The 102,803-nt window shown below is 41.6% G+C and overlaps 1 protein-coding gene across 8 annotated transcripts; it reads left to right on the plus strand.

Annotated features, from left to right (window-relative positions):
* The first annotated feature begins 1,274 nt into the window (after positions 1 to 1,274).
* On the plus strand, positions 1,275 to 77,162 carry LOC110502528 (protein bicaudal C homolog 1-B). 8 transcript variants are annotated; one of them, XM_036960076.2, is made up of 21 exons: positions 1,275 to 2,073; positions 31,160 to 31,206; positions 42,432 to 42,501; positions 52,537 to 52,616; positions 53,846 to 54,004; positions 55,054 to 55,107; positions 57,396 to 57,578; positions 58,536 to 58,787; positions 60,696 to 60,827; positions 63,133 to 63,316; positions 64,068 to 64,229; positions 64,585 to 64,772; positions 64,876 to 65,017; positions 67,617 to 67,788; positions 68,200 to 68,371; positions 68,489 to 68,528; positions 69,107 to 69,279; positions 69,548 to 69,710; positions 70,263 to 70,426; positions 71,769 to 71,883; positions 73,880 to 77,162. In XM_036960076.2, exons 1-21 carry the CDS (start codon positions 1,881 to 1,883, stop codon positions 74,005 to 74,007), a joined length of 2,973 nt encoding a protein of 990 aa, XP_036815971.1. In that variant the 5' UTR covers positions 1,275 to 1,880; the 3' UTR covers positions 74,008 to 77,162. The 8 variants fall into 8 exon arrangements, with proteins under 8 accessions (XP_036815971.1, XP_036815973.1, XP_090073117.1 ...); XM_036960078.2 differs by having other exon boundaries at positions 69,107 to 69,261; XM_090216991.1 differs by having other exon boundaries at positions 67,617 to 67,767.
* Positions 77,163 to 102,803: the final 25,641 nt, after the last annotated feature.

A 102,803-nucleotide genomic window follows, 5' to 3' on the forward strand; every position in this document is an offset into this window, starting at 1 on the left:
ATACAAGCTGTGGATGGAAACATGTTTACTGTTGAATAAAAATGAAGTAGTTTTTAAAGGTTTCCTTTACCCATTTAGGTAAATTGCTCAATAATAAATTGGCTACAGCCTGTACGCCCTTCCACCTATCTGTTTCATGTCTCAGGTTGCCTGCAAAAGCCAGCATGGATAGACATGTTTCTAGCATAAAGCATTGCGGACCAAATAAAGGGATACCTAATCAGTTGTACAACTGAATGCCTTCAACTGAAATGTGCCTTCCACATTTATCCCAACGCCTCTGAATCAGAGAAGAGCAAGGGGCTGCCTTAATTAACATCCACAGCGACTGGGGAACAGTGGGTTGTTAACTGCCTTGCTCAGGGTAGAATGACAGAGTTTTACCTAGTCAGCTCAGGGATTTAATCCAGCAACCTTTCGGTTACTGGCTCAACACTCTAACCACTAGGCTACCTGCCACCCTAAATAACTGTTATAGATCACTTTGTATATTCTGATCCGTTTTATTTTCTTCCAAATCTTAAGCTAACAAGGGATAGGCGTGTGCTTTTTGCCATTTTCTTTAATAAAAGGTAGGCCTATGACATACCCTCTCTTACCCCATCAATTTGAGTCTTGGTTTTTAACTTACAGCCCTTCACTGACACAGAGGCGGAATTGACCGACAAATCTATGGATATAGCAGCCTAATTGAATCTGTCAAACAGGCAGATTGATTGTGGCATAGCTGCTGCTGCTTCATGTTTCAGCACTAAAATGTAAGTTACTCGAATCTGGCTTATTGTGAGGTCAATAACCCTGATAAATACATAATGGGCAAGAAACCTATTGATTTTAATCAAATAAATTATAGTAGTAACAAGCTATCAATGCTGACCTTCGGTCCTCCTCATCATGTCATTTACACCATCCCAGCAGCTATAATAGAAATATAATTTTGATCTGTGCTTTTCCCGAGCATGCATTCCGTAGCATATAGGCAATGAATCACTTGATTGAGAACACACGAAATAGCCTATAGGCGCACTTGACATTGCAGTACCAGCTGAGAATCAGAGATGAGGGGCAACATCGAGCACACATCAATTTATAGCCTAATTAGTAACTGATTCTAAAACACTGAGAATAAATTACACGACCTTCCCCTGAACTAGATTGAACAAAAATACTAAATCCTCCCCTTGATTGAAATTGAAAAAGCATGACCCGCCCCCATTTTCCACCAGGTAACATTCTGTAAATTTCAATCAATCCCTCAACCCTTAGAATTCAATGTGGAGTGGAGCTTTATAGTTAGGGTAGGATACTTGTTGACATCATGTGACCTGCGTACCTTCAAAATTATTCGGCAATCCTAATTTATTCGAAAACACCGTTTACATCATAATTTGGCGCAATGAAAAAAATTAGACAAAAGAAGATGAACACCTCCCGAACGAATAGAAATGTTGTCGATCTATAGAACATTCCTCCTATACCTATCTTCGTTACACATTTTCAAATGTTTTTTTTTTGCGACGTTTTTGTCGGATAAACCTGGGTCAATGGAAAATAAACCTGTTGATTGGGACAAATGAGAGAAATTAATAGTACATGCCAAAGAAACTACATTTGGGAGGAGTCCCACATATTGGAGTTGTGTCTGACACCTGAAACTTTACTTGTGTTCTAGACTCAGCAAACCAAACCGCCACTCAATGGGGAAAACAGAGGGGCTCGAGGAAACGGTCGAGGAAGAAGTCAATGCGCAACAATGAGTCTGGACAAAATCTCAAAGTGATAGATAAATAAGGGAAAGTAGGTTTTACAATCCACAACGTGGTAGTTTACTTTTTTTTTTAGAAACGCAGTGGCCATTGGAAACGTTGCTGTGCAGCGCAATGGCTACCCAGTGCGACTCCCTGAGCGGATACTTGCAACAGTCGGACCAGGGCTCAAATAGCGAGCGTAGTACTGACTCCCCGGTCCCCGGGTCCGAGGATGACTTGAGCGGACCCCATGCCTTACCAGACCCGGAGTGGACGGAGGAGAGATTTCGAGTGGACCGCAAGAAACTGGAAATCATGTTATTAGGTAAAGAAAGAAATACAGATATTTTTGCCATGTTTTGCAAAAGTTTAAAACATTCCTTTGTTTTGAGAATGGGAATGATGCCAACGGTATGCTTCCAAAAACGATGTTTTACTCTTCATATGGTATTTGTAGTTTTCTCCTCCACATTCAGTTGCTTATTTTCGTGTCCAGTCATTTGTAGGCCTATGTATTACTTTGTAGCGTTAGACTGTCCAGCACATTTTTTTTGTCACCATTTGAAACATTTCTTTGTACTTTCTTTTGACCACAGAAAGCAACTAGACATTGTGGCTTCTGCTGGGATGGAATTGAGATATAATCAATGTCATATCGTATTTTTTCCCCCTAGGATGGGCATATAGTCAGATATAGAACGTTGCCTCAATCAAAACAAACTTTATAGACACGGTACAATAGTTTATGCAACACTAGTTATTTAATTTAGACTTAAGTTTAGCATTGTTACGTGTGGTCACGGTCACCTCTATAGCAGCGGGAAGTAGGGGTGCTGCAACACCCCCTGTTAAAAATGATATATATATTTATTTTTCTTCACAAAAGTAGTGCACTGGGCCTTTACTAATATTAGCAGACTGATATAGAACTCTGTAGCAGGAGCAAAAAAATAAATATTCAATAGGTGGAATTGTAAGAGTTGTTGCCCTGTCCCTTTCTCTGCGATTGTCATTCTAATGGTATTCAGACAAAATACAAATAATTCCTCAAACATTTACATCAAAAGGTGCAAAGTTATGGGAAAAGACAACATCCACATTAAATTCAAATGTTTTCTTGATCAAACAAACACTACTGCAGTATTAATTTACCATCCTTACAAACCACGTAATGCAAATGTACACTACTGTATGGTCATGTAGGTTTGTACCCTGAGACTTTCCATCACCATGAAGAATAACAATGCACAATACAATGTTTAAGGACATTGAGACATCAAGTGGTTTGTGACGATGATGTGGCTCATTTGGTAGAGCATGGCGCTTGAAATGCTATGATTGTGGGTTTGATTACCATGGGGGATCAGTACGGAAAAGTATGAAAATGTATGCACTGGATAAGAGCATCTACTAAAATGGAAAAGGAAGAGTAGACCATTTCAGTTTTCACATAGAAGTTGCATTTGCAAAGTATTTCAAGAACCTGGAAAACATCAAGTATTTGTATATTCCACAAGTACTATCAGATTAACGGTTTTGTACAGATAATTATCAGACCCAATTTACAAACGCTGGGGCCTCCCGAGTGGCGCAGTATTCTAAGGCAGTGCTAGCTGTGCCACTAGAGATTCTGGGTTCGAGTCCAGGCTCTGTCACAGCCGGCTGCGACCGGGAGACTCATTGGGCAGCGTACAATTGGCCCAGCGCCATCCGGGTTACTTGTGAGTGCATTACATTTTAGATAAATAAGCTTTTCGTGTGTATGGAACATTTCTGATAACTTTTGCTTCAGTTAATGAAACATGGGACCAACACTTTACATGGTGCATTTATATTTTTGTTCAGAATACATTTAGTTTCAATTTTTTCAAAAAAGTAGTGCACTTGGCCTTTACTAGTCCTGTATTAGCAGACCGATATAGACGTCTTCAGTAATGTTTCTACAGCTCTACCCCACCCCACCCCCTCAGCAAAACACAGCAACGCCGCACCCAAACTACTTCCCACGGCTATGGTCAGCACACATGCATCAATAATGTTTGTGCTGTGGTCAGCAGTTGAGGAGCATGCACACGACTCAACCAATGGGAGTCGCTATGAGCAAGTGTGTGTTATGGTCATGACTCAAGTTTTACCTTCCTCAATAGCTGGCAAAAACACTTCTCTCAGTAAGAACCCTTAATGAGACCAAACTATCCTACAAATATGTCCTGGTCATTGGTAGCATCACCATTGTAAAAGCCTACATTTTTTTTATGCTTATTTAACCTCATTAAAAGTGTCTATGAAGACCATTTTAGTTAATAGATCATATAGTCTATTTTCTGTACTGTACAAACCTATATCATAGATCTGGCTGAGATACAAAGCAGACCTGCATCCAATGTTATAGTTTTCCAGGTGGTGATAATTTCTTTCACTCTCCTATCTAATCATCAATCTCTGTCACTGTCATGTCAGTGAACAGTTAAATGACTGATGTCAGGTTTGTGTGTGGTCAGTCTCTAATGAGACGTCCCTAGGAGTGTGTAAAGGATGAGACCATCATCCGTTATTGCAACACACAATCTTGTAGAGGAAGATTCCAGCGTTATGTAACTGAAGAAGATTCTCTATCAATCCCACATGAAGATAGTGAGTCGCCATCGGCTGGAGAAACAGCCAAAGGAGACCATACGGGGAACATTAACAAGATATGAGATAATCATCCCAATGAAAACAACCCATGAAAGCTCAAATAATATCATACAAAACAAGGGGTTTCATATTCAGCTTGACACAAGACAACCCATGCCTTAGTCTGTCTTGACTGTTCTTTCTTATCCTGTTGGATATGAAGATGTCTAGTCAGTGGGATTCTGTTTGCTCTACTCTCCCTTGATTATTTTCTTTTTCATTACAGTACTCTTTTGATTATGATGAGTTAATATCTGTTGAATGTTTCATGCTCTAAGCCTCTCCTCAGTGTATGTGTGCCCAATATAATCCAGGTCTGTTTGGGTGGACGTTATAGTAAAAATCATTGTTTAATTGGAGCACAGTTATCAAACCTGCTCTTAAATTCTGGCGAGCCTGAGGATTTTGAGGATGCACTCTTTGTTAATTTAATTTAATGGCCTTGTTTTCTTTTTTTGGTTAAAAGAAAATATGCAGTTTGTCTTTTGTATACAGGAATTATGGCAGCTGGTTTTAAAGTAACCCCCATTTCTCTGTCTCTCTCACACACTCACACTCACTTCCAGCTCAGCTCCACCTGGTTGTGGCCCCGTTGCTGCTACGCTGCTCTGCATTCCTTAAAGCTCCATGTCATCCCTGCCTTTTCCAGGAAAACAACTTAACAAGAGGGCGTCCCTAAACCCAAGTCTGCCGGACATACTGTATGCAACGTTGTGCGTGTGTGTGCGTGCACAGAGGCAATCTCTTTAACATGTTGTTTTCTAGTGCCTTCTATGACCATGGCAGGAATTCTCCACGTTAACATTCAGCCCATGGCATGAAGTGAATATTACTCTTTGTTTCCATCTCTGGTCAGTCATTGGCCTTTTCTCAATTGGGAGAAGTCAATCCTCCTCATCCCTTCTTCTTTTCCTCCTTGACCCGAAAACCGATAAGTGGTCGCCATATGTATGAGCGTGTCAATTTGTTAATAGGTAAACAGAGGAGTTTGCTCCTCTCCTCGAGTGCCTCTGGTGGAATAATTTAGAAATCTGCCACACCCCCTTTGAAACAGCTGTTGTACTCTCAGGAGAAAAGCATGCATACATTTACATTACTACTTGTTTTATCAATAAAATGTCTAGCATAACTAGTTACATTTCTTTTTTTAACCACGTTATACATGTATTTGAGGATTTCACCTCTGTAACCATAAATGTCCCTAGTGGAAAAGGATAGTTTTAATTTTATACAAGTGTATTTGTTTCCTCCTCGATTACCTTTCACCTTTTTCAAAAAGGAGGGGAGGAAAGGATGTAAGGAATTAAGGCAATCCTATTGAGAATCTAAGTGGTTCAGGGTGAGTGGTCATACAATCTCAACCGTGAAACAGCAATAGCCTTTATCTACTACCTCTTATCTGGTGGAGTTCCAGGATGTACTCTATCCCATGGGGCTTGTAATTTTTTTTAAAGACATTCTTTCTTCAACATTAGTAAGAGTATCCTTGTGTTTTTAAAAATGTATATATGCACAATTAACCAGTGCATTAAGCAGTATTCAGACCCCGTGACTTTTTCCACGTTTTGTTATGCCTTATTCTAAAATGTATTAAACCCCCCCCCCCCCCCCCCCCCCCATCAATAGACAATACCCCATAATGACAAAGCAAAAACCTTTTTTTTATCTTTATAAAAAAAACAGAAATATATTACATTTACATAAGTAATCAGACCCTTTTACTCAGTACTTTGTTGAAGCACCTTTGGCAGCGATTACAGCCTCAAATCTTCTTAGGTATGATGCTACAAGCTGTATTTGGGGAGTTTCTCCCATTCTTCTCAGAAGATTCTCTCAAGCTCTGTCAGGTTGGATGGGGAACGTTGCTGCACAGCTATTGTCAGGTCTTTCCAGAGAAGTAATATTGGGTTCAAATCCGGACTCTGGCTGGGCCACTCAAGGACATTTAGAGACTTGTCCCAAAGCCACTCCTGCGTTGTCTTGGCTGTGTGCTTAGGGTCATTGTCATGTTGGAAGTTGAACCTTCACCACGGTCTGAGGTCCTGAGCGCTCTGGAGCAGGTTTTCGTCAAGGATCTCTACGTACTTTGCTCCGTTCAGCTTTCCCTCAATCCTGACTAGTCTCCCAATCCCTGCTGCTGAAAAACATCCCCACAGCATGATGCTGTCACCCCCATGCTTCATCGTAGGGATGGTGGCAGGTTTCCTCCAGATGTGAGGCTTGGCATTCAGGCCAAAGAGTTCAATCTCAGCTTCATCAGAACAGAGAATCTGAGAGTCCTTTAGGTGCCTTTTGGCAAACTCCAAGCGGGCTGTCATGTGCCTTTTTACTGAGGAGTGGCTTCCGCTGGTCACTCTACCATAGAGGCCTGATTGATGGAGTGCTGCAGAGATGGTTGTCCTTCTGGAAGGTTCCCCCATCTCCACAGAGGAACTGGAGTTCTGTCAGAGTGACCATCGGGTTCTTGGTCACCTCCCTTTTTTAATTTGTCATTTTGCAAAGATTGTAAAAACCTGTTTTCACTTTGTTATTATGGGGTATTGTGTTTAGATTGAGGGGGGGGGAAACAATGGAATCAATTTTAGAATAAGGCTGTAATGTAACAAAATGTGGAAAAGGGAAGGGCTCTGAATACTTTTCGAATGCACTGTATATGTACCTCCAAGCCTGTTTAGGATGCTCTGATTGGTCCTTACATGTTATCGTCAGCGTTGTAACATCTGGCTCTGTTTTCATTAGAGGAGAGGGCTTTGTTGATGTGGGACTCTGTCCTGAAGTGGACACAGCCCAGAGTTTGACCCATAATGAAATCATTGTGTGGGAACTTCCAGTATATGTTTACTCCAGGTTTTATTGTCTGTGACCGTATCTCTGGACTCCCGTTGTTTTTGAAACTTGTGTAACCTGCACTATGCAAAAGGACAAGGATCTGTATAAAGCCTTGCTAATGTTTTAAAGGTGCTTAACAACATTTCCTCCCATCTCAACCTCCAGCCTTGAGAAGTTTTGGAAGTCTTCATTTAGAGTAGTAAAAAAAAAAACTCTTAGGAATGTGTGTTTTTATTTTGTGAAGTAATAAGACATCTTATCTGAATAGCCATACATAGGTCTCTCTTGGCTTGCATTGCAGTGTGACTTCTTTCCAATCCTCCCTATAAAATCCATTAAGCCAGTATCTGTTGTTCCAGATGGTCATGAGGTGTTGAAATACATATTTTCTCCAACACGTTCACACACACGGATCTACTGTATGTCAAGACTTTTTTTTACTTTGAGAGGCATTATATCACTTCTAACTGAATTGATACGTGTATACTAAGTGGGGCTGAGGATATACACGTATTTATAGTGTCCTCTGTTTTGTCTGTTTCCCCTGCTATCTGTATCAGAGTTTTTGAGCTGAAGGGAGTGTGTAAGATTTTAAGTTGGAGGAGAGTAGGGGTTGTTGTCGGAGAGAAACAGTTATCCAGAAACATCATGATGACTACACTGTACATCACCACATTAGAAGGAAATAGGCCTAAACAGTGTTAGTGGGTATGTGGCATATTTTCCCTACCAGTTTGGATCAGATCCTTTTCCCGAAGAATTATGGGAAATAATGAGCTGAATAATAATAAAAGTCCCCTGACCATGGAGAACCTCCGTTACAGATTATTACAATTTGTTTTAGTGCCCTACTTCTAAATAAAATGACATGGTCATATTGAAATGCCTCAAATTTCCTGTCAATGCATTACCTGTTTTAAATCCATTAATGATTGTAAGGTGTCAAACTGTCTGTAGCCCTCAAGTTAGGATGACCAGACATCCTTGATTTCCGGGGTAAGTCCCCGATTTTGGTGGCCTGTCCCGAGTTCGAGCATCCCCGGAAATGTCACTGATTAGCTCTCAGAATGAAAAAAGCAACTCTGGAAGTTAAATTGAGGCTGATATTTAAATAATCAAACCCTGTGTCCAATCAAATTTGTATGTAAAACTCGTTTGTTCAGACCTTATGAGACCTTCTGAGAATGTTTGATCATTGATGGGCTACATTTTAACCACCACATGAACAACATGCCCAGCATTGGCTACAAAACATGGGTGATTCTATAATTACTAGAAAGGATAAGATAACGAGAACTGTGGATGGGTTAGTACATATCTGTGCTATAATTAATAAAAACAAATCATTTTTTCCACTTTTTTTTTCTTGTGCATATAATTTCCAAACTCTGGTCACCTTACCTCAAGTACTTTGGTGCAGGAAGAACTTGAATGTGGTGTGGAGTTCTATAAAAATATAAAAGCTACATGTAAAGTGTTGGTCCCATGTTTCATGAGCTGAAATAAAAGATCACAGAAATGTTCCGTATGCACAAAAAGCTTCTTTCTCTCAAATGTTGTGCACAAATTTGTTTACATCCCTGTTAGTGAGCATTTTTGCCAAGATAATCCATCCACCTGACAGGTGTGGCATATCAAGAAGCTGATTAAACAGCATGGTCATTACACAGGTGCACATTGTGCTGGGGACAATAAAAGGCCACTCTAAAATGTGCAGTTTTGTTACACAACACATTGCCACAGATGTCACGAGAAAGTTTACCGGAGCTGTCGGCAGAGAATTTAATATTAATTTCTCTACCATAAGCTGTCCCTCCCAACATTGTTTTAGAGAATTTGGCAGTACTTCCAACCGGCCTCACAACCGCAGACCACATTTAAGGCATTGTGTGGGCGAACGGTTTGCTGACGTCAACCTTGTGAAAATGGTACCCCCATGCCGGTGGGGTTATGGTATGGGCAGGCATAACCTACAGACCATGAACACAACTGCATTTTATCGATGGCAATTTGAATGCACAGAGATACCGTGATGAGATCCTGAGTCCCATTGTCGTGCCATTCATCCGCCGCCATCACCTCATGTTTCAGCATGATGATGTCGCAAGGATCTGTACACAATTTCTGCAAGCTGAAAATGTCCCAGTTCTTCCATGTCCTGCAAACTCACCAGACATGTCACAGATTGAGCATGTTTGGGATGCTCTGGATCGAGTGTATGATAGCGTGTTCCATTTCCTGCCAATATCCAGCAACGTCGCACAGCCATTGAAGAGGAGTGGGACAACATTCCACAGGCCACAATCAACAGCCTGATCAACTCAATGCGAAAGGGATGTCTTGCTGCATGAGGCAAATGGTGGTCACACCAGATACTGACTGGTTTTCTGATCCACACCCCTACCTTTTTTCAAGGTATCTTTGACCAACAGATGCATATCTGTCTTCCCGGTCATGTGAAATCCCTAGATTAGGACCTAATTGACTGATTTCCTTTATATGAACTGTATCTTTTTGTTCAGTATAATAAGAGGATTTTTATTCACTCCAGTGTGGGAAAGCGTTTTCTAAAAACAAATGTGAATATGTCCATGTATGAGTAGTTTCCATAGTTACAAGCAAGGTAAACAGATGTGTATTTGGAGACCTTACATTTTATTGTTCATTTCATGCTAACCAAATGTCATTAGTGTCATGTTCCTCAGCAAGAACCAAAAATGTTGCTCAAACAGAAAGGGGAACAAAGTCACCTGACCAGAAACCAAAATGAAACAGGAGGGGTTCTGAAATACACTCTTGGGGGTGTCCACTGAGCGCCCACTAAATTTGCCCAATAAGAGGCAAACAAAAGAAAAACACTAAAGTTAAAGACAGGAAGCAAAACAAAAAAGTTGTGCAAAACGAAACCAGGGGATTTGGATAAAGGATTGTTTGTCTAGAAATCAAAATAGGGAGAGCCAAATAAAGGTGTTGACCTTCCACATCTCTCAAGACAACTGGAGCACTGGGCCAGCCACTCTTAAACAGCACCTAGGCCAGCACGGGTGAAATACCCTCCCACCAATGATGGCAACCAGCACAGGTGTAACACACACTGACCAACGAGGTGACACCAGTTGGTGCGCCCCACGGGCCAATGAGCTATACGTGCTAAAGTCCAACCACAAAACATAAATGGAAAAAACAAAGCCTGTAACAATAACTAACTGTACAGTGACACCAAGTAGTCCATGCCCTGCAACATTACCCACTCTCGCCCAATAGGAATAGAACAGAGTACGTTGATGCTGAGCTCGTATGTAAAACTGATTCTGTATGGAAAAAGGCAGACTCACAAACTGGGTCAAAATGCCAAAAAAGGGTATGTCTCCTCTCTGCTGCACATGTCCACATTCTGTCTTGAAACAGTGTGGAGTGTGCGTGTGTATACAGGCCCCCATTCTTGTCTTCCTCCTTGGTGCTGAGTAAGAGCTTTTGACAGGAAGTGAGTGTCGTGTGGGGAATGTGCTGTAGGCTCTCTCTCTACTGCAGGAGAACACAGGCCTGTTGTTTTAACCTCCAGAACCACATGCTGTCAGACATTGAAAGGGTACAAAGTCATATACTATTAAACTAATGGGCTATTTTAAGTGGTGTTTACTGTGGACGTTACTGTAATGGATCTTGAGGGAGCTCAAAGTTGTGTAAACCTAAATATACCATAGTAGAATAAAATAATTGGAGCTTTAACAGCACGCAGTGCAGTGCTTCTCAACATCGTGGGAAGCATACATTATGCCAAAACGGTATGTGATTAAAAATGATTTAATGAATTTTCTAACCATACTGTTATTTTATCTGGATCTGTGCCTTCTGTATACTGTAGTTCCCCTCTCTTCCAACCTTTTCTGGAAAAATGGTGATACAATTATGTTTAACTTTTAAGTCCTATCTCCAAAGCATAATGAAGCTTTCAAGATCCCCTAATATAATTTAGCTTGGGTCTTGTGGAAAAACCTGTTTCTTTACTCATGAAAATAAAACCTGGAATTGTATTTCAATGGTCTGATTTAACTTGAGCTCTCTGACCCATTTCTCTGCTTCTGGAACTGTAAATGAGGTGAAATGAATACCTGTTTTTTTTTTTTTTTTTTTTTTACTTCACTCAAAGCCCTTTTTCTTCTGCACCTTCAAAGTGCAGATTTACATTCTGTCTGTTTTACGGCTGCTATAAAATGCAAAACAAGAAGTTTGGGGTGAGACACACTCCTCCAGCCCCTCTGATGGAGCTAGATCTCACACTACATACCAGGTACTAGGAGAATGCTCAGGTTGTGAAATGTTTCTGGAAAGTTTGCAACAACTCACTCACAATTCACACATGGGGGTGAAATGGGAAAATACCCAGATGCCCAGGATGTGATAACGCATAATTCCTTCACCTGATTATCTTGCCTTTTACTTAGCAATTAAACCAACAGACTGACTCACTGGTTGTAGATATGTTTTATTGTTTGTCTCCTATTTTTTGTTATGGGCAATTCCATGGTAATGGATTTATGCTGAAACTCAGATTTTCGCTTTAAAATGTATACCAAACAAAAACCATTGATTTTCAAAGTTTAACAAACCATACTCCATGGACAAGGAGTACTTTCAACAATTTCCACAGAATATTTTACAAAAACACATTTACAGGAAAAACTGTGCAGATGATACAAACTTTGATAACAGAATAAAACTGAGGGAGATTTTACTGTAATTCTGTTTGAAAAATGTATCTGCAAATTTTTTCCAGTAATATTTTTTTTTACTTTGTAAATTGTTCGAAGTTGTCATTGTGCATAGAGTTTGTATATAGTTTGTTGAACTTTTTGAAATCAATGTTTTTTGTTTGTCATACCTTTTTTTTAAAGTGAAATGTCTGAGTGTCAGAGTAATTCCGTCACTGTGGAATTGCCCATTTGTCTTGTATTTATAGTTGGGAAAAGGAACAATTTCGTTAGCAGTGCGTTTTATTTTTAATTGTTTATGTCGCATGTCTTAAACTGTCTAGTGTTTATGGATGTTGAGTTGTGAGTTGTGTAAGCTCTGTATCATATTTTCTCAACCTGATGACCTTGGTAACTGAGTCCAGTACTGGCACTATGTCAACTCCACTGCAACATTACACATCTGGGAGTTTGTTTATTTATGTATTTATTATTTCACAGTTGCCTGGCAACTGCACATACTTTTATTCCCTGTGAAAGGAGCCATTTGGAGATGACAGCAGTCTGCGTTCTGGACAGGAACACAATAAGGGCTTGGGTCTTCCTGGGGCATACAGTACATTCGGAAAGAATTCAGATCCCTTTACTTTTTCCAAATGTTGTTACGTTACAACCTTATTTCTAAAAATGGATTAAATAAAAAATGTTGCTCAATCTACACACAATACCCCATAATGACAAAGATAAAACAGGTTCTTAGAAATGTATGCTAATTTCTTTAAAATAAAAATCAGATACCTTATTTACATAACTATTCAGACCCTTTGATATGAGACTCAAAATTGAGCTCATCCTTGAGATGTCTCTACAACTTGATTGTAGTCCACCTGTGGTAAATTAAATTGATTTGACATGATTTAGAGAGCAAAAACCAAGCCATGAGGTCGAAGGAATTGTCCCTAGAGCTCTGAGACAGGATTGTGTCGAGGCACAGATCTGGGGAACGGTACGAAAAAAATGTCTGCAGCATCAAAGGTCCCCAAGAACACAATGGCCTCCATAATTATTAAATGGAAGGATGTCCTTGAGTGGCCCAGCCAGAGCCCGGACTTGAACCCGATGGAACATTTCTAGAAAGACCTGAAAATAGCTGTGTAGAACCTGACAGAGCTTGAGAGGATCTACAGAGAAGAATGGGAGAAACTCCCCAAATTCAGGTGTGCCCAGCTTGTAGCGTCATACCCAAGAAGACTCAAGGCTGTAATCGCTGCCAAAAGTGCTTCAACAAAGTACTGAGTAAGGGTATGAATACTTATGTACATTTGATATTTTAATTTAAAATATTTGTAATAAATTGAGAGAGAAAATCCAAAAACCTGTTTTTTCATTATGGTGTATTGTTTGTAGATTGATGAGGGGAAAAAAACTATTTAATCAATTTTAGAATAAGGCTGTAATGTAACAAAATGTGGAAAAAGTCAAGGGGTCTGAATACTTTTTTGAGTGCACTGTACATATATTTAAAGGGTTGGCTACACTTCCAGGATTACAGGAGGTTTCTCGGGCAATTCAATGTTGTAACTTGTCACTCTGATCTTAAAAGTGCATCTTTCAGCGTTGCGCCGCTGCTAAATAAATCTAGGCGAAACACTGCTACTACTTCCCTGGTTCTTCTGTGTTTACTGTCCTTACTTGTGTTCATAGTGTGGGAGTTGAGACCTACTTGGCAACTGAAGTTTAGTGAATGGATGCAAACCTGTGTGATGGTTTGTCTATGGACCACAGAAGAAGAGACTAAATAATACTCTCTGTATCTGTTTTCATTTTGATTTCCCACTCAAGTGCTGCCAGCAACCTGTCTGTTATAAGGTGATACTGTAGACTGGATGAAAATATCAGGTCTTTGATCCTGCTCATTTAGAGTAGATTTATTTGAACAGGCTTGTCAGTGACTCATCCTTCTGTTTATCGTCCTGCCTAAACATTCCAGTGGTGCTTTATTATGGGTTTACATGTAGATCCATCTTAACCCACTGTCATATCATCTCTCAGAGAGAAGGATGGGGATGGCAAGATTGAAACGGCGTAAAATTGCATGCAGCACATTAATGACTGGTGAATTATTTTTTGTCTTAAGCAATAACTAAAGTGTGTATGTGCATGTGGGGGAGTGCGCAGTTAGGCATGTATGCAGGTGTGTTTTAAAAATACTTCCCTATATGCACACTTTGTCGGGTCCATGTTGAATCAGCTGATAGGTACTGAAGTTCATATTGTTCAGCTTGAGAGCCTCTGGTTGGTGGAGAATCATGGTGAGAAAACATCCTGCTCTTTCTATATTCCACTCCATTCTATCTGTGAGTGGTAGTAGTTCGTTCAGACTTGGCCTAAGGACATACAAACCGCTCACAAGTGCACACGTGAGTTTGGACAGAAATCTGACATTTCAGAGGTTCAGAACCTAGAATTTGTTTGCTCCAGCATTTGGCAGATCCATCTCAGTCTTAATATGCTGACATTGATTTCCTTGTATCTGTGATATATTAGCTGTTGATAATTAAGCCACCATAAGTATTAATTTACCTTGTATTAATGGTCCTTCTCTTTTTAAACCGGTGATTACTGGTCATTTAGTATTTATTTTTTTACTATTTGTGTCAAAGCAAAGATAGTTTTGTGTTTCGCTTTAGTTCTAAAACATAAACACACTAAGTAGGCTACCAAAGCCTTGCTCTTCTAGTCTATACCCCAATATCATCTGTGCTTAAGTCACTCTGTTACTGCTGCCCCATCAGGATTTGTCTCACCAGGCCTAATGATTTAGAGTTTTAGCTGGTGCCTTTGGGTTTTCCTTACTTTTCATGCCCCAAAAAGCTCCAAACTTAATAATTCCACTGCTAAAGCCTTGTGAGAGTATGACACTTATTTTTCATCCCTGTCCACTTTGACATGTCAAGCCAATGCCTATTCTCACTTAGTGTTTTGTTTTATTTTCCATGTTTTTTATCCCAGAAGGTGATGCAACAATACAGCTTAACACATGCCCTCCTTGTGAACCCTCAGCAATTTTGTGCCTTTTATTTATTGATAAGATCCCAGCTCATAAACCACGTGAATGAGGAAGTTTACCGGCAGTCCCAACGGAAAATTGTGACAGGAGATAAAGATCCTGTTCTTCATTTCACCTAACGTATTGCACAAGTTGACAGCAGATATTTACTTAAAAAGTAGGTACACATATTGAAATGTACAGTTTAAGTCGGAAGTTTACATACACCTTAGCCAAATACATTTAAACTCAGTTTGTCACAATTCCTGAAATTTAATCCTAGTAAAAATTCCCTGTTTCAGGTCAGTTAGGATCACCACTTTATTTTAAGAATGTGAAATGTCAGCATAATAGTAGAGAGAATGATTTACTTCAGCTTTCATTTCTTTCATCACATTCCCAGTGGGTCAGAAGTTTACATGCTACCAAATACTAATTGAGTATATTGCCTTTAAATTGGTTAACTTGGATCAAACGTTTCGGGTAGCCTTCCACAAGCTTCCCACAATAAGTTGGATGAATTTTGACCCATTCCTCCTGACAGAGCTGGTGTAACTGAGTCAGGTTGTAGGCATCCTTACTTGCACATGCTTTTTCAGTTCTGCACAACATTTCTCTAGGATTGAGGTGAGGGGTTTGTGATGGCCACTCCAATACCTTGACTTTGTTTTCCTTCAGCCATTTTGCTACAACTTTGGAAGTATGTTTGGGGTCATTGTCTATTTGGAAGTCCCATTTGCGACCAAGCTTTAACTTCCTGACTGATGTCTTGATGTTGCTTCAATATATCCACATAATTTTCCTCTGTCATGATGCCATCTATTTTGTGAAGTGCACCAGTCCCTCCTGCAGCAAAGCACCCCCACAACATGATGCTGCCACCTCACAACATGATGCTGCCACCTCCGTGCTTCATGGTTTGGGATGGTGTTCTTCGGCTTGCAATCCTCCCCCTTTTTCCTCCAAACATATCAATGGTCATTATGGCCAAACAGTTCACCATAGCCACTGTGCCCAAGAACACAAAGGCAACCTGCTTAAATGACTACAGACCCGTAGCACTCACGTCCGTAGCCATGAAGTGCTTTAAAAGGTTGGTAATGGCTCACATCAACACCATTATCCCAGAAACCTTAGACCCACTCCAATTTGCATACCGCCCAAACAGATCCACAGATGATGCAATCTCTATTGCACACTGCCATTTCCCACCTGGATAAAATGAACAGTTATGTGAGAATGCTATTCATTGACTACAACTCAACGTTCAACACCATAGTACCCTCAAAGCTCATCACTAAGCTATGGATCCTGGGACTAAACACCTCCCTCTGCAACTGGATCCTGGACTTCCTGACGGGTCTCGCCCAGGTGGTGAGGGTAGGTAGCAACAAATCTGCCGCGCTGATCCTCAACACTGGAGCTCCACAGGGGTGCGTGCTCAGTCCCCTCCTGTACTCCCTGTTCACCCATGACTGCATGGCCAGACACGACTCCAACTCCATCAAGTTTGCAGACGACACAACAGTGGTAGGCCTGATCAACGACAAGACAGCCTATAGGGAGGAGGTCAGAGACTTGGCCGTGTGATGCCAGAATAACAACCTATCCCTCAACGTAACCAAGACTAAGGAGATGATTGTGGACAACAGGAAAAGGAGGACCGAGCACACCCCCATTCTCATCGACGGAGCTGTAGCTGGAGCAGGTTGAGCAGGTTGAGAGCTTCAAGTTCATTGGTGTCTACATCAACAACAAACTAGAATGGTCCAAACACACCAAGACAGTCGTGAAGAGGGCACGACAAAGCCTATTTCCCCCCCAGGAAACTAAAATGATTTGGCATCTGAGATCCTCGAAAGGTTCTACAGTTGCAATATCGAGATCATTCTGACTGGTTGCAAGGCACTACAGAGGGTAATGCGTAAGGCCCAGTACATCACTGGGGCTAAGCTGCCTGCCATCCAGGACCTCTACACCAGGCAGTGTCAGAGGAAGGCTCTAAAAATTGTCAAAGACCCCAGCCACCCCAGCCACTGTTCTCTTTTACCGCATGGCAAGCGGTACTGGAGTGCCAAGTCTCGGACAAAAAATATTCTCAACAGTTTTTACCCCCAAGCCATAAGTCTTCTGAACAGCTAATCAAATGGCTACTCTGACTATTTGCATTGTGTGCCTCCCCCAACCCCTGTTTTTACGCTGCTGCTACTCTCTGTCTATCATATGTGCATAGTCACTTTAACTGTAAATTCACGTACATACTACTTCAATTGTGCCGACCAACCAGTGCTCCCGCACATTGGCTAACCGGGCTATCTGCATTGTGTCCCGCCACCCACCACTCGCCAACCCCTCTTTTACGCTACTGCTACTCTCTGTTCATCATATATGCATAATCACTTTAACCATATCTACAGTGCCTTGCGAAAGTATTCGGCCCCCTTGAACTTTGCGACCTTTTGCCACAGTTCAGGCTTCAAACATAAAGATATAAAACTGTATTTTTTTGTGAAGAATCAACAACAAGTGGGACACAACCATGAAGTGGAACGACATTTATTGGATATTTCAAACTTTTTTAACAAATCAAAAACTGAAATATCGGGCGTGCAAAATTATTCAGCCCCCTTAAGTTAATACTTTGTAGCGCCACCTTCTGCTGCGATTACAGCTGTGAGTCGCTTGGGGTATGTCTCTATCAGTTTTGCACATCGAGAGACTGAAATTTTTTCCCATTCCTCCTTGCAAAACAGCTCGAGCTCAGTGAGGTTGGATGGAGAGCATTTCTGAACAGCAGTTTTCAGTTCTTTCCACAGATTCTCGATTGGATTCAGGTCTGGACTTTGACTTGGCCATTCTAACACCTGGATATGTTTATTTTTGAACCATTCCATTGTAGATTTTGCTTTATGTTTTGGATCATTGTCTTGTTGGAAGACATCTCCGTCCCAGTCTCAGGTCTTTTGCAGACTCCATCAGGTTTTCTTCCAGAATGGTCCTGTATTTGGCTCCATCCATCTTCCCATCAATTTTAACCATCTTCCCTGTCCCTGCTGAAGAAAAAAGCAGGCCCAAACCATGATGCTGCCACCACCATGTTTGACAGTGGGGATGGTGTGTTCAGGGTGATGAGCTGTGTTGCTTTTACACCAAACATAACGTTTTGCATTGTTGCCAAAAAGTTCAATTTTGATTTCATCTGACCAGAGCACCTTCTTCCACATGTTTGGTATGTCTCCCAGGTGGCTTGTGGCAAACTTTAAACGACACTTTTTATGGATATCTTTAAGAAATGGCTTTCTTCTTGCCACTCTTCCATAAAGGCCAGATTTGTGCAATATACGACTGATTGTTGTCCTATGGACAGAGTCTCCCACCTCAGCTGTAGATCTCTGCAGTTCATCCAGAGTGATCATGGGCCTCTTGGCTGCATCTCTGATCAGTCTTCTCCTTGTATGAGCTGAACGTTTAGAGGGACGGCCTGGTCTTGGTAGATTTGCAGTGGTCTGATACTCCTTCCATTTCAATATTATCGCTTGCACAGTGCTCCTTGGGATGTTTAAAGCTTGGGAAATCTTTTTGTATCCAAATCCGGCTTTAAACTTCTTCACAACAGTATCTCGGACCTGCCTGGTGTGTTCCTTGTTCTTCATGATGCTCTCTGCGCTTTTAACGGACTTCTGAGACTATCACAGTGCAGGTGCATTTATACGGAGACTTGATTACACACAGGTGGATTGTATTTATCATCATTAGTCATTTAGGTCAACATTGGATCATTCAGAGATCCTCACTGAACTTCTGGAGAGAGTTTGCTGCACTGAAAGTAAAGGAGCTGAATAATTTTGCACGCCCGATTTTTCAGTTTTTGATTTGTTAAAAAAGTTTGAAATATCCAATAAATGTCGTTCCACTTCATGATTGTGTCCCACTTGTTGTTGATTCTTCACAAAAAAATACAGTTTTATATCTTTATGTTTGAAGCCTGAAATGTGGCAAAAGGTCGCAAAGTTCAAGGGGGCCGAATACTTTCGCAAGGCACTGAACATGTACATACTACCTCAATCAGCCTGACTAACCGGTGTCTGTATGTAGCCTCGCTACTGTATATAGCCTGTCTTTTTACTGTTGTTTTATGTCTTGACTTACCTAACACCTTTTTTGCACTATTGGTTAGAGCCTGTACGTAAGCATTTCACTGTAAGGTCTACACCAGTTGTATTCGGCACATGTGACAAATAGATTTTGATTTGTTTTGATGTTTCATCAGACCAAATGACATTTCTACAAAAGGTATGATCTTTGTCCCCATGTACAGTTGCAAACCGTAGTCTGGCTTTTTTATGGTGGTTTGGAGCAGTGGCTTCTTCCTTGCTGAGCGGCCTTTCAGGTTACGTCAATATAGGACTCTGTTTTACTGTGGATATAGATCGTTTTGTACCCTTTTCCTCCAGCATCTTCACAAGGTTCTTTGCTTTTGTTCTGGGATTGATTTGCACTTCTCGCACCAAAGTATGTTCATCTCTAGGAGACAGAACGCGTCTCCTTCCTGAGCTGTATCGCGGCTGCATGGTCCCATGGTGTTTATACTTGCGTACTATTGTTTGTACAGATGAATGTTGTACCTTCAGGCATTTGGAAATGGTTCCCAAGGATGAACCAGACTTGTGGAGGTCTACAATATTTTATCTGAGGTCTTTTGCTTTTCCCATGATGTCAAGCAAAGAGGCACTAAGTTTGAAGGTAGGCCTTGAAATACATCCACAGGTACACCTCCAATTGACTCAAATGATGTCAATTAGCCTATCAGAAGCTTCTAAAGCCATGACATAATTTTCTGGAATTTTCCAAGCTGTTTTAAAGGGGCAGTCAACTTAGTGTGTGTAAACTTCTGACCCACTGGAATTGTGATACAGTGAATTATAAGTGAAATAGTCTGTCTGTAATCAATTGTTGGAAAAATTACTTGTGTCATACACACAGTAGATGTCCTAACCAACTTGCCAAAACTATAGTTTGTTAACAATACATTTGTGGAGTGTTTGAAAACGACTTAATGACTCCAATCTAAGTGTATGTAAACGTCCAACTTCAACTGTATTAAAGAAAATAGTTTCAACGGTGTTGACGGTATTGAAAAACCATCCCGTGGCTATTTCCAAATACCCCGCTATACGGTATACCACCCAAGCCTAGTTTGTATGTGGAATGATGTCATAATTCTACAGCTCAAACACTTACATTCCTCTTACCCCTCAACCCTACTAAACAAGGGAGAATATCACTTTCTGTACTCATAATGGATACCAGACTTAATTAATCTGCCCAGGCTCGTGGTGCATCCTCCATACTGCTCCCTGGAGCTATTTTATAGTGACAGAAATTATGCTTTGGTTTTGCTGGAATGTTTTGCTGGAATATTCACATGTTAAACTAACGGCTGTGTGGGTATGATTCATTTTGATGGTGTTTTTTTAAATGGTGACATAGGCAATTACTAATCATACATTTACTTCATATTTCACATACACCCCTGACATTACAATGTTGAATGGTGAAACCCATAGATTCCTCTAAGAAGCTGGAAGCATGAGTCCATGGCTTGTCCTCGTTTAACCTAATCTTCATTTAACCCAGTCACGCATTTTTTGTTTTTTATAGAGAAGGCACTCTGATACACATGCCTGCTTGCTGCAGTTGCACGCCATGCATCTGCTGTCAGGATGTTTTTCACTCCTCGCATAGCCTTATGTCCTGTACTACACTACTGTCTCCAGTCATACCACCAGCTCCTCTGGCTGGAAATGCTGTGTTGCGTTCCCTATAGAGTACATGTGTTATCCTTTACACTCGTGGGAATTTGCCTATACGGATAGGGCTACATTGAAATGTTTCTTACGGAAGAAATATGGAATGCATATGCATAGTAGCAAGCAAAAGGGAACAGTTTGGAGATTATGGTAAAATGATTAGACCAAAATTGAGTACACAACAATTCACCTGACACGACTGAATCCAAACTGTTGATTTTATGTGCATTTGACATTTACTGTACTTTTCACCGCATTTGCTGATAACGAAATCAGAAGAAACTCTGGAGACATTCAGTAACATGAGAATATTCCTGAAGAATGTGGGGTAGGGGCAACATAACAACACAAAAAATGGCAAGGTGTTTGAGTGCGATGACTAACTGGTGTCTTCAAGTGGCCAAACACCCCTCCAAAGTGTGCCCGTTCCTAATTAATTTCAATGCACTTTTATGACTCGGAAGAGACTTCAACTTCAACTAGGTGCTTTTTTTTAGCTCTCCTAGCTGTGTCGTTGAGGAACTAAGCAAGCACACTTAGTTTTGTTTGGAACTCAACCCTACATCCCCGCCATCACACAATTACTGTTGTTTACGCAATCCAAAAACGAAAGCTTGTCCTATTGCCATGTCAAGCTAAGTTATAAAATATGATCTTAGAGTTTTTGGATTTCACAGGGAAATTCAGAGAGAACAAATCATAATTGCAGCAAATTTTCTTCATAATAGACAAAACAATCTCATTCTGTTCGGAACAACCCCAGGGTATGATGCCATGTCATCTTGTAATTGTAGATCAAACATAGTGATCATAAATGTTGACACTATATGACATGAGTTTTATGATAAGGACATGTGAAGCACACATTTGGACTTGTTTGGCTTGCTTGTATGACAAAGTGATATTCATTATAGTCCTCAACATCTACAGTTGAAGTCGGAAGTTTACATACACTTAGGTTTGAGTCATTAAAACTCGTTTTTCAAACACTCCTTAAATTTCTTGTTAACAGACTACAGTTTTGGCAAGTCGGTTAGGACATCTACTTTGTGCATGACAAAGGTAATTTTTCCAACAATTGTTCACTTATTATTCACTGTATCACAATTCCAGTGGGTCAGAAGTTTACATACACTAACTTGACTGCCTTTTAAACAGCTTGGGAAAATAATGGAGATTTCATGGATTTAGCAGCTTCTGATAGGCTAATTGACATCATTTGAGTCAATTGGAGGTGTACCTGTGGATGTATTTCCACACCTACCTTCAAATTCAGTGCCTCTTTGCTTGACATCATGGGAAAATCAAAAGAAATCAGCCAAGACCTCAGAAAAAAATTGTCGACCTCCACAAGTCTGGATCATCCTTTTGGAGCAATTTCCAAATGCCTGAAGGTACCATGTTCATCTGTACAAACAATCGTACGCAAGTGTAAACACCATGGGACCACACAGCCGTCATACCGCTCAGGAAGGAGACGCGTTCTGTCTCCTAGAGATTAACATACTTTGGTGCGAGAAGTGCAAATCAATCCTAGAACAACAGCAAAGGACCTTGTGAAGATTCTGGAGGAAACTGGTACAAAAGTATCTATATCCAAAACGAGTCCTATATCGACATAACCTGAAAGGCTGCTCAGCAAGGAAGAAGCCACTGCTCCATACCGCCATAAAAAAAAGCCAGACTACGGTTTGCAACTGCACATGGGGACAAAGATCGTACTTTTTGGAGAAATGTCTTCTGGTATGATGAAGAAAAAAATATATAACTGTTTTGCCATAATGACCATCGTTATCTTTGGAGGAAAAAGGTGGAAGCTTGCAAGCCGAAGAACACCATCCCAACTGCGAAGCACGGGGGGCAGCATCAAGTTGTGGGGGTGCTTTGCTGTAGGAGGGACTGGTGCACTTCACAAAATAGATGGCATCATGACGGAGGAACAGTATGTGGATATATTGAAGCAACATCACAAGACATCAGTCAGGAAGGTAAAGCTTGGTCGCAAATGGGTCTTCCAAATGGACAATGACCCCACACATACTTCCAAAGTTGTGGCAAAATGGCTTAAGGAAAACAAAGTCAAGGTATTGGAGTGGCCACCACAAAGCCCTCACCTCAATCCCATAGAACATTTGTGGGCAGAATTGAAAAAGCATGTGCGAGCAAGGAGGCCTACAAACCTGACTCAGTTACACCAGCTCTGTCGGGAGGAATGGGCCAAAATTCACTTTTGCTTGTGGAAGGCTACTTGGAAAAGTTTGACCTAAGTCAAACAATTTAAAGGCAATGCTACCAAATACTTATTGAGTGCATGTAAACTTTTGTCCCACTGTGAATGTGATGAAAGAAATAAAAGCTGAAATAAATCATTCTCTGTTATTCTGACATTTCACATTCTTAAAATAAAGTGGTGATCCTAACTGACATAAGATGGAATTTCTACTAGGATTACATGTCAGGAATTGTGAAAAACTGAGTTAAAATGTATTTGGCTAAGGTGTGTGTAAACTTTCGACTTCAACTGTATTTTTTGAACATACATTGAGTCCTCTTAATTTACAGCAGTTCCTCACTCAGACAACAAAAAAATTGCAAAAGTTGCCCAATTTTGCAGGTGGGAGGTGTGCAGCTTCTTGTTGAGTGCGGTGCTCAAGTTCAGCACAGCTGTCAGTCAAGACCCATACAGCACTGTGAAATTCAGAGCCTGCACTGACATCATTTGTAGCATGTTGCAGTAGCCAGTACATTCCAAATTAGGCACTTATTAGTAGGGTTGGGCGGTATCCAGATTTTCATATTGTCATACTTGATCTCACACCGGGATTCACATTATTACCGGCTTTGTACACAAGGTGGCGCAAAACAAACCGCCCCAAAAAAATCTATTTGGGCGTCTAATGCTAATGCTAACAAAATTAGCACATGTGAAATATGCCAACCAGCAGAAATGAAAATAAACTAATTGCAAAGACAGGCAATCCAGCTCATCAAGTTATACATACAGTGTATGTAGGTAGGAGCAACCGAATGTCATTTTTGGTGAGTTTGGACATTTACAAGTGAATGTGAACAAGAAACAATATGATAGGCCTAAACGTTAGAAATATGATGACCATGCATCGTTTTTGCAAAAAACACCTTGCTTTTTCATTGTAAGCTCATATACTTGTGTATGTTGTCGTCTGATGAAAATTAAGCTATTTTCTGCCGAATGTCTTGCACTAATGTATTTTCTGTGAATGAAAACTATAGTTGCTTGTCCCTGATCACTCTATTGAAGTGTAACAATACTGACTTTCAATATAAAACGCAACCCCTGTCAATACACAGCTGGACTCACCTGCTCCCGTTGTCTCCCGTTGTGCTATTTACAAACAGATACATGACTGGCTCAACTGTTCTGGAGAACTATGTGAGCTTCATAATGTAAAGTAATGTGACAGCTGACATAAAGAACGTGATCTGCTTTATCTCCTAATGTTTTGAAAATGTTGACGGCAGGTATTTACTTTTTTTTGAAATTGCTACAAATATGAAAATCTATTGAAAAACTTCAAATGAATAGTTTAAATGATATTGATGGTATTGAAAAACCATCCTGTGGCTATTTCTAAATACCCCGGTCGGTGGTATATATTGTACACTGCCCAAGCCTACCCAAATCTGCCATTTTCAACCCGTGTACGGGTATGAGTGTAAAAGTCTACGGAATAAGGAATTTTAGAAAACACATTATTTGTATTCCTCCACTGAGGCTGAGTTGATGAAGTGCAACACATACCCACTTGTGTGATTATTAAGCCTTTTCTCTCAAATCATCATAATCTGTTTATATTTGCCTGCCAGCATCTTTAGAAAACACTGTTGTTGCACACTGTTTTACGACAGTCTTGCATCATATGCCAGATAATGAATTTTTCTTTTTCCCCCCCCACTTTTTCATAATAGAAGGATGGAGTACATTTGAATGGCCAATAACTTCAAACATGGTGACAGGCCTGTTGATCTAGAAGATTTACGGTGTAGGGGATTCAAAGGCATTTATAGTTGGACTTGGAGTATTTTCGTCTGATGGTCCTTCTTGTGTATTACGGATGTTTGTCATTAGTACTTTAATCATTCGATCTAATTCACGTTTTATTTCAGACTGTTTTTAATTGGGACCCACCGGAGGATGAACATTCTTAGATGAATGTGCTTTTGTTTAAGGGCAATTCCACGGTAACAGAATTGCGCTGAGACTCAGATTTTTCAGAAACGGAAACCATTTATTTAAAAGTTTAACATACCTAACAACTATGCACAAGGACTAACTATTTACACTGGACATTTTACAAAGATGTTTTTACTGGAAGAACTGTTCAGATGCAAAGTTTGGTAACAGAATTTTGGCAATATCTGCCTCAGTTTTTTTTTATGTGACCATGTTTTCCCAAAAAAATATCTTAAATATCTGCTTCGAGTTAACATTAAAATATATCACTGCATCGCTAGAGGCGTTTCTGAGGTCCTGGGTTCGATCCCGGGCTGTATCATAACCGGCCGTGATCGGGAGTCCCATAGGGCGGTGCACAATTGGCCCAGCGTCCTCTGTGTTCGGGGTTGGTTTGGCCAAAAAGTCGCTAGTCGCTCTAGCGACTTTTTGTGGCGGGCCGGGCGCCTGCAGGCTGACCGTGAACAGTGTTTCCTCCGACACAGGTGCTACTGGCTTCCAGGTTAAGCGGACCAGTGTTGAAGCGTGGTTTGGTGGGTCATGTTTCGACGGAATCATGACCCGACCATTGCCTCCCCAGCCCGTTGAGGAGTTGCAGCGATGAGACGATTGAAAGTGGGGAGAAAAAAAGAGCGTAAAATACAAAAGAATGGGGTGTCAGCTATGAATGAACTTTTGGTTATTGAACTACAGTAAGTGAAGTGGATTTACATCTGGTAATGGGATTTGATCATGGGTCCCTGATCTGTACTGTACAGATGCATAATTATGGATAAGAATGCCATTCTCTTCATGGTGACATATCTTAAGTAGGTACACAAAGCTAAAAGTATGCAATATCCTCGTTTGCATTTGGGGGTATTATTGTACATAATGGCTATTATGGTTGGTGTGGACCGGACAAAATCAAAAACCAGTCGTAGACTTCTATGTTTTACAAGTATGGACATCAAAGTAGGACACAGTAAGTAGAGTTCAGTACAGTAAATGTACACTACTGGTCAAAACCCTTCATTTAAAGGGGTTTTCTTTATTTTTACTATTTTTATAGAATAATAGTGAAGACATCAAAACTATGAAATAACACATATGGAATCATGTAGTAACCAAAAAAAAGTGTTAAACAAATCAAAGATTTTTGAGATTCTTCAAATAGCCACCCTTTGCCTTGATGACAGCTTTGCACACTCTTCGGTAAGAGGTTTTTCAACTGTATGGGCACATTAAGTGTTTTCTTGAGGCAAGCTAAAGTTTCGGAGCTGTAGTCTACACCCCTTCATCTGTGATTGGTCAACAGTAGGAATTCTTCAAAGTCTTTGTCATTCAAGGAGAGATTACTTGTTGTCATGCACATTTTCTCTTTGAGAAATACTGCACCAAACATCTTAGTTTGATTGTAAAATTGCGCGACTAAGGTCTCCACCGCAAAAACTCAAGAAATCTGTCAAATTTTGACATTATCTTAGATTCATTCTATTTTGAGGAATAGTATACTGGTTATGGCATCTCATAATGGACAAACAGTACTATTGCCTATTTTATTCTAGTTTTTCAACCAAATGTCTTTTGAGAGAGTTTGTGAGCACACTTGTTCGGCTAGCCGAGGTTGGTTTGTGACTACTATGAATTCCCTTTGTATCCAATTTGATTGCAGAAATTGCATTACCAATTTGTCTGAAAGTTTGTTAGCGATTTGGTAACATAATTGAGTTTTAATCACTTACTAATTCATAAACAAAATGTATCTGTAAAAAAATACTATACCTAATTGATAGGTCTACCTTGTTACTTCTGTGCACTTTCATTACTCTCCTCATGAGGTACATAGCTTTAAAATATTTTCAAATGTATGTGTGTTTTTGGTAATGGAATTTCAAGGCACAAGGCAATGTTTCTTAAACGTACAGAAAGCAGAACAAATTTCACTAAACTAAATATAAGTATATTAGATATTAGTTGGCAGGGTTCTTCAACATTATTGTTTTTCTGGTAGATGTTTTCTAAGACCCTTTTTCCATCTGTATGACAAGTAATCAAAGCCTTTGCTTATTCCACATTTTTAGGATGGAAATTGGTTGAATTGATCGAAAATAGTGCTGAGCGATTACTGCTTTTTGAGGATGTTTCGGTTCGATTATGTAAAAAAAATAATGTTTTTTTTGTTTCAATTTTTTTTTTACACATTAAATGTACTATGAGTTATGTGGGTTGAACACTGTAACACAGACTAAAACAATTATATTGTTCCTTGATGGTAGTGTCTGCCCATTACTGCTTACAGGTAACTATAATTTATTCACATTACTTAACTCTTAGAAAATATTTTAGTTGTGTACATTTGTTTTATTTTTCTGACTTTATTTAATTTCAAGTCATCTATCTATAGAGCTGCTGCCTATGCTGTCTGACAATCACTTTTGTAGTTCTTCAACGTAAATAAGGCAAACTTTTATGACTGCTGAATACCAACTATCAATCACTTAGGTCATGTATTTTCAGGTAGAGATACTTCCCGAAGCAACAGCTGCTCTCTATATCACCTAATTATTGGGTATTCTTCTGTCTTTTCTGTAGCAGGCTTAAAAGAAACACAGACCGGACAAGTAGATACGCAATGGATTATTAGTTAATTACCACGTTTTATGTGCTAAACTATGTAGAATTGGCCTGTTAGAAACTCCCTACTACATTGCACAGTTCAGGCTGGATCTGATTTATTTCTAGAGAAACTGTGCACTGTGCGCATTGAGCTCTCAGAAAAAGAAAAAAAATATATAAAAATTGTACCGACTTAGTTGTTTAAAAAACGAAACATAACAGGATTCTCAGTTAATCGCTCAGCACTACAAAAAAAAGGCTTTCATTTGACACCCAATCTGTTATGAACTTCATGTTGGTGCTCATGGGTCTTTTTATATGGAAATTACCTTAAATAATTTACAGTCACAGATTTAGTGGCTTTCCTTCCAGGTCTTGGTTTTTGACCCCTGTTTAAATTCTCATTCTACCACTTGAATAATAATGTTATGTTGTGGACATTGAGATTTGATCAACACATTTTCTGCTTGAGAGCCTTACAGAGCGGAGTTTTGTGTGGTTTATTTCTGTCTAGTTTTCTGTGTGTCTTTTAAGAACTGTTGGCTAAACCTGAAAATGCTAAGCTACAGTACACCAGCTGCTATGTCTCCACTGTCTCATAACCTACAGAACTAAGACAATGTTAGTATTTTGATGAATCAGAGTGTGTATTGTTTTTACTGAACAGTATTCCTTTCTGTTGGTGCAATTCTGTAATTTGATACTGTATGTTTCCAATAATGCCGGCCCACCCCTTACCAGAGTCTTAATCTTTCCCAAAGTCAGACATGCTAGGCCAGTATCATCCCTTCTCCTAGTGTGGCCCTAATAGGCTGTACCATCTACCTCATCCATTTGACCTCCAATTCTAATACTCCCACCTCCTCTCAACTGTGTGATTCACCACACTCCTCATCTACAATGACCAACAACTCCCACAGGGCATGCTGACCCCAACCTGCGCTTCTTTTTTCAATTCCAATTTGAGGATTTTAGCCTATTATTCAAACACAGCATACTGGCAGCGCCGACATGTCTTACAGGTAGCCAGGCTCCCTGCAGTTAGACACTTTTTTTTAAAAACACAGTATTTCCTTAAAGCCATTGAACATACCGATTTGGCATGTGTTTGTCTGTTGGACATTAGGAAAACGAGATTCCAGTCTTGGAGGTGTGTTTCTGACCGATTTCGCGTTTTTGTTTAATGATGAGACACTAGACGCGGAAGCCTGTTTCACTTCCTCAAAATCCCCAGAATGAATCTAATAGGACTCAAGAAATCTGTATTTCATTTTGACGTTTTTTGCCGAGGATGTTTCAGTTGCGCAATTTTACATCTGTGATTGGCGCAGTATTTGTCAAGTAAAAGAAAATGTGACATGTCTTGTGTAAACAAAGTTGGAGCTGCTGGGCAGGTCTGTCTCAGTGTATATACTATTGGATAGAGTGCAATCACCGCAGCTGTTCACCCATCTTAGTGGGCAAATGGACATCGTCAAATCAAAACCCAACCTTCCTTTACCCTTGAGACGCACGGATGTTTCAAACTCCGTTTTAGACGAGACTGACTTTATGACCAAAATTATCCAATTTACACTTTGTAGTCATTTTTGACACTAGAATAACTGTTTCTGACTGGAATCGATGCCACATAGGCCGTTTTGTTGCTTCTGTTATAATATCAAACTCTTATAACTATTGGTAATTTTTGAAATAATATTCCCTGTAAGAAAGGTGCCGCTTTCAGACTAATCGGGGACTGTGAATAGTATTTCATGTGAAATGTATGGGCTACATTGTTCTGAATGAAGCAGGCCCTCGTGTGAAATAGCTGCAGAGGTGTTTTTGCGGGGGAGTAAGTACAAGCATGTGTGCAATGTACTTTATGAAGTTATTACTCCATGACCAAGGGCCAGTTTGTGAGGACACAAAATAAAACACCTGTTGGGGTCATTTATCTTATTCCTACATTTTTTCTTACCGAAGAAATGTTATATTGAGAATGAACAGTGAAATATTTGTTTTCTTTCAAATGTCAAGCCACTAGTATTGCATTTCACCACTCCTTATGGATCACATGGGGACGGATAATTAAGAAGGTACCTTTTTAAATCTAATGAAACTGGACAGGTTTCAGAGTGGGGAAGCAACTTGGATAAATCTCAGGACCAGATATAATGATACTCAAGTTGTCAAACCCTCCACAACATTATTTACATGTTGATATCAAGAAAGCAAAAGTGCTGTATTTCAATAGGAAATTATGGTGACGTATGACTAGGGTTGCACAATTCTGGAAACTTTCAGAAAAATCCAGTTTTTAAAGAAATCCTGGTTGGAGTATTCTGGTTATTTTGCTTATTGTGTGAATCTTCCAACTGGGTTTTTTGTAAACCCTGTACATTTTGGGAAAGTGGATGGATTTTTTTGATATATACCTGTATATTTTTTGCAACCCTACATATGACATTGTCCTACAGTATTTTGCCAAGGTACATACTGTGTGTTTCCATGGACCAATTATAGCCAGTTAATAATTTTGAATGTTGACATTGTCGTTGTATCTGTCGAACTGCTTTGCTTTATCTTGGCCAGGTCGCAATTGTAAATGAGAACTTGTTCTCAACTTGCCTACCTGGTTAAATAAAGGTAAATAAAATAAATTTTCTGTAATTTTTCTGAAGAAAATGCATTGCTATCCAGAGGTGATACTAATCAGAACATTGGGTTAAGTTGATCATAACATTAATTATTGTCATTACATCAAGGCCATTATTTATCACTGTACACCAGTTCTGTGGTGACCCTGACCCAGTTCCGCTGAAAATGTGGTAAATCCATCAAGTGAATACAGAAACCACCTCAGATGACGGATAAATGCTCTGCAGAGAACAGCGATGTATTTTACATCAACAGAAAAGCCACAGGCCAGACAAAAGGACTTGCAGAATGATCTGTATCAGAAACAAATGATTGTATATTCACTGTGGTTGGGAGACTGTTCCTTGCCCATATTATATAGTACCAGAAGCCGAGGTCTTTAGTATATTTTCATGGCAAGTCTTTCAAATAATATTTCTTATACTCATGGATATCTTTACATAATTGTGTGCTCTGCCAGGTATCTGTCAGTCAGTTCTCTGGTAAGCTAACATTCCTCATGCCAGCCGTACGGCACCATGCTAATACAGGAGGAGACATTGTCTGTCCAAAAGTGTGAATATCCAAAAAAGATGGATCACCCATAATGGTAGTATAGCACTGAGACCTTTTATACAAAGTTCAGCAATTTGTTAAAAGGAAGCTGTATCTAATTATAAGGATTATCAAGAATGAGTTTGACGTCTATCTAAATCCCAAAATTGTATATACTGATATGCCAATACCCAAGGAATGGAGATCCACTGAAAAGTAGATTTTTTTGGGGGGGGATTTAGTCATGGTATCCTCACATTTCCAGGACATTGGATAACCGAAGCGTGATTTGGCTCTGTGAATGTTATATAGTATTGTATATTTAACAGTTAATGGTTTCATGAATTGTTTCTTTTTCCTCTCCTCTACAGCGGCCGCTGGGGGACGAGTCAATGGTGGCGAGGATTTCTTTCAGAAGGTAAATCTCTAATCTGTATTATTGGATCATGTTTGGATTGTGTTCAAGTCCAGAGAAGAGCACTTTCCTTCAGGTGATGAAAGTGTCCGGTGTTCGTTTAATAGGGTCCTGATTGTAGATACGTTAGTATAATTTTGACTTGAAACAAATGCACCTGAAACTATTGTAGGCCTTGCACAAGTCAGGCGTGTGCTTGACAGGTTGAGGCTGCACATTTGATAGGCCAATGTTGGACTACTCTCCACCCACAGAGCATGTACAGACAGAGATGGATACAACGCATTCATACACATATGCATCCGCTTTGTTGTCATATTTTGTTACCATCAAATATTTTCATTTTTTTTTTCTAAGACTCAGTTGAGTTTGTACTAGTCTGCTCTACGTTATTGCATAGGCATCCAAGTAATTACCTGAAAGAAAATGGAAAAGTGTTTGAAGACACTGCTCCTGTTTTAAAGTGCTGTTTCCTGAAGTGTTTGAACTCCCTCCATAGCATGTTAATATACTTTTTAATTAAATAAGTGATGGACATTGGTTTATTTTAGCATTCTTATTTGTTTATTTTCCATCTCTGGTTTTGAGGGAAGTTAAATTGCCTACTGCTATGTCATTTATTTTAACTGTCCCTACAGCCATTTCATGTCCAAGAAATGCAAACCGGGCGCCGTCCCATAATTTTTTTTACCATATATTCTAGACATGTGTTTTGTCTCTAAAAACAGTGCCTTCTGAAAGTGTTCAGCCCCCTTGACCTTTTCCACATTTTGTTATGTTACAGCCTTATTCTAAAATGGATTAAATAAGTACAAATCCTCAGCAATATAAACACAATAACCCATAATGACAAAGCAAAAAAAAACAGTTTTTTTAAAAATGTTAGCAAGTGTATTACAAATATTCAGACGCTTTGCTATGAAACTATAAATTGAGCTCAGGTGCATCCTGTTTCCATTGATCATCCTTGATGTTTCTACAACTTGATTGGAGTCTACCAGTGATAAATTCAATTGATTGGACATGATTTGGAAAGGCACACACCGGTCCCACAGTTGACAGTGCATGTCAGAGCAAAAACCAAGCCATGAGGTTGGAGGATTTGTGCGTAGAGCTCCGAGACTGGATTTTGTCAAGGCACAGATCTGGAGAAGGGTACCAAAACATTTCTGTAGTATTGAACGTCCCAAAGAACACAGTGGCCTCCATCATTCTTAAATGGAAGACATTTGGAACCATCAGTACTCTGCTCAGTTTGGCCAGCAATAGGAAATCAGGGGAGGAGGGCCTTGGTCAGTAAGGTGACCAAGAAGTTGGTCACTCTGACAGAGCCCCAGAGTGCCTCTGTGGAGATGGGAGAAGGACAACCATCTCTGCAGCACTCCACCAATCAGGCCTTTATGGTAGAGTGGCCAGACGGAAGCCACTCTTCAGTAAAAGGCACATGACAGCCCGCTTGGAGTTTGCCAGAAGGCACCTAAATGACTCTGACCATGAGAAACAAGATACTCTGGTCTGATGAAACCAAGATTGAACTCTTTGGCCTGAATGCCAAGCGTCACATCTGAAGGAAACATGGCACCATCCCTACGGTGATGCATGGGGTTGGCAGAATCTGGCTGTGGGATGTTTTTCAGAGCCATGGACTGGGAGACTAGTCAGGATCGAGGCAAAGATGAGCGGAGCAAAGTACAGAGGGATCCTTGATGAAAACCTGCTCCAGAGTTCTCAGGACCTCAGACTGGGGGCGAAGGTTCACCTTCCAGCAGGACAACGACCCTAAGCACACAGCCAAGACAATGCAGGAGTGGCTTCGTGACAAGTCTCTGAATGTCCTTGAGTGGCCCAGCCAGAGCCCTGACTTGAACTCTATCAAGCATCGCTGGAGAGACCTGAAAATAGCTGTGCAGCAAAGCTTCCCGTCCAAAGTGGGTCTGAATACTTATGTATATGTGATATTTAAGTTGGGGTGTTTCATTATACATTTGCAAACATTTCTACAAACCTGTTTTTCATTATGGGGTATTGTGCGTAGATTGAGGAGAGAAATTATTTAATCAATTTTAGATCAAGGCTGTAAGGTAACAAAATGTGGGAAAAGTCAAGGGGTCTGAATACTTTCCGAATGCACTGTATGTAGCTTATTCAATTAAACTTATCTGACATAATTGTAGGTGGTGCCTTTGCTTGCCAATTATGCTTTTCCAAAGCCACTGCCCTGTCTTCACATGCAATCATTACTATGCCAATGTTCCATTCCAAACTATGCTGGTCAGAAGTTTAAAAGGTCAATAATTGTACATTAACCGTAGTTATGTTTGGCGATCGGAAAAGGACAATAACAGACTGTGAAGTTTTTATTGAAGAATTTCCGTTCAAATGGGTCTGGAATTTCCCTGCGATAGCATGACCAGCACACAGACCCAATTAATGTCAGAAAAATAAACATTGTAGACATCTGGAACGGTTTATTCTAAATAAAATGTATGGGGTGTTTGGACTATGTTGAAGTCGATGAAAATGGGAAGTCTTACTTACACCATTTCCTTCCCTCAAACACACCCATGTACCACACACACGTATGCAGTCCCTCATATATCACACAAAATACACACAATGATTCCCCCTCCACACACACACACCTGCACATACAGTTTTATAGTGAGGGTTGGCGTCCCAGCAATTCCTTGGAAATAAACTGCAAGTTTTTGTGAGGTCAGTAAGAGAAAAACAAAACACTCTTGCAGGCATTTCCCTGTGGTAGATCACTCTCTTACTCATTGTCTGCTTGTCTTCCGTTCAGGCCAGCTCTCAGACCCAACCACATCCATCCCCATTTTCTCTCTCCCTCTAATGCTGGGTCCAAGCATTGTTTCCCACTCAGATCAGTGTATTAAACCATTTGTAATGTATTGTGACATGGACCTTTTGGTGTATTTGACTGTTGGACAACATACTTTGTGTAGGCTATTATGTATTGTGAAAACTACTTGACAATTTAACTCAAAGACCATGGACCATTGAACAGTTCGACAGGCTGTTGGACCATACGATGTTTGGACGGTGAATAGTTTGACTGGTAGATCGTGGATCATTAAACCTTTTGGCGTGTTGGATTGGTGGGCTATTAGACTGTGAAGAGTTGGACTGGTAGACTATGGACCACAGAGCTTTAGTGGAGGCTTCAGGCAAATTTATTTGAGTGCTGAGCCAGTCCCTCCCTCCCTCCCTCATCCCTCGGCTGTGGTTCTGTAAACAACGCCAGCTTGATATATGAGCACTGATGCACTCTGATCGGAGGCCAGAAGGATTCTACTTCATTATTTTAGAAGTACAACATCGTCCTGTAGTTTTATGCTGTCTAGTGGGTGAGAAAGGAAAGTCTTTTGATTATTTTGGTAGAGAATAGAGGGATAGCAAGGTAGAGGAAGTAAGTGAAAGGGTGAAAATGAGTCATCACATCACAATGAAGGAATTAATTGTATGATTATTTAAGTGAAGTTGCTGACTTTGCGAGGTGTCCATTACAACAAACCAATAGCCCTCTAAATTGGTTGGTTCCTCTAAGTACTTGAAAGCTTTTTATGTTTTAAAAAGTAGCAGATATTGTGCAGTTGCTCCTAATTTGGGATAATCTTTTTTGAACTATGCACATATTAGTTGAACACCTTAAGGTTAAGGTCTTCTCCCCAAACATAATGGAGCTCGTGAGAGTTAGCGCATGGATTGTTGGCACATGTTAAATTCATGCGATCAGTCTCATGGGAAGAAAACAGTGGATGGATCACTAACTAAGACTCTCAACTGAAACAAGAGAACACCCACCCCATCCCTTTAACTCCTAAACCCTCTGTCTATCTCACACAAACACACACACACACACACACAGCTGAATCAACAGTGATACAGGAAGACAGTCCACTCCATCCATGTTGATTGCCACCGTGCCTCACACACACATAGAAAACTCTAAGTCTACACCCCCTTGAACCTTTTCGTTGCATTACGAAGTGGGATTGAAATAGATTTCATTGTCATTTTTTTCTCTCATTGATCTACACAAAATTCTCCATGATGTCAAAGTGAGAAGAAAATTCTACAAACTTTTTCAAATGAATAACAAATTAAATAACTAAAATATAGTCGTTTTAGGCAAGCCTAAATTAGTTCAGAAGTAACATTTTGCTTAATAAATCCCAAAGGAAGGAAGAGTAGCTGCAGTAGCTAATGGGGATCCACAATAAATACAAATAAGTTATATGGACTCACTGTGTGAAATAATAGTGTTTGACATGATTTTGAATGACTACCCCTTCCTCTGTGACCCATACAACATCTGTTAGGTCCCTCAGTCAAGTATTGAATTTCAAGCACAGATTCAACTACAAAGACCAGGGAGATTTTTAAAAGCCTCATAAAGAAGGGCAGTGATGGGTAACAATAACAAATCAGACATTTAAATATCTCTTCAAGCATGGTCAAATTAATAATTATGCTGTGGATGACGTATTAAACCACCCAGGGACATCAAAGATGCAGTTGTCCTTCTGAATTGAGTTGCAGGACAGGAACAAAACTGCTTCGGGATGTCACCCGAGGCAATTTTTTTAAACAGCTATGGCAGAGTTCAATGGCTGTGATGGGAGTAAACTGAGGATGGATCAACAACATTGTAGTGACTTTACCTTAATGACCTACATGACAGAGTGAAAAGAAGAATACAAATATTCCAAAACATGCATATGTATGCAACAAGGGCACTAAAATAAAACTACAAAAAAACACAACTTGTTGGCTTAAATGCAAAGTCTTATGTTTGAGTCAAACTCAACACATCACAGAGTAACTGCCTCCTTATTTTCAAGCATGGTGGTGGCTGCGTCATGGTATGAGTAGGGCTGTGGCAGTCATGAAATTTCATCAGTCGGTGATTGTCAAGCAAATAGCTGTCGATCTCACGGGAATTGACCGTTAATTAACATAAACACATTTAGCATCTTCTGGCTTCCACACACAGCCTACAAGCCACTGATGCAGATGTACATTTTTAAAAGTCTAATAAATCCATGTAATATACCCCACACCTTCACAATAAATCCATTATTTATTTTCGACAGGTCTAAAGAAGCATGATATGAAGAAAATGTAGTCTATTTCAGAAGAACAGAATAGCATACTCTGAATTGTCCTTACGTTTGGTCCTGATCTGGCTATGCCAAATGGCTGTGGGCTGCACTAGTTCATTTAGAGGGATGATAGAGTGCTGAGTACCGGTGAGTTATCAAGTTTGGCAGACTACTAATGACCATCAGCAGCATCACAGCTTGGAGAAGCCTAATTACCGTGACTAAACGGTCACATGGAATTTTACTGCCTTCATGACTCGTGACCGCCGGTGTGGCGGTAATACGGTCACCACAACAGCCCTAGGTATGAGTATTCTTGACATCTGCGAAGACTGGAGTTTAAGATGAAAGAAACAGGATGGTTTAGCACTGACAAAATCCTAGGGGAGAACCTGTTTCAGTCTGCTTTTCACCAGACACTGGGAGGGGAATTCACCATCAGCAGGACAATAACCTACAACACAAAGTCAAATCTATACTGGAGTTGCTTACCAAGAAGACAGTGAATGTTCCTGAGTGGCCAAGCTACAGTTTTGACTTAAATCTGCTTGAAAATCTATGGCAAGACTTGAAAATGTCTATCTAGCCATGATCCCCAATATCTTCACAGACATTTAAGATAAAAAAATAAAAAATAATGAAATAAAAAGTAAATATTGCACAATGCAGGTGTGTAAAGCTCTTGTGAGAAGAATCACAGCTGCATTTGCTGCCAACGGTGATTCTAACATGTATTGACTCAGGGGTGGTGAAGACTTACCTAATCAAAGTGTATTAGGGTTTTATTTTTCTTTAATCTTTTAAAAATGTGAGAATGTTTCTTCCACTTTGAAATTCAAGTATTTTGTGTAGATGGTTGACAAAAAATGACTAAATCAATTTGAATCCCGCTTTGTAACACAATAAAATGTGAAGAAATCCAAGGGGAGTGTAGACTTTCTATAGGCATTGTATACTCGCAGTACATAAATCTGGGCTCATTAACTAGGATTCAGCCACAATCTTTTTCTTGAGCGGTTGATCAGGGGGCCGGAACATAATTACGAATCATTTGTAGACTGCAAAAAGCCCAAACTGATATAATATTTGACAAAAACAATAATGGCACAAGTGACTGTTTTTGATGACATTCCCAAAATGACATCCTGTTCGATTTGGGTTATAGCACTACGTATGTATCTGACCTTCCTGCTAGATCCAATCAGTGTAATATGTAATGAAACTGATCACAATGCTAAATGTATGCATTACTTGAAAAGGGCACAGTAGCAGAAAGACTGAAGAGTGGAACGTTAAATGTATAGTTAACCTAATTTGTGCAAATAGCTGACCCATTTGAGAGGTATTTGCTGGGCCCTTCATAAAAATAAACGCTATCCACCCTTAAAATGGTGTGTGGTCTGTCAGAAATCACTCCCATCTGTATGGCCTTGCCAAGAACCGCAACTATGGAGAGGAAGCAAGTTCCTGAACAAGACCCTATAGAGAAGAAATGGAGGGCGGCAAAAAATGTAATTGGCTGTAAAGTTTTGACTTAGGGAATCTATATAATTGCATATATCTCTATAAACATTTGGTTGTCGGTTTCATCACAATTATTTGACATCCCTTTAATAGGGTTTTGATCTGATTTGTATTAACTGGCTTTCCAAACATGCCTGGCCTTTACTGAGGCATACATTTCCTGATTGGATGCAACAAAGGGCAGTGATCATCTCATAACTGTTGTTGCATTGCATGTTGCTATGCTACAGTATACAATCCCTGTATCCATTGTATCATGTGATATCATATCTGATCATAGTCCATTCCCTGGCCTTTCCTGGAATGTGTCTAGTTTTGGAAATGTCTATATTTTGAAAGAAATCTGCATACTGTAGTTGCTCTGGTGTACCTGAAGAATTTCAAAGCACCATAGAGAATAAAAAGGCAGTTGTGTTTCTTCACCGGGACAAAATCATTTTGTGGAATTAAGCAGAAACCCCATTATTGGCCCATGAGACTGATACAATTGGGGAGGGGAAGAGCCAAAGGGGGGAGGGGTGCAGAGCGAAATTCCTGATGGATATGGTGAACAAAATGTTCCAGAGATGTGTTTGTCATACTGTTGAGTGGGAGCACATAGTTTTGTTTATAGAGTGAAAGTTTACGGGGGTGGTTCGTATAAAATGTATGATAATATGCTCACGTGTATCATGATTGAGAGAATGTGCTAAAGACTATCTCTCTGATTCAGTGCTGGTGTGGAATGTTGGTAAAGATGGGACTTATCATATATGTTGAATTTGGAAATCCTCGGGGCTAGATTTCCCAGTGTAAAATGTTATTTACAGAGTCCTAGATTATTGGAGGTCAACTGTATACCATGTTGTCCTCATAGTTGGAAGCAAAACTGTTTCCACATTTGATTTTTTTAAGGTAAAGACAAATTCTTATTTTCAATGACAGCCTAGGAACAGTGGGTTAACTGCCTTGTTCAGGGGCAGAACAACTGATGTTTACCTTATCAGCTCTGGGATTCGATCTTGCAACCTTTCACTTACAAGTCCAATGCTCCAACCACTAGGCTACCTGCCGCCCCCCACATGAAGTCCTTGCAGTTTAGAATCCTATACATCAGTAAACTGCTCTATTCTGTTCGTTAGATAGGAAGTCCATCCAAAAATATGTTGATTTTTTTTTTTCCTTCACCCAAAAGACGACCTTCTTGGTTCTCTATTTTATTTGTATTATCTTGTGAAATGGTTAGAAATGCCACAGCCAAGGGCTTTCATGAGAACTCCAGCTTGGCAGGGCTTTTCTTGCCATTAGACAAAGATAATACCCAAGACCAGTAACATGAGCCAAGGTCTTTAGTGAGAGAATGAAAAATGCAACTCAACAAGACACATTTGTTATACTGTAGGAATGGGTTTTATATCGTGGAAGCATTTTTTAGCTGCCAATACTGTAGTGGATTTGTTTTATTGGTTTCAATGAAGAATGCAGAGACATAGCAACTGGATTAAATTTGAGACTTTTTTTATAAAAAAATAGTAAGTCTCTTATTTTTTTTCCAAAACCTGTGTTTGTGGATAGGCCCCACAATCAGTAATGCTACATAGCATAATTATGTTCTTGCATGGCAGTTCATCAGCCCATCTGTGGTGTGTAAACAACAGTGATGAATAATCTAGCCTAACTCTGACCAGATATTTGAGGTATGTTGTATAGGCTACATTTTCAAAGGTTCAATAAATCTTATCTTTGCAATTTGAATTGACCAGAGCAGTCAAATGTGATTATAAATAGATATAATCATTATTCATGTTTACATGGGGCCCTCTAATAACTGCAAAAATATGTATCCTAATCTTCATATTGTTGGCCCAAAGTAAGACTGAAGTATTCTTTTTATGCTCCACTTCACTTTCCATATTTGTGTTTTGATTATAGTATGTTTGAGAAACTCAGTGATGCTTGAAGGGCCATCCACTCAACCATCAGTGGTCTTTAAGAGTGTGTCATACTGGAGTGAAAATGCACACGTTCAACTAGCACTGCCCAACAGGTGTTTCAGACTGGCTCTGGAAAGTCTGTCAGTCAGTTTGGAGGATGCCAAGCAGGCCTATACTTCCCAAACATATGGAAGAATTTTGACATTTCCTCTATGAATAATGTACTGGATTAAGATAGAAAATCGCAGAATGAAGGCTGTGTTCTTTATTGAAAGAGTTGCTTTTCTTTTGTATTTCTCATAGAAATGCATCGCAATACATAAATCTGGGCTCATTAACTAGGATTCAGCCACAATCTTTTTCTTGAGCGGTTGATCAGGGGGCCGGAACATAATTACGAATCATTTGTAGACTGCAAAAAGCCCAAACTGATATAATATTTGACAAAAACAATCATTTCAAACCTTGCTTACATTTGTGTACGATCACATACAGTCACGTGAAAAAGCATTTGTCCCTTTTTCCCCACTTATATTTTTGATACTGAATGTTATCAGATCTTCAATTTATTTCATAAACAAAGTTATGCAACACCCAATGTCCCTGTGTGAAAAGGTAATTGTCCCCTTACACTCAATAACTGATTGTGCCACCTTTTAGCTGCAATGACTAAAACCAAATGCTTCCTGTCGTTGTTGATCAATCTCACACGTCGCTGTGGGGGATTTTTGTCCCACTCTTCCATGCAGAACTGCTGTAATTCAGCGACATTTGTGGGGTTTTAAGTATGAACTTCTCGTTTCAAGTCCTGCCACAACGTCTCAATTGGGATTATGTCTGGACTTTGTCTAGGCCATTCCAAAACTTCAAATGTGTTCATTTTAGCCATTTTAATGTAGACTTGATTGTGTGTTTTGGATCATTGTCTTGCTGCATGACCCAGCTGCGCTTCAGCTCACAGACAGATGACCTGACATTCTCCTGTAGAATTCTCTGATACGTTGGAGAATTCATGGTTCCTTCTATTAAGGCAAGTCGTCCAGATTCTGAAGCATCAAAGCATCCCCAAACCATCACACTACAACCACCATGCTTGACTGTTGGTATGAGGTTCTTACAGTGGAATGCAGTTTGGTTTTCGCCAGGCGTGGGACCCACGTCATCCAAAAAGTTATACTTTTGAATCATCTGTCCATAGAATATTCTTCCAAAAGTCTTGATGATCCTCCAGGTGCTTTTTGGAAATCTTTGGACGACATGGGCTCCATTATGCCAAAAACCAAACATACTTTTACCACCATGTGAAGTTCATCGTAACTTATTTCATCTTGAGCCTAATAAACTGCATGCTTTCCTGAGTCGTAGTGAGAGGACCACACAACATGTCGTGAATCTAAGTTTCCATCAGGTCTGTCATGACATTTTTTTATTCGACTTTATTCACATAACCAGGTTTCCATCCAAACTTTTTATGGACATCTGCTCTAAGCATATTGTCTCTCTCTGCGTGGGTTCCCATGTGAGGTGTGGAGGTCCTTGCACAACCACTGGAGTCCATGAAGAACATGGAGCAGCTTCATACTGTATGAGGGAACATTCATAGGGTGCTCACGTGTCCAAGCCAGTCTGAGTTCATTCCTTTTCCACCCAAAAACACGAGCCCCTGGTACGCGTTAAAACAAATAATCACGACAGGACCTTTGTGAAAACAAGGAAATTGAAGGACAAGGACAGATCTCTGTGTTTTGGAGATGGATGGTTTTCTGAGATTTTAGTTTCTAATGTAAACCACCAGTCAGCAGGTCTCCATTAGGCGATGCAGATGGTTCATGTTTCTCATGGCTGAACTGTTTGATCCCCAGTCTATGTTCAGGAAGTTATGTGACGGTGAGCGGCCTCATGAGCGTGTGGACGATGCCTGTAGTACCTCAGAATAACACACTCTTTCCTCTCGGACTTGTACTTTTGCTCTTTCTTTTTTTGTTTCACATTCATGCATATGCTCCTGGTTACGATGGGTAGCTTTGTGAAAGGGCTCTCACATAGATTGCAGCTGACACTTTTCACGTGTTCCTAAGCCAACAACACCCAGTCCACTTTCACAAAATATGGAGATGTTGGCTTTTTTTTGGTCACAGAGTACATTTGTTTCAGTAAGCTTATATCAAAAGCCATGTTTTCGCTGGATCATACCATTTCTGGTTGATTTCTCCCCAAAATGTGTAGATCGTAGACCTCTCTTCATAGGTGCTCTCCAAAGTCAGCATGGCAAGAGGTTGGAGGAGGTGTAGGGCAGTAGAGGCAATGAGGCATTGTCCAAAGTTTAGACAAGCCTCGAGCCACATTCAATCAGCCATAAACACAGCAGACGTGTGAATTTTTCTGGCTAGTGGTTACTAGAACGTGGTCCTCATTTATACTGTTTATTTGAATTGAGGCTGGATTTCTGTTATGTTTAAAATGACACGTGTTAAGATTTGTATATATCAATGTGTACCATGCAGTTATCTGTCCTGTAAAATTGGACATTTAAACGGACTACAGTATAGGCAGTCTCAAAAATAAGCATTATGGTGTTCTCCATTTTTGTTCAGTATATTGAACATAGATATGTAATGACGCTTTCTTTTTCCTTTTTATTGATTATGACCAATATCTGTTTCAGGTCATGGATGAAACCAAAACACAGATAGCGTGGCCTTCCAAATTGAAGATCGGAGCCAAGTCCAAAAAAGGTGAATGTTGTATGTTTTGATTCTACAACAACAGCTCAGTTGTGGTTATATCAAAAGTAACAGAACATCCTTCTTGTTAACTGCTCTACATTTGACTCCAATGTTGCCTTTTCAGTACCGGATGTAAGTCTTAAGTTTTGTTTTTGGAAGGTATTTGCTGATGTCTGTACATGAAGACTATATAAATCAGTGAATTTGCAATGACAACAGGTTTGTTAGTTTTAGCCCTGAATGACCACTCCTAAGTCATTTTTATAATCGAGAAGAATCAGTGTTTTATTTTTAACTGAAAGAATGTGCTTAGTGAAGTAATCAGTGGTGGAAAAAGTACTCCTTTGTCATACCTGAGTAAAGGTAAAGATGCCTTAATAGAAAATGACTCAAGTAAAAGTGAAAGTCACCCAGTAAAATACTACTTGAGTAAAAGTATTTAGTTTTAAATGTGCTTAAGTACAGTGGTAGAAAAAGTACTTAATTGTCATACTTGAGTAAAAGTTATACACCAAATGTCTTGTTTATGGACAGATGGGCACACTCCAACACTTGGACATCATTTACAAATGCAGTATTTGTGTTTAGGGAGTCTGCCAGACAGAGGAAGTAGGGATGACAAAGTTATAGGTGCATGAATTGTACCATATTGCTGCCCTGTCTCAGCATTTGAAATGTACTTTTGGGTGTCAGGCATAATGTACTGTATTTGGAGTAAAAAGTACATATTTTCTTTAGGAATGTGGTGGAGAAAAAGTTCAAAAGTTCAAAAATATCAAAAGTAAAGTACAGATAGTATTTAAGTTAAAATACTTAAGTACTTAAAGTACTACTTTTAAGTACTTTACACCACTGGAAGTAATTATAGAGGGGACATGTATATCAAGGTTGCAGCAGCATTCATTGTTTCACCACTTACTTTAAAAACACTTATGTTTAAAGATGAAACCTTCTACTTTTCTCTCTGGTCAGAATTTGCACGAGGGATGTTGAGTTAGGAGTTATCTGCATGTAATGTCTGAAATTCCAGTGCACTGCCAATAAAATACTACTGCTATTTAAAGCTTGTTTTGGGGGGGGGGGGGGGGGGGGCGGTTTCGACATGCCCCCTTTGTTGACCCCAATGGAATGCTAGTGTGCATCTTCATGCCAGATGTGAAATCCCAAAACAACTTCCTGAACTTGACCCAGAAGTTGATGAGTTTACACAATTATTTTTTGATATGTGTGTATATATATATACAGTGCCTTGCGAAAGTATTCGGCCCCCTTGAACTTTGCGACCTTTTGCCACATTTCAGGCTTCAAACATAAAGATATAAAACTGTATTTTTTTGTGAAGAATCAACAACAAGTGGGACACAATCATGAAGTGGAACGACATTTATTGGATATTTCAAACTTTTTTAACAAATCAAAAACTGAAAAATTGGACGTGTAAAATTATTCAGCCCCCTTAAGTTAATACTTTGTAGCGCCACCTTTTGCTGAGATTACAGCTGTAAGTCGCTTGGGGTATGTCTCTATCAGTTTTGCACATCGAGAGAGTGCATTTATACGGAGACTTGATTACACACAGGTGGATTGTATTTATCATCATTAGTCATTTAGGTCAACATTGGATCATTCAGAGATCCTCACTGAACTTCTGGAGAGAGTTTGCTGCACTGAAAGTAAAGGGGCTGAATAATTTTGCACGCCCAATTTTTCAGTTTTTGATTTGTTAAAAAAGTTTGAAATGTCCAATAAATGTCGTTCCACTTCATGATTGTGTCCTACTTGTTGTTGATTCTTCACAAAAAAATACAGTTTTATATCTTTATGTTTGAAGCCTGAAATGTGGCAAAAGGTCGCAAAGTTCAAGGGGGCCGAATACTTTCGCAGGGCAGAGTGTGTGTGTGTGTGTGTGTGTGTGTGTGTTTTTAAATGATGGCACATGAGACACCTGTCTGATTCACGCCTGTCTGAGTGGACTAATCCATTGTGAAGGCTGCAGGGATGGCACACCAGTATCACCAGTAGTACATTTCTAATCTACAATGTTTGTTTGGTTAATGTCGTTTCTGTTAATGCATTCAATTTATTATTACCGTTTTACCGTTGGCATTGTACTGTAGGAGTGGACACGCTGTTTGCAGAGCACACAACCTAGGCTACAAATTTTGGTTTATTTAATTCCATTTACAAGTTGTCAATGTGTTCATTGTCTTTTTGTTTGTAGCGCTCCTGTCCATCTGGAGTAAGGACACGCACCTGATTACACATATAACTAGGCCTAGGCTACCTGGCCTGCTCACAAATGTAGGCTTATAAATGTGCCCATTTGGGGATCTGATACTATTTCTGATTGTCTTAACTCACCATCACTGTGGAGCTTTTCAAAGTATTTTTTCTTTGCCTCAAACAGCAAGTCAACAAAGTATGTTTTTATATCCATTGAGAATGACAATAGTTCCACAATGTAGCCTATTTGAAAAGTCTTCATGCTCTGATCTGGTGGAAAGATCATAAAATCGTCCTACCTGATTACTTCTTATCCCTTGCGCAAATAGCCTACAGCTGTGTCTGTCCGAGCTCACTGGCAGGGAAACTCTAAGGGCCCAGCATATTTTATACAATGTTACAAGTTTGCTAGCATGAGCTTTGGGCTGCACCAATTAATACAATAGTTGATACAATGTTTAAAGTTCCTTGCAGACAGGCCATGCTTAGCCAATGTGATTGAATGGGTATTTATTTTTATCAGGATATTTTCAACCTGCTGGCTGCAATGTTCTTATTTGTTGGCTTTATGTAGGCTATTTTTACATGTTGGCAATGGCAATAGAAGTTTATTTTAGATTTGTATCGTTTTCATTTAGATATAATTTATATTAACCACATGACATGTCATTGATTTTGAGATATGAAGACTATTAAATTAAATGTAACTGTTCCACGAAAATCATAACTGGCATGTAGAAATGGTACGATAACTTGGCACTCCAAATGGAAAAGATTGTAGAACGAGGAGGGTCGGGAACAGGTTTTTGTTCTTCTGGTTAGGCTATATTGATCTCGGCTCTCTCCCTCTTTAGTAATTTGTGTCTTCATTTTTAATCGCAGTGCTTAAAGCATTAGACAACCTCAGTAGCCTACAAGTAGTTGATTTTATTGAAACACGGGTTGTGTCTATGAAACCAGTGTGAAATGGCTAGCAAGTTAGCGGGGTGCGCACTAATAGCGTTTTCAATCGGTGAAGTCACTCGCTCTTGAGACCTTGAAGTAGTTGTTTCCCTTGCTCTGCAAGGGCCGCGGCTTTCTCATGGGTGCATGCACTGCATTTTTGTGCATTTGGAGGAAAAAATACATGTATTTGTGACCCTTTCTGCTTAACAGCTGGAGGGGAGAGAGTACTCTATCGTCTAGGTACTGTAATCAACCCTGAAATCTACCCACAATGACTGGATGTCGTACACCTGTGAGTTTGAGCTGAGGTTAGCCATCAACACATCTACAGGAGACAAATGATGGATACCCATGCAATTTTGCTTCTCCATTATGTTTACATTTGAATCACCAGCTATCTGAAAGTCAATCATTTTTAAATTGGGAGTTGTCAAAACAAACTATTTGTACCACTTTCTGGAATCATAAATATTCTGTCAGTGATTCATAGGAGAAACAGTATCTTAGGCTAATATTACACTTTACCAGAACATTTCACCATGAGAATAAATGGTCACTGTCCTTACACATTTAGTGTGGGAAATGCTCTTACTATCCATCTTGAATTGACAGCATTGGATTGTATTTAACTCTTCTTTCCTACATTGTTTTATACTTGGTGTTACCCAAATGAACGATCTACTTCCTTCTGTAGAGAATATACGGTATAGTGCGCTTATCTGTGGTATTACAACAGTAGCCTATCAATTGGTCATTAATGACATTAATGGCATGAAAATGGAAGACTTCATTCATGGGTAGCTTTTTAAACACCTTTTTGCCCTTTATCACTACACTCCACACATGGCCACAGAGTGGTGACTTGTCATGCAGCGCCTTCAGAAAGTATTCAGACCCCTTGATTTATTCCACATTTTGTTGTTACAGCCTGAATTTAGTAGTGATTAAATCGTTTTTTTCTCACCCATCTACACACAATATTTGACTTGGTGGGAGATTTTTCGACGTGGCCTTGGGCAGGGTGCTTGACCCTGGTTGTTTTAATATTCAATCAACATTTTAAAAAGGTAAAGGGGGTTTGAATACTTTATGAAGGCATTGTAAACACCTGTAAAAAGTTGCAAATATAAAAAACGATAGAGCATATCCGCAGCGCCTAGGTCAGACCAAGCCTTGTGACAAGGCAAAAAAAAAGTATTTGGCCTACTCATGAAGTTGCGCAGCGAAATGTCACGCGACATATATCAGAACAACATTTGAAATGGTTACATACAGATTAGTCAACCTCCACACACTTAGGAAGGGGGAGTGTGGGGTTTGCTCAGGCAAACTAAGTTTATTGACAAACGAATACTATCAATCTCTCTATTCGCAATGATATGACAAATTAATCGTTTCCAAGTTCGCGAAGCAGTGTTTACAATGTCTATGCACGTGTATAAGGCTTGGAGCCATTCCTCTCCTGCTGAAGTGGACTATGGCCATGCTCGCACTTAAAGTTTAGGAAAAGATATGTCCTGCCAGAGTGCTCAAAGGCAACACGTAGCCCAATCAAAGGTAAAAGTGTAAATATGGCTTTATTCTCTACTTATCAACACTACTCGAGGGAGTAGTCTAGATTCATGGCATTCGGTCAAGGTGCACGCTCTTTACACGCGGGAATCATTTTGAAAATGTTTCGCTTTTCGGGACAGCAGCACAGCGATTAAACCGGTATCAACTTCCAACGTTTTACGTTGGTTCAGCCCCCATTCTTTCCCCAATATTTCTTTGTCATTTTGCGGATGTAAAAAAAGGGTACCTTGAGCCAAATTGACTTAATTCCGAGCTTTTGAATGGTACTTTAGGCAAATGGGAGGCGAAAGAAACGCCCACCTGTTTAGGCGAGGTGCTGGCTAGCTGAGTAGAAAAGAAAAAAAGCTGCATACTCTAGCAGCTCAGATGCAATAATTGAATAACCTAATATCCAACGTTTCGACAGGCAAGCTGTCTTCTTCAGGGTATGATGACATACACTGCTGGTCACTAGTTTTATATAGTGTCAAAGGACACACACAGGTGTATGTAATCATAGCCGGGTGTGGCCTGATATCATTGGTTAATTATTAGATATAAAACTAACATACAAAAAGCGTGAATGATCGCATATGATCATCGATACAATTTGGCTACAGAGGCCTAGAGACATTTTCAATGAATAGCAGAATCACAAGAATGGTTTCAGGTCAAAGTCTATGTTGAGACCGAAGGTAGCAAGGGTTTTTAAATTAAAGATCCAGGCAGCCTCTCGTTTTAACAATAAATTGTCAAGGTCACCGCCTCTCCTAGGGAGGGTGACATGTTCAGTCCTCCCCCTACACAGAGGAGATCCTTCTGAATCACAGGCCAACTCTCAGCTAATAACTTTTGAAACTTCCTATTCTGTTTTTAAATGTGTACCAGTCAGGTTTTATTTGTTCAAAAGTTTGCTATGTGTTCTAAGAAATGTAAATTAACACATCATCTAGATCATAAAAAAACGTTGTGCTGCCTTATTTATAGACCTTTCCAAGGCTTATGACACTGTTGACCATTATGTTCTAATTCAAAGGCTGGCTCAAATAGGCCTGGATCAGGCTTCTTGCAAGTGGTTTGAGAATGATCTGTCAGATAGGACACAATGCGTGATTACTGATGGTGCCAAGTCTGGTTTCCTGTATATTGCTAAAGGTGTACTGCAGGGATTGGTATTGGGACCTGTTCGCTTTACTATTTACATAAATATTATTGGTCTATCTATTCATTCTGTATGCAGACTACACTGTTATGTATGCCATTGCCCCAACTATTGACCATGCTATGTTAGAGCTGCAATCTGACTTTGTTGTTGTTGCCTCATAGAAAGCCCTGGTTGGTTTAAAATGTGTACTTAATGCGGGCAAGACTAAATATATGTATTCTAATTCTCGCAAAAAAAAATATGCTAGTCTACATATTTATTCATTGCATTGTTCTCCCAACGATCGGATTCCCACCTATAAATATCTGGGCAGTTGGATTGAAAAATACTTTGTTTTAAAAGGCGTATGAATGAACTAGTTAAAAAGCTATGATTTTAAAGTGGGCTTATTTTTTTGAAATAGATCTAGCCTCTCCCTAAATAGCAGGAAGCAGATTGTACAGTCAACTTTCCTGCCAGGTCTTGACTATGGTGACACCATTTACCAGATTGCAGCAGCCACTACTCTTAAACCTTTGGATACTGTCTACCATAGTGCCCTTTGATTTATCACAGGTGACAGTTTTAATGATCACCACTATGTCTTGTATCAAAAGGTTGGCTGCTCCTCATTAGTCCTGTAGATCACTTAATTTTTTGTTTACAAAGCTCCACTGCACAAGCTTCCGACTTCCCTAATGTTGCTGTTAAAATATTAAAATATGAGATAACCAACCTTGTGAATGGTTTTGGTTCTCTTGAGGTTCCTTGGGTCTTCACCGAACTAGGGAAATCCACTTTTAATTTTAAAGGCGCTCATTGCAGGGAACCAACTACAAAATGCAATACAATTGGATGTTCTGGTGCCGCTCAGGCAATTGAAAATATTGATTGGGGACCTTGTTATTAAAGAATTTAGTTGTTTTTCTTGAATATTTGTCTTGTGCTGTATTGTGACACAACCCGGGATTGAATCCAGGTCTGTAGTGACACCTCAAGCACTGTGATGCAGTGCCTTAGACCACTGCACCACTCGGGAGGCCCTGGTCACTCCCTTTTTAAGGCCAGGCACCACACCCTAATCAGATCATTTTCACAGTCAACTTTTACCAGTTGAATGTAGACACAAATAAAATGTTTTTTTGATTATCTTTTTTTTCTGAAATAGTATACTAATACAGTGGCTTGCGAAAGTATTCAGCCCCCACCCCCACTTGGCATTTTTCTCATTTTGTTGCCGTACAACTTGGAATTAAAATGGATTTTGGGGGGGGTTGTGTCATTTGATTTACACAACATGCCTACCACTTTGAAGATGCAAAATATTTTTTATTGTAAAACAAACAAGACATAAAATGTATTTGCATATCATGCAAATACATTTTTCTGGACACCAGATGAATTCAGCCGAAATATTTAGCTTTTATTATGTTAAGACACTCCAGGACTGGATTTATACATAGCAGATTGTGGATGAATTATTTTTTCTTTTTTCTATCTGTAAAATAATAAAGGTACGCTTTTAAAAAGAAAATGTAATCGATAAAAGTGTTTTGACAGCATATCAACAATTCCCTTTGTTCAAGTCTGGAGAATATGTTTAAGAATAGCCACGTAGAATTTGGTGAATGCAGATGCTTCTGAGACTGAGAAATGTTTTGACGTGTGGGAAGAGTCTGACTTTTGGGAAATGGCAGTTAAAGGGGCAATCTGCAGTTGATACATCCATTTTTGGGCATATAAATGAATGATATGTACCCATTGATTCTTGAAGAATATAACTTATAAATGGCTAATGAACTTAGTTCAACTGTCGTACCCCATAACAGCCGAATGTATACGCTTGTTTTACTTCAATGTTTGTAAACAAAGTAAATGTAAACAAACACTATATAGACCTAAAACATAGTAAAAACTATAATTTTGATATTTTATATATCCAGTCCTTGTATCCATAGTGATGTCTACAGATGTAGGATCTTAATTTGAGCCAGTTTGCTACAGCAGGTAAATAATCCTGCAGTGTAAAGAAATATGGATTATTTTGTGGATTATAATTAATGGGCATTTTTTGTAGGGGTTGAGACATTTTTCGTCAGGGCAAATCAAGCAAGTCTGACATTTTTAAGTGGAAATTACAAACTGTAGAAGCCTTATTAAACCTCTAATACACTACAAGTTTGCATTACCTGCAGTGCAGGAAAATGATCAGCAACAAAAGAGAGATCAAGCTTTTTACCGAATCAAGGTGAGGGAAAATACTTTCTTGTTTCAGCTGCGGTGATTCCTGCTTTAAAGACCAAGTACAATGGATTTACACTGCCAAACGCCTATTAGACTCAATCAGTCACCGTCTCTTCAAAGTAAGTTACTAATGTATGTAGTCCAGTTTGTTACATTCTATGAAATTATGGATCCATGTCCATTTGAAAGTGGTTACAATTCCTGAAAGTTTGACGGTAGTATAAACAAATGAAAATATAAATTTATATTGAACTTTTTGACACTTATTTTTTCTTCTTGAAAATAAGAAGAATGGACCTAAATACCCCCCCCCAAAAAAATCTAAATGGATAAGTAGATGCAAAAATTATATTTTAGCCTGTGGTGCCTGGCTTTAAATAATGTAAACCCATTCTGGAAAAAGTCATTATCGTTGACGGTAAGCAGAGAGGGGTCAAATGGTTTCTTTTGTGTCAAGTGTCAACTTCCAAGACCTTTTTTCTCAGCTGTCATATTGTATGTATTTCTGAATGTTTGGTGTGCCAAATTAAGACTTAGGGTGTTCATTTTCTATTCCACAATCAATCATAAGAGTACACGCGTCACACTTAAAAAATGTGGGGGTGTTTAACATCACACATAGCAACACTAATTTAGCCCCCTAATGTAATGAGTGCCAGATGGGTAGGGGAGCGGAAGGCCAACACCCTCTGCTGGTCTCTAGTCACAGCTGTGTGTTTGGAACGTTTCCTGAAACCAAAGCTGTGAGGGTCTCTTCTAATACTGCTGTGATTTTACTTTGTTTTTCTGTCCATGACGGCACCCACTCCTATCGTGATGTAACCCATTGTGGACTTGAGAGGCTTTTGGGTTGTTTTTGTGGGGAACAAAATATCGTCTCACAGCTGTTTTTTCACCCTTCTGTGATCTCACCTCAGCGTTGAGGCCACGAGAGTCCCATGTCACACTGACGAGATCCACACAGCCTTCCACTGCTCCCACAATCCCCCCATAGGCCCGTAAAACGTAGAGCACAGAGGCTCCTAAACGCTTCCCTGCAGCAGCATTCCAGAGCCAAGCCAACCCAGATCTCTCCTCAGTGGGGATCAGGGCCAGTTCATGTGCTTTCCCCTCACTTTTTGTTTTGTGACTCTTTTTAAAAAAAAAATCCAACGCTCTAACCACTAGGCTACCTGCCGCCCCAAACTCTATGGAGAGTTTCTGTTTGGTTTGTGTAATTGGAGTTTGTTGTGGTGTTAGGTCTATACAGCGCAGTATAACACACTGTTTCTTTCAGTCATTACCTACATTTCCATGTACTATTCTGTTTAACAGTATAGGCTTTTATCTGCATTTTCCTGCTCAACAGCTCTAAAATCTCTAAACCCAACAAATGTCAATAGGTTAAAAAGTGTCTAAGTGAACTCTAAATATAAATATTTTCTTCTGTAGGAGTACAGTAAATCTGAGCTATTTGTGGTGTGTGGGGGGAGGGAGATTCCTGGAAGGAGCTTAACTGACTTCCTGCCCCTCCATACAGTCAACACAGGGGGCTCCTAGGACCTGGCTTGCCGCACGGCCAAATGGACTCTACAGTCGTGAGCATTGAGCATACGTCCAGCTGTTTTTATCGACACAAGATAGTTAAACGGAAACGCACCCTAGCAGGCAATTGTTGTCTATTTTCCATGCAAACTTTCTAAATGTTCGGGGGGGATCACACAATTGATCCAACATTTCTGTGTAACAGCCCATAATGAGAGTTGGCACATCTGAAATTAGCATTTACCTCAAGTGTTTTGTCTGATGTCATAATCATGAATGCCATCAATGCATTCACCTGGTGTACAGTCTTGGGAAAAGGTGATGATATAATCTCTTCATAACCTCTTTCTGTCTCCTTTTGTTCTCTCCGTACCTCAATCTCAACCTCTCCATCACGTCTCTCCCTTCAGATCCACACATTAAGGTTTGTGGAAAGAGAGACAATGTGAGGGAAGCCAAAGACCGAATCATGTCAGTCCTCGACACAAAGGTGCGTATGAATGATGGAAAGGTGTTTGTTTTGTTCTCATGGCAACACCAATACTGACATTGGTAATTTATCAACTAGGGGATGGTAGTCACAGATGTATCCAGTGAGTGTCTCTGGCTGTCATTTCATGCCCTAAGAAACCTTGGTTTACTTCCTAATTGGTTCTGTTTCTATTTGAGTGGCTTGGTAACACACTGAGAAATGGATTGATGGAGGCAAAGTGAGATGAATGGAGAGTAAGGGGCCCTGTGGATCTCACCGAGGTGGCATGGGTCCACCATTTTAGAAAATAACTCCCTTCCACATCTTTCCCAGTCCATTTTCCCTCTCTCTCACACCTTATTTGGCTCACTCACTCCATCTCCAACAGAGTTCAAATGACAGGCGGCTTTCTCAGACGTGTGATATGAATTGCCACCAAGATGGCCAGTACTTAATTTCCTGAGTGTGTATTGGCTCGGCATGGTGCATGTCCTGTCTCTATGGCAACAAAAATCCACATCCCAAAATGGGCACACCATAGCACCCCCTGTGGGCAGGTTTTATCCTAACACTCTAAACAAGTATTTTCTCTGCACACAGTCAACACATGATTGCCTCCATAAAGGGGATACCTGGTCAGTTGTCCAACTGAATGTATTCACATATTTCACCCCAATGAGTTCAACATGAAACAACCATGATTAGGCAGTTAACCCACTGTTCCTAGGCCGTCATTGAAAATAAGAATTGGTTCTTAACTGACTTGCCTAGTTAAATAAAGGTAAAATGAAAAATACAAATAAAAAAAGTCGCCATTTTATAGCAATGGATTTGTCGAATGAAACTTTTTTGAAATATTTAACATACTTTTAGGCTCATCTGCTTTAGCTCTCTGTGTAATTAGCCATCTGAAAGGGTTTATGTTTGATATGATTGGTTATAGTCCTCATGCCTCTCTAAGTGGAGCTTCTCATGGTGGACCCATCTGCCTGGCAGTGGTGTCGGACCAGAGCAAGGGTCTTGGTGTTAGAGATGCATCCTATTTGTCTTCGGCTTACTAGCCGAGGGTTATTCAAGCTGTGTCAATATTCACAATATTGCCATGATTTACAGTTATATGTGGTATAGAATTGAATATTTATGCATGTAAGATTTCTATCATATCATTCACTAAGTATTATTAAGTACATTGTATGGCAGGCCATGCTTAAGAAGAGTGTCTCCCCCTCCTTCCTCTCCTCCAGCAGACTAACAGGGTAACCCTTAAGATGGACGTGTCCCACACAGAGCACTCCCACGTCATCGGCAAGGGAGGCAACAACATCAAGAAGGTGATGGAGGACACGGGTTGCCACATCCACTTCCCCGACTCCAACCGCAACAATCAGGCGGAGAAGAGCAACCAGGTACGGAGAGAGACACCACTGTATATGTACAATTAGCAATGTACACAGGTTCTGATAGACTGAATACGAATGAATGTGCTGTGCCATCATTAACCACATTTGTGTGGGTCTGTCAAAGGTTCTCTGTTTGCACAGGCTTTATTCACCTGTATTTACTATTTTAACCACATATTAAACTGGTTTGTTCTCATTTGAGTATGTCCCATTTGTTAGTTGCTAGAGTGGCTTTAAATGACCATGTTGCGGAGAGCTGCTGTAATTGGCTGTTTTGATTGGCTGTGCCATAGGAAGCCAGTGTGTTTGGGCTGGATTGGATAGACAAGCAGTTGGAAGCGGCTGTAATTTCCATTTACATACACCTCTGGAGGAGGCAAGCTGGCAAACTCTTCGCATGTGTCATGCAATCACACACCAAACTTTGCAAGCTATCCCTTACCTTGAACACCTTGTACCTCAAACCCAGTGTGTGTGCATGCATTTGTGTGAGGAGGCAGTGCTGACCCAAACTAGATGGTACTGGCTGGTCTCAAATACTGAGGCTTAATTTGTTCAGAAGTGCTGATTAAAGTTGGCAGAAGTTATGGTTCTTTGGGTCAGCGCATGCCTTACTCCATTATGGTGAGTTACCGATGAAAGGCTTGAAAAGGAAGAGAGGAGGAGAGAGATTACTGCTCTGCTGGCAGGATATCTAATGAAGGCATTTATCTCCTTTTTAGATTTCTGTCGCAATTATTTTAATTGCAGGCACGCATTCAGGATGTGAAGTGTTGAAAGGCAATTTTTGAAATTACGGGTTGGGGTTTTTAAATATGGTAAAAGCCTACAAAACAATTTTTCTCTTTATGATGTTATTCTGATTGGGTTTTGATAAAAACATAACATAAGCTATGGAAATTAGAATGACTGGACCAAATGGAAATAAGAGAGAAGAGCTTTGGCTCTAAGCTTTTTCCTTTTTTTCCAGTTTTGATTCCAGTTTTAGATTCTAGTTTTGATGTAACCGTAATATCTAAACTATAACAATGACTTCTGTCGCTCCATCTGAACAGGTGTCCATTGCAGGTCAGCCAGGAGGGGTAGAGGCAGCTCGAGCCAAAATTAGGGTAAGTTGGATGTCATTTCTATGGAGGTCTATGAGGTCTGAACTCGGAACAGGCTGTTATATTGTAAGCCTGTGTCACTACAGTCATCCTTTAGTTGTCGTATAACTGCATGTGATAGCTGTGGAGCCTGTGAACTCCAAGGTAATGCTCTGGCCAAAGCCCATGTGGCACAGGGCACATAGGAAACAGTTCAAACCCAGCACACAGTGCGTCTGGCCTTGTAGAGGGTGCTCGGCTCGCCTCAGATTCAGCTCCAGCTCAGAGGGCGGTGGGCCATTCTGCTCGTGTGAGCCTCTGCCGTCCAGACCTTCCCGCCATCACAATTCTTCACACGCATGTGCTTTCTTTCCAAGTGGACCAAGACAAATAAGCTCAATGAGAAAGGAAAGAAAGAGGGAGAAGAAAGTAGAGCGCAAGAGTGCGAGCACACGTGATTGGGTTTTCACAGGCAACAGGGAGCAACCGAGTTCATGCACTTCCTTGATTAAAAAAGTTAACCAATTGAATTTAGTAATGTTTGAGCGTACCATTGTTGTAGGAAGGGGTTTAGAAAATAAGCTGTAATAGCGACATGAATCCTCTCCTCCCAAAGACAAACACTAGCAGCCATACTCCACCAGTCCACCCAATCACTCAGCACCCCTCTTTTCAAACAGCAGCCCAGCTACTGCCCACTACCCAAACCTGTACACTGTTCTTACTCATACCACTTAGTACAACTACTCACCAACCATATGACATCTGTACAGCCACCCCACATACAGTATTAACACCTGCCCAGCGACCCTCATCCCAAACGTCTAGCAACCCTCCATCCCTTCACCCAAATACAAGCCCTACTTTGCTTCGCACTGATATCTATGTTGGCTGCCATAAGAAATGAATGAAAAGGAACAAATCACTGTCAGTTGCCACTTCGATATAAACCTTTCATAGTTTGTTTGCTCCGGATCTGACTCTGTACTGTTTGGGTTAAAAGTAAATGGTCCTGGGTGGCCTCATCCCTCTCTGCATGTGACCAAAACAGTGATTAGATGGGTTTTTACCTTCGCTATAGTTTGTTTGTGCCAGGTCTTTGTTAGAGGTGTTTTGAAGGGAAGGGTAAAGTTGAGTTGTACTGCAGCCCTTGAAGACGTGATGGTGTATGATGAAAGTTTTAGTCTGTAGCTTTGTCCGTGATTTATGTAGTTGTTATACAGTCTTTATACAATATTTGCCTTTCTGCAATATTTGCCTTTCTGCCCTTGTCTGCAGAACTCACGCACACCTTCAGATTGAATAAATATGAAGCTTAAAGTTGCCAGGAAGACCTGTTTTAAAAAGCTTATGTCAGCTCTGTCTGAGCCATTCTTCATTCATAGCCTGGTTGGGGCCGTACTGTTTGTCCTCTCTGTGTTTCCCTTCTCACTGACCTAAATATCTCTGCCTTAACAGTGGAACCCCTGAAATGTGATATAAAAGTAGGCCCAGAAACATATGGGATTAATCATGGGCTCATTTCTTTGGTCAGTGTAATTCATGCTGTATGCCCTTCTCTGGCAGCCTAAGCTATGGCGCACTGCCCAAGACGGAGTGTTTGGATAAGTGTGTGCGTGCGCGTACACGAGTAGACTTAAGTGTATGTATGAACTTTACAGCAAAATCTGGCGCCTCCAGGCTGTTTGAATGACTGCTGTGATTTGAGTGATGGGGTCCACTTTTAGTCTGGTCTCTTCTCTTTGATGGCGTGACTTGATGTATGATTTAGTGACTTGACCTTAACATTTACAGTCTGAATATCAACAGACCGTCTAGGAGCAGACATGATCTGCTACTACAGCGTTGTACTGTATGTTTAATCGGCTCCTAATGGAAGTGTGCTGTAGCATGTGCCTGATGAAGGGCGTAACGCGTTAGGTCCCTACTGAGTATTGGCACAGTTCAACGCGTTGTGATAGACACCAAGGGTTTTTATTAACATTTCTATGCCGTGTTTGGCCACAACCCAGCTGAAGTGGGACATGTTATGTCTATGTAGATGTGCACATGCCTCTACCCTATGTTAAGAGATCTCTCTCAAAATGTGTTTTTACTCTTATGTCTTCACTATTCAAATGGACTCTGTTACTTACTACAGGGCATTTGTGTAAAGTTCGCAAAATAATAGTATGATGATGGTAATAGCAAGATGGCAATAACTGTATGCATCTCTCTCTCTCACTCACTCACTCACTCACTCACTCACTCACTCACTCACTCACTCTCTCACACACACACACAATCTTTGTCTATTCGTCGATCTCTCTCAGGAGCTGCTCCCTCTAGTTTTGTCGTTTGAGTTGCCGGCCATCGTGCAGCCTGACCCAGGCTCCCCCACAGTGCAGCACATCTCCCAGACCTACAACCTCACCGTATCCTTCAAGCCCCCCACACGTCTCTACGGGACCACCGGAGTGGTCCGCGGCTCCCAGAACAACTCTAGTGCCGTCAAGGTGAGGCCTGGCCACACCCCACACATCTACCCACCAACACACCACACTACTTACAGAATAGCAGGGGTTGGGGCTTTGTGGTTAGAGAAGTGGACTGCTGTGACCAGAGGGTTGCTTGGTCAGCTCCCTAGTGGGAATTACAGTACTGTTGCTTTTAAAGCCAAGCACTGTCTAACCCATGAGCAAGTAAATCTCCCTCCTGAGTAAATGTCTAATATAAGTTGTCTGGAGCGCCCTCCTCCTCTCCCCTTCCCACACACTCCACCCTGGGCCTTAGAGCTATGGCTGGTGCCTAGAGCCTTTCAATCCAACATCCCTGGACCCCTCCACCCACCTACCGCTGACCCACCCTCACTATGGCCTTCAGTACAACCCAGCCTAGGGGGAGTTGAGTTAGTGGATGGGTAGAGGGTTCATTTTGTCTTGGGATGCTGGCCAGATCGGGGCTGGGGTTTTGGGGGAGTATGTATGCTAAGTGGTTGGAGATCTTGCTCTGTAAAAGAGGTCTGCCAAAACCACTGTGGATTGCTGTGCTGGCCTCAGTGGCTGAAGGCTGGAGTTCCATTGGAAGTCCTTCCAATTCCTCCAGTGATTGTTTGCAGAGGAGGCAGGGAATCCGACAATTCTGTCGGCTGCCTGGTGAAATGGAAAAACAGTGGTTTACTTTGGTGTAAACTATGGTTGAAATGTTGTTTCACTTGCTCTTGGGAGAAGCAAATCCTGCTCTTCTGCCACATTTGGATGTGCAAATTAATCTAATTTTAGCTGTGTTTTTCCTTGCCCCAGACTTGCCCCAGGTAACTTTAGTAGAAAGTTCTATCCACACAGTCACTCACTCAACTTTGAGCATTTGTCCACACACTAAGATATTTTTTTTTTTATCCTAGTCAAAATATTACTAGATGCTGCAGATTTACTGATTGAATTGATAGATTTGTGATTTTCTTCTCATCCCAGAGGGGCACTGCCATGCTGCTGGAGCACTTGGCGGGAAGCCTTGCCAGTGCCATCTCAGTCAGTACCCACCTGGACATCGCCCCTCAGCACCACCTCTTCATGATGGGCCGTAACGGCAGCAACATCAAACACATCACCCAGAGAACAGGAGCCCAGATCCACTTCCCCGACCCTAACAGCCCCCAGAAGAAATCTACGGTCTACATCCAGGGCACCATCGAGTCTGTCTGCCTGGCGCGCCAGTACCTCATGGTATGTGTCCATGCATGGTTTGTATAGATTAGAATAATTGCCTTGTTTATGTTGGAAAATTACCCTGCATATGGATTTTTGTTGATTTAAACCACAGTTTTATTTTGTTTTGTCTCTGACCAAGGCACTTTATCAGCTATGTGGGTTGAAAATGTGTAATATGTTGGTCATTTAATTGTCTTTTGGGTAAAAAAAACTTATTGGCATCCTGCTTAAACGTTAACCATAATATAGAGCAGCTATGCTAGCCAGTGTAGCCGTTCTTTGTCTGTGGCGTCAGTCTTAACCAAAGTAGAAAAATGTAGAAATTGTTTTGTAAACTTAACTTTTCTCTGTCGGGAAGTGGGACACACAAGAAGACGCCCCTTTGGGCATTTGACAAGGAGATGAGCCTCCCCCACAGAGAGCCATCTTTAGACCATCTCTCAGACTGTAAATTACAGCTCCGGACCCTGCCTGTCAACACCAGCTTGGCCCAAACTGATTTAATTACACACAATGGGAAGTCCTCTATCGCTCAGCTGTATATAAAGTAGGAAGGAGTTCGTGGTGGGATCATGAAAAACAGGCTGTTTTGGTCAATTGTTTTGGAATTTCCCAAGTAGGGTTGTTTTTCTACTGAGGCTTCTCTCAACCCTTTACACTTGTGACAATTGTCCTATATGGATGGATAGGGCCACATTAAAATGTTTCAAACAGAGTAAATATGAGAAGTATATGCATAACCATGGTAGCAATTGAAAGGAGAACACTGGAGGTTATGGGGAAATGATAGACCAAATGTGAGGATACAACAGTTCACCTGACACAAGACTGATTCCAAACATTACACTGGATTTTTTATTGTGCATTTTACATTTACTGTGCTTTTCTTGGGCATTTCTCGATAACAAAATCAGAAACTACTCTGGATACATTTAGTAACAAAATAAAAAATATTAGTGGAAATTATGTGGTAGGTGCAACATAAGACAAACAAATGTCAAGGGTTTGAGTGAGAGGTCTAACTGGTATCTCCAAGAGGACGCAAACCTCTCCAAAGTGTGCACAATTTGTTTGCAGCACAATTTGTTTGCAGCACAGCCCTGTATCCCCACCATCACACAATTACTGTTGTTGGTTATGCAATCCAAAAACATTCCATTATAAATCGCTGTCGGGGTCAGGTGGGCATCATTTGAAAGCTTATTCTATTGCCAACATGACGAGCTAAGTTATACAATACAATCTTAGTGTTAGGCTTTCAGAAGCACTTTAGGGAAACGGTTGGTAATTGTGATGCGCATATTATGGATTGCATTCAGGTGCAGGTTCCGCAGCTAACTTTCACAATACAACAAACATAAGCTCATTCTGTTCAGAACAACCCAGGGTATGATTCCATGTCATCCTTGCAGCTGTACATCGAACATAGCGATCACAAATGATGATACTGTAAATGACTTGAGCTTAATCATTTGGTAATATGAAGCGCTGATTTGGACTCAAGGGTGTGTGGTTTGCTTGTATAACATCAAAGCGGTATTTATTATAATCTTACATTTCTTATCTTTCAGAAAATATAGAGTCCTCCTTCTCAGACAACAAAAATGTTTTGCTATGGGGGCATCGTCTTGTTGTGCTTGGTGCTCACGCTTAGAGCGTCAGTCAGTTGAATCCCATACAGCGCTGTAAAGTGGAGACCCTGAGCTCTGACAACATATATAGCATGTTAATAACTGTACAGCCACTGCGTTCCAGTTTAGGTGCTTATCAGTGACCAAATCTGCAATTTTCAACTTTTCGGGTTGTGGGGATACTTTTAAATGTCATGTAATTTAAATGTCTGGTCAGGAGAAACTCTGCCCCATGGTGATTGTTCTTTAACAAGGGTCTGTTTCATAGGATGTGATGATGTGTGTTCCACAGGGCTGCCTGCCCCTGGTGCTGATGTTTGACATAAAAGAGGACATCGAGGTGGAGCCCCAGTGTATCACAGCTCTGATGGAGCAGCTGGATGTCTTCATCAGCATCAAGCCCAAACCAAAGCAGCCAAGCAAGGTACCACACTAAACATGAACATCAAGTTAGGGCTGACCCCAATTAGGTTTTTCTTAATTTATTTTACTATTTTCTACATTGTTGAATAATCAGAACTATGAAATAACACATATGGAATCATGTAGTAACCAAAAAGGTATTTAACAAATCTAAATATATTTGAGATTGTTCAAAGTAGCCACCCTTTGCCTTGAGGACAGCTTTGCACACTCTTGGCATTCTCTCAACCAGCTTCATGTGGTAGTCACCTGAAATGCATTTCGGCTTCTCCTGGAAGGCTTTTCCAACAGTCTTGAAGGAGTTCCCACATATGCTGAGCACTTGTTGGCTGCTTTTCCTTCACTCTCCGGTCCAACTCATCCCAAACCATCTCAATTGGGTTGAGGTTGGGTGAATGTGGAGGCCAGGTCATCTGATGCAGCACTCCATCACTCTCCTTCTTGGTCAAATAGCCCTTACACAGCTTGGAGGTGTGTTGTGTCTTTGTCATGTTGAAAAACAAATGATAGTCCCACTAAGCGCAAACAAGATGGGATGGCGTATCTGCATAATGCTGTGGTTTGATTTGATTTTGTGGTATCCGTACTGGTTAAGTGTGCCTTCAATTCTAAATAAATCACAGACAGTGTCACCAGCAAAGCACCTCCACACCATAACACGTCCTCCATGCTTCACGGTGGGAAATACACATGCAGAGTAGGTGAATGGATGATCTCAACATCTCACAAAGACATGGCGGTTAGAACCAAAAATCAAAAATTTGGACTCATAAGACCAAAGGACAGATTTCCACCAATTTCCACTGCAATTTCTAAGGCTGGTAACTCCTTTGCAGCAGAGGAACTCTGGGTCTTCCTTTCCTGTGGCAGTCAGTTTCATCATAGCGCTTGATTGTTTTTGCGACTGCACTTGAAGAATCTTTTAAAGTTCTTGACCTTTTCCAGATTGACTGACCTTCATGTCTTAAAGTAATGATGGACTGGCATTTCTCTTTGCTTCTTTGAGCTGTTCTTGCCATAAAATGGACTTGGTCTTTTACCAAATAGGGCTTCTGTATACCCCCCACCCCCCAATAGTGGAGAGGCGACTCCAGGATGCTGGCCTTCTAGGCAGAGTTGCAAAGAAAAAGCCATATCTCAGATTGGCCAATAAAAAGAAAAGATTAAGATGTGCAAAAGAACACATACATTGGACAGAGGAACTCTGTCTAGAAGGCCAGCATTCCGGATTCGCCTCTTCACTCTTGACATTGCGACTGGTGTTTTGTGGGTACTATTTAATGAAGCTGCCAGTTGATGACTAGTGAGGCATCTGTTTCTCAAACCAGACACTCTAATGTACTTGTCCCCTTGCTCAGTTGTGCACCGGGGCCTCCCACTCCTCTTTCTATTCTGGTTAGGGCCAGTTTGCTCTGTTCTGTGAAGGGAGTACTACACAGCATTGTACGAGATGGCAATAAAAGTTACTTTTTAGGTTTGTATCATTTTCATTTAGATTTAAATATAATTTTGATTAAGCACATAACAATGAATTTGAGAAATCGAAGACGTTATTATAAATTTAAATGAAACCGTTACACAAAAATGTGGATATTTCAACCATAACTGGCACGCAGATCGGTAGAAAATGTAAGATATATTGGCATATACTGAACAAAAATATAAATGCAACATGCGGCAATTTCAACGATTTTACAGGTTACAGTTCACATTTACATTTCATATAAGGAAATCAGTCAATTGAAATTAATGAATTAGGCCCTAATCTATGGATTTCACATGACTGGGCTGGGGCGCAGCCATGGGTGGGCCTGGGAGGGTGTAGGCCCACCCACTGTGGGGAGCCAGTTCCAGCCAATCAGAATTAGTTTTTCCCCACAACAGGGCTTTAAAACAGAGAAATACTCCTCAGTTTCATCGGCTGTCCTAGTGGCTGGTCCCAGGTGATCCCTCAGGTTAAGAAAGCTGTATGTGGAGGTCCTGGGCTGGCGTGGTTGCACATGGTCTGCCGTTGTGAGGCCAGTTGGACGTACTGTCAAATCGAAAATGACTTTGGAGGTGGCTTATGGTAGACAGTGGTCAAATCCAGAGCTACTTTACTAGAGTAATGGTACAGCTAGGGCCCAAGATGTTTTCTGGTCAGATCAAACGGTCAGGAAAATCTCTGTAAATAACTGTAAAGCACTGCACATCATAATCCAAATCCAAACAATATATTAGGCACATCAACCTGCCATGTTGTTGTTTTCTCTGTTCCGCTTGTCTGTCTCCCCACCCCCCACTTTCTCCCACTCTCCCTTCCTCAGTCTGTGATAGTAAAGAGTGTGGAGCGGAATGCAGTGAACATGTACGAGGCCCGGAAGTTTCTGTTGGGTCTGGAGAGCAACGGGGTGTCATCAGCCATGTCCCCCTCCACCAACGGCCCCACCCTCATCTGTCCTGTCGGCCTGGACATCTTGGCCTCTGCTGGCCTGGGGCTGAGCAGCCTGGGTAATGGAGTTCTCTTTGCATCCACCTCTTACACCATTATGAGAATGCTCAAAGGAAATCTATTGTGTCTTTATACAAATGTCATCCCTAGGCCCTTTCCCACACGTTTATAGACCAGTGATTGGAGAATGAGGCTTGTGTCATACTGTATGTAATCCAACTGTATTGTTATGGTATTATCTTGCGAAACTAAATAATAAGAAATACAATTTAAAATAACATGAGACAAACTCCTTTACAACGGAATAAATCATGAGTTATGTATCATGGAATAAACTGTTAGGAGGTTTATGTCTGGAAAGTGACCACATTGACAGTCCCTTCCTGGTGTGTACAGTATGAACCCAAAAGCCCATGGGTAAGATATGGGCCTCCACATCTCAGCCTATAGTTAATTACTACATCCCTCTCCATCAGATTACAGCTCAGCCTGCCAAGGAAATCCGAGCCTTATTTCTGGAGTTAAATTATCTGTTTGTAAAACCCACAAACCTGTTTCAGTCTTCTTTGAAACATTTAGTTGAAACATAGAGTAGCGGTTTAACATGGAGTTATTGACTGTTGAGTTATATTTGTCAAAGACCCAGTTCTCTCAAATGTCTCTCTCTTTATTTTCTGACCACTGATATGAAATGACTTGATGAGTGATGTGGTAGTGTGCAATAATATCTATCACTGGTGTGGGAAGAAAATATTTTTAGAGTGATACTGTATTGAGATACAGCCTTATCTGTGTTTTTCTCTCCTCCAGGCTTCCTAGGTGCATCAGTGCCCCATTCTCTCAGTAGCTCCCCGGCTCCAAACTCTGTTCTCAACAGTCTGAACTCTTCCATGAGCCCTATGCAGAACCCCAGCCCCAGCACCCCATCTCCCTCCTCCTCACTGTGGCCCAGCTCTCTCACCAGCACCCAAGGTGAGTACTGACGGCTAGTGCACAAACTCTCTCTGTCTCACACCTTCAGGTTTCGTACCTTGTTCACAAATAGCTATAAGGGATTGATACCCAGCCTCTGGATTTCCCTCCCGGACTACCTGAAGGCACCACAGACTCTGGCCCTAAATACCTTTGTCTTTAGGAAGGCTTTCTGTTAATAGCTGTGTCCTTTGTAGTATCAGCAGTGCTTTCTTTTTGTCTGTTGCCCTGTCTAGTTGTGTCCATTTAAAAAAAATTGTTATGCACTTTGAGATTGTTCTGTATAATGTAATAAATTATTATATGATGAAAATGTTATGATACAGGTGTAGTATTTTCTCCCTCGTGTATCCAGGCTTCTCGTCTCAGTTGATGATGCACCCTGTAGCCCAGGCCACTCTGAGCAGTATCCTGCTCTCTGGGGTCCAGGGGTACACCCAGAACACCCCCTCCCCTCCCCCCGGGCTTTCCCCAATCGACAAGCAGACCAACGGGGTCCCTGACTGCTCCAAAGGCCCCTGTACCATCAATGGACATGTCAAGGTGAATGACTTTCATAGACATATACTCACTAGCTGTTACATTGAATATATACCTTGCCTATAGTGAGTATAATATATAAAGCTACATTTGTGTTTGTATGCAGCATCCTGGCTCTGTCTATGGCAGGATGTCCAGTGTGTCACTGGCAGACACGGTTCTGAACCCCAACCAGTGTGACTCGGTCCAGGAGGCCAGCGGACACAACCCGTCAGAACCCCGCTCCAGCAAGTCCAACCAAGACCAAGGTACCACACACACACACCGCACCTACAGACAACATAGACATGTACAGTGCCTTGCGAAAGTATTCGGCCCCCTTGAACTTTGCGACCTTTTGCCACATTTCAGGCTTCAATCATAAACATATAAAACTGTATTTTTTTGTGAAGAATCAACAACAAGTGGGACACAATCATGAAGTGGAACGACATTTATTGGATATTTCAAACTTTTTTAACAAATCAAAAACTGAAAAATTGGGCGTGCAAAATTATTCAGCCCCTTTACTTTCAGTGCAGCAAACTCTCTCCAGAAGTTCAGTGAGGATATCTGAATGATCCAATGTTGACCTAAATGACTAATGATGATAAATACAATCCACCTGTGTGTAATCAAGTCTCCGTATAAATGCACCTGCACTGTGATAGTCTCAGAGGTCCGTTAAAAGCGCAGAGAGCATCATGAAGAACAAGGAACACGCCAGGCAGGTCCGAGATACTGTTGTGAAGAAGTTTAAAGCCGGATTTGGATACAAAAAGATTTCCCAAGCTTTAAACATCCCAAGGAGCACTGTGCAAGCAATAATATTGAAATGGAAGGAGTATCAGACCACTGCAAATCTACCAAGACATGCCATCCCTCTAAACTTTCAGCTCATACAAGGAGAAGACTGATCAGAGATGCAGCCAAGAGGCCCATGATCACTCTGGATGAACTGCAGGGATCTACAGCTGAGGTGGGAGACTCTGTCCATAGGACAACAATCAGTCGTATATTGCACAAATCTGGCCTTTATGGAAGAGTGGCAAGAAGAAAGCCATTTCTTAAAGATATCCATAAAAAGTGTTGTTTAAAGTTTGCCACAAGCCACCTGGGAGACACACCAAACATGTGGAAGAAGGTGCTCTGGTCAGATGAAACCAAAATGTAACTTTTTGGCAACAATGCAAAACGTTATGTTTGGAGTAAAAGCAACACAGCTGAACACACCATCCCCACTGTCAAACATGGTGTTGGCAGCATCATGGTTTGGGCCTGCTTTTCTTCAGCAGGGACAGGGAAGATGGTTAAAATTGATGGGAAGATGGATGGAGCCAAATACAGGACCATTCTGAAAGAAAACCTGATGGAGTCTGCAAAAGACCTGAGACTGGGACGGAGATTTGTCTTCCAACAAGACAATGATCCAAAACATAAAGCAAAATCTACAATGGAATGGTTCAAAAATAAACATATCCAGGTGTTAGAATGGCCAAGTCAAAGTCCAGACCTGAATCCAATCGAGAATCTGTGGAAAGAACTGAAAACTGCTGTTCACAAATGCTCTCCATCCAACCTCACTGAGCTCGAGCTGTTTTGCAAGGAGGAATGGGAAAAAATTTCAGTCTCTCGATGTGCAAAACTGATAGAGACATACCTCAAGCGACTTACAGCTGTAATCGCAGCAAAAGGTGGCGCTACAAAGTATTAACTTAAGGGGGCTGAATATTTTTGCACGCCCAATTTTTCAGTTTTTGATTTGTTAAAAAAGTTTGAAATATCCAATAAATGTCGTTCCACTTCATGATTGTGTCCCACTTGTTGTTGATTCTTCACAAAAAAATACAGTTTTATATCTTTATGTTTGAAGCCTGAAATGTGGCAAAAGGTCGTAAAGTTCAAGGGGGCCGAATACTTTCGCAAGGCACTGTATAGCTCTTGTAGATTTACTATAAAGAGGTTTATAGAACCCACAAGGAAACCTAGGTATTTGGCCTTGTAAACTGCTAAATTAATTTATACCACAATATATTTGTTTTATGCGGTCTAGTCCCCATTCTTAAACCACTTTTATTAGGTTGCAACAGGGTGACATTTTAATTGCTGGTATTCCAGTGGTTGAGGTCCCGAGATTCCTGCATCTCTAACATGTGTGGTTTTAGTGTAGCCTTACTCTCACACTCCTCACGTTCCCATGTTGTTGGAGCTGGAGATCCGTGGACTCCTCAGCCTCAGCCCCAGCTTGGCTGGTGACAGTAGTAACTGTTTCCTCTCCCTGACCACCTCCTGTGTTCTCCAACCTGTCCCAACTGGCTCTGCTCCCCGTTACCATCGAGCCCAGGGTGATTCAACTAAACATAATAGCTTGGAGATGTTAATTAAGGTGACTGACATCTTATTATTTTACGCTGTCAAGGCCTAGATACACACACACACACAGATCATGTTATGCAGGCTGGGTTACTGCCTGGAAGAAAAAAGCTCCTTCATTATTGACCGCTTCTGTTTTTTAATAACACAGGTGCCAACTGTGAGGTTTAGCAGCTACATTTAGTCATGCTCATGCCATCATGCAGAGTGATTTACAGGTGCAAAGAATGTACTGTAATATATGCATGACAGGCAATGGAAAGCTAAGCAATAATGCACTCTAAAGAAGAGGTTGCATTGGAAGTACAAAAACTTGGTTGTCAAACACAGGGATTCTATAAGAATCTAGCAATTCTTTGTATCTTATTTGTCACATGTAAAGGATATAATAGTATATTTAGCCTACTGATCGACATTATTAAATCATGAAGGAAGAAATATAATATCCCACGTTACCTTTTCTTCACAAATGCTTTTTTACGTTCTCTCCACCAGGCTCTGACACCTTTGTGGAAGTGGGCATGCCCAGAAGCCCATCTCACTCAGCAAATGGAAACGAGCTGAAACAGATGCTGGCTTCCTGTAAGACGTCAGGGAAACGGCAGGCGGTGGAGCTCCTCCAGGGGACCAAGAACTCCCATCTCCAGTATGTCTGTCCAGAGCTACAGTAAGACACTACCTACATCTCAGAGATGTCCTCACTCTTCCATTCCCATGCCTAAAGGATATGAACATAGGACTCGAACTCATTCTAGTTCCGTTGGTATGACTCCCATGCATTCATAGAATAGAAAATAATAGCACTTTGTGACAACCGCTGATGTATAAGGACTTTTCAGTTTTTCAAGTTTTCCAGGAGGAATGTCAGTGGGGAAAAGAGCTTGAGGTGGGTGCTATTTGGAGACAAAGCAGGGGACTGCACTGTTGTACTGCATTCTGTCATGCTTTATCTTAATATACCATACCCTGTTGAGCTGTGCTGTATGTCTTTTCTGTGCTATAGGCTACTCTATTGTGATGGGGTTTGTAACTTGTCCTTTTAATATAGTTGTTGCTCTCTTTTGTGCCCCTCCCACAGCTCAGACTGCTTACTGTCAGACCCAGAGTCGAGTGCTTCAGACAGCCCAGTGACAGATAAGAGGGCACCGGGCAGTGAGCGGGCAGCAGAGAGGGCAGCACAGCAGAACGAGAGGGACAGGATCCGCTTGGCTCCACATTCTTCCTTTGCCAATATGCAGGGCCAACTAGAGGTATTCCAACTCCACTTCTCTCTCTCACATACTCGCACTCACGTATCAATAAATAACTAATGGGAATTTGATAAGTATTAAAACTGACATTGACCTTCCTCTCCATTCCTATTTCAGGCGCTTGAATATGAACAGAAAAAGCTGTTAGCAACCAAGGGTAAGTGTCAATCTTTCAGGCGATTCCTGTCTAGTCTCAAGGGATTCTGTGTTCCTCCCGAGTGGCGCAGCGGTCTAAGGCACTGCATCACTAGAGGCGTCACTACAGATCCGGGTTCGATCGCAGGCTGCGCCATGACCGGGAGACCCATGAGGGAGCACACAAATGGCCCAGTGTCGTCCATGTTAGGGGAGGGTTGGGCCGGCCGGGATGTCCTTGTCCCATCGCGCTCTAGCGACTCCTGTGGCGGGCCGGGCACAATGCATGCTGACACAGTCGCCAGGTGCACGGCGTTTCCTTCGACACATTGGTGTGGCTGGCTTCCGGGCTAAGCAAGCATTGTGTCAAGAAGCAGTGCGGCTTGGCAGGGTTGTGTTTCAGAGGACGCACATCTCTCGACCTTCGCCTCTCCCGAGTCCGTACGGGAGTTGCAGCGATGGGACAAGACTGTAACTACCAATTTGGAAATCAGGAAATTGGGAAGGAAAAGGGCTAAATAAATAAAGGGATACTGTGTCCGTTTTTCTGACCTTTCGCACTAATTGGTAACAGAGGTGTTTATCTGTGTCTGTGTCCAGCCATGTTGAAGAAGCCTGTTGTGACTGAGGTGCGGACCCCCACTAACACGTGGAGTGGCCTGGGTTTCTCCAAGTCTATGCCAGCAGAGACCATCAAGGAGCTGCGCAGGGCCAACCACGTGCCCTACAAACCCACCATGAGTACCACCTACGAGGTAAACTCCGACTATGAGGTAAACACCAATGGACCAGGTTTTTTCTGTTGGAAGAGAACGTGTTCATAGTAACATTCCTGATATGAAGCTTATGCAGAGACTGTAATATGAAGCATCATCATGGATTGCATAAAAAAATGAAAGCCAACATGTAAATATGTAAAGCAAAAAGTAAATTGTTGAAAACTAAACTAAATTGATACTCTGATTCACAGAACTAAACCAAATAATGAGAAGTTAAAACTACAGCCCAGTATGATCTGATGTCCGCTTTCTGTGCCCCCAGGGCTCCCCCCTGTCTCTTTCCCGCTCCGGCAGCAGAGAGGGGGTGGGCAACGGCAGTGACTCTGACAACTGGAGAGACAGGAATGGGGGTGGGAACGGTCTTCCCAGCCATGCCGAATTCCCAGTGTCTGTTTGCAGTCCTAAGAGGAAGCAGAACAAATCGGGTGAGCTACTTGGCAGATACCCATCTGAACTTTGAATGAAAGGCAAGAAGGCTAGATCATCACACTCCCATGTAATTAAAGTAAACTCTCTTAAAAGTTTTGATGATACATAATTCAAAACATCTAACCTTGAACAGCAGATGCTGTGTAAAGATTGACTCATTAATTAAAACGTTAGGGGGTGTGGGAGTAGATGTGTTCATTCCTCCAACACACCTGCACTAGAGACCAGATACTCTGTTCATATCCGACTCCTGTTTTTGCCCTTGTCTCCAATTATTTATCAAAGTCTATCACTACCGGTAATGCTGTGGAGAAGCACATTTTATCCACAGTATGTTGGCTTACATTGCCCACATTAAAAACGATCAAAAAGCATTCTCTTGCACTAATTGGATACAAATATTTAGTCACAATGTTTTGGCAGCGAGATATGTCAGGGTTTATTTTACGTTGCGTACATTCTTTTTTACAATGATAACTTTCTATGAAAGTCTTTAATGATGACTGTCTGACTTGTCTTGTCTTCCCGTGACACATTGTGATTGACAGCTGCAGAGCACTATCTGAGCAGCAGTAACTACATGGACTGTATCTCCTCGATCACCGGGAGCAACGGGTGCAGTCTCCAGTCCTCTCTGAAAGGGTCGGACCTCCCGGAGCTGTTCAGCAAGCTGGGCCTGGGGAAATACACAGACGTGTTCCAACAGCAGGAGGTACTGGTCCATAGCTGCCGTAGCATGGGATAGCCACATTTACGTGGGAGCAGACACCTCCATCCATCCCTGCTTGGCTGACTATATCAGAGAGGCTAGAATTTACGGATGGATAGATCAGTGCTTAGGCTAAGATTTTCACGCTGATATTAAACTTTTCCGGTAGAAATTGTCAATAAATAAATGGATTTAAACATTTTGCTGGGAGCTTTGAGTTCCATTTTAGCTGCCCATCGCTTGACCTAGACTAAGCTTTTTTTGCAACATATTTTGGAGCGGTCCTCATGGTCCAGTGACTAGACTATTTATATCCAACTACTTGTATTGAAATCAGAGCACACATATTGCAAATACTTGATAATGGATAGGCTTCAGGCCTCATTTATAACCATTGTAAATTTCATACCTACAAAAATATTGAAATATATAAACTTGGTGCACGCCATTCATATGCATGTTTCCCGTTATAAATCAGACCTGCCGTAAAACTGTGTGATTGTGAACGAGCATTAAAACTCTTCCTGGAAAATGCTCGCCATTCACCTTTTAAGGTGACAATAACCACGTTTACATCCAACCACTTCATGCAGATGAATTAACTGACGCATGAAAAACGTTGCGACCGAGCTGATGGAAACATGAAATGCTGGTATAATTTTATAAATGCCGACAGACAATTTGTTCGTTAGACATGGTGGGATTTTTTTGTATCTGTAAAATGTAATTATGCGAGAAATGGCAGAGGAAACTCCTTTATGCGCAAATATTAATAGAATAACCAATGTAAACTTGGAGTCACGTGATATGTTGTGTGGTCCTCCCACTACAACTCGGGAAAGCAGGTTGTTTATTAGGCCACCGATGAAATAAATGATGATGAACTTCACATGGTGGTGAAAGTGCAAGGTGATGAGCTTGATGCTCTTTTCCAATAAATAACGAGGGTCTTATTCTGGTGACATGATGATCGATGCTTGGCTGCTGTTTGACAAATACAAATGATATTGTTTTTATCCATAATAATCTCAAAATGTAGGTTATCAGTAATTTATGTTGTATCTGGTAAAGGACTTGGTCAGTTTCTGAAAGAAAGAGAAAGAGAAAACAATGGCAAATTGTTGTGGACCTGAATATTTGAAATCAACAATGTGTTGTTTTTTTTTACCCCTTTTTCTCCCCAATTTCATGGTATCCAATTGTTGTAGTAGCTACTATCTTGTCTCATCGCTACAACCCAGGTATTTTATGTTGCAAAGGGGGATTTTATTTTGTAATCCCAAAAATGGTATTGTGTGCAGTGACATAATAAACATATTGACTGTACACATGCACTCTTTTTCAGATCGATCTCCAGACCTTCCTCACTCTTACAGACCAGGACTTGAAAGAGCTGGGCATCACCACATTTGGAGCACGCAGGAAAATGCTGCTTGCCATCTCTGGTGTGAATGACTACGGTAATGTCCAAACATTGTGTGTTTGTGTGAACCCAGTTCCAAAGACATGTGGGAGATCAGGCTGATCCTGCTGGGCTGTATGTGCTGATAATAGCTCCTGTCAGAAGTCTGTCAGAAGTGTTGAGGGGTGTGTTGGGCGTGCCAGAACCTCTCCTGATGGAGACGGTGTGAAATGGACTTCAATGCTTTTCATTAAATCTCTCATTTCTGGCCCTGCCATATGCCTGAGTATAGCCACGTACTTCCACTGACCCATAGCTGAACATTGTAATTAATCTTCACTGCCATCCATTGGTTTCAGTAGGCCGTGGTGCAAGTCATGTCCCTCTTTTTGACTGACAGAGAGGAGCTCGGATCCTCATACGGTTGCAAGGCAATGAATGCCCGACATGTTTGTTGTTCCATGAACAAATCCTTTTTTATAAATGCATGACTACAGGAGTAATACCTTTTGTCTGCCAGGAGTGAACAGGATTCAGAAGGGTGGCATTTTGATTGAATATATACTGAGTGTACTAAACATTAGGATCACTTGCTCTTTCCATGACATACAGTGGCTTGCGAAAGTATTCACCCCCTTGAAATTTGTCCTATTTTGTTGCCTTACAACCTGGAATTAAATTAGTTTTTTTGGGGGGGGGGGGGGGGGGGTGGGTGTTGTATCATTTGATTTACACAACATTCCTACCACTTTGAAGATGCAAAATATTTTGTATTGTGAAACGAACAAGAAATAAGACAAAAAAACAAAACTTGAGCGTGCATAACTATTCACACCCCAAAGTCAGTACTTTGTAGAGCCACCTTTTGTTGCAATTACAGTATGTGTGACATTGAGGGTGAATGGGCAAAACAAAATATTTAAGTACCTTTGAACAGGGAATGGTAGTAGGAGCCAGGTGCACCGGTTTGTGTCATGAACTGCAACGCTGTATGGGTTTTTCACGCTCAACAGTTTCCTGTGTGTATCAAGAATGGTCCACCACCCAAAGGACATCCAGCCAACTTGACATAACTGTGGGAAGCATTGGAGTCAACAAGGACCCGCTTCCCGGTGGAACACTTTCGACACCTTGTAGAGTCCATGACCTGACGAATTGAGACTGTTCCGAGAGCAAAAGGGTCAGCAACTCAATATTAGGAAGTGTTCTTAATGTTTTGTACACTGTGTATATGTATTCCTTTAGTTTCTGGGATGTTACATTTATAACATGTTTTGTCCTTCATCTCATGTATTATGATTTCATGCGTTTGTAGTATTGTTAGAGTAAAGGGATTATATCTAGAAGGGATCATATCTAAGTCAGTTTGCTGTTATTGGTGCAGTAGGGGGTCACATTGAGGTTGGGAGAGGGAGGTATTCGTGTTCTGTTGTGAGGAGAAGGGCTCTAGGCGTGAGTTAGCTCCACTGATGCGCTCTGTTGCAAAGCTCAGATCAGCTCTAATCTCTGTTGAAGGACTCTAAGGGCTCCAAAACAGGAATACACTCCCTTTCCCCCTTATTTCTTTCCTAAAGGCAACCCCAACTCATTAAGGTCCACTTCCTGTATTTCTGCCAGTAAAAAGAGCAATTTTGAAGCTACCAGTCTCAATTATCATATGTCAGGTTTTTGCTGACAGAGGGTGATGATTCAGCCATAAAATTAATCATTCAAAGGATGCTGAACTGTTTTATTGACGCATTTTGAAAGAATTGTGTCCAATTAGTTTGGTGATCTGCCCGGCAAACTCATGGGCCACAAAGAGGGGTCTTGTTGATGTGAGCTTTTCTCATTTTTCATTGGCTATTTGAAGCACATTTTCCTGTCACTGTTGATTTTAACTCTTGACTGCATCGGAAGACCAATAAAATGGAATTTCCCTTCATATGGATTACAGTTTGAATTGACTTGTCGGACTTGTATTTCTTAATGGAAAAACATATAAATGTTAAATAACATACTATCTGTAAGAATTGCAATTGATATGCAATATTGTGTACTTTTGTCTTTTCCAGAACTGAACAAGAACCGAAGGAAGCTGTTTGAGGCTCCTATCAGATCCTCCTTCCTGGAAGGGGGAGCCAGCGGTCGTCTGTCTCGTCAGTTCCACGCTGACATGGCTAGTGTCAGTGGTCGGTGGTAGAGCTCCACTCCGCCAGGACTTAACACGACAGAGAACCAGCCTTCAGTGCCTCTCTTTGGGCTTCTGTAGGCCAGTCTCCAGCCTAGCTGGTTCTCAGTTGTCCACCCTCCAGCAGAACAATAACTATTCAACTCTTTTTTTTCTTTTTTCTTTTTTAAGGCCATAACAAGAAGCCATAGTTTAACCAGAAGTGCCAAAAAAAGAGAAGAGCCATCTGTGGTATAGAAAGTCCAGTGTTCACTCCACATAGTGGTTAGATGTTTCTGTGGAGTATCTATGCATGAAGGGTATTTGACTAGTTATGAAGGACAGGTACTGCCCAGTAGTTGTCCATTTTTGTTAAAGGGAACAGGCCAAATGATTAGTACAAAATAATTACATTGATACTGCATTCGTAGTATGCTGTTTTATCAATGACATGCACTTTAACAATTTTGCCTGTGAAAGCCTGATTCCTCATATTGGAATACCTATGCATTTTGTATTAACTCAAAGCACAGATGTATTTGTACCAAGCCAAATGTAAGCACTTAGTGAGATGGGGAAATGAAGTCAATAAAGTGACATCAACAACTAAACGCAGAACCTAGTGGATTGACCTTGGACCCCTCAGTGTTTTGATTGATTGACATTCCACGAAGGTCAGTGTTGTATCCACCAGCAGCTGCTGTAGTTGGGCTGCAGTCTGTATGTCATATGTATTTAGAAAAGTATTATTTTGTATTCACATTATTATTTTTTATCTTTCTGAGGTAATAATCAGTTTCATGTATTTTTTTATGTTTTCATTACTTTATACATTCACAAATGAGTTCCTGTGGTTTCTAATTAGTTCATTATTAGTCTCTTTGATAATTACCTTTACCCCATAATCTTTGGTGCCGTCAGGCTGTGTCATGAGACTGCAGCAGAGAAAGAGAGCAGTCTGTCAAAACAGCAGGCCCCTCTCTCTGATTCTGTTTGTTGGCCTCCTGTGGTTTTCTTAGTCATTGTCATTATGTCTCCTGTAGTCATGTCAATGGTCTTTGTCAGTTAGTCTTTCTGTGGTCTATATTCTGTGTTGAATCCTACTATGTGTTCCTCTATCTATTCAGGAGACATGTCATTATTCCCAGACTGTGTGCTTTTATCTTTCCTTACACTTTATACGCTTTTAGAGCTGCGGACAGAGAAGCAACCTACTACAGTGTCGAATGCCTCCACACTACTACAGTGTCGAATGCCTCCACACTACTACAGTGTCGAATGCCTCCACACTACTACAGTGTCGAATGCCTCCACACTACTACAGTGTCGAATGCCTCCACACTACTACAGTGTCGAATGCCTCCACACTACTACAGTGTCGAATGCCTCCACACTACTACAGTGTCGAATGCCTCCTTTACTTCTCTCTCTAAGCTGCTCAGCAGGGAATTGTTTCTATTAGAATATAGCTATTTGGACTGCCACTACCTCTCACCCAGGAGGGAACTCACACCAAAGGTGTAAACTCAACTCTATTTCATATGACAGCCCCTAGCCTAGACACATTTCTACATTTACCAAGATTGTGTCCTCAACATGTGTTCTAGCTTAAATTAAGAATAGTGGAAATATACAATTTTCAGGATCAGTTGTGCAATCAGATATCTGGGATTCTTGTAAAGCTATATTTGATGAAGTAACAGGATTAGGTGTGCAGTCAGATATCTGGGATTCTTGTAAAGCTATATTTGATGAAGTAACAGGATTAGGTGTGCAGTCAGATATCTGGGATTCTTGTAAAGCTATATTTGATGAAGTAACAGGATTAGGTGTGCAGTGGTGCTGCTTATCATCAAAGGACGAAGTCACTCTGATCTCTGTATTATGTTCATGTAAAACAGTATTCTCATACCCTTTTGTTAACGCTGTCTGATTCGGGAAGGTTTTTGCTGTAACTGTTTTAGATTGAACCCCCATATTAAGCCTGGAAGTTAAGTCTTTGTGCATTCTATCATATAAGACTGTTTGTTTAAAGTACTCTTTATTTGCAGAATGTTTGTTGGTAGATGGTACGGTATTTGACGGACAATGCAGTGAACTCTATGTAGAGCCCAAAGTGAAAAACTAAATCTTGAAGCTAAATGACAGTAGGTACAGAATGCTGAAGCAGATGTAGAGAGAACATTTCAAAGCAACTTACATGCCAAAGATTTGTTTCCACACAACAGCAACATCACTGACAGCAGACGTCTTAGCATCAACCATTCTGTAATCACGCACAGAGAGAAGTCACTTGTTTCTCATGTTGCATGCTTTTTCTCATGAAGATCTGTTGTATCCTGTGTTTACGCCATACCACTTCTTCTAACTGATTTGTGCCCATGTCACTATCGTATCAATAAGATATCCTGACTTGGTTGTCATTTCTGACCAGTAGTGTGTCATTTTCTTTGAAATCTTGAAAAGACAGGATATTAAAAGGGATTTGTTCCACCAAAAATATGGGTTGTGTTCAACCCTTTATCATGGTACTATATTGAAGCTGTTCAGCATTGATTATTACAGTGCAGTTATGTTGAGCCATGGTAGCTACCCTGCAAACCAGACAATGTTTTTTTTATTTTGCTTCTGTAAAGTTATGCCTGCGGTCATTTGTGTGCTTGGAGGGTAATAGGGTCTGTCAAGTGAATGTTAGTGAGAATTATTGCTTTTTTATCTGGTTTAATGAGTCATTTGCAATCAAAGTTTACCACCAGCCTCCTGTCCCTACACTTATTATGTCTTAAATGTTTGTGTTTAGTTCCTGTTATTCCCAAAGGGATACATTTGAAGGGTCTACTTTATACTGAGTTGGATGAAATGGTACAACATTTATAATGAATGTAAACCACTAAGGAATTTATGTATGTTTTGCATCTCTTTTGTATCCTGTGCAGCCATGCTTGTTAGCAATTTATCTCCAGTTTTGTGTGAGAGAAAGGTACTGTTCCAAAAAAGGTTCTACAGAAGAATTTAGGAACTTTGCCTAAAGCTCTTGTTGATACGATTGTTGAGAAGGACATTGTTTTAGCTATGTTGTTATATCTGTAAATATAGTACAGATGTGTTTTGGAGGAGTTATCAAATAAGCCAAAAAGTTTGTTCAAACATTGAAGTGTTATTACAAAGGTAATAAATGTATGCAGTAAGATGTTTCCTTTAGTTTTTGTTCATAGCACATACATTTGACTATTACAGTGAGGAAGAATATTCAGTGCAAAAGTGTGAAGCATGAAATTGATAGAACACTCTGGTAACCATAGCTGAGGTAAGCCTGTGTGTGAGACCCACACGCTCCGATAATCAGTTCTTGATGTCCGATTGGTGTCAGAGCGTTCCACTAATCCCCAGAGGCAGGATCTACTTGATCTAATCACAGAGAATTGATCCACTCCATAGAGGAACCACACTAACCCATACCATCCACTCCATAGAGGAACCACACTAACCCATACCATCCACTCCATAGAGGAACCACACTAAGCCATACCATCCACTCCATAGAGGAACCACACTAACCCATACCATCCACTCCATAGAGGAACCACACTAACCCATACCATCCACTCCATAGAGGAACCACACTAACCCATACCATCCACTCCATAGAGGAACCACACTAACCCATACCATCCACTCCTAAGAGGAACCACACTAACCCATACCATCCACTCCTAAGAGGAACCACACTAACCCATACCATCCACTCCATAGAGGAACCACACTAACCCATACCATCCACCCCATAGAGGAACCACACTAACACTAACCCATACCAACCATCCTGCTTGCATTGACACCGTACTGAACAAGGATGCTGTACTGTTATCTTTCCACTGTATCTGCCCCTCTCTTTCATCAGATGCCCTGTAGAGAGGAGGGAGTGAGAGAGGCACCAGCTGGCAGATGTAATCCAGTCCTGTGTAATATTGACACATGGGTCAGCGGTGCACTGAGGGTAGCGACGTGTTCTGCTGAATGCATCATCCTTCCACTCAGGTCACAGCTATACCTTTCCCTTTTTCACTTTGACAATCTTTTGTATTTCTCTCTGGCGTAAAATGGCATCCATGGCATTACCCAGGTGGGTGCTACACATTGGTGGTGGACGTGGGGAGTTTCTGCTGCATGCGATGTAAAGCTCTATCAGCACCTGGTGGAAAAAAACACTATGTAAATCCAATCCATGACTGACTGAATGGTTGTGTTTATCTCCTCCAGGGGGTACTACAGTAACAAAAACACTCCACTTGGCCTACCAGTATATTGAGCTAAATTACAAAAAGCATTTATGTAATAAATAGCCTTAATGGTTAATATCAGAACATGCTCTTTAAATCAAAATCAAATTTATTTATATAGCCCTTCGTACATCAGCTGATATCTCAAAGTGCTGTACAGAAACCCAGCCTAAAACCCCAAACAGCAAGCAATGCAGGTGTAGAAGCACGGTGGCTAGGAAAAACTCCCTAGAAAGGCCAAAACCTAGGAAGAAACCAGGCTATGTGGGGTGGCCAGTCCTCTTCTGACTGTGCCGGATGGAGATTATAACAGAACATGGCCAAGATGTTCAAATGTTCATAAATGACCAGCATAAATGTCATTTTAATCCATAGAGACGTGAAGAAGAAGTTCGTCGGATGTTGATCTCTCCTCTTTAAATTATTTATTAGGCTTTTACAGAAATTAAGAGGAAATAATTGTTAATCCTTTTACTGGTGTTAACATTTCAAATTATTGTATGTAGGACTATGTTTCATGTATTTATGGTATGTCTTATTTACCTTACAGAATGATTTAATTATGCTCATTTTATACGAGGTTGTAAAATTTGAGGCCCATTGCCGCCCTCTTTCCCACAGCAGATTCATGGTGTCTGATGTAGAAATCTTTCATCCATTGCAAATGGATCTTCTCCTTTCACCCTAGAAACAGGTGACTTCATTTAACTGTTTTCTAAAGCATAGTGTGTAGACTATAATTCCCCTCATTATCTCACAGAGCATCGTTATCTGAATAGGAGCCATGCTGGGGAGAGAAAGCTGAATGTGTTTATGTTACACAACATAACACTGCATTTATGTGAATCTATAGTTAATGTCCAATGGACGTGGTGGGAAGAAGAAATACCTATTGGAATTGTTACTCTATTTGAAATAAGTTACTTCAATAACAACAGAGAAATATGTAAACAGTGCTGCCCTTTCGACATCAACGAAGACGGTGTGATATCTAAAAATAAGAGTTAAAAATATGGCATTCAAAAATATTTTCTCCTCCCCTGCAAATGTCACTGAGGATAGTTCCAGACAGGGAAGGCTTTCCAGACAGTGTCATCACCTAACCTCTTGTCACCTTAGTAGCTTCGCTGTTTTAATGTATGACTTTTGTAGAAATACTCTGTACTTTCTATTCAACTTCTTTGACTTGCCTAGTTACCTAAAGGTTAAATAAAATAACAAATAAAAACATTTCAATGCTTTGATTGAAATTCAAATGGATTTGACTCCGACCCTGGTCTCCACAGTATATTGCTTTTGAGAGGTTTCATTTTTAGAACACTTATGCCTGTTCTTTTGGGCAGCTGCCACATGAATGAAATGTACAGTTGAAGTCGGAAGTTTACATACACCTTAGCCTAGTACATTTAAACTCAGTTTTTCACAATTCCTGACATTTAATCCTAGTAAACATTCCCTGTCTTGGGTCAGTTGGGATCGCCACTTTATTTTAAGAATGTGAAATGTAATAATAATAATAGTAGAGAGTGATTTATTTCAGCTTTTATTTCTTTCATCACATTCCCAGTGGGACAAAAGTTTACATACACTCAATTAGTATTTGGTAGCATTGCCTTTAAATTGTTTAACTTGATATGATATTTGTCCACATGTGCAGTTGCAAACAGTAGTCTGGTTTTTTTTATGGTGGTTTTAGAGCAGTGGCTTCTTCCTTGCTGAGCGACCTTTCAGGTTATGTCGATATAGGACTTGTTTTACTGTGGATATAGATACGTTTGTACCTGTTTCCTCCAGCATCTTCACATGGTCCTTTGCTGTTGTTCTGGGATTGATTTGCACTTTTCGCACCAAAGTACATTCATCTCTAGGAGACAGAACGCGTCTCCTTCCTGAGCGGTATGAGGGCTGCGTGGTCCCTAGGTGTTTATACTTGCGTACTATTGTTTGTACAGATGAACGTGGTACCTTCAGGCGTTTGGAAATTGCGCCCAAGGATGATGCAGACTTGTGCAGGTCTACAATATTTTTTCTTGGCTTGGTCTTGGCTGATTTTTAAAAATGTTCCCATGATGTCAAGCAAAGAGGCACTGAGTTTGAATGTAGGCCTTGAAATACATCCACAGGTACACCTCCAATTGACTCAAATTATGTCAATTAGCCTATCAAAAGATTTTAAAGCCATGACATCATTTTCTGGGATTTTCCAATCTGTTTAAAGGAACAGTCAACTCAGTGTATGTACACTTCTGACCCACTGGAATTGTGATTAAGTGAAATAATCTGTCTGTAATCAATTGTTGGAAAAATTACTTGTGTCATGCACAAAGTAGATGTCCTAACCGACTTGCCAAAACTATAGTTTGTTAACAAGAAATGTGTTGAGTGGTTGAAAAACGAGTTTTAATGACTCCAACCTAAGTGTATGTAAACTTCCGACTTCAACTGTATATCTAAAATTAAATCATAGAATATAATGTAATGAATGGACCAGCAGAAGTTATTTATTTGTGTGAAAATGTATACAGTGGATTTTAATGTTACATACTTTTTTTTTTTTTTTTTTTACATAATTCCCAAAATTCTTAGAGCGGATAATCAGATTTGGCCATGATAATGTTTAGTCAGAACATTACAAACACACTTGGCTTCACAGAGGTCTGAACACTGTGAAATCACGGTATGTTACGCAACTGTGCTTTCTTTGTTTCTATCCTCATCAGCTCTGGCTCACAAAGTCAAACTGTCAGTGTCTAAGGTCACAGTTATTTAGTCTACATTTAGTTTAGTTTAATCAAGACCGTCCTTGTGATTCAGAATCATGTTTGGGCCTAAGTGAATCGGAAATACTTTCATTTCAGTTTACTCCCACATGACATCCTGCAAGTAAGTATTTCATTGCGCTGTGTACCCCATGTACAGGTAACTGCAAAAGTGTCTTAATAGGGTGTTAGGCCACCAGGAACTGCCAGAACAGATTCAAAGTGTCTGGAAGTCTATTCAAATCAAACCAAGCTTTATTTATACAGCATATTTCAGACATGCAATGTGATGTGCTTCACATGAAAAATCTAATAAATAACAAATAAAACTTGAAATATTTACTACACAACAAACGTAAAACAAAATAACAAAAACTGAACAACTAAAAAACACCCTAAGGAAAAGCAAAGCTAAAAAAAAGTGTTTTAAGATCTCTTTTAAATCTGTCCACAGTTTCTGGTCTTGGTCAATGGCTTTCTTGGGTAGTTCAGACAGGAGAGCATTACAGTAGTCAACCCTGCTTGTAATAAAAGCATGGATGAGTCTCTCTGTATCAGCCTGAGAGAGAAAAGTGGTAAAAAGCTATTTTGGTCACATTCCTAATGTTTGATTTGAAATTGAGTTCAGAATATAAAATAACAACCAGGTTGTTTAGATGGTGTTTTATCTTTATTGCCCGTGAATTAAAATGTGTGGCTGGATTCTCTCTCAGTGCTTTGGCTCCAATAATAAGTGCCACAGTCTTGTCTTGATTTAGCTGGAGGAAGTTGTGAGCCATCCAAGTTTTTAAATCACTAATACAGTCTAATAATTTATCTGTGGAGCTAAAATCCTCTGACACATTTACGCTCTTATCCATAGCAATTAGGGTTAAGTTCCTTGCTTAAGAGCACATCGGCAGATTTTCGCCTAGTTGGCTCTGGGATTTGAACCAGCTACCTTCTGGTATCTTTACTTTTACTCACTGTACAGTACAAAACTGATTGTCATAGCTAGCCATCATGCATGACATGCTGTAGTATGAATCTGCATTTAGCCAAAGCTAACCTACTAGCTTCAATGTTAGCTGGGTTGAGGTCTGGTGAATGAGACACACAGTGTACACACACACACACCCTTTAAACACCCTACACTCCTTTGAGACCCCTCTTTCAAAGTCACAGATATCTCTTCTAGCCATGGTAGCAAAAATAATGGTCAACTGGGTATTTTTGTACATGACCCTAAGCATGCACTGTAAAAAAAAATATATAATAATGAGTTGATTCAACTAAATTCCCAATCTGACCCTCAAACCATCACGGTCACCTAATAATCCCCAGTTTACAATTGGCTCATTCATCCCCCTCCTCTCCCCTGTAACTATTCCCCGGGTCGTTGCTGCAAATGAGAACGTGTTCTCAGTCAACTTACCTGGTAAAATAACGGATAAATAACATTTAAAAAATAAATAAATAAAAATATAGTAACTGGATCCATAGCCTTTGTTTTACTAAACGTTTCGATCAAAGTGTTAACTGAATTTAACATTTTTAGTTGGCCCACATTTAGCAAAAACATTAGGGACACCAACACACGTTCAAAAGTGCTTTTAACAGACAATGTTTTCAACTTACATAAACTGAGCAAAGAAAGAAACGTCCCATCACTGTCAACTGCGTTTATTGTCAGCAAACTTAACATACTTTTAATACTGGTTGGTCGGCCCAATTGAGGTAGTATGTACATGAATGTATAGTTAAAGTGACTATGCATATATGATAAACAGAGAGTAGCAGCAGCGTAAAAGATGAGCAGTGAGATGATCTGTGTTGGTAAACTGTAATGGTAATTTCAAAACAACTGAGATCTCTGAAAAAAACAGGGTCAAATCATGACGTCTGTGATATTAAGGTCGGAAGGTCGGAGCTCTAGAAAGAGGCTTGAGTTCGCGGCTTGAAATCCCTAGTTGGATAACCGTTTAAAAAAAAAAATCCCAGTCGGAGCTAGTTTTTTTCCAAAGTTCCTAGTTGTCTTGAACGCGCTGAAGTCGGGAGTCAGAGATTTCAGCGGCCCATGATGACTGTGACACCATTGCATGTCCACTGTTCACCCCAGGGGGGCAGTCATCAGTAAGATAAGTGTTAAGCCCTATAAGAGGACTGCTACTGGGTTTCTGCCAGTCTCCACAATGGCTGTGAAAAGGCTAAATTAGCTCTCTGGTCCAGATGAGACCAAGATGAGAGTTGTAAATTAGATGGCCACTAAAGGAGTCCATAGACACATACATGTTTAGATACACATTGAATACACATACGAACACTAGTCTATAAGGGTCACACTCCCCCATTAAACTACCCATGTCAGGCTGCCTAAAGCCAATACACACACATACACCCTTTAATCTGTAGCAAATGTATATTTTATTTTGACTTGTCAAGTCACTCCCTTTTCCCCCTGTGTGTTTTTCTCCTCTCTCTCCTTCAATCTGTCACATTGGTCTCACGTGGGCTCTGTGATCTAAGTGCAACAGAGTGAGCAATATGATGAAACTGCCAATACAGTATGAAGACATGACACACACACACACACACACACAAATGGGCCACATGTGTGCATTTAGTAAGAGCCTTTGCAATGAGAAGCGAGGGGGAGTCAAGAAATGGACTGGTATGGCCACAGATCAGTGTGGAAGGCCCAGCGACATCCCCTCCCACGGCTCTGATGCTAATGCAGGGTGACTCCCCCTAGGGCTGAGTATGGGAGGGGGAGAAGGGATACAGAATCAGTCATCCTTATCTTCCTCCTCCCTAGAACCAGATAAGCACAGAGATAATGCTCAAATTGTAAGTAAGGAAAATGATAGAGATAATACTCATGTTTTACATGATATAATTTATATTCCTGTTAGTTGGCTAGTAGAGGTTGTAGAGGTTATACTGGCTGTGTGACGACGGTATATGGATTACCTTTCAGGTTAATTACATTAAATTGTACTGTAAACAGACCATCCAAAACAGATGCTGTCTTAATCTGTTTTCTCTGTTAATCAAAGCACTGCAATAACACAACAGGGGGTCATTACCAAGTATGTCTCTCCAACACTGACCTGATATAACACTGTGTGCAAACATACACAGAAACGACTCATGTTGTCTACAATCCAGAGGCTATTATAGTAGGTCTACATTTTACATTATGCTGTAACAGTTTCCAGACTTTATAAAGCATACTGTGTGTATTTGGTTATATTTGATTTAAAAGTTTGGTTTTCGAGTATTATTGCTCTGGCATCTTTTGTCATACAAATAGCTTTAGAGAAAGCAATAAACATATTGACCTTCATTTTTAGTGAGATATATTTTTGGCCAGGAAATCTCATTACTGAAAGTGAGCACTGGCCTTGGTATGGCAACTGCCTTCGACCCCAAAGCGCTACAGAGGGTGGTCCGGACGGCCCAGTACATCACTGAGGCCGAGCTCCCTGCCATCCAGGACCTCTACATCAGGCGGTGTAAGAGGAGGGCCCGAAAAATTGCCAAAGACTTCAGTCATAGACTGTTCTCCCTGCTAGTGTCCGGCAAGCGTTACCGGGGCATCGGGTCTTCGGACCAACAGGCTCCAAGACAGCTTCTATCCCCAAGCCAGAAGACTGCGGAATTGGTTATCGAATGGTTACACAGACTATCTGCATTGACCCTATTTTGCACTGACCCTATGCATACTCACACGACTCTATCCACACACTCACTACACTGACACTCACACTCACACAAACCCACACAAACAAACAAACATACACTACATACTGTACGTACACACACATACACACACACTCATCATATACGTTGCTGCTATAAGACCTTAATCACTATGGCATTCCAAATGCAGCACATTGATCAGATTCTAACTCTAAATCAAATGAGATGTTATTTGTCACATGCGGCTGAATACAATGTTGTATTTGTATTTATTATGGATCCCCATTCGCTGCTGTCAAGGCAGCTACACCCTTTTCAAAACATTACATTCATTACAGACACACTGAGTGTGTGCTTTCAGGCCCATACTCCACTACCACATACGGTATGTACAACACAAAATCCATGTGTATGTGTGCCTATGTTATCATGTGTGTGTGCATGTGTCTGTGCCTATGTTTGTGTTGCTTCACAGTCCCCGCTGTTCCATAAGGTGTATTTTATCTGTTTTTTTTCTCAATCTGATTCTACTGCTTGCATCAGTTACCTGATGTGGAGTAGAGTTCCATGTAGTCATGGCTCTATGTACTATTGTGTGCCTCCCATAGTCTGTCCTGGACTTGGGGACTATAAAGAGACCTCTTGTGGCATGGCTTGTGGGGTATGCATGGGTGTCTGAGCTGTGTACTAGTCGTTTAAACAGACAGCTCGGTGCATTCAACATGTTAATATCTCTCACAAATACAAAATAGTGATTAAGTCAATCTCTCCTCTACTTTGAGCAAGGAGAGATTAACATGTAATGTTTGCTCCCTGTGTACATTCAAGGTGTGCTGCCCTGTCCTAAGTTCCTCTTTGTGGCACCTGACCACACGACTGAACAGTCCAGGTGCGACAAAACTAGAGCCTGTAGGAGCTGCCTTGTTGATAGTGCTGTTAAGATGGTAGAGCAGCACTTTATTATGGACACACTTCTCCCCATCTGAGCTACTGTTCTACCAATACATTTTTACCATGACAGTTTACAAGCCAGGGTTCTCCAAGCAGTTTAGTCACCACAACTTGCTCAATTTCCACATTATTTATCACAAGATTTAGTTGAAGTTTAGGGTTTTGCTTTTTGAAATATTTAGGACTAACTTCTTCCTCGCCACCCATTCTGAAACTATCTGCAGCTCTTTGTTAAGTGTTGCAGTCATTTCAGTTGCTGTAGTAGCTGAAGTGTATAGTGTTGATTCATTCGCATACATACTGGCTTTACCCAAAGCCTGTGGCATGTCGTTAATAAAGATAGAAAAAAGTAAGACAGCTGCATTAGGGAATTCCTGATTCTACCTGGATTAAAGAACACCATATGTGTTCTGTTAGGCAGGTAACTCTTTATCCACAATATAGCAGGGGGTTTAAAGCCATAACAGATACATTTTTCCAGCAGCAGACTATTATCGATAATGTCAAAAGCTGCACTTAAGTCTATCAAAACAGCCCCCACAATCTTTTTATCATCAATTTCTCTCAGCCAATCATCAGTCATTTGTGTATGTGCTGTGCTTGTTGAATGTCCTTCCCTATAAGTGTGCTGAAAGTCTGTCATCAATTTGTTTACTGTAAGATAGCATTGTATCTGGTCAAACACAATTTTTTCAACTAAGGGTTGATAACAGGATGATTGGTCAGCTATTTTAGCCACTGAAGGGGGCTTTACTATTCTTAGGTAGCGGAATTACTTTTTCTTCCAGGCCAGAGGGCACACACTTTCTAGTAGGCTTAAATTGAAGATATGGCAAATAGGAGTGGCAATATCATCCGCTATTATCCTCAGTAATTTTCCATCCAAGTTGTCAGACCCTGGTGGCTTGTCATTGTTGATACACAACAATCATTTTTTCACCTCTTCCACACTCACTTTACGGAATTCAAAATTACAATTCTTGTCTTTCATAATTTGGTCAGATATACTTGGATGTGTAGTGTCAGCATTTGTTGCTGGCATGTCATGCCTAAGTTTGCTAATCTTGCCAATTAAAAATGTATTTAAATAGTTGGCAATATCAGTCAGTTTTGTAATGAATGAGCCATCTGATTCATTGAATGATGGAGCTGAGTTTGCCTTTTTTACCTACATTTCATTGAAGGTGCTCCAAAGCTTTATTTTATAATTCTTTATGTAAATTATCCTTGTTTCATAGTGTAGTTTCTTCTTCTTTGTATTCAGTTTATTCACATAATTTCTCAATTTGCAGTATGTTTGCCAATCGGTTGTCCAGCCAGACGTATTTGCCATTCCTTTTGCCTCATCCCTCTCAACCATACAATTTGTCAATTCCTCATCAATCCACATGGGTGCATGCTTATTAGTAACTGGGATAAGCAATTTCATAAATGTGTCAAGTGCATTGTCTGTTTGCTCCTCATTACACACCACAGACCAACAAATATTATTTACTTCAACAACATAGTAATCACTACAAAACTTACTGTATGACCTCTTGTAAACTATATTAGGCACAGCCTTTGGAACTTTGGTTTTCCTAGATATGGCTACTGTATTGTGATCACTACATCTGATGGGTCAGGATACTGCTTTCAAGCACATTTCTGCAGTATTAGTAAAGATGTGATCAATACATGTTGATGATTTCATTCCTGTGCTGTTTGTAACTACCCTGGTAGGTTGACAGATAACCTGAACCAGGTTGCAGGCACTGGTTACAGTTTGAAGCTTTTTCTTGGGTGGGCAGCTTGATAAAAGCCAGTCAATATTTAAATCACCCAGAAAATATACCTCTGTGTTGAATATCACATATATTATCAAGCATTTCACACATGTTATCCAGATACTGACGGGTAGCGCTTTGTGGTCTGTAGCAGCTTCCCACAATAATGGGCGTTAGGTGGGGCAGATGAACATGTAGCCATAGTACTTCAACAGTATTTAACATGATATCCTCTCTAATCTGTACAGGAATGTGGTTCTGAATATAAACAGCACACCTCCACCACTGGCATTTCTGTATGTTCTGTAAATGTTACAACCTTGTATTACCACCACTGTATAATCAAATGTATTGTCTAAGGGAATTTCAGAGATAGTCAGAATATGAATGTCATCTGTTACTAGCAAGTTATTCATTTCATGAACCTTGTTTCTTAAGCTACATACAGTGGGGCAAAAAAGTATTTAGTCAGCCACCAATTGTGCAAGTTCTCCCACTTAAAAATATGAGAGAGGCCTGTAATTGTCATCATAGGTACACTTCAACTATGACAGACAAAATTAGAAAAAAAATCCAGAAAATCACATTGTAGGATTTTTTATGAATTTATTTGCAAATTATGGTGGAAAATAAGTATTTAGTCACCTACAAACAAGCAAGATTTCTGGCTCTCACAGACCGGTAACTTCTTCTTTAAGAGGCTCCTCTGTCCTCCACTCGTTACCTGTATTAATGGCACCTGTTTGAACTTGTTATCAGTATAAAAGACACCTGTCCACAACCTCAAACAGTCACACTCCAAACTCCACTATGGCCAAGACCAAAGAGCTGTCAAAGGACACCAGAAACAAAATTGTAGACCTGCACCAGGCTGGGAAGACTGAATCTGCAATAGGTAAGCAGCTTGGTTTGAAGAAATCAACTGTGGGAGCAATTATTAGGAAATGGAAGACATACAAGACCACTGATAATCTCCCTCGATCTGGGGCTCCACGCAAGATCTCACCCAGTGGGGTCAAAATGATCACAAGAACGGTGAGCAAAAATCCCAGAACCACACGGGGGGACCTAGTGAATGACCTGCAGAGAGCTGGGACCAAAGTCACAAAGCCTACCATCAGCAAGGGCATTGAAGATGAAACGTGGCTGGGTCTTTCAGCATGACAATGATCCCAAACACACCGCCCGGGCAACGAAGGAGTGGCTTCGTAAGAAGCATTTCAAGGTCCTGGAGTGGCCTAGCCAGTCTCCAGATCTCAACCCCATAGAAAATCTTTGGAGGGAGTTGAAAGTCCGTGTTGCCCAGCAACAGCCCCAAAACATCACTGCTCTAGAGGAGATCTGCATGGAGGAATGGGCCAAAATACCAGCAACAGTGTGTGAAAACCTTGTGAAGACTTGCAGAAAATGTTTGACCTCTGTCATTGCCAACAAAGAGTATATAATAAAGTATTGAGATAAACGTTTGTTATTGACCAAATACTTATTTTCCCCCACAATTTGCAAATAAATTCATTAAAAATCCTACAATGTGATTTTCTGGATTTTTTTTTTCTCATTTTGTCTGTCATAGTTGAAGTGTACCTATGATGAAAATTACAGTCCTCTCTCATCTTTTTAAGTGGGAGAACTTGCACAATTGGTGGCTGACTAAATACTTGCCCCACTGCCCCACTGTATGTACACATGGGCTATTTTGAGCACGTTTCAGGGATGCTTGCTTGTTTTCATTGCTTTACTGGGAAGCTTAGCAGAAGTAGATATTCTCATGTTATTTATGTCAGGGCAGGGTGAGCTGCACACAGTGGACTTTCTACTAGGGCACACTGCCTCAGTGTTAATAGCATAAATCTGGTCCATAGATACAGTGCCTTGCGAAAGTATTCAGCCCCCTTGAACTTTGCGACCTTTTGCCACATTTCAGGCTTCAAACATAAAGATATAAAATTTTATTTTTTTGTGAAGAATCAACAACAAGTGGGACACAATCATGAAGTGGAACAACATTTATTGGATATTTCAAACTTTTTTAACAAATCAAAAACTGAAAAATTGGGCGTGCAAAATTATTCAGCCCCCTTAAGTTAATACTTTGTAGCGCCACCTTTTGCTGCGATTACAGCTGTAAGTCGCTTGGGGTATGTCTCTATCAGTTTTGCACATCGAGAGACTGACATTTTTTCCCATTCCTCCTTGCAAAACAGCTCGAGCTCAGTGAGGTTGGATGGAGAGCATTTGTGAACAGCAGATTTCATTTCTTTCCACAGATTCTCGATTGGATTCAGGTCTGGACTTTGACTTGGCCATTCTAACACCTGGATATGTTTATTTTTGAACCATTCCATTGTAGATTTTGCTTTATGTTTTGGATCATTGTCTTGTTGGAAGACAAATCTCCGTCCCAGTCTCAGGTCTTTTGCAGACTCCATCAGGTTGTCTTCCAGAATGGTCCTGTATTTGGCTCCATCCGTCTTCCCATCAATTATAACCATCTTCCCTGTCCCTGCTGAAGAAAAGCAGGCCCAAACCATGATGCTGCCACCACCATGTTTGACAGTGGGGATGGTGTTGCTTTTACGCCAAACATAACATTTTGCATTGTTGCCAAAAAGTTCAATTTTGGTTTCATCTGACCAGAGCACCTTCTTCCACATGTTTGGTGTGTCTCCCAGGTGGCTTGTGGCAAACTTTAAACAACACTTTTTATGGATATCTTTAAGAAATGGCTTTCTTCTTGCCACTCTTCCATAAAGGCCAGATTTGTGCAATATACGACTGATTGTTGTCCTATGGACAGAGTCTCCCACCTCAGCTGTAGATCTCTGCAGTTCATCCAGAGTGATCATGGGCCTCTTGGCTGCATCTCTGATCAGTCTTCTCCTTGTATGAGCTGAAAGTTTAGAGGGACGGCCAGGTCTTGGTAGATTTGCAGTGGTCTGATACTCCTTCCATTTCAATATTATCGCTTGCACAGTGCTCCTTGGGATGTTTAAAGCTTGGGAAATCTTTTTGTATCCAAATCCGGCTTTAAACTTCTTCACAACAGTATCTCGGACCTGCCTGGTGTGTTCCTTGTTCTTCATGATGCTCTCTGCGCTTTTAGCGGACCTCTGAGACTATCACAGTGCAGGTGCATTTATACGGAGACTTGATTACACACAGGTGGATTGTATTTATCATCATTAGTCATTTAGGTCAACATTGGATCATTCAGAGATCCTCACTGAACTTCTGGAGAGAGTTTGCTGCACTGAAAGTAAAGGGGCTGAATAATTTTGCACGCCCAATTTTTCAGTTTTTGATTTGTTAAAAAAGTTTGAAATATCCAATGAATGTCGTTCCACTTCATGATTGTGTCCCACTTGTTGTTGATTCTTCACAAAAAAATACAGTTTTATATCTTTATGTTTGAAGCCTGAAATGTGGCAAAAGGTCGCAAAGTTCAAGGGGGCCGAATACTTTCGCAAGGCACTGTACATGATTGCTGCATACAATAGGCAGCATTGTCAGGGCAGTTAGAGGGACATACATTAGGTTACTTACATTGTGTCTAGCAATACCCCTGGTATAATGTACATTTGCTAAAGCATTATGATGACTCAGCGACACAATGTTAGGGATTAACTGAGCTGGGCTTGGGTAATTGATAACTCATCGTCTCAACGCAGCCTTATAATGCCTTGAAAGGGTCCAGGCACCCAAATGTCTTGGGTGGCTCCCATACTCCAAAAGGTATTGAAATGGTCAACTAAAGTTACACCCATTGAGCTGCAATGATCCCATTGCCAGTTGTGAAGAGAAAGAATACTGCTAAAGTGTTCAATGTCACGATTCAGAGAGGGCGCAGGGCCAGATATAAAGGGTATTTTATTAGTGTCTCGCAGAGAGTCAATCATCTTTTAAATCCAGTTTCAACTGTTCAGAGCTGCCTTTCATTATAGAATCGATGTCCATGTCCTGGTGTAGTATACATTTGGGAGCAGCTTAGTGATGTAATTTACTCAATCTCCGGGATAAGACATTGTTTTTGCACCAGGAACAGTCACATTTCTTACCATGGAGCTGCCCAAAATCACGGCTGGAGAGAAGGATGATGGAATCCGCCCACTTCCACAGGATGGTGCAGGCCTCCGATAGATGGAGAAGCCCCGCTCAATCCAGAGCAGGGACGGAAGGTAGCCGATGTCAACTTCGAAATCGTAGGGGAAGGAGTAGGAGTAGCCACAGTAACGAAGGTGCAGGAAGATCAGGATCCAGGGCAGCAAAACTATTTGTTGTTTGTATCCACTCCGGGCCTCTCGTTGGGAGTGTAGGCTGCTTTGCGGCAGGCTGCTGTCTTTAGCTTCCATGCAGGGGCAGAGCCAGAGGGGTGTTTGGGGTGGCACTGGACACCCCTGACATCTGATTTGCCACCCCAAAATGTTATTCGCTACTGGCAGTTTGATGCTGTTTGACATCTCATTTCACCTCTTGTTGAAAGAATAATTTATTTTGATGTTTTCAAATCGAGGATGAGGAAGAGAGAATGTTAACGTTGGTTGCTAGATACAGAAGAAGAAGAACATACAGAAGAAGAAGAGAGTGTTTCCACAGCTCCACAAACTCTTTTCATGATCGGCGAAGCATCATATTTGAAGTACTTTTTAAGGCTTAGCATCGGGTTTAGGTTTCCTGAACAACTTTTACAACAGTAGAGTCGCTGTGTAAGTTAACGTTAGACCTTTGGCTCCATTAACAGACAGTTACTCATATAAGAGAGATTGGTTCCCAATTTAACCTAACATTATGTTTACATATGTGCTAGTAATACACGCATATACAGTGCAGTGTCGTAAGTTACAGTATATGACTGTTTAGCTAATGTGGGGTAACTAGTAGGCTACAGCTGTCAGTGTTCAGCAAGTTAACATTCAGTAACTTGAAATCCATTAAGTCATTTAGATTTTCGTACTTGAACTCAAAACGAACCATTGTTATTATTAATCTGTTAACGTTACTCAAAAGATTACCACAATTTTTAGATAGCCTGTTTGCTATCATAAAGGTGTAATAAATTATAGCTAGCTAAGTTACTTACTGTCATGACTTCCGCCGAAGTTGGTCCCTCTCCTTGTTCGGGCGGTGTTCAGCGGTCGGAGTCACCAACTTTCTAGCCATCGCTGATCCTCTTTTAATTTTCCTTTGGTTTTGTCTTGTCTTGTATAACACCTGGTTCCAATACCATCAATTACATGTTGAGTATTTAACCCTCTGTTCCCACTCATGTCCTTGTCAGTGATTGTTTGTTTGTAAGTTATGTGCAAGTTATGTTCTGGTGTGCGACGGGATTTGTACCCACGTGTATTATTTTGTATATTTTGGCTTTCAGAGTTTTTAGCACTTATTAAACTGCTCCGTTTATACCAAGTTCGATCTCCTGCGCCTGACTTCCCTGCCACCAGCACGCACCCCCTTACAGAATCCCCGACCCAACTATGGAGTCAGCAGGAGCAGGTACCCCGGTTAAAGGGGTGGAGGAGCGCGTCCGGGAGCACGCAGCAATGCTTCACCATCTTGGCACCGCCATGGACCGCATTGTCCGGACTATGGACCGCTGGAAGAGACAGGGAGTTCTTCCAGCGCCTCCACCAGCACAACCGGGGCCTTATCTGAGCCTCCCTTTTCCACCTGGTTCCAGTGGAAAAGGAACCAGGTGGTTCTCTCCCTGTCCCAGGAGTACGACGAAGAGGCTGCGAACTGCCAGGGGTTCCTGCTTCAACTGGAGCTATACCTGACCACCGTCCACCCGGCTCCATCGGGCAGAGAGAGGGTGTCCGCCCTCGTCTCGTGCCTCACCGGGAAAGCCCTGGAGTGGGCCAACGCTGTGTGGAGAGAGGGAGATGCGGCTTTGGACCAATTTGTGGAGTTCACCCGCCGTTTCCAGGCAGTCTTCGACCACCCACCCATCTGAGGCAGGAGACGAGGAGCGACCAGGAGTTCACCTTGGAGTTTAGGACCCTGGCTGCCAGCGTGGGATGGAGCGACAGGTCCCTGATTGACCGCTGCAGTTTGCGCGAGGACGTCCGTCAGGAGTTGGCCTGCATAGACACCACCCTTACGTTTGACCAGCTGGTGGACTTGTCCTTCCGGCTGGACAACCTGCTGGCTACCCGCAGACGTTCTGATCGGGATCCGGTGGTCCATCCTCCCGCACCCCCTCTCCGATACCCATGGAGCTGGGAGGGGCGGTGCGCTGGGAGACCGGAGGGGGTTCCCGCTCGTGCACCATCTGTGGCCGCAGAGGTCACACTGCAGGTCGGTGTCGGGTTGGTTCCTCTGGGGATCGAGGCAGCAGTCAGGGTGCTCTGGCGTCACCCCAGGTGAGCCGGCACCATTCTCACCCAGAGCCCTCTGTTGCACAGATGTTTGTGTCTGTCACTTTCCATGAGTTTTCCCCGCATTCCCAGCATAAGGAGCTCGTCGATTCAGGCACGGCTGGGAATTTTATTGATAAAGCTTTAGCCATAGTTTAGGGATCCCCATAGTTCCTGTGGATGTGCTTTCCCCGTTCACGCCTTAGATAGTCAACCATTAGGGTCAGTGTTGATTAGGGAGGTCACCGCTCTTTTGGGCATGGTGACACAGGGGGTCATATGGAGAGAATTAGTCTCTTCCTTATTGACTCTCCTGTGTTTCCCATGGTGCTGGGCCTACCCTGGTTAGCTTGTCATAACCCCACTGTTTCTTGGCCACAGAGGGCTCTCACAGGGTGGTTGCAAGAGTGCTCAGGTAGGTGTTTAGGGGTTTCCGTTGGTGCTACTATGGTGGAGAGTCCAGACCAGGTTTCCAAATATGTCGATTTGGCTCTCGCCTTCTCCAAAAAGAATGCGACTCAATTACCACCTCATCGACGGGGCGATTGTGCGATAGATCTCCTGGTAGACGCTGCACTTCCCAGGAGTCACGTGTATCCCCTCTCACAGGCGGAGATGGTGACTATGGAAACACATGTCTCCGAATCCCTGCGTCAGCCACAGCGATAGAGTCAATGCATGCGGGGCGCTTCTTCACCAAACTAGGTCTCAGGAGAGCTTACAACCTGGTGCGTATCCGAGAGGGAGACGAGTGGAAGACGGCTTTCAGTACCACCTCTGGGCACTATGAGAACCTCGTCATGCCATACGGGTTGATGAATGCGCCATCTGTCTTCCAAGCCTTTGTAGACAAGATTTTCAGGGACCTGCACGGGCAGGGTGTAGTGGTGTATATTGATGACATTTTGATATACTCCGCTACACGCACTGAGCATGTGTCTCTGGTGCGCAGAGTGCTTGGTCGGCTGTTGGAGCATGACCTGTACGTCAAGGCTGAGAAATGCCTGTTCTTCGAACACTGTCTTTTTCCTAGGGTATCGCATTTCCACCTCAGGGGTGGAGATGAAGAGTGACCGCATTGCAGCCGTGCGCAATTGGCCGACTCCCACCACGGTACTGTCACGACTTTCTAGCCATCGCTGATCCTCTTTTAATTTTCCTTTGGTTTTGTCTTGTCTTGTATCACACCTGGTTCCAATCCCATCAATTACATGTTGTGTATTTAACCCTCTGTTCCCCCTCATGTCCTTGTTGGTGAATATTTGTTTGTAAGCTATGTGCAAGTTATGTTCTGGTGTGCCACGGGATTTGTATCCACATGTATTATTTTGTATATTTTGGTTTTCTGAGTTTTTAGCACTTTTTAGCACTCCGTTTATACCAAGTTCGATCTCCTGCGCCTGACTTCCCTGCCACCGGCACGCACCCCCTTACACATACTGCAGAGTAGGGCTAGCCATGATCTAACTATTAACTTAGGCTGGTTTGATTTTAAGGTACAGTTATGTTAATGGGGATTTGTAATTAAGATTGAGATTGGACTAAAATGTGGGTAATTGGATGCTTAGATGTAACCATAGACTGTCTTATTTTTTGCATAGGGTCAATTATATACAGTATGAAAAGAAATGGAAAGATATCAGACTTATATTCCAAGAAGCACTAACAGGCAGACCAGGTGCAAATAGACCCCATCCCTTGCATCGCCACCGGACCCCAGTGCATCTCCCTACCTGAGGCTAGTCAGAGTCAGGAGCATCAGCATCCGGAGTTTCAGAAGAAGGTTATTTGTTTCTAGCCATTTTGAGCCTGTAATCGAACCCACAAATACTGATGCTCTAGATACTCAACTAGTCTAAACAACAATTTTATTGCTTCTTTAATAAGACAACAGTTTTCTGCTGTGCTAACATAATTGCAAAGGGGTTTTCTAATGATCAATTAGCATTTTTAAATGATCAACGTAGATTTGTTACGGTGCGTGAATGAGGACCCAAAAGCGAATTAACTTAAACAGAGCTTCTTTAATTACCAAACATAGGTAGGCTCAGACGGACCGGCAGATTCCGACAGGACAAGACAAGGTTACAGCAAACATGACGACAGTCTGGTTCAGGCATGAAACACAACAAACAAGAATCCGACAAGGACAGGAACAAAAACAGAGAGAGATATAGGGACCTAATCAGAGGGAAAAAGGGAACAGGTGGGAAACGGGGTGACGAGGTGGTTAGGAGGAGACAAGGCACAGCTGGTGGAAATTGGGGGAGAAAAGGTAACCTAACAACGACCAGCAGAGGGAGACAGGGTGAAGGGAAAGGACAGAGACAAGACACAACATGACAGTACATGACAGTACCCCCCCACTCACCGAGCGCCTCCTGGCGCACTCGAGGAGGAAACCTGGCGGCAACGGAGGAAATCCTCGATCAGCGCACGGTCCAGCACGTCCCGAGAGGGAACCCAACTCCTCTCCTCAGGACCGTACCCCTCCCAATCTACGAGGTACTGGTGACCACGGCCCCGAGGACGCATGTCCAAAATTCTACGGACCCTGTAGATGGGTGCGCCCTCGACAAGGATGGGGGGGGGGGGGGGAGACGAGCGGGGGCGCGAAGGACGGGCTTGATGCAGGAGACATGGAAGACCGGGTGGACGCGACGAAGGTATCGCGGAAGAAGAAGTCGAACTGCGACAGGATTAATGACCCGAGAAATACGGAACGGACCAATGAACCGCGGGGTCAACTTGCGAGAAGCCGTCTTAAGGGGAAGGTTCTGAGTGGAGAGCCAAACTCTCTGACCGCGACAATATCTAGGACTCTTAGTTCTACGCTTATTAGCAGCCCTCACAGTCTGCGTCCTATAACGGCAAAGTGCAGACCTGACCCTCTTCCAGGTGCGCTCGCAACGTTGGACAAAAGCCTGAGCGGAGGGGACGCTGGACTCGGCGAACTGAGATGAGAACAGCGGAGGCTGGTACCCGAGGCTACTCTGAAAAGGAGATAGCCCGGTCGCAGACGAAGGAAGCGAGTTGTGGGCGTATTCTGCCCAGGGGAGCTGTTCTGACCAAGACGCAGGGTTGCGAAAAGAAAGACTGCGTAAGATGCGACCAATAGTCTGATTGGCCCGTTCTGCTTGACCGTTAGACTGGGGGTGAAAGCCGGAAGAGAGACTGACGGAAGCCCCAATCAAACGGCAAAACTCCCTCCAAAATTGAGACGTGAATTGCGGACCTCTGTCCGAAACGACGTCTGACGGAAGGCCATGAATTCTGAAAACATTCTCGATGATGATTTGTGCCGTCTCTTTAGCAGAAGGAAGCTTAGCAAGGGGAATGAAATGAGCCGCCTTAGAGAACCTATCGACAACCGTAAGAATAACAGTCTTCCCTGCTGACGAAGGCAGTCCGGTGACAAAATCTAAGGCGATGTGAGACCACGGTCGAGAGGGAATAGGAAGCGGCCTGAGACGGCCGGCAGGAGGAGAGTTACCGGACTTAGTCTGCGCGCAGACCGAACAAGCAGCCACGAAACGACGTGTGTCATGCTCCCGGGTGGGCCACCAAAAACGCTGGCGAATGGAAGCAAGCGTACCCCGAACGCCAGGGTGGCCGGCTAACTTGGCAGAGTGAGCCCACTGAAGAACGGCCAGACGAGTAGGAACGGGAACGAAAAGAAGGTTCCTAGGACAAGCGCGCGGCGACGGAGTGTGAGTGAGCGCTTGTTTTACCTGCCTCTCAATTCCCCAGACAGTCAACCCGACAACACGCCCCTCAGGGAGAATCCCCTCGGGGTCAGTGGAGGCTACTGAAGAACTGAAGAGACGAGACAAAGCATCAGGCTTGGTGTTCTTAGAGCCCGGACGATAAGAAATCACGAACTCGAAACGAGCGAAAAACAGCGCCCAACGCGCCTGACGCGCATTAAGTCGTTTGGCAGAACGGATGTACTCAAGGTTCCTATGGTCAGTCCAAACGACAAAAGGAACGGTCGCCCCCTCCAACCACTGTCGCCATTCGCCTAGGGCTAACCGGATGGCGAGCAGTTCGCGGTTACCCACATCATAGTTACGTTCCGACGGCGACAGGCGATGAGAAAAATACGCGCATGGGTGGACCTTGTCGTCAGAGAGGGAGCGCTGAGAAAGAATGGCTCCCACGCCCACCTCTGACGCGTCAACCTCGACAACGAACTGTCTAGAGACGTCAGGTGTAACAAGGATAGGAGCGGATGTAAAACGATTCTTGAGGAGATCAAAAGCTCCCTGGGCGGAAACGGACCACTCAAAGCACGTCTTGACAGAAGTAAGGGCTGTGAGAGGAGCTGCCACCTGACCGAAATTACGGATGAAACGACGATAGAAGTTCGCGAAGCCGAGAAAGCGCTGCAGCTCGACGCGTGACTTAGGGACGGGCCAATCAATGACAGCTTGGACTTTAGCGGGATCCATCTTAATGCCTTCAGCGGAAATAACAGAACCGAGAAATGTGACGGAGGAGGCATGAAAAGTGCACTTCTCAGCCTTCACAAAAAGACAATTCTCTAAAAGGCGCTGGAGGACACGTCGAACGTGCTGAACATGAATCTGGAGTGACGGTGAAAAAATCAGGATATCGTCAAGGTAAACGAAAACAAAGATGTTCAGCATGTCTCTCAGGACATCATTGACTAATGCCTGAAAGACAGCTGGAGCGTTAGCGAGGCCGAAAGGAAGAACCCGGTATTCAAAGTGCCCTAACGGAGTGTTAAACGCCGTCTTCCACTCGTCCCCCTCCCTGATGCGCACGAGATGGTAAGCGTTACGAAGGTCCAACTTAGTGAAAAACCTGGCTCCCTGCAGGATCTCGAAGGCTGAAGACATAAGAGGAAGCGGATAACGATTCTTCACTGTTATGTCATTCAGCCCTCGATAATCTATGCAGGGACGCAGAGACCCGTCCTTCTTCTTGACAAAAAAAAACCCCGCTCCGGCGGGAGAGGAGGAGGGGACTATGGTACCGGCGTCAAGAGCTACAGACAAATAATCTTCGAGAGCCTTACGTTCGGGAGCCGACAGAGAGTATAGTCTACCCCGGGGGGGAGTGGTTCCCGGAAGGAGATCAATACTACAATCATACGACCGGTGTGGAGGAAGAGAGGTGGCCCTGGACCGACTGAACACCGTGCGCAGATCGTGATATTCCTCCGGCACCCCTGTCAAATCACCAGGCTCCTCCTGTGAAGAAGAGACAGAGGAAACAGGAGGGATAGCAGACATTAAACATTTCACATGACAAGAGATGTTCCAGGAGAGGATAGAATTACTAGACCAATTAATGGAAGGATTATGACAAACTAGCCAGGGATGGCCCAAAACAACAGGTGTAAAAGGTGAACGAAAAATTAAAAAAGAAATGGTTTCACTATGATTACCAGAAACAGTGAGGGTTAAAGGTAGCGTCTCACGCTGAATCCTGGGGAGAGGACTACCATCCAGGGCGAACAAGGCCGTGGGCTCCTTTAACTGTCTGAGAGGAATGTCATGTTCCCGAGCCCAGGTCTCGTCCATAAAACAGCCCTCCGCCCCAGAGTCTATTAAGGCACTGCAGGAAGCTGACGAACCGGTCCAGCGTAGATGGACCGACAAGGTAGTGCAGGATCTTGAAGGAGAGACAGGAGTAGTAGCGCTCACCAGTAGCCCTCCGCTTACTGACGAGCTCTGTCCTTTTACTGGACATGAAGTGACAAAATGACCAGCGGAACCGCAATAGAGACAGAGGCGGTTGGTGATTCTCCGTTCCCTCTCCTTAGTCGAGATGCGGATACCTCCCAGCTGCATGGGCTCAGCACCCGAGCCGGCAGAGGAAGATGGTAGTGATGCGGAGAGGGGGGCGACGGAGAGCGCGAGCTCCTTTCCACGAGCTCGGTGACGAAGATCAACCCGTCGCTCAATGCGAATAGCGAGTTCAATCAAGGAATCCACGCTGGAAGGAACCTCCCGGGAGAGAATCTCATCCTTTACCTCTGCGCGGAGACCCTCCAGAAGACGAGCGAGCAAGGCCGGCTCGTTCCAGCCACTGGAGACAGCAAGAGTGCGAAACTCAATAGAGTAGTCTGTTATGGATCGATTGCCTTGACATAGGGAAGACAGGGCCCTGGAAGCCTCCTCCCCAAAAACAGATCGATCAAAAACCCGTATCATCTCCTCCTTAAAGTCCTGATACTGGTTAGTACACTCAGCCCTTGCCTCCCAGATTGCCGTGCCCCACTCACGAGCCAGTCCAATAAGGAGAGATATGACGTAGGCGACACGAGCAGTGCTCCTGGAGTAAGTGTTGGGCTGGAGAGAAAACACAATATCACACTGGGTGAGGAACGAGCGGCATTCAGTGGGCTCCCCAGAGTAACACGGCGGGTTATTGATTCTGGGCTCCGGAGATTCGAAAGCCCTGGAAGTGGCCGGTGGATCGAGGCGGAGATGGTGAACCTGTTCTGTGAGGTTGGAGACTTGGGTGGCCAGGGTCTCAACGGCATGTCGAGCAGCAGACAATTCCTGCTCGTGTCTGCCTAGCATCGCTCCCTGGATCCCGACGGCTGAGTGGAGAGGATCCGAAGTCGCTGGGTCCATTCTTGGTCGGATTCTTCTGTTACGGTGCGTGAATGAGGACCCAAAAGCGAATTAACTTAAACAGAGCTTCTTTAATTACCAAACATAGGTAGGCTCAGACGGACCGGCAGATTCCGACAGGACAAGACAAGGTTACAGCAAACATGACGACAGTCTGGTTCAGGCATGAAACACAACAAACAAGAATCCGACAAGGACAGGAACAAAAACAGAGAGAGATATAGGGACCTAATCAGAGGGAAAAAGGGAACAGGTGGGAAACGGGGTGACGAGGTGGTTAGGAGGAGACAAGGCACAGCTGGTGGAAATTGGGGGAGAAAAGGTAACCTAACAACGACCAGCAGAGGGAGACAGGGTGAAGGGAAAGGACAGAGACAAGACACAACATGACAGTACATGACAAGATTAGCTAACACAGCTTGTCATTGGAACACGGGAATGATGGTTGCTGATAATGGGCCTCTGTACGCCTATGTAGATATTCCATAAAAAATCAGCCGTTTCCAGCTACAATAGTCATTTACAACATTAACAATCTCTACACTGTATTTCTAATCAATTCGATGATATTTTAAATGGACAAAAAATTGGCTTTTCTTTCAAAAACAAGGACATTTCTAAGTGACCCCAAACTTTTGAACGGTAGTGTATATATGAGCATAAATACGATACTGTACGTTTGTAATATTGATGGGCACCAAAAAAAAAAATGTTTTTCCCAAGTCCATTTCCGCTTGATACCTGGTATGACAAATTGCAGTTCATTTTTTTGTAAATTAAATTATTTGTAAATAAACTATGTCATTTATGTAACACACAAATGCTATCTTATCTTCTTGGTGTTTGAGCTTTATTTTCTGAAAATATTTAGGATGTTCACCCAGATTATATATTCATGAAAACAGAGTGACCTCCAGTATACCTCTAATCAGCAATCATACTATTCATTCATGCTCCTTAGATGCCAGGTTAGGGTTACACACTAATTTTCTGTCATAGTCTAAGGACCCCCTGAAGTAGCCTTGGCCACCCCATGTATAAAACTCTAGTTCCGCCACTGCTTCCACGGCTCGTGACATGCGACCATCGTTGATTGCCATGCTCCTCTTGCTGTGCTCATTTGACTCTGCTACCAGATGGGGGACGAGAGGCAGGAGATGGCTCCCAGGCGAATGAACTCCGGGCAACACCGGTCAGTCGAATAACGACAAACGACAAGACAGAGATGTATTCAGCGCCATTGACAAATGCAATTTTAGAGTTAGAATCTCATTAGTGTGCTACATTTGAAATGCCAAGGTGATTAATGTTGTATGGATGTTCAATTCACCCTTTCCCAACTATGCAGGTTTTTTTTAAAGACAACAGAATAATAACACAAGAGGAATGAAAATACACAAAAATGAGGCTATATATACAAGGAGCACCAGTACCATATCAGCGGCGTCTTCATATTTGCCCTGTATTGGACCAAAATTAAGTAGCACACTAATAAAGACACGGTAGCCTATTATGAACAGCAACACATTCTTAGTTGACATTGAATATGCTGCAGGAATTGGCATTTGTCATGTTTTGTGTTTCCAGTGTGTGTGTGTGTGTGTGTGTGCGTCTGCGTGCGTGCGTGTTTACAAGCACGTGAGCGTCCTTTTGTTCGTGTCTACGTGTATCTATATAGGCGGGCTTAGGGTTTCCCTATTTCCAAGTGTATTAAATCACATATACGCAGCAGTTAGTTACTGCCTCTGCCTTCTCAGCATGATGACTCAGTAGACATTTTGGTGCAGTCGCAGACAGTGTGGGTCTGCTGAAAAGATAACACACATATTTGTCCAAATACCCTGAGACGCTCAAAACAATAGTGAAATGTAAAGTAACACCTCGTCACTCCAATGTTGCGCTAATGTCGATTGAAGCTGGTTGAATCATCGTGGTTTCGTTGAATCAATGTGGGGAAATGATTAGATATGCAAAAAGTAATCAACATAAAGGCATTTCCACTTTTATTTCATTAACTTTTAACCTAAATCCAATGACATGATGACATTTGATGATTTCAAGTTGAGTTCAAGGTTAGTTGACAACCAAATGCAAATCAAAATTAGACTATGAACTGAAGTCTGTGCCCAGTGGGAGGGCATCCCGTTTTCTATTGGAATTAAATATTATAATATTGTTAAATTTTAATCGTATTGCCAATAGCATATTTAGTTTAGCTTCAGCACTGAATAAATATGTGATATAAAAGGAATGGTCATTCATTGTTTTGTCTGTGAGTTTGGTTTGACCCTCATGTTTGGACGACCCTTTCATTGTGGCGGAGTGACAGACCTGGTGTGGGGAGAGATAACTGCGACAGACATACAGAGAGAGAGAGACATACAGAGAGAGAGAGAGAGAGAGAGAGAGAGAGCTAACTGTGAGGTCAGTA

Source organism: Oncorhynchus mykiss, chromosome 23, assembly GCF_057628025.1.
Source record: "Oncorhynchus mykiss isolate SJ-2025 chromosome 23, ASM5762802v1, whole genome shotgun sequence".
In the NCBI taxonomy this organism is placed as follows: Eukaryota; Metazoa; Chordata; class Actinopteri; order Salmoniformes; family Salmonidae; genus Oncorhynchus; species Oncorhynchus mykiss.

Excerpts from the sequence above, each read along its gene's own strand:
- LOC110502528 (XM_090216989.1), top strand. The coding sequence starts at position 1,881 with ATGGCTACCCAGTGCGACTCCCTGAGCGGATACTTGCAACAGTCGGAC. Across the intron at positions 69,280-69,547 it reads AGGTAAACTCCGACTATGAG|GGCTCCCCCCTGTCTCTTTC; the intron begins GTAAACACCAAT and ends CTGTGCCCCCAG. Across the intron at positions 71,884-73,879 it reads CTCTGGTGTGAATGACTACG|AACTGAACAAGAACCGAAGG; the intron begins GTAATGTCCAAA and ends TGTCTTTTCCAG.